Source organism: Drosophila persimilis, unplaced genomic scaffold, assembly GCF_003286085.1.
Source record: "Drosophila persimilis strain 14011-0111.01,24,50 unplaced genomic scaffold, DperRS2 tig00000124-arrow-pilon, whole genome shotgun sequence".
Lineage (NCBI taxonomy): Eukaryota > Metazoa > Arthropoda > Insecta > Diptera > Drosophilidae > Drosophila > Drosophila persimilis.
In genome coordinates, this window is record NW_020825294.1 from 11251205 (window position 1) to 11395383 (window position 144179).

At 41.5% G+C, this 144179-nt stretch overlaps 9 protein-coding genes, 2 long non-coding RNA genes and 1 pseudogene across 12 annotated transcripts; 6 read left to right on the forward strand and 6 right to left on the reverse strand.

The window, feature by feature from the left end:
• Positions 1 to 17999: 17999 nt before the first annotated feature.
• Positions 18000 to 21757, forward strand: LOC6602423 (collagen alpha-1(I) chain). The gene is made up of 5 exons (XM_026987451.1): positions 18000 to 18117; positions 18188 to 18570; positions 18628 to 19309; positions 21337 to 21693; positions 21752 to 21757. Exons 1-5 carry the CDS (start codon positions 18004 to 18006, stop codon positions 21755 to 21757), a joined length of 1542 nt encoding a protein of 513 aa, XP_026843252.1. The 5' UTR covers positions 18000 to 18003.
• A 1-nt stretch (position 21758) lies between these two features.
• On the reverse strand, positions 21759 to 22654 carry LOC113565446 (venom allergen 5-like; the record flags this gene model as incomplete). The annotated part of the gene is made up of 3 exons (XM_026987452.1): positions 22514 to 22654; positions 22061 to 22443; positions 21759 to 21999 (listed from the first exon to the last, which is right to left on the reverse strand). Coding segments are annotated over exons 1-3 (738 nt in total), but the record flags the coding sequence as incomplete, so codon positions are not given.
• Positions 22655 to 23991: 1337 nt separating this feature from the next.
• On the reverse strand, positions 23992 to 25950 carry LOC113565489. Its single transcript, XM_026987647.1, has 3 exons — positions 25822 to 25950; positions 25369 to 25751; positions 23992 to 25307 (listed from the first exon to the last, which is right to left on the reverse strand). The coding sequence occupies exons 1-3, from the start codon at positions 25933 to 25935 to the stop codon at positions 24275 to 24277; spliced, it is 1530 nt and encodes a 509-aa protein (XP_026843448.1). The 5' UTR covers positions 25936 to 25950; the 3' UTR covers positions 23992 to 24274.
• Positions 25951 to 33198: 7248 nt separating this feature from the next.
• On the forward strand, positions 33199 to 47457 carry LOC6598132. The gene is made up of 7 exons (XM_026987454.1): positions 33199 to 33235; positions 37088 to 37296; positions 40736 to 40871; positions 42058 to 42191; positions 45865 to 45987; positions 46056 to 46254; positions 46476 to 47457. Exons 1-7 carry the CDS (start codon positions 33199 to 33201, stop codon positions 46868 to 46870), a joined length of 1233 nt encoding a protein of 410 aa, XP_026843255.1. The 3' UTR covers positions 46871 to 47457.
• Positions 47458 to 65072: 17615 nt separating this feature from the next.
• LOC6598131 lies at positions 65073 to 66240 on the forward strand. The gene has a single exon (XM_002023251.2). The coding sequence runs from the start codon at positions 65265 to 65267 to the stop codon at positions 66174 to 66176; it is 912 nt and encodes a 303-aa protein (XP_002023287.1). The 5' UTR covers positions 65073 to 65264; the 3' UTR covers positions 66177 to 66240.
• Positions 66241 to 73325: 7085 nt separating this feature from the next.
• Positions 73326 to 74036, reverse strand: LOC113565447. Its single transcript, XM_026987455.1, has 4 exons — positions 74020 to 74036; positions 73853 to 73961; positions 73604 to 73784; positions 73326 to 73533 (listed from the first exon to the last, which is right to left on the reverse strand). Exons 1-4 carry the CDS (start codon positions 74034 to 74036, stop codon positions 73367 to 73369), a joined length of 474 nt encoding a protein of 157 aa, XP_026843256.1. The 3' UTR covers positions 73326 to 73366.
• A 14999-nt stretch (positions 74037 to 89035) lies between these two features.
• On the reverse strand, positions 89036 to 91355 carry LOC6598130 (annotated as a pseudogene).
• Positions 91356 to 92387: 1032 nt separating this feature from the next.
• On the forward strand, positions 92388 to 93019 carry LOC113565448. Its single transcript, XM_026987457.1, has 2 exons — positions 92388 to 92442; positions 92565 to 93019. Exons 1-2 carry the CDS (start codon positions 92388 to 92390, stop codon positions 93017 to 93019), a joined length of 510 nt encoding a protein of 169 aa, XP_026843258.1.
• A 9711-nt stretch (positions 93020 to 102730) lies between these two features.
• On the forward strand, positions 102731 to 103620 carry LOC6598129. 2 transcript variants are annotated; one of them, XR_003408652.1, is made up of 4 exons: positions 102731 to 102841; positions 102913 to 103117; positions 103186 to 103290; positions 103353 to 103620. It is a non-coding gene; the product is annotated as an uncharacterized LOC6598129 (long non-coding RNA). The 2 variants fall into 2 exon arrangements; XR_003408651.1 differs by having other exon boundaries at positions 103186 to 103618.
• Positions 103621 to 119727: 16107 nt separating this feature from the next.
• LOC6598128 (protein CDV3 homolog) lies at positions 119728 to 120548 on the forward strand. Its single transcript, XM_002023248.2, has one exon. The coding sequence runs from the start codon at positions 119759 to 119761 to the stop codon at positions 120455 to 120457; it is 699 nt and encodes a 232-aa protein (XP_002023284.1). The 5' UTR covers positions 119728 to 119758; the 3' UTR covers positions 120458 to 120548.
• Positions 120549 to 120997: 449 nt separating this feature from the next.
• LOC6598127 (borealin) lies at positions 120998 to 122086 on the reverse strand. The gene is made up of 3 exons (XM_002023247.2): positions 121813 to 122086; positions 121268 to 121758; positions 120998 to 121205 (listed from the first exon to the last, which is right to left on the reverse strand). Exons 1-2 carry the CDS (start codon positions 122063 to 122065, stop codon positions 121331 to 121333), a joined length of 681 nt encoding a protein of 226 aa, XP_002023283.2. The 5' UTR covers positions 122066 to 122086; the 3' UTR covers positions 120998 to 121205; positions 121268 to 121330.
• A 421-nt stretch (positions 122087 to 122507) lies between these two features.
• On the reverse strand, positions 122508 to 123057 carry LOC6598126. The gene is made up of 2 exons (XR_003408641.1): positions 122984 to 123057; positions 122508 to 122913 (listed from the first exon to the last, which is right to left on the reverse strand). It is a non-coding gene; the product is annotated as an uncharacterized LOC6598126 (long non-coding RNA).
• Positions 123058 to 144179: the final 21122 nt, after the last annotated feature.

Genomic DNA, 144179 nt, shown 5'->3' on the forward strand with positions numbered 1-144179 from the left:
AACAGTACGGTTCGAGTATCACCTCCACCTCACATATGGAATCATCGCTGACATTTCCAAGTCTGGCCAATCAACAAAAGGCAAAAAAGGTGACCGACTCACCTGTCGCCCATCGTCTTTCACCTCCGCCTCGCCGCAGCAATAAAAACTTAATGAAAGCATTTAACATGCATATTTTCCCGTTACGAATTTACGAGACACTGCAACAGGAAGCAGCTGAACAGCAGAACAGAGCCGTGACAACAAGAACAATAAAACAACGCGAGCGAAGAGGGTGCAGCAAATGGAGATTGCTGGCTGGGGCTTTGTTGCACAGGAGAGGGAAATTAATAAACTTGACTGGTTTCCTCATTCTCTGCCTCGGAGCCGTAAACCCTCCATCTGGTAATGGCTGAAACAGCAATAACAGCAATAACATTCAAAGCTATTGATTAAAAATTGCATGCACTCAATGCGAGCTACCATCGTCGAATCGTTGAATCGTCAAGCTCTGTCGGTGTTCATTCCTTACAAAGTTTGCAGCTAAAATTATTGCACATTTCGTCCTGGTTTCTGTTCGTGGATGGTGACCTCAAATAATGAACGTGTAACCAAGTTGCCAATAAACACGTACGTATCGAATGCCACTAATGGTTCGCAAGGAGAACTTTTCCGAGAACTGGCATTTGGCATTTGGAGATTGCGATTGACACTTACCGGGAGTCGGGAAGGGAGGCAGGACCAAAGCAGGGGCAGTGTAAAATGGGAGAAAGTAATGTGCTAAAGAAGAAAGATTATTCTTATGTTCTTATTATTATTATGTTATTAATTAAATAAATATTGCATGATACTGAGAGTCAAACTGATCCTCCTATACTCTTCAGTGTTATCAGACTGAAAAGTAATTATTTTGATTTCAAAATAAATGTTGACCCTTCAACGAAATTGAATTGAATATCCTATAAAAGCCCACTTTGATAATTGATAAACGTTAATCGATCAAAATAAAATCTAAATACTTAAGCCTTAAAGTCTTTGGATAGTTGAAGATGTATCGCCATCTACCGTACCATTCTGATGTAACTGTTTAACAGCACGCCACTGACTTTGCTCTGAAAAAACCACAACAACCAAGACCCCCTATATTTCTTCGCCCAAAGACCCACACACATACTCGTAAACGTGAGAGCATAAGAACACCAACAAATCAATGAATAAAACTTCACACAAAACTCAATTTTCAACAACTTTTCCGCATTCTAAACACATTTTTCTTGCCCCCATCCAATCGGATGCCTGCCACGTGGCACGGAAGCAACAAACAGTTCCAAGCTGCGTGGATAAGGCGACACAATGTGGCCGACACCAGAAACCCAGAAAGAGACCGAGACTGAGACGGAGACTGAGAGTTCCACTGTGACTGGGACTGGGACTGGGACTAGGACTGGGACTGAGACTGGAAATTAAGGCCAAAACGTCATGATAAAACTTTTGTCCCTTCCTTCCTCGCCTTCAATTCTTTCGGTATTTTTTGGGTGTTGTTCCTTCTGGTTTCTTGGCTTCCTCGTACTGGTAACACGCCAACTTGAACTTGACGCATGTTTGTTGGCAAACAATCCGACGTAACGCCCCCAGTCAAACCAGTCAACCCGGCTGTTTGGCTCATTAAAATGCGCGGCGTTGGTTCGGTGCCATCAACAAAAGTTAAAACCAGAAGGACCGAGGAGGAAGTCTGCAGAAAGTGCGCAAGAAACATCCTGGGCGGGTAGCCCGACCTGACCTGACCCGACCCGGCCCCAGGCCGACCTAGAGCGACGCCCACGCCTGGCATCTTTGAACGTCAGCCAAACAAATCTTATTTAATTTGGCTTTGGCGCATTTCACACCAACCAGCCCGCGATGTTCCATTCGATTGGTTGGAGACGGCAGCGTGAGAGAAAATTGAAACCTGGGAGCAGCACAGCACATTCGATTGAATAGTGTCTTACTATCGACTTCGAAATTGATTGGCCCATTGTCCGGTAGTATTTTTCAATGTAGGTCAAACCGAATACGATTCAATTCTGGGTACAATCAGACAATTGCCATTTAAATAGCTACCCTACGTCTGATGTTTTCTCGACAGCATTCATCATACACAGCATCATTAATCATCCTGTTTTCTAATCTCGATGAGCAAATAGTTCCCAACCAATCTCCAACTTTCCCACCAACTGCCAGACATTGACAATGCCCATCACGTCACGCTCCCATCACTAGCCGGCATTGACAGGAGCGGAGCGCTCTCTGCTAGGCGCTCGCCCCACCTCATTAGAAGGTCGCAGCTGTTGCTTCGGGAATTTCAAGTGCATTTGAATGGCTGCGGGAAAGCCGACACTCGGAGACTTGGAGCCTTGCTGGCTCACTGGAGCACTAGCCTATCCCTAACCCGCCCGACTGCTGTTTGCCAAAGTGTTAAATGTCATGAAGGGGAGCGCAGCTGGGCCTTTGAATTTATGGAAATTTCACGGCGCATTTACATTTACTACATGCCATATTTATTATTTATGCCCTTAGTCGTTGTCGGGAAGTGGATGGGCTGGGGCCTCGATTCCGACTGCCAATAGTCCTCGAGCTGCCAAGACGCATTTCCGACTGATGTCTGACTCCCTCTCTTCCGTTGTGCACTCCCTTCCCGGTTTCGTTTTCGCTTTTTATTAGTTGGAAAAGTTTTTCATTTGCCTGCTCAATATTTTATGACTGTTGCACATATTTTTCGCTTGCATTTTTCATGCGAGTACATGCAAATATTTCATGATAAAACACAGTCAGAGGCCAGTAGAAATTAACATGCGCACCTCCGGTTCGTTTTCGCTGTTGAAAAGTCTAAATTGAATTTACGCCAAAAAATTATGCAGCACTGGTTCGCACTAGCGTTTTCCGCTCTGCTCCGCCTCACTCCACTCCCCTCGCTATGAAGCGAGTGCTGGCATATTAATTTAAGTTAAATTGATTTCCTGCAGCTGAAATGGGAAAGGGTATTGCGGAGCAGGACTTAAAGATTGACAGACTCAATTAAACGTCAGATCGGACATTAAGTGGTGGACTCTGATCGAAAGCATCGGTGAGGTTAAAGTTGAAGCTTGCTTTAAGCACTTTTCAAATATAGAAACACATTTAAAAATGCTAAAATAATGCACAGACCAGACCCTCTTGCTTGTATTCCTCCCAACTCTTCTTTACAAGAATGTCAGCTATTTCTTGAATATAATGAAAAGGAAGAAAATTTCAACGATTTCATGGAAAATGCCTTACCCTCATCGGCTTCACTCACCCCTAGTTGGAGAAATGCCTGGCAAAGTATGCCACGGCACAGACGGGGACGGAGACAGATACAAGTCCCCAAATAACATTTCAACAACATTAATAAATTAGTTCAAGTAATTGAAACTTTGTGGTCCTTGGAGCACCCTTCTTGGGGCTTTGACTTGGGCAATTGGAAAATGGCAAAGTTTTTTTTTTTTGTTTTCTTAACAAACGAACAAATAGAATTGTTGTGAAAATAAGCAGAAATCGCCTTGTGACAAATCGTTGAAAAGCCTCCAGCTCCGGCGATACTTTGGGGAATCGGAATCGACAAAAGATTATTTCATTTTCCAGTCTATCTTGGCCGACAGTCGGCTGCCCTATGGGACAGTCTGTCTGCAGACAGTAATTGATTGTGTGCAATGGAAATCTCTCAAGAAGCCAAAGAGATAGAGATGAGAACAATGCGATAATCTTGGGGATTCGTTCAGGTGTCAGCGGGGCAAGCGTCAAGTGACCAATTAGCTTAATTCCCCCAGTCAATAAACGGAAGTTAATTAAGCGACAGCTTGGTTTAGCTGCTCGCCGTCACCATTGTCATTTCCAGTAAGCTTACCTTTATCAATTTCCCAAAAACCAAATTAATCATTTATACGCTCATTATACTTTAAACGTAGCTAATTTCAACTTAATTTGACCCGACTAGCAGTCACCTTCTGCTCCGCTGACTATCTGTCTGCCTGTCTTCCTGTCCACTCTCGTCCTGGAATACTAGGGCGAGTTTTCGGGCGTGAAAAATGTCAAGGAATGTCATGGCGGTGTCAGGTCTCCTCTCTTTCGCTCGTGCTTGCGGCTTGGCCAGCCCATGGATGTACGTTTCTGGTCCTGGAGGTGGAGGCCGGGTGGGTTATTTGAACCGGCTTCAATTGTGCTTGAAATTTGCACGATTAGCGGAACGCGCTGACTGGCTAACAGCCTGGGGCCTGGACTGAGGCTGGGTCTAATCGGCCATGGCCGGGGCTGGGTGTTGAGTTGAGTCCTAGCTATTGAAATCCTTTGGAATGTTGAGAGAATGTCGGCCTAGCCAGACACTTGGGTACAAACTTTCTCGATGACTCAATGGAATGAGTGATTACTTTTGATCGAATAAGTTTCAATTGGTTTAGGGCGGTGATTTGTGCGAAACTAAAAGATTTTGTTGATGCGGAATTCAACAGTCTATAGCCTCACAGTGGAATCAGATGGAAGCCAATGGTTGGCGAAATATGTAACTGCAGATGAATTTATATTTGAATACACAAACATTAATTGTGTGCGCATTGAAATCCTGTACTGCTGCCTATCCAGATATCCATAGCAATGCAAAATGAGTGCTGGAGATATGTAGATGTAGATCGGAAGGATTAGAGAACTCAAACATCTTCTTCGATATAGTCCACTTTACAGACTACTCTCCTTTCCAGACGCTCTCCTTTATCTGCTGCAAGCAGATAAGCCGTTGATTCCACACCTCCACAGACACAGACAATGCCGAAAAATTCCGCTTTTGTTCCCACTCACAATTACCGCCATTAACATTTATGGGGTTGACCTCAAACAATAAAAAAAACTTCCCACAAGCCGACACACCCACCAAAACCCGTTAGGAAATTAAGTAGAAAATTGCGAAAATTAACAGAAGGAAAAGGCTAACTGAAGGAAGGAAGCTTTCCTTCCTGTTTTGGTTCTGCCAGATTTTTGGCTATGCCATAGCCCCAAGCGTCTTAGACTGCTTAAGGAAAATTAATTAAAAATAAACATGGCACACGCTTGTTCTTTAGGAATGCCAACCAAAATAGACCGCAGGCAAGAAGAAAAACACAAAAAAAAGAAGGAAAACAACGGGGAAGGAGAGCGGCAGTGAGAGATTGGGATGTGAGGAAATATCCCAAGACCCATAGCCAGACAAAATAAGAGAGAGAAAAAAGAAACCCATGCTAGCCAAATTCCAAACAAAAGCTCACGAAACATTTTGCGGCCAAATCCGAGACGATAAGAAAATAAGTAACATAGAACAACAGAAAGAATGAGAGAGAGAGAGAGAGAGAGAGAGAGAGAGTGACAGAGAGGGATAATCGTAAGGGGGGAAAGACTTGGTGGCCGAAGCTTGGCATACCCTTAGATTCATGATTTTTATTACAGCAACTTCCTTCTTTGAATTTCCAAAAAGTATAATATTTGACAAAAACTAGAAATATGTTTTAACGAAAGGGAGATTATGTTAGTCGGCTTAAGATGTCATTTTAGTATATTACAAATAGTCGGAGTACCCACTTTGCTAGGAATATAACCTAAATTCTCTGAGAAATAAACTCTTACCAATAGAAATCAACTGTTGGTCTGATATCCAGCTGGCTGACATTTTTGGCGACTATCTCCGATTCCCTTCTCTGCGTTGAAACCGAGTGGGCATGACACCTTCTGCAAGGGTATAAGTAACATAGAAATGAAAGAGAGAACAGAAAAAGTGAGGGGAAAAGGACGTTGGCAGGATGGCGTAAGCGACGAAACTATTTAGTAATTACGTCAAGGGAGAAACAGGGAGTGTGGGGAGGAGGTCTCGTTGGCCAGGCGAAAATTGCATTAGAAACGCTCCAGTGGGAGACGAGGCTTGTCCCCCATGAACTTCTCCTAATAACTTGAGCATGCGAGCGTCCATAATGAGTGTACGCCTCTATTTGCCGCATCAGCTATGCATGTTAGGGATGGTAGGATCAGCAGGTGGTAAAGGCGATCCGGCAGGGTGCCAGGTGCCAATGCTTTTGGCCAGCCATCGCCATCGCCATCCAGCCATTTAGACACATGAAAACTTTAGCACTCAGGAAACAGGAAACTATTGTTCTGCGGCGACTTCCATGGCCTCCACGGTGATTGTCCAAAGGGTGGCAGCTGCCCACTTTTATTGTTTTTGCGGTAGGCCGAGCCACGTCGAATTGTCTGATGTTTGATGCACGTGTGTACGTATTCTATATATACATATACATACATATGTATGTACTATATTTGCTTGGGGAGGGATATGTTTTATGTTCCCTGCAGGTAATTTGACTTTAATTTGTCGGCAACTTTGACCCCTTTTGAGGTGTCATGCTGGGGCAACTGCATTTGGTGCGGGGGATTGGTGCATGTGACATCAATTGTCCGGGTCAAGGCGCACACAGAAGTTAACTGTTATCTAACTAGCCTAGGCCATATTTTTCATGGAAATAGAGAATGAAAGTATAACGCCGTTGAGGTTACTTTAACTTCGTAAACGTGGAACAGATTATCATAACAAAATACAGACCTGCCTCAGATGTTGTTCCGAGGACCACAGCGATGTTAACACCCCAGTTTAACACAATACTATTTTTTAAAATTAATACCTTTATTAAACTTTTTATTGCCGAATCATCAACACAAGTATGCAAAGAAGAGATAGAGCTTTGCTTTAAATTTTTCAATTTTAATAAATTCTTCTGTAAATCCGAAATGAGCACAAATTACTTTTAAAAGATGAACAGAATATTGAATATTTGTGGCATATATTTAACAATCCATATCAAAATGCAAATAACCCTAAACAAATAGCCAATTACACATAATCTCAGTAAAAACAACCAATTACGAAAACACTGGCAGAAGTGGGAAATAATTAGACTCAACCGAAAAAAAAATCATGAAAAACTGATTTCAATCAAAATAAAATTTATCTATGAGGCAATAAAATGGAAAAGAAAGATATCATACCATACTGAAGGCAACATTTTGTTGTTAGACACATCAAAGATTATGCGAAACCAAAGAGAAAAAGAAAGGAATCCCAATGCATTTTGCATCAAACGAGATGTATTATAAAATATTAAAATAATTCAAGAGGAAAGAGAAAACGTACAATATAAGCGAAAAAAATAAATACTCGAGGGATAAGCATATTTCTAAAAGAATATTACACACATGCACGAGGACCTTTTATATGGGTGCTGGGTACTAAAAGCAACCATATGAGCGGCTTATCAGTTTGTGTGCTTTTTTATGATTTTGATAAGATTACTTTTTCGATGTAGAACCGGATAAAAAGTCTAGGAGTGGAAGCATTTTTCCCAAAAGAAGGGGTAATAATGTGGCATAATTTCCAGATTTATTTGACTAGAAAATAACAATAAATATTCCTCAATGTATTTGCTGTAATTGTTTCCTTTTCAAAAAGGAAACGCCAAATAGGCAACGATAAAAAATGAAATCTTAGAAAGTTTTATTAAATAAACTCAATATATTATGTAAATACTATGAAATTAATTATACATTTATTGAGAACGGATAAATGATTAGTTCCAACTGAAGGCGCATCCGATTTGTATGATAAGTTCCCTTCCATTTCCCCATTTTCCCTCTGAAGTTTCGCCATTAAGCAGTCGGTACAAATCAAAGCGAATTAAGTCCTGTCAGCTGAGAGCCAGAAGTTCGTCTTTCAATAAATTGTCTGAAACCCCTCCTGGAAGCCAGACAAACCCAATTTTAGCAGATATTCCCATATTGGTTATTTCTGCCATTTGGCATTTCTGCAGCAACAGCAGCAGCAGTAGTGTGGAGTGGAGTATAGTGGAAATTAACGCAAGCCGCTTTAATTTGCAATTTCGATTCCTTCGGCTGTCGACAGGGCTTTGCTCTCGCCCTCCCGGGCTGATGGCTGCTTTCTGGCTGATTTCTAGATAGTAAGGCACATTGGGGGTGCATGTCGAGCATTAATATATTAAATGGGGAAGCATTCATTCCCATTCGGATTTCCGCCCTCCTCCGCAAAGCAGCAGAATCAATCCACCCTGGGCCACAAATCTTCTCCGACCTCAGACCTCTCCCTCGCTCCATCGTTCCATCGCCCCGTCGCGTGTCTGTGCCAAATTTTGGCTGGCAATCAAAACGCATTGCCAATCAATTGATTTACACAACGAAATGCTTCATACACCATCCCAAAGCCCCTCCCTTACAACCAACCCCGCTGCTCTTGTCTGATTTGGCAAATAGCTGTCACTGGGTTATCATAATGTCAGTCACAGTCTGGTCGCCAGAACATCGCGAACATCTCCATTGCTTTTACGAATACCCTTAGAGGGTATTGCATTTGTAAGCGAAGAGGAGGCTGCACTGTATTCAATGTATATTCTTGGTTTCTTGGTACTTTCCTAAGTAACTACTGTGTAACTCTGCTAAAATGTGGCAGTATCAGCAGAATCCTTTCTTTGGGTGCTGATCAATAATTTAATTGTTGCCGAACCAATAATGATTTGTAGACGAGTCTTGATGAAAAGTCTATAAAATGACTCTGCAAAATAGCATTCTTTTTATAATTAAATAAATAATAATATAATTTATTTTTATAATTAAAGAACTGGTAAACTTAAACTTAAAACTTAAACTCGTGCGTTTTATTCTCACAAAAAGAGATAGTTATATAGAAGGGAAATTATTTGAAGTATCATTTCAACTTCAGTCTTTGTGAAACATTTTGTGTGATTATATGTGTAGTCAAATAAAATAGGAACAAACTACCAAAACTAATTGAACCTTTTTTATTATTTAAAATATAATTAAATATCCGCATTTATTTTATTTTGTACATTCGGAAATTTAATAATCGAATTTTTCTTTGTTTATTAAGAACTGGATTATATGCAATTTATTTACTTGTTTAATTTTCTATAATTGTTTTTGCATTTGATTGGACAGCTTAACTTTAAAGATCAGCTTATCAACTTGTAGTTCCATTGCCTACCTTAAGTTTCGCAGTTTCGAATTTATTCTAGACAATTATTTTGCGATGGAGTCGGAAAATACATTAAAAATTTAAATGTATTGGCCAACTTTGCGGGCTCAAAACCTGACCGGTCAAAGTGACCACATCTATCTTAGTTCCTGTCACTTCTGTTCACCTAATTAAACTAATGCAATCCACTGCCGAAAATCAACAGCCGAAGTGTTAAGTCAAGCCAGAAGAGGAGTATATGTATGTAATGGGCTTCTGGTCAAGACAAAGCCTGCTCGACCAGGACAAATGGGATAACACAACAACACAACACAACAGGCGACACAACGGGCGCCGAAGATGGAGAATAAGTTTCACAAAAGACTAAGTTAAATTTATAGGCATTGAGACCAGGAATTGCAACTTCCGGCACTGACAAGACCCACACATCCAGAGGGAGGATACATTCAATGGAATTCTCATTCCCCCCATCCAGACGGGGAAACTTCAATGTGGCCTGGCGACTTCATTTTGCAGGAGAAGGAACTTTAGAGAAGTTCGCTTCAGCAGAACCGTCGACGACAACGACAAGATAAAATATAAATGGCTTCGGTTTACTTCGAGTGGGTTGTGGGTGGTGGGTGGTGGGTAGTGGGTATTGGGTGGGCGGATGTTTTGGGCAATGGGGAAGCGGAAGTGCCACTGATAGCCGTCACATGTTGAAGATTTACTTATTAATGCTAGTCTGAGCCTGAGCCGGCATCCTGCCAAGGATGCGGATGTTTGGGTAACTCTGGCAACGTTCTGTACTGTGTTTTGTTTCGAAGCATTTCGTGTTGCTCCTTGGTGCTCTTGTGTTTTTTCCCTACTTTTTTTCGGTTGCTCCTCTGTTGACTTTCCACACCCTTCTGTGTATTTGAGACATAATTTGTGCCCAGAAGGAGGTCGCAGGACAAAGGACACCGCCGACAAAGGGCAGCAGGGAGCAGGGAGTCGGGACAGGCTGTTGCTTCTTGCTTTTAGTGACTTTGACAGTTTTATACGATTTATGTCATGGTAAATTAAAAATTACGCGTGCTCCGTGTCATCCCCCATCTATTTATCTCTCTCTCTCTCTCTCTGTGTGGGGGAGGGTTAATCTTCAGGGTGAATTGCGGGGGGGGGAGTCGGTACAATGCATCGAGTGGGGAAGATTATATAAATAAAAGATTAAATAAAGATATGTATATAAAATAGCATAGGGGTTGTTTGGGAATGCTTCCAATTTTCTTGATCTGATCTCTGAAATAGTTTTTATGGTGCAATATTTATGATATAGAAATTTCCCCCTCATATGGCCATAAATGAAGCCCATCTATGTTTAAAATATTTCAATATAAATAGCTTGATATCAAATAAAACGTATTAAAAGCCTTGCAAAACTAAGAAAATATATTGGATATATTATATAAAAAGATCACGTAGATAATAATAATAATAACAAATCTCTAGCGCCATTTTTTCCGTATATCAGCCATTCTACAAACTGCCCGTATCTTTTTTTAATTCACCCATATTCCCATCGTATCTCCGTCAAAAAATGTATATATAAAAGTTCACCAACGAAACTAGAACGTTAATCTCTTCGTTAAACTCAAGTTATTTACAGGTCAACAAGTCAGCAGCTCTTTTCGCCATGGAAAAAAGCCAACCAAAAAAGGGCACCTTGGAGCGAGCCAGCAGCAGCGTCGCCAAGGCAAACCGAGTCCCCTCGGCCTAAACGACCATTTAACAGACACTTGTGTGTTCCATTTTGTCCGCTTTGCCAGGACAAATTGTATAAAAAATAAAATAGAATGGCATTCCAAAAAGAAGAAAAAAAGCAAATTTAACAAATACTCAAATAATTTGAACGTCTGGCCGCCGCGGCGGCTAGTACACACATACATAAGTGTGTGGTTGTGTGCTGTTTGGGCGGAGGCGGAGGTGGAGGTGGAGGCGTGGCAACACGGTCACAATGCGAATGCGAGGAGTATAAATTTTCACCTGGGCACCTCCATACGAGAAAACACGCTGGCACTGCAATTTTCGCCTCTTGGATCGGAAAGGAATGCAAAAGCGTGCAAAAATCCTCCAAAAAATAGAGAAGGCCAAGCATTACACACAGAAGCACACATGACTGTGTGTGTGTGAGGGGTTGAGAGTGCGACAGTGTGAGTGTGTGAAAGGTGAGAGCTTAGATGCAGACAGACAGAGAGAGGGGCGAGAATGGATAATAAAAAGCTCATTGCAACAAATTCCCGCACAATTTTCAGTGTTGGATTAGAAACGCTGCACAAAAGAGTGAGTCGTAGGTGCAAGGTGGGGATCGCCGAGAGGATTGCAAAGGGTTGTAAGGGGTGGTGCAGAGGGTGCCACAGATACGAAGAGGCGACACATGATACGTTGTTCACTTCTTTTTTCACTGATTCTAGATTCTACAGTTTTTCGGGTTCTCTTTTTTATTATTTGGCTCTACATCAGACCCCGTCTGTGTGTGAGTGTCTCTCTTTCATTTGTTTGATTCTTTACACTTCTTCATAGCATTTCACCTCGTAACCTACCCCCAACTATGCTCCTTACTGTTCGCTCCTTCCTGCCTTTCCCTTTCTCTATACTTGAACATTTCCCACGTCTCTTTACACTAGTATACTTGTTCGTAGGATCTTATGAGCTTAGCCGGCGATTTAGCGATGCTTGTCTTATTTAGTTTTTAAATAAATGGCCAAGGATGTTGGCTTGGCTTGGCTTAGGGCTTGCCACTAAAGACGAGTGGCTTGCAATTATTGCATCTCGCCCACTCTCGCTCTCTTATGCCCTTTCGGAAGATTCATTGAGAAAATATTAAGAAATGTAGGTATTGCTATACAAATCTTGGCAAACGGTTCGTAATGACGGATCGTAATGCAATCATGACATCTAAAACATTTGATTTGCTGAACTTGCTGAAGTCTGAGTTGTGAAGAAGTATTAAGTTAACTGATTAAAATACATGTGTGTGCTCGATTTGATATAAAACTATATTGGTCTATTGAAAAGGTAATAAAATAAAAATCTTGAATAAAATAATAAGATTATATGTTAAAAAAACTTTTAAATCATGAAACTTAAAGTGCATAAGTTACGAATTTCCATTTTCTGAGTTATGCACTATAAGATTTGTATTTAAGTGTCGTTTCAATTAAACCTGGATCCAAATCCGCTGGAATATCACGATTTTCTGAAAAGAAATCATTCTTACCTGAAAAAAATTTATTTCTAAGCTGACAAAACATTTTTGGTACATCATTCACATCTCCGGAAAATATGCCGGTGAAAATGTTCAATGTTGAATTGGGTCTGAGTCTTTGTGCTATTGTAACCAAAGCCATTCTCACAATTGTGTTACTTTACCATTGACATTTCTATTCAAAAAATCTGTTCACAATTACAGAACTGAATGCATTAAATTTAATGAAAAATCCCCAACCCAAACGACTACAATTTGTCTGTGAGGAAAGCGGAAAATGTGCCATTAAATGGCAAACACCAAAACCGAGACAAATGCAGTACTTTTAAAGCGGGCGATGGGCGATGGCTGATGGGTGAAGGGTGAAGGAGCGTCCTCGACTATGAGAATCAACAGAAAAGGGACGACATGGCAGGCAGCCAGTCTGGCAGGAGGTTTTTGTACTTAAATTTCATAATCAACACAAAAGGGGGATAGACACAGAGACACAAAGGGCGCTGGGAGACATGAATATTGTCGTTGAATGGCTCCAACGAGGCGGCAAAGACAACAGGGATAACCGACTTGGTCAGAATTCCGAGTTGGTAGTACTGGAAATGCACGAAACGAGTGCCGCACATGTGGGAGGAACGGACTGACTGACTGAATGAGTGAGTGAGTGAGTGCCAGTGTTTGAGAAGGACAAACAAACGAAGACAGGGCTCATGGATGTGCAGCAGCAACAGCAGCATTCATTTTCGCCAACCAAAAGAAGTGACGTAAAAATGCATTAAGCAGAAATTGTCAACAATTTTTCAAGCCACCCCCATGGAAACCTCCTCCTCCTCCTCCTCCTCCCCCCCCACGACAACGAACCGTCGAGGGGAGCATCCCCGACGCGATGGCGTCAAGTCCGCCTGAATAAACAGAACTTCCCCCTCTATGGGGCTTTTGGAAGTGTGGATATTCGGATGTGGGGATGTGGGGAGGGAAGGCTGATAACCCCAGATGGCAGTCAAATCTGTCTGAATAATGACTGCACTGTACCGAGGACACAAATAGTGCTCGATACCTTCTGCCGGACAACCCGGACCCCATTCGGTTATCGGATCAGTTTTCTTGGGGTTGGATTTGCTGTCAGTTCGAATTACATTTTCGTATGATTTTCAATTTCTAATGTCCTTACAATGGCAGTACAAATGATGATGAATTTGGCGACAGATTTCGCAGATTTCCCGACACTCTGGAGTGTCAAAGATCCAGATACTGCAGGGTTGAAGGGTAATTGTTCCACAATTCCGAAAAACCTCACAGCCGGTTGCAGCCCAAGTTTTGTGTGCTTCCCTGCGCTGCTAAATTAATTAAATGCCATGTCCTGGCCAAGAGTATGGGGCTCTTTGCCCATCTGTTGCATAAGTGTATCTCGACGTTATGCACATTTCAAAAGCCAAGCTCCATAAACTTGGACATTGCAAAGTTTCCACTTGATCCAGACTCCCTTTCCTCTCGAAGAGCAAACTTATAGCTATTCGCCAGCTACTTCGTGAAAACTGTGTGGTCACTCAGGCAAACGCTGCTGCTCTCAGCCAGGGAGTTCATGCGGAAGGGAAATAATGTGGAAGTTTAGGTCACTCTTTTACGGGGTCTTCTACTCTGCACCAAGTTTAATTTTCATATTTTTTTTTGGTTTTTTTTTTTTGTTTTTTACGCAAAGTTTTAATAAGCTGGTATTGGGGCTCGCAAACCTGCTTGACAGAATGTGCCATCATTTTTGCAACTAGAATGAAAAGCACTTGGACTGAAGTTTGGTAGGGTTTTCAGAAGAGTGTCAACGATAACTACATATCCCATATGGATCAGTGATTAATTAAAGACAGAAGATCATATTTTGCTTAAAAAAGCTTGAGATGAGGTTCGGAAGCCATCCATTCCTTAACTGGATTAAACTGAATCTTTTTACTTAGCTAAAGCCCGAAAGCTTCACAGAAGTAACAAACCTCAGAGAAATCTATTAACTAAAGCCACTTGTGATGAGTGTAATCCCAATCTCGACTCCAATCTGAATCCGACGGTGGTTTGATGGTGTAAATCACGCACGGCTGTGGCAGCAAGACTCTGCCGGACATCTGTTTGACACTTGAGCTGGAGCCGAGTCTGGACCCACACTCGGACCCGCCACAGCTTGCCAGTTCTTAAAATATGCCATGCATGTTGCATAAACAAGACTTAAACAAAAACGAACGACAGAAGCCCAGGGCCCTTCGCCCCTCTTTTGGTCATAGCAAATATTTGCTGCCGCGTGTCGCCAACAATGAGGTGGGATGCTCCCCAAAGGGACACCCCCGGTGGCCTCCAGCTCCAGTCCGCTGCCTTTTCACTGCCAGCGTCGAGTGCGGTCTCGTTTCTACTTTGTGTGCCACTCACGTTGTGCTCGTTATTCATATTTATTGCACACGTTGTGAGGTGCCTTTCGGAGTAGACTCCACCTTCACTTGGGCTTGTACTCTGCTGCTCCACAGACAAATGGCCGGGTTGCATGTGCATTGTTCTTGGGGCAGACGCTTTTGCCACGACCCAATGTGGCTGTTGCTGTTGTTGTTGCTGTTGGTAGGCGTGGGCGTGGGTCTGGGCCTGGGCGTGCGGCCCGTGTCTAGCAGTAAAAACTTTGCAATTACAGTTATTTGATGGGATTTACAGTGCACCAGCCTCACAGTCCCTCCTAGACAGATTGTCTGGACATTCATTGTTACAACCTTGTCTATTTAGTGCGGCATGAAACGATCCCCAGATAAGCCAGATCCTGAAAAAGGCGCTAAATGACAGAGGAGTCAGTCCAGGCCCCGCAATGAACGGCAATTATAGAGGAGGGCAAGGCCAATGTTGCAAGGGTAATGTGGAACCGTTCCTGATGTTGGATTGAGTTGATAATGTATATTGTAAATTCTAAGACACATAAAATGTGTCTTGATGGATGAGGACAATTTAGGTGGAAGAAGTTCGGTGAAAATGGGATCCATCTAAATGATTGTTAGGGATGCCGCACAGTCGGACATTCCGCCGTTTTGGCTTACTAAATTAATAACTTCTAAACAAATAAAGATATCTCCATGAAACAAACTGCATTTGAAAGAACAATTTTTCAAAACTTACGAGGGGGAACGTTGTGAGTTGAGGCGGACACCGCAACTCTACAGTTATACCCGATACTTAGTCAGTATTATCAGTAATATTAAACGACACGACAAAGAATGCGTGCGAGAGAGACAGAAAATCAGTCTGAGCGTGACGTCGGGCGCTGCGTAGCCACTGCAAATTGATTTGTTCCTTTTGGCTATAAAAATCTATTATCTGACCTGATCCAGATTCAGCAATCTGATAGATATGGTCATTTTCTATGATTCTGCGTTTTTAGTTTTCTCAAATCTGCAATATTGTGGATGCAACAGATTTTCGTCTTTTGTGTGGGCGGATGGGGGTAGCGCGAAATTCTGACATATACGTTTTATAGTGACATCTTAAAGGAGTGAGATTTGTGGTTGCCCCAGATTTTCGTCCTTTGCGGGGGCGGAAGGGGGTGTGTCGAAATTTTGACACAAAACGATCAAGGTCCGATATCACAGGAGTGTGGATACCAAATTTGGTTGCTCTAGCTTTTATGGGTTCTGAGATCCTTGAACTCATATTTTGCAATTGGCAAAACCGACCATGAAACCTGTGTGTTAGAGTGAGACAGAGCGAGAACGAGTGAAATTGATTTCGTGATTCTGGCTATAATAATTATACGATCTGGTTCAGATTTTGCACTCTGTAAGATATAGTCATCTTCTACGATTCTGGGTTTTTTTTTTCTCGTATCGTCGAAATTGTGGATGCCACAGATTTTCGCCCTTTGCGGGGGCGGAAATGGGCGGGGCAAAGTTTTGAAATATTTTTGTAGCAGTGACATATTACAGAAGTCTGGATCCAAAACATCGTTGCTCTAGCTCTTATAGTCTTTGAGCACTAGGTGCTGAAGGGGACGGACAGACGGACAGACGGACGGACGGACAGACAGACAGACAGACATGGCTCAATCGACTCGGCTATTGATGCTGATCAAGAATATATATACTTTATGGAGTCGGAAACGATTCCTTCTGGACGTTACACACATCCACTTTTACCACAAATCTAATATACCCCAATACTCATTTTGTGTATCGGGTATAAAAAACCTCTAATCGAAAGCACATCAAATTTCAAGAAAATCGTTCGAGCCATTTCGGAGAAGTTCAATAACAAACATTGTAACCCAGGAATTGAAAGTATTTAAGCAATGTCACTAAGACGCAGAGGGTCAAATTTGAGTCGTCAAACGATCAAGTCTAGAACCATGCGAGATATAAGAGTACGAATTTTAGGTGAACAACTCCAAGAAAACAATGCAGATGAGTGTGTGAGCGCGTTAAAATGCTTCAAGATCCATCCGCCGAAACTTTCTCTAAAAAACTTCTGTTCAATCATCGATTCGTAAAATTCTCTCATCGATAACATATTTCCCGATGTACATACACACACAACTTGAAAATCATAATTGGCTGGCAGAAAGAGCGATTTTAGCAGCATAAAATGTGGACGTCAATGGGTTAAATTTAAAGATACAACATTGTTTGCCTAGGGACTTGGTGTCATACAAATCTATCGATGCAGTTTGCGATACCAGCGAAACTATGACTTATCCAATTGAGTTTTTAAATTCATTGGATTTGCCAGGCATGCTACTACACCATTTACAATTGAAAGTTGGATCTCGGATCATTCTGCTTCGTAGCTTGAACCTACCACGGCTGTGTAATGGCATTAAACCAGTAATGATAAACGTTATTGAAGCTATAATTTTGAATGGAAAGTTTCAATGCGAAAATGTGTTGCTGCCACGAACCCCTATGATTAATTCAGATGTGTCAATTGAATTCAAACGCAATCAATTCCCAATTAGATTGGATTTCGCTATGACGATCAATAAGTCACAAAACCAGACATTGTCTGTATGTGGCTTAGATTTGAAAATACCATGCTTTTCCCACGGACAACTACATGTTGCATGTTCTCGCGTGGGAGAACCATTCAGTTTGTTTGTGTTGACTAAAGACGGACTAACCAAGAATATTGTACGCTATATTGCGCTGAGAGACTAATCTTTATTGTTAGGTAATCTTATAATTGATAAATAAATCCCCGCATTCGCATAGTAAATAGTTATTTGTATTGAACTGATAAAATGATTCCCAGAAATAATATACATGGCAAAACAACGTTTGCCGGCTCACCTAGTCTATATATTACAATATATGCTTATGTATATGTATACACATATGTATACATACATAAGTTTTTAAATAAAAAAGTGCATATGTACTAGTATTATGTTGTATTTGACAATACTTATAATATCCAAATAGAGAATACGCCAAATGTATATACTACATACACATCACCGCAGGTGCTCACGAACACCCTGTGTTATGAAGCACAATAAAACGAATTATCATTCTGCTATGTTACAACCTTCTTATAATCCACACGTGTGTTATTTCTTCCCCACATATCATCGTCTCAATACATTTAAATTTGATATGCTGGTAATAACTCAGTTTACAATTGGCCATGGTCAATTATATGACCATGATAACATGAATATAAGATACTCGTATACGGCCATGAGATTCTTATTAAGAGTGCGGTGTGCCACATCGACAACTAGCCTGCCATAATGTGGTGGTGGCTGCTGCTCACTTTTCCTTTGACTATTCATTCTCAAAATGAGGAATGGTGCGATCCAAGCTTGTGCGAACGAGAATTGCACATACTGTGCAGGGATACTGGGGTACGTACAAATCACTTAAATACAAATACCGATCATTAATTAGGGAAAGACCCTTACGACGGGATAACAGAAGTTTTACAGCTCGTGCCCACGAGATCAGGCAAAACTCATACCAATGACAGAAAATGTCATAACGATGTTAACGCATGTGCATAACGATTTGAGAAACAAAGTAGCAGCTGGCTACAAGGATATGCCAATGGCAGCGAGAATGTTAGAGATGAGATGGGATCGGGATCTGGCGAAAGTGGCCGAGGCGGCTGTGAGGCTGTGTAGATTGGAAAAGCTCTGGTGTGCCACAACTCCAATCTATATGTGGACCGGTCAGAACGAAGCCTTGGATAAGTCTGACTGCCTCAGGAGTAGTGATTTGGTAATAAGAAAACACCTGGACGAGTGGATCAGGCAGGGAGACTATGCACGTATGAATCATTTGACTGATCCTTTCTCTGGGTAAGCAAGCATGTAAATAGACGAGCTCATTTATGTAGTTACTCAAATATTATATAGGGAAACCGCATGGCACTTTCTTCAAATGATACGCGATAGAAGTGACCGCTTTGGATGCGCCGTCAGTCGCTATACCGATAGAAATATAACTCATCAGCTAATGAAATGCATATATAAATGCACCATTGCGGTGTCCAACACCGCAAATACCGTGTACGAAGTTGCACAAAAAAACGGAGGTGAAAAATGTGTTTCAGGCCTCAGCACTGGTTACAAACAATTATGCCATAGAAGGGAAAAGGCTAAACCATGTTGGGAAAAAGGTCCACCTACCCCTTCTCCCGATCCTTGTGATCCTCCTGGTCCAAAATGTAAGCCTGGTGCTCCTGGTCCTCCTGGTCCACCAGGTCCTCCTGGTCCGCCTGGTCCACCTAGTCCACCTAGTCTACTTCCTCCCTACCCTCCGACAGATAAATACGTACCACCTCCAATACCCAAGAACCCCCCTATTCCCCCACCAGGACCTTCTTATCCCTACCCATCACCGCCTCCAATGTATGAGAGCCCCCCGCCCTGGTTCAATATATTAGGTCTCAGGACAGGTGGAGCTCCGCCAAGAAAAGCCCGACCGAGGCCTCGAATAAACTCAAAAGTGTTAGGCAGCGCGGAGTATGACTTCTCTGATTACGTACAAGATGTTGATCCCTGTGACAGCTGCACCTCGTCATCATGCAATTTAAAATATCATTGCTTTTAATTTATTCGCAAGTTTTGTAGATCAGATTCAGCCAAATTAGCACCTCATACTATTTTTAGCCAAGACAAGTCTTTAAACAAGTCTAGAAATTTTTAGATAAACTGGAAACTGTAAATACAAAATATTTAAGATAATGTTCTACATTGTTTCTTTTTGGTAAAAACACATAATAAACATGCAAAAAAAAATATTTTTATTTTACTGTGCGCTAACATTAGCGAAAGCAATTTATTTCAATAGTCCCAGCTTATTTGTGAAAATTACACACCTTTTTGCACCGGGTTAAAATTGGCACCAAAATTCGTGTGCATGTGTACATTGCTCGAAGTTAAAAATTACAAAAAAAAATTGATTAGATTTATGATGTATTGTCAATCGAATAGATTAAGAAAAAAATGTTTTTCGGATTTTGAAAATTTAGTTTATATAATTTAGATTGGTCGTTTGACCCACTGTGAGTCGGAGTAAACATAACTTGTAACATAACTGTTTACAAGAATCCAAGTGTATAATATCATTATTATCACTATCTTAAGAATCTTTTGAACTATATTCTAACGACTTAAAATGAATTACACAGCCCTGTCTGTCTGTCCGTCCCTCTCAGTGCCTAGTGCTCAAAGACTACAAGAGCTAGAGCAACGACATTTTATATCCGGACATCTGTGATATGTCACTGTTACAAAGAATATTTCAAAACTTTGCTACGCCCCCGCAGAATCATAGATAATGACCATATCTATCCGGTTGCTGAATCTGAATCAGAGCGGATCATTTATATAGCCAAACGGTACAAATAAATTTACAGTGGCTACGCAGCGCCCGACGTCCCGCTCAGACTGATTTTCTGTCCCTCTCGCACGCACTCCTTGTCGTGTCGTTTAATATTAGCGGCGTCTGCCGCAGGAGAGCCATACTGACTAAGTATCAGGTATAAATGTAGAGCTGCGGTCTCCGCAGCAACTCACAACGTTCCCAACAACGTTATTGTTAGATGGCTCTTTGATGGGTTTTAGAACACAGATGTGCAGCCAAGTATAGGAGGTAGGATGGGTATAGACGGAGAAGCCTGACAACTCCAATTCTGAAATAGGGCATAAAACATATAATTGAGTTTCTGTATCGTCTAGTCATTCCTTTTTCTCTGTCTACGATTCTATTATAGTTTTATTACTAGCATAGAATCTACGCCAATTTCCCTGAGCGGACCTTTCCAACAAGTACGCAGAGCGTGCATCCGAAACGACCCCGACCGTGTTTGCTACAGTGGGAAGTGCGCATAGTGAACCATTGTGATTTAGCTTTTATATTCATGGGGCTGCCAAACACTGATGTGCAATTGGATTTCCTTGGAAATGCAATCGAAAATTCAAGCAAGCGGATATCAATCTTTTCTGTTTTCTACGGAATAAACTTGTTAGTAATATATTCATTTATTTTTACTTTCCTGTAAAAAAAATAACAAGATGATGAAATAAATTACATTCATAGACTAATTAAGACTACCATTTTGCTTTATTATTTATGTATCTTGTTATAGTCTCTATCGTCTTCAAACTGAAGAAACTGATCTATAAAACTGTCGAATAAATTAAAAACAATGATACTTTAATTTACATGGTGTCGTGGTGCAGCTGTCACAGGGATCCACATCATGTACGTAATCGTAGAAGTCATATTCCGCGCTGCCTAACTCTTCTGCGTTGATTCTAGGCCTTGGTCGGGCTTTTCTAGATGGAGCTCCACCCGTCCTCATACCTAAGCTTCTCCACCAGGGCGGGGGGTGCTCATACATTGGAGGCGGTGATGGGGCGGGACGAATAGGTCCAGGTGGTGGAACTGGAGGGTTATTTGGTATTGGCGGTGCTATGTATATCGGGGGTGGTGGAGGTGGTGGAGGAGGTGGAGGAGGAGGTGGTGGAGGTGGAGGAGGTGGTGGTGGTGGTGGTGGTGGTGGTGGTGGTGGTGGTGGTGGTGGTGGTGGTGGCGGTGGTGGTGGTGGTGGTGGTGGTGGTGGTGGTGGTGGTGGCGGTGGTGGTGGCGGAGGTGGTGGCGGGGGTGGTGGCGGTGGTGATGGTGGTGGAGGCGGGGGAGGAGGAGGACGTGGTGGTGGCGGACCAGGAGGACCAGGTGGACCAGGAGGACCACCAGGACCAGGAGGACCACCAGGCCCAGCAGGACCACCAGGACCAGGAGGACCACCAGGCCCAGCAGGACCAGGTGGACCACCAGGCCCAGCAGGACCACCAGGACCAGGAGGACCACCAGGCCCATCAGGACCAGGTGGACCCGGGGGACCAGGCCTACATGGAGGACCTTTTGGACCAGGTGGACCTGGTGGACCAGGAGCACAAATTGGAAGAGGAGTGGTAGTCAAAGGGGCCGTTGTAGTAGTGGTAGGTTCATCTTCTTCATCTTCAAAACAAGGTATAGCGGATTCCCTTTTATGACATAGTTGTTCATAAACAGTGCTGCGGCCTGAAGCACATTTTTCACCTCCATTTGTGAGTGCAACCTCGTACACGGGATTTGTGGGGCTAGACACCGCAAAGGTGCACCTATATATGCATTTAATTAGCTGATGCGTTATATTTCTCTCGGTATAGCGACTGACGGCGCATCCAAAGCGGTCACATCTATCGCGTACCATTTGAAGAAAGTACGTCACGGTTATCCTATATAATATTTGATTATATACATAGACATATAAGCTCGTATATGTACATGCTTGCTTACCCAGAGAAAGGATCAGTCAAATGATTCTTACGTGCATAGTCTCCCTGCCTGATCCAGTCGTCTAGGTGTTTTCTTATTACCAAATCACTACTCTTGAGGCAGTCAGACATTTCCAAAGCTTCATTCTGGCCGGTCCACATATAGATTGGCGTTGTGGCACACGAGAGCTTCTCCAATCTACACAGCCTCACAGCCGCCTCGGCCACTTTCGCCAGATCCAGATCCCACTGCATCTCCAACATTCTCGCTGCCTTTGGCATATCCTTGTAGCCAGCTGCTACTTTGTTTCTCAAATCGTTATGCACATGCGTGAGCATCGATCTGACCCTTTCTGTCATTGGGATGAGTTCTGCCTGATCTCGTGGGCACGAGTTGTAAAACTTCTGTTATCCCGTTGGAAGTGTCATTCCCTAATTAATGATCGGTATTTGTATGTAAGTGATTTGTACGTACCCCATCATCCTTGCACAGTATGTGGGCACCGTTGTCGCACAAATTTGGATCGCACCATTCCTCATTTTGGGAATGAATAATCAAAGGAAAAGTGAGCAGCAGCCACCACCACATTATGGCAGGATGGTAGTCAATGAGGCCACACCACACTCTTAATAAGAGTCTCATGACTGTATCCACGTATCTTATATTCATGATTTTATGGTCATATAATTGGCCATGGCCAATTGTAAACCGATTTATTACCAGCATATCAAATTTAAATACAAGTAAATATGTTCAAGGGCGTACCCAGGATTTCTCGTTTCTCTTAAGTAGAGAGCGTAACTAGAGCATTATTTACCTCTTCTTATCATTGCATGATTTTTTCCAAAAGGTTTTTGCTGGTCTCACTCTCTTCGTGCCGAATTACGTATTACGGTTATAAATAAAAAAAAATATTTAAAAAATTACCATTCAGACATGATACAGTCGTAGTTCTTAGCCAAGTCTTCACTCTTCTCAACGTACTGAATGACCGTCCCACAGTATCCATGGTACATGGCAGAGTTAGCAGAATTTTAATGTCAAACGAATTTTGGATACAAATTGTCCTCTTTGTAAGCGGAAATCAAATCCGTACAAGTTATTTCTGCATACTGGGTATCTCATGTTCAATTCCGTGCAGAAATTTTAGCATTTGCATCGATCAAACATGTATTTTTATACCCGAGACTCAAAATGAGTATTGGGGTATATTCGATTTGTGGCAAAAGTGGATGTGTTTAACGTCCAAAACGAATCGTTTCCGACCCCATAAATTATATATATTCTTGATCAACATCAATAGCCGAGTCGATTGAGCCATGTCTGTCTGTCCGTCCGTCCGTCCGTCCGTCTGTACGTCCCTATTAGCGCCTAGTGCTGAAAGACTATAAGAGCTAGAGCAACAATGTTTTGGATCCAGATTCTGTGATATGTCACTGCTACAAGAATATTTCAAAACTTCGCCGCGCCTACTTCCGCCCCCACAAAGGACGAAAATCAGTGGCATCCACAATTTTAAAGATACTAAAAACGCAGAATCGTAGAGGATGTCTATATCTTCTAGAGTGCCAGCTGAACTAGATCGTATAATTATTATAGCCAGAGTCAAGAAAAAATTTCATTCTTTCTCGCTCTGTCTCTCTCTATTACACAGGTTCCATGGTCGGTTTTGCCAATTGCAAAATATGAGTTCAAGGATCTCAGAACCTATAAGAGCCAGAGCAACCAAATTTGGTATCCACACTTCTGAGGTATCGGACTTTGACTGTTTTGTGTCAAAATTTCGCCACACCCCCTTCCGCCCCCGCTAAGGACGAAAATCTGGGGCATCCACAAATCTCAGAGACTATTAACGCTAGAGTAACCAAATTTGGTATCCGCACTTCTGTTAGATCTCACTATAAAACGTATATAATGTATAATACGTATAATTAATGGCGTTGATGGTGATGCTGAGTTGTAAATTTGAACAGTTTTATTTTTAAAATGTATGTTGTATGGTATAGATACATATTACTGGATTTTATGATCGATTTTTACTCCATGTATTGTTTATGGGATGGCCTTTTCGATTCCTGTTAATTTTCATGAACATCTTGACGCGGTCCGGTTGAGATGTGATTTGCATGTATATTTTATTTGTGACGTGACTTGCTGTCGGGTTCCGTTCACGCTCATGAACAGTCTGCATAGTCATCAAACTGAAGAAACTGATGTATAAAACTCTCGAATAAATTAAAAACAATGATGTTTTAATTTGCAAGGTGTTGTGGTGCAGCTGTCACATGGATCCACATCATGCACGAAATCGGAGAAGTCATATTCCGCGCTACTTAACTCTTTTGAGTTGATTCGGGGCCTCGGTCGGGCTTTTCTTCGTGGTGCTCCATCTATACTCTGAGCTAATCTTGTTATCCATGGCGGGGGGTGCTCATACAGTGGAGGCGGTGATGGATAGGGAAAAGCTGGTCCAGGTGGTGCAATAGGGGGGTTCTTTGGTATTGGTGGAGGGTAGTACGTGCCTGGAGGAGGGTGGGGAGGAAGTGGATCACCAGGATCAGGAGGACGATCAGGACTAGGAGGACGATCAGGACTAGGAGGATGGTCAGGATCTGGAGGAATATTAGGACTAGGAGGACTAGGAGGACCAGGAGGACCAGGTGGACCTTTTGGACCTTCTGGACCCTCTGGACCAGGAGGACCCTTTTCACCCTGTTCACCTTTATCACCTTTTTCACCGGGCGCACCAGGTTCACCAGTCGCACCAGGTTCACCAGGTGCACCAGGTGCACCAGGCTCACCAGTTGCACCAGGTGCACCAGGTGCACCAGGCTCACCAGTTGCACCAGGTTCACCAGGTGCACCAGGCTCACCAGTTGCACCAGGTTCACCAGGCTTACAAGGTTCACATTCACCAGGAGGACCAGGTGGCCCAGGGGGACCCGGTGCACCAGTAATAGTTATTATGCTAGGAGTAGTAGATTCAGTGGTAGTGGTAGGTTCATCTTCATCCAAACATGGTATAGCCTTTTCCTTTCGATGACATAATTGGGTGTAAATAGTGCTGCGGCCTGAAGCACATTTTTCACCTCCTTTTGTGAGTGCAACCTCGTACACGGGATTTGTGGGGCTAGACACCGCAAAGGTGCACCTATATATGCATTTAATTAGCTGATGCGTTATATTTCTATCGACAAAGCGACTGACGGCGCATCCAAAGCGGTCACATCTATCGCGTACCATTTGAAGAAAGTATGTCACGGTTATCCTATATAATATTTGATTATAAACATAGACATATAAGCTCGTATATGTACATGCTTGCTTACCCAGAGAAAGGATCAGTCAAATGATTCTTACGTGCATAGTCTCCCTGCCTGATCCAGTCGTCTAGGTGTTTTCTTATTACCAAATCACTACTCTTGAGGCAGTCAGACATATCCATAGCTTCATTCTGACCGGTCCACATATACATTGGCGTTGTGGCACACCAGAGCTTCTCCAATCTACACAGCCTCACAGCCGCCTCGGCCACTTTCGCCAGATCCAGATCCCATCTCATCTCTAACATTCTCGCTGCCTTTGGCATATCCTTGTAGCCAGCTGCTACTTTGTTTCTCAAATCGTTATGCACATGCGTGAACATCGATATGACCCTATCTGTCATTGGGATGAGTTCTGCCTGATCTCGTGGGCACGAGTTGTAAAACTTCTGTTATCCCGTTGGAAGTGTCATTCCCTAATTAATGATCGGTATTTGTATGTAAGTGATTTGTACGTACCCCAGTATCCTTGCACAGTATGTGGGCACCGTTGTCGCACAAATTTGGATCGCACCATTCCTTATTTTGGGAATGAATAATCAAAGGAAAAGTGAGCAGCAGCCACCACCACATTATGGCAGGATGGTAGTCAATGGGGCACTCTTAATAAGAGTCTCATGACTGTATCCACGTATCTTATATTCATGATTTTATGGTCATATAATTGGCCATGGCCAATTGTAAACCGATTTATTACCAGCATATCAAATTTAAATACAAGTAAATATGTTCAAGGGCGTACCCAGGATTTCTCGTTTCTCTTAAGTAGAGAGCGTAACTAGAGCATTATTTACCTCTTCTTATCATTGCATGATTTTTTCCAAAAGGTTTTTGCTGGTCTCACTCTCTTCGTGCCGAATTACGTATTACGGTTATAAATAAAAAAAATATTTAAAAAATTACCATTCAGACATGATACAGTCGTAGTTCTTAGCCAAGTCTTCACTCTTCTCAACGTACTGAATGACCGTCCCACAGTATCCATGGTACATGGCAGAGTTAGCAGAATTTTAATGTCAAACGAATTTTGGATACAAATTGTCCTCTTTGTAAGCGGAAATCAAATCCGTACAAGTTATTTCTGCATACTGGGTATCTCATGTTCAATTCCGTGCAGAAATTTTAGCATTTGCATCGATCAAACATGTATTTTTATACCCGAGACTCAAAATGAGTATTGGGGTATATTCGATTTGTGGCAAAAGTGGATGTGTTTAACGTCCAAAAGGAATCGTTTCCGACCCCATAAATTATATATATTCTTGATCAACATCAATAGCCGAGTCGATTGAGCCATGTCTGTCTGTCCGTCCGTCCGTCCGTCCGTCCGTCCGTCTGTACGTCCCTATTAGCGCCTAGTGCTGAAAGACTATAAGAGCTAGAGCAACAATGTTTTGGATCCAGACTTCTGTGATATGTCACTGCTACAAGAATATTTCAAAACTTCGCCGCGCCTACTTCCGCCCCCACAAAGGACGAAAATCAGTGGCATCCACAATTTTAAAGATACGAGAAAACTAAAAACGCAGAATCGTAGAGGATGTCTATATCTTCTAGAGTGCCAGCTGAACTAGATCGTATAATTATTATAGCCAGAGTCAAGAAAAAATTTCATTCTTTCTCGCTCTGTCTCTCTCTATTACACAGGTTCCATGGTCGGTTTTGCCAATTGCAAAATATGAGTTCAAGGATCTCAGAACCTATAAGAGCCAGAGCAACCAAATTTGGTATCCACACTTCTGAGGTATCGGACTTTGACTGTTTTGTGTCAAAATTTCGCCACACCCCCTTCCGCCCCCGCTAAGGACGAAAATCTGGGGCATCCACAAATCTCAGAGACTATTAACGCTAGAGTAACCAAATTTGGTATCCGCACTTCTGTTAGATCTCACTATAAAACGTATATAATTTATAATACGTATAATTAATGGCGTTGATGGTGATGCTGAGTTGTAAATTTGAACAGTTTTATTTTTAAAATGTATGTTGTATGGTATAGATACATATTACTGGATTTTATGATCGATTTTTACTCCATGTATTGTTTATGGGATGGCCTTTTCGATTCCTGTTAATTTTCATGAACATCTTGACGCGGTCCGGTTGAGATGTGATTTGCATGTATATTTTATTTGTGACGTGACTTGCTGTCGGGTTCCGTTCACGCTCATGAACAGTCTGCATAGTCATCAAACTGAAGAAACTGATGTATAAAACTCTCGAATAAATTAAAAACAATGATGTTTTAATTTGCAAGGTGTTGTGGTGCAGCTGTCACATGGATCCACATCATGCACGAAATCGGAGAAGTCATATTCCGCGCTACTTAACTCTTTTGAGTTGATTCGGGGCCTCGGTCGGGCTTTTCTTCGTGGTGCTCCATCTATACTCTGAGCTAATCTTGTTATCCATGGCGGGGGGTGCTCATACAGTGGAGGCGGTGATGGATAGGGAAAAGCTGGTCCAGGTGGTGCAATAGGGGGGTTCTTTGGTATTGGTGGAGGGTAGTACGTGCCTGGAGGAGGGTGGGGAGGAAGTGGATCACCAGGATCAGGAGGACGATCAGGACTAGGAGGACGATCAGGACTAGGAGGATAGTCAGGAACTGGAGGAATATTAGGACTAGGAGGACTAGGAGGACCAGGAGTACCAGGTGGACCTTTTGGACCTTCTGGACCCTCTGGACCAGGAGGACCCTTTTCACCCTGTTCACCTTTATCACCTTTTTCACCTTTTTCACCGGGCGCACCAGGTTCACCAGTTGCACCAGGTTCACCAGGTGCACCAGGTGCACCAGGCTCACCAGTTGCACCAGGTGCACCAGGCTCACCAGTTGCACCAGGTTCACCAGGTGCACCAGGCTCACCAGTTGCACCAGGTGCACCAGGTTTACATTCACCAGGAGGACCAGGTGGCCCAGGGGGACCTGGTGGACCATTAATACATATTATGTTAGGAGTGGTAGATTCAGTGGTAGTGGTAGGTTCATCTTCATCCAAACATGGTATAGCCTTTTCCTTTCGATGACATAATTGGGTGTAAATAGTGCTGCGGCCTGAAGCACATTTTTCACCTCCTTTTGTGAGTGCAACCTCGTACACGGGATTTGTGGGGCTAGACACCGCAAAGGTGCACCTATGTATTGGACGTTGACATGCAATGACTGCATCTAACAAGAGGCGATGCAATTACTGCACCGTCAAGTGGCCCGTGTGACACCAGCAGAAGGCTGTTACGCGCGGATCCCAGGCAAAACGCAGCCCTCCTCCCGCCCAACCGACCGAGGGGCGCTGCCGCATGACGCGCGGTGCGTAGCCGAACCAAACGCGAGCATGCAAGAAAGATAGATATTAGACTAACCTTCGAGGAAAATTAGCACTAAACTTATTAAGAAATTAAGCATGCAAGAAAATACAAAATACAAATACCACTACAATTACTAATTACTAGAAAGGTGTGTAAGGATTAGTAATTTAATAAGAGGAAGAGAATTAGTGGAGGATATAATATGGTAGAGGGAATTATAGTCCGAGCATAAGACCCTAAACGGTTCATGCAAGGAATAATTCGATCTACAAAGTGGAAGGAACAACGGTATAAAGTTTCTAGTCAGTCTAATAGGAATCGTGAAGTTTATGCGGCTCAACAGATCAGGGCTGTCTATGTCACCCCTGATCAAGTTGTGCATAAATATCACACCAAGCATTTTTCTACGGTTAACTAAGGATGGGAGGTTTACTAATAATAGTCTACTAGAGTAAGATGGGAGTCTTACACCCGCATCCCAGTTAAGGCCCCGCAGAGCAAAGAGTAAAAAGTTTTTCTGTACTGATTCTATACGGTCCTGGTGTACTTTGTACTGAGGGCACCATACACAGGAGCCGTATTCTAAGATCGGACGAACAAGCGAGGTATAGAGAGTCTTTGTTATATAGGGGTCGTCAAATTCCTTTGACCACCTCTTTATAAACCCAAGCACGCCCATGGCCTTATTTACCATGGTAGAAATGTGTTCGGAAAACTTTAACTTGGGATCTAACATAACACCCAGATCATCCACCAGGGTAATTCTCTCAAGAGAACCCCCAAATAGGGTGTAGGGAGCCAACAAAGGGTTAGAACGATGAAATGTCATAACTTTGCATTTCGAGGCATTAAGGTGTAACAAGTTTGCACAACACCATGACTGAAAGCTATTGAGATCGGATTGCAAGCGAGAATGAAATGAAATGTCCTTGTACTGGACACAGAGTTTAACATCATCCGCATACATAAGTACTCGAGAGTATGTTATTACTGAAGGCAAGTCATTAATAAAGAGTGTGAAGAGTAAGGGGCCTAGATGGCTGCCCTGTGGTACTCCCGAAGAAACCTTTACTGGTAAAGAGAGGGAGTTTTTGAAGAGGACTCTTTGAGACCTAGAACAAAGATAGCTAGAAATCCATCTCAGGAGGTTGGGCGGAAACCCTAAAAGGTCAAGTTTATGTGCTAAAAGGGAATGGTTTACAGAGTCGAATGCTTTACTAAAGTCGGTGTAAATAACATCCGTCTGTAAGTTACCTTGAAAGCCTTTAATAATGAAAGAGGTAAACTCTAACAAGTTCGTGGTGGTTGATCGCCGCCTTATAAATCCATGCTGAGTTGGAGATATAAGTGACTTGCAGAGATGTTGCAAGTGCGGAGTTAAAACCTTCTCAAACAATTTGGGAATAGCGGATAACTTTGCTATACCTCTATAATTTTTTACATCAGACTTACTACCTTTTTTATGGAGAGGAATTATAAACGATTCCTTCCAGATTGGGGGGAAGCAAGATGAATCAATGGACATGGTGAATAGTTTAAGCAATGGTCCACACAGAGCCTCGGCGCAGTACCTGAGTACACAACCTGGAACCCCGTCTGGACCCGGTGAAAACACCGGCTTAACTAGTCGAAGATCTTGAAGTAGGGAATACTCATTTAACAAGGGACTGAAAATGCCGTTCGACCTCGGTAATCCGTATGGGTACGGTTGACCAGAGTAGCGTTCCTCAGAATAGGTAGTTTGGAAAAACTGGGCAAAAAGATCGGCAATTGCCTGATCATTATTTGCCGACGTATTACAAAATGATAGCGAGGATGGGTGTGCGGACGTTCTACGCTTACTGTTTACGAAGCAGTAAAACTGTTTAGGGTCCTGAGAAAAACGTATCCTGCAACGAGATAGGTAGTTCTTATAGCATTGAGCATTAAGAACTGAAAAGTTTGACCGAGCTATTACATAACGAGAGTGAGAAGTAGGAGAACCCACTTCTTGAAATTTTTTATAAAGTCTTGATTTTAAGTTTTTTAGACTGGATAACTCTTTGGTAAACCAAGGGGGTTTTCCAGATCTAATCGGACAAGAAAGCGGGACACAAGAATCAAAAAATGTGCCAAGAGCATTGTAAAAAATGTTTGTGGCTTTTGTGACATCAGTGCACAAGTACAAAGCGGACCAATCAAAATCCCTAATTAGGTTATTAAGCTTCGCAAACTCGGCTTTACGAAAGCAGCGGACACGTTCAGGTAGTCTACTCGACCGATCCAATACAGTTGGTCCTATGTCTAGCGACACCTCGAAAGTAGGGTGGTAGGCGTCTTCAGGTATAGTGAGCGGAAGGGCTCGGGTTAACAACACTATGGTCGGATCCGATACAAAGCATAGATCAAGCAATCGACCCAAGGAATTTTTCACATGATTGACTTGAGACAAGGACAGGTCAAGCAAGCCGTCAACAAAGTCATGTCGTGACATGGGCACTAGGATACTAGACTCGTTTACCGAAGACCAAACAGTTCCTGGCAAGTTGAAGTCACCAAGAACTATCATACGATCTTTATCAGATAGCGAGGAAGCAACAGCGGTTAAAGCGGACAAGTGCTGCTCATAAATTGAAATATCCGAAGAAGGTGGGATATACGAGCAAGTAATGAATATAGCGAAAGCGGGAAGAATCAGTTTTACACACAGGAATTCCAGTTCCTGTTGAACTTGGACTGTGAAGTGTTCTGACGTGAAGTAAGAGTCCACTGCAATTAGAACCCCTCCTGCACGTCGAGACGAACGGTCCTTTCTAAAAGTTGTGTACCGACCTGCCAAAACCTCGGAACTAAGAATGTCCGGCTTTAACCAGGTTTCAGTAAACACAATAACGTGGGAAGCAAATGCAACACTATCCCGGAAAAGAATGCTGAGCTTACTACGCAAGCCTCTTACATTCTGATAGGTTACTAAAAGAGAAGTTAGTTTTTTGCAAAGGTTGGAGCAAGACGGGAAGTTGAGGAAGAGGAAGTTGAGGTTGAGGGTGGCACGCTGGAAAGATTTGGAAGCGATATGGGGGGCCTATTCTTCTTCTTAGCCTTAAACTCCTTCACCACCAAATGCTCCGGCCAAAATTTGGTGGAGCAAATGGTGTCAAATTGAGTTGGGGAGATGCTTATCTTAAACGACGCTATCTCCCTGGCATAAGAGAAGTTATGCATATATATATATGCATTTAATTAGCTGATGCGTTATATTTCTATCGACAAAGCGACTGACGGCGCATCCAAAGCGGTCACATCTATCACGTACCATTTGAAGAAAGTACGTCACGGTTATCCTATATAATATTTGATTATAAACATAGACATATAAGCTCGTATATGTACATGCTTGCTTACCCAGAGAAAGGATCAGTCAAATGATTCTTACGTGCATAGTCTCCCTGCCTGATCCAGTCGTCTAGGTGTTTTCTTATTACCAAATCACTACTCTTGAGGCAGTCAGACATATCCATAGCTTCATTCTGACCGGTCCACATATACATTGGCGTTGTGGCACACCAGAGCTTCTCCAATCTACACAGCCTCACAGCCGCCTCGGCCACTTTCGCCAGATCCAGATCCCATCTCATCTCTAACATTCTCGCTGCCTTTGGCATATCCTTGTAGCCAGCTGCTACTTTGTTTCTCAAATCGTTATGCACATGCGTGAACATCGATATGACCCTATCTGTCATTGGGATGAGTTCTGCCTGATCTCGTGGGCACGAGTTGTAAAACTTCTGTTATCCCGTTGGAAGTGTCATTCCCTAATCAATGATCGGTATTTGTATGTAAGTGATTTGTACGTACCCCAGTATCCTTGCACAGTATGTGGGCACCGTTGTCGCACAAATTTGGATCGCACCATTCCTTATTTTGGGAATGAATAATCAAAGGAAAAGTGAGCAGCAGCCACCACCACATTATGGCAGGATGGTAGTCAATGGGGCACACCGCACTCTTAATAAGAGTCTCATGACTGTATCCACGTATCTTATATTCATGATTTTATGGTCATATAATTGGCCATGGCCAATTGTAAACCGATTTATTACCAGCATATCAAATTTAAATACAAGTAAATATGTTCAAGGGCGTACCCAGGATTTCTCGTTTCTCTTAAGTAGAGAGCGTAACTAGAGCATTATTTACCTCTTCTTATCATTGCATGATTTTTTCCAAAAGGTTTTTGCTGGTCTCACTCTCTTCGTGCCGAATTACGTATTACGGTTATAAATAAAAAAAATATTTAAAAAATTACCATTCAGACATGATACAGTCGTAGTTCTTAGCCAAGTCTTCACTCTTCTCAACGTACTGAATGACCGTCCCACAGTATCCATGGTATCCATGGCAGAGCTAGCAGAATTTTTCGGTCAAACGAAATTTTTTTTTTGTAAATTTTTAATGTTATTTAAATAAAAAGCAGATAAAAAAGTGGTGATTATATTATTCGTGAAATCGTTGTTTAACAGATTAGAGGGAAAAATATTGATCTCTGGTAATATGGATCTCTGGCACTATGTTAAAGTGGTTGTGATCAGTGTGATTGCTTTAAAATATTTCGTGGTGTAGTAATTTGAATCGAAACGCTGTGTACTACCCGAGTGGATTCTAAGAAAGTCATTATATATTACATCAGCCGTATTTTTAGATATTTATTTGTTTTATTAACTATTATCTGCTAATAATGGAACATAGTTACAAAAGGAGGAAAGGGGAAGTTAAAAGGTGATTATATTTATTACATGCTCTTAGCTTAAGGGATAGTGTAGGGTTGTGCCATATAACCTTAAAGGATTCAAGTTGGGCATAATTATACCTACATATGGGTAAGCGGATTGGGCTAAAAGTACGGATAGGTCTAAATGGAACGACAAAGTAAATCTGACCCAAGAAAGTTTGGGCGTCAACAATCCTGAGAATGAGCTTGTGAGCGAACAAGCTGCAACCTGCAATGATGGCAGGTCAATAGGGTGGATCGGTAGGGTGGAAAGATTCTACCCGAGTCCCTACAACACGTTAGAAAACAAAGCACGTTGAGTACGGTTAGAGAGATAGGACAAAATCCAATCAAGAAGATTCGTTAGGAACCCTAATAAAGAGAGCTTGTGAATAAGCAGAGCATGGTTCACAGAATCGAATGCCTTGCTGAAGTCCATAAAAACTACATCCGTCTGCAATCCAATTTGAAAACCACGGTGGATTAGGTTAGAAAACTCAAGAAGGTTAGTCGATGTTGAACGATGTCTGAAAAAACCGTGTTGCGACGGATATCAAGCTGCAACAGAGATGTTGCAGTTGCTGGGTGACCAGGAACTCAAGAAGCTTCGGGATGGCGGAAAGCTTTGCGATACCACGATAGTTCACAATATTTGATCTTGAACATTTTTTGTGAAGCGGAATGATGTAGGACTCATTCCAAATTACTGGGAGACAAGACTGTTCCAAAGAGAAGTTGAAGAGAAAGGTCAAGGGATTGCAAAAGGACTGGGCACAGTGCTTAAATACAACTTGGTACATTATCTGGACCCGCAGAAAACGATATGTCCATAGATGACATATGTACCTTACAGAACAACGCTTTCCTCGAAAATAGGCAGAACGAGGGGGAACGTTGTGATTTGCTGCGGCGACCGCAATTCTACATTTATACCCGATACATGCATAGTCAGTATGGCTACATTGAGCGACAATATGTGCGTGCGCCCTTTGATTACAGATTATCGCCCTTTGTGGGGGTGGAAGTAGGCGGGGCAAAGTTTTCAAATATACTTGTAACAGTGATATAGTGTAGCGTTCAGGTGTGGGATAGCTGTCGTTTACCCAGACTAATATGAAGAGATTTCGTGTGCACCTCTATCTATACTCTGACTAAGCTCGCCGGATTGTCGGGGTTCCTTATACTCTCTCCTATTGCATACTGACCCATACTCGCATATTTTGTTAGGTTAAAAAAAAAGAAACAATCATAAAATCAATACCAGAATCCAGGTTTGTGTAAAGTGGGGATCTTATCAATTACTCTATTCAACGGGTGAGAAACTCCGCTGTTAGTGAGTGTCTCTATCTTCTCTACACTACCAACGTATGGTATACAGGTAACCTGACCGTATAGACCCTTGAATAACGTTATACAGCTTTCATCATCCCAGTTCGATCATGGTTTTCTGAGGACGGACTCCTGACTTTAGAACATATTATAGTTATACTTCAAAATCCATTAAATTACTATATATATAATTCAATATTTGGTGGTATTCATTTTTCTTATTGAGTCTCGATAGATTTATATAATCGTACATAAATGTGTATTAATAAAGATATGAATGAATGAGAAGAAATACAAGGATGAATAAAGATATAAGGACGACAACCATAAATGGTTAATAGATTCTAAGGGGGTTAGAGGTACCAATACATTATAAAGGGGATATTAATAGAAAAATATGGGTCCATCCGTGATCGTTGAGCTCAATGATGACGTGGGTGCATACTTCTGAGGAAAAGAAAAGATATTTAATACGAGAATATAATTAATGCTAATGTTAAATGTAAAGCTGTGTACATCGTATGGCGACAGATAATAGTTTTGGCCTGGCATAAGAAATTTAGAGGAAAAGGAGAGCGATGTGTGACACCGACGAGTAATTACGATCCTCTATTGACGTGATGGGTAACAGCTAATTGCGAGACATGTCAGCCAGGCTAAGTGCACTTTCACTGATGGCTTGATAAACGGGTGGCGCTTCTTGTTTTTCGCCATGAATCGACAAGGTTGTTGAGGCTTTCGACGGCCAACGCCAAGCTGCGGGCTTCGCTTAGCGGTGTTCGTATGCAACTGATGATCGCATTATCGGTACCGTGGTTACGGGCCGCCGTCCTATAACACAAATTCTTATATTTATATATATTACCCGATATGTTTTTCTCTTCGCTGCTTTGCTGGGCAATTACTAATGACTCTCGGTCTTAATTGAAATTCCGATCAAAAGGTATTTATTTATTCCCGACTATGTTCAACTATTCGGCGAAGTTCTTTTTGATGTTTTTGGGGAAAATGTTATGGAAATTCATGAACATTTCAACATGACGGTGCACAGATACATGTCTCGATGTACTCCAAAAAAATATATTCGTGTGTTCGGTCTTCCAATTTCTTTCTATCGTTTTCTGACACCTCGACTTTTTATTAACTTAAACTCAACAGCTAGTGCAGTTTTATTTGAATACTCTTATCACTTTTAATTCATTAATATACAATTTTGAAACCTTTGAATACCCATCAACAGCTCTTATAAACATTTTGAGGTCTATTCAAAAAAATGGCTAAGGAAAGTACGACAAATGTGCTCGGCTTTCGACTTTATTCAGCTTTTATGACATTCTCCATGAAAGGGATAAAAAAGAGTTTTAATTTCATCACACTTAATCAGGCAACGATTTATTCATATTTTATTGGGGAAAGCAATAAATTCAAACAGGTGAAGGGTGAAGGTGTGAAATCGGGAAGACTTTTTTTGGTTGGTTATAGGTTGATTTATAATGTCAGGCTGGGCCTAAAAAACGGGAGCTCACTGACAATAAAACACGGCTTCGAACATTTGCACGAAAGTCAGTAGCATGAAACATACTCGTACATCTATGCACAAAAAAAAATGTATATGTATATGCTGACAAAATATCTACACCAGAGGTCTTAGGGGCTTCAGTCAGTTAGAGATTTGTGGCATAAACCATGCCGACAGTCATGTCAATACGTGATACGAATAGATATTAAAATGGTTCATGTGCCATCAGAATAAGGTGGATATGTGGATACACTTTCATATATTCCAATATGTGGGAATGATAACTTTCGGCATAAAACAACTGAGAACGAATAAATACACAAAACTGCCATACATATCTATCAACATATACATATGTGTATCATAAATAAAGACCGAACCTGAATTGTAGAATCTGTAGATACTCGAAATACCAAAAGAGTATTCACCGAAACGCACAGCTGTCAAAAAGGTCATGGGACTTGTCGAGTCAATAAAATCCGTTTGGGATTTATTTAATAAAAATTCCAAATAATAAAACAAAAAATTCACATCATAAATTATGCGCAAAGCCGTAAACCAAAATGAAGATACAAAAACAGAGCAACAGCGAAAAAATCGAAATTGATAATAAAATAAATGCAAATTGTAAATTGTAAATTAAAAATGAGAAATGCGATGATTTTTTTCGTCGCTGCGAGTTGATTTTTGTTTGATATTACCCGAGGGTGCTGTTTACTTAGTACGATTTCCGCCACATCGCGCTGAGAGCATTATAGATTTAAATAATTAAACGCAATTGTCGAAGGCTTATATTCATGACTGCCTTTATTGTTTAATTTCAGAGCTAGCAAGTGCCCTAAGAGATGTTCGGGTGCGAGTGCCACACGCAGTGCGGCGTGGAGAAAAGGGTATTCTAAAATGCTTCTACGACATCGAGGACGACAGTCTGTACTCAGTGAAGTGGTATAAAGGTAGACGCGAGTTCTACCGATACACTCCCAAGGAGACGCCGCCCATGAAGGTTTTTCATTTTCCGGGTGTTAAAGTGCGTGTAAGTCGAAAATTCTTAAACCCTTTGATCCCTAAACATTGGTTGACACAAACAGTGCTGCAAACGATAATACATTAGTACATCACAACACGTATTGTCAGTGGAAATATTTCAGCAATATTACAAATTGAAGTAATTAACTAATTATACCCGATACTCAAAATGAGTATTGGGGTATATTAGATTTGTGGTGAAAGTGAATGTGTGTAACGTCCAGAAGGAATCGTTTCCGACCCCATAAAGTATATATATTCTTGACCAGCATCAATAGCCGAGTCGATTGAGACATGTCTGTCTGTCCGTCTGTCCGTCTGTCCGTCCGTCCGTCTGTCCGTCCCCTTCAGCGCCTAATGCTCAAAGACTATAAGAGCTAGAGCAACGATGTTTTGGATCCAGACTTCTGTGATATGTCACTGCTCCAAAAATATTTCAAAACTTTGCCCCGCCCACTTCCGCCCCCACAAAGGGCGAAAATCTGTGGCATCCACAATTTCGACGATACGAGAAAATTAAAAACGCAGAATCGTAGAAGATGACTATATCTTCTAGAGTGCAAAATCTGAACCAGATCGTATAATTATTACAGCCAGAATCACGAAAACAATTTCACTCTTTCTCGCTCTGTCTCACTCTAACACACAGGTTTCATGGTCGGTTTTGCCAATTGCAAAATATGAGTTCAAGGATCTCAGAACCTATAAAAGCCAGAGCAACCAAATTTGGTATCCACACTCCTGTGATATCGGACCTTGACCGTTTCATGTCCAAATTTCGCCACACCCCCTTCCGCCCCCGCTAAGGACGAAAATCTGAGGCAACCACAAATCTCAGAGACTATTAAGGCTAGAGTAACCAAATGTGGTACACACACTCCTTTAAGATGTCACTATAAAACGTATATCTCAGAATTTCGCCCCACCCCCATCCGCCCCCACAAAGGACGAAAATCTGTTGCATCCACAATATTGCAGATTTGAGAAAACTAAAAACGCAGAATCATAGATAATGACCATATCTATTAGATTGCTGAATCTGGATCAGATCAGATCATTTTTATAGCCAAAAGGAACAAATCAATTTGCAGTGGCTACGCAGCGCCCGACGTCACGCTCAGACTGATTTTCTGTCTCTCTCGCACGCACTCTTTGTCGTGTCGTTAAATATTAGCGGCGTCTGCCGGAGGAGAGCCATACTGACTTAGTATCGGGTATAACCGTAGAGTTGCGGTGTCCGCAGCAACTCACAACGTTCCCCCTCGTTTTTCTTTCCCTTCAGCTATGCAGTTAGCTTGTGATATATTTAAGAGTTCCATTGAATTTGTACGAGTTGATCCGATTTCACGACACAATTCAGCAACTTTGATTACACATCAAGGCTGCCACCTGACCCCAGAATGACAACCAGATTGTATTCCGCAGCTGAGGGCTGTCCTTGGAAAAGAGTAACTAGTATAGTGTCATTTCGGTTCGTTCTTTATTTGGTTGTAGACACAATGCCAATCTGAGTGAAAGTAACAAACAGGAAATGTGGCAAGTGTTCATTCCACATACAGACATCCCGAACAAAAGACAGCCCGAGCAGGAAATGTATTACGTCACGAATAGGGAGAGGGGTAACCAAATAACAACATATTTTTAAGGTGCTAGAGATTTTTGTTTGTTTTTACTGCTTGTATTTTTTGGTAGGATTCTGAAATTGTTATTAGAATCCTGATCAAAGCGGTAGGTAAATGAACATACATATGTACATACATAGTACGAAAATCGATGCAAAATCAACACTATTTGTTTATTGGCTTCAGATACGATCTTATCAGTATTTTTTTTTATTTTTTGATGTTGGAAAAGGTAAAATTAAAGCTATCAAATGTCAAAAGAATTTGCAAAGGAAATAGTTATGAAATTCAGAGCTTCAAAACACTTTACTTATTGAAGAGCCACACGTGTTTTACTCTTTTCAACACATTCTATCATAGCTAGAGTTGTAGAGTCCTTTTATTCAAACAAAACCCCCTAGTGATATTCTGGCTTTACTTTTCTTTATGCCATTTGTGCAGCCAATAAAAAAAACAAAAGAACAAAACTAAATAAATTAAACTAAACTAAACGCTCTGCGGCCTCAACAATGTAAAACATTTGCATTTGGGGGGCATTCGAATTGAACCAAATGCCTCAGTTAACAGCGGGGTATGCGGGGTATGCGGAGGATGCGGGAACAGGGAGCATGGGCAGACACATGTGAAATTTCGATGCGCAATCAAATCAAAACACGGTTTTTAACTTCCGCTTGACGGCAGTTACGTAGTCGGAATACCACACATACACTCCCGAATGTTCGACTATTGAACATTTTAGAATCCCGTTTGGGTCTGGAGCTTTTTTTGGAGTCACGATTCGGGATCGGGCTGCGACTGGCACTGGTTCTGGTTCTGGTACTGGGTCTGTGGGAGTGTTGCAGCTACAAATATTTTTCAATAAATATTGGCATTTTTAACTTGTTTCACAATTTTCGAAAATTATTCAGGCATATAAAGAATACGTTGACATTTTATTTATTTGCACTCCGCTTTTGCGTGTATTCCCATTTTCCATTTTCCATACCCATTTCTCTTTCCATTTCATGTGACAGAAAAATAAGGGGAAAAGTAGAATTGGATTCTTTTGCATTCAAAGAATATTTCAGCACTGCAGCCGGGCAAAAATAGCCAGAGAATAGAATAGAAATGTTTGCTCCAAATTGGAATAGGAAAAACCAACGCAGCGAAAAATACAATATATTGGGGAAAAAAAATGTTAAAACAACATTCGAAATGTTTTTTATGGGCGCAACAATATCCGTTTTTGAAGTATGGGGAAAACAAAAATAAAATATTTCCCAATCTAAAGGTTGTATGGAATTAACGAGTTCTGTAAGCTCAATATTTGATGTGGTTATAGACTTTGGACAAACCCAAAGAGCTCAAAAATGTCACTTTATTATTTACAGGGTGTTGTTGCTGGTGCTGTTTTACTACATTGTAACAAAAATATTGAAATAAAGACATTAAAGGTGCGGTATTTTATATTACTTAATACTGTTATTATTTCATTAATATACGAGTAGGTACATATGTATGTGCTATATATCTACAAAAAAAGCGTGCATCCAAATAATAACGAAAATATAAATGTATAAATGAAGACCACCGATGAAAGTTTTCTCAAAAAAAAAAAAAAATACATCCACATGCATGCTCGTATATTTTGAAACCGGAAGGAATATAACGAGATACGTTTGTGGGACCATTTTTCAGACAGGCAGCATACACGATTCGAACACATCCTCGTACCCGTACATAAAAAAATATATGTACTTATACGTTTGTTCAGTAAAATTTTTTAAGCAAATTTATTTCGGTCACTTCCTCATCGTGCTGCTTTTTTCCTTGCCTTTTTTTCAGCGCGTATCCTCGAACGAGAGCCAAGTGGTGCTGGATGCGGTAACAATGGCAACATCCGGTAAATACAGTTGTGAAGTTTCGGCGGATGCGCCCTCATTTCATACATTAATAGCGGCTGCCGAATTGGAGGTTATTGGTAAGTCATAAAGGCAATCGTATAAAGAAAAGGAATCGTCAGATACCAATTTTTGGGCCATTATTGTATGCCTGTGATATCTTTGAAAGAGTTTTTTGTGGAGCAGGAAGTCACCAACTGAGCAATAAACAAGGCGGGGAAATACTAAAAATAAACATTTGAAACCTTTAAGGCGAAAAAACTCAAGTAATTTTCATCCTTTTAGCCATTCAATGAAAAACAAAATCAGTTTTCAGTTCAAGTTTTTGATACAGACTTAGAAATCAAACTAGCCCGATCCGGAGGCCATGACAGGGCCAAACTTGCCTGTTGACCAGCTGCCATATGTGGTGGGCCGAGGGGACGAGTTCAATTGGCCAGGACAAAACTGACGTGGCCAGAAGTAACTGGAAAGCTTGTGTGTGAACATGACAACTTAAACTTAAAAATAAACTCTTGAAGTTCGAATGTTTTGGCAGTTAAGCAGACAAAATACCAGGAGATTTGCGGGCAAACGAGACGAAGATGAAGATATTTAGGCGAGCAAACAAAATGAAAGCCCGGAGTGCAAATGTTTTGCCAAAGCCAGAGACGGTCAATAAACTGTCGAAGTGGCTGTGACTATGGCTATGACTGTGACTGTGTGTTTTTCAGTGGAGGGTTTTCAAGGGGCATTCGATATGTTGACGGAGGTAGTCTCAAATTGGCTTGACAAACTTTTGGAAGTGTCTATTTCATGTTTACATATATGTCTCATGTGCTGCCTGGGGGAGAGTTTGTTTGTAGATTCCCATTTTGACTCTTATGGATAATAGACAGACAGTAAGTGAAGTGACTTTGACAGCTCTATGTGGATAAGCATTTGTTTTTTACTGCTGAGAATATTCAAGGTTTTATTCCGACTGAACGGACGTTCCGACTGGATTTGCCAGTGCTCACAAATATTTAAATTATGAAATGGGTTGAGGCACATTCAGAAACCAGGTACACACACAGCGATTCCAATTGACAGTCGGACAGCTGGACAGCCGGACAGCCGGACATCGTTTCAGGTCAGATTCGGGGGTTTCTCAATGCCGCAGTGTATCAGAAATATAGCGACCATCGATGGTTAAGCCGGGTCGCCCATCCCTTCCAGTATACATGTACATTCATACATACCTACCTCTGATATCTGATGGCATCTCTTTTGCTCTACCGTTTACAGAGACACCGCACAATGCGCCATTCATAACGGGAATACGTTCCCGATACCGGGTCGGCGACATATTGCGAGGTAATTGCACATCGCGACACTCCCGGCCCGCGGCCAATCTCACATGGACAGTGAATAATGAAGAGGTGAGTACCATTGAAAAGCCCCACACCCGCAGCCCAGCCCCGTCATGCGCCCCGTCATCGTTCCCCCTAGATGCGCCCGAAATTATGCAAACACAATTTTCTTGTTTTTAAGCGTTGGCATCTGGCTGGAATTTATGCGTCTGTTTTTGGTCGAATAGCTGTGGGGAAGCGTGGAACGGGGCCACAGGGAGGGCAGGTTAAGCCCACTCTGTAATTACCAGAAAAACACACGCATTCGTGGAGATCAACGCACTGGTGACACTCCCATCCATATCCATACACCATACACCCATTCATTATGCCGCCCCGGAATGGATCGAACGTCAAACTTAGTCTGTCGATTTTTTTTCTCCTACACTTTCGGGAAACCTTTTATATATACTGTTCCGCTAGCATATGGGGAATATTCCGATTGGGGTTTGGCATTATGAAATGGGCCAAATTGAGAGCCAAAAGAGCACTCGAGTCGGCAGACAATTTTCCCAGTTCGGCGTTTTGCATTTTACATAACTCTGTTTTTTTCCTCCCGAGGGATACGCCTACTAATTGTTGGTGTCAATGCAAACAAGGTTCGAAGAATTCGAAGAAAGATAAAGATAGCTCGAATCAAACAATTAAGCACAACTTTAAAAGAAAATTTTGAACTTGATGTTTTCTGACAGATTGCATTTTTGAAGAGGAAATAATGGAATAATTGGAATAATAATTGGAAAAAATTTATATACATATGCATATGAAATGTGAAATTTGTAATTTTTAATATGGATGTCATGACATGCATCTGAGAGCAATACAAAAACAATTAATAGAAAGTGTTCTACAATTAGTAATTAGCATAGTTGGAAGATATTTTTATACCCGATACTCAAAATGAGTATTGGGGTATATTAGATTTGTGGTAAAAGTGGATGTGTGTAACGTCCAGAAGGAATCGTTTCCGACCCCATAAAGTATATATATTCTTGATCAGCATCAATAGCCGAGTCGATTGAGCCATGTCTGTCTGTCCGTCTGTCCGTCCGTCCGTCTGTCCGTCTGTCCGTCTGTCCGTCTGTCCGTCTGTCCGTCTGTCCGTCCCCTTCAGCGCCTAATGCTCAAAGACTATAAGAGCTAGAGCAACGATGTTTTGGATCCAGACTTCTGTGATATGTCACTGCTCCAAAAATATTTCAAAACTTTGCCCCGCCCACTTCCGCCCCCACAAAGGGCGAAAATCTGTGGCATCCACAATTTCGACGATACGAGAAAACTAAAAACGCAGAATCGTAGAAGATGACTATATCTTCTAGAGTGCAAAATCTGAACCAGATCGTATAATTATTACAGCCAGAATCACGAAAACAATTTCACTCTTTCTCGCTCTGTCTCACTCTAACACACAGGTTTCATGGTCGGTTTTGCCAATTGCAAAATATGAGTTCAAGGATCTCAGAACCTATAAAAGCCAGAGCAACCAAATTTGGTATCCACACTCCTGTGATATCGGACCTTGACCGTTTCCTGTCCAAATTTCGCCACACCCCCTTCCGCCCCCGCAAAGGACGAAAGTCTGAGGCAACCACAAATCTCAGAGACTATTAAGGCTAGAGTAACCAAATTTGGTACACACACTCCTTTAAGATGTCACTATAAAACTTATATCTCAGAATTTCGCCCCACCCCCATCCGCCCCCACAAAGGACGAAAATCTGTTGCATCCACAATATTGCAGATTTGAGAAAACTAAAAACGCAGAATCATAGATAATAACCATATCTATCAGGTTGCTGAATCTGGATCAGATCAGATCATTTTCATAGCCAAAAGGAGCAAATCAATTTGCACTGGCTACGCAGCGCCCGACATCACGCTCAGACTGATTTTCTGTCTCTCTCGCACGCACTCTTTGTCGTGTCGTTAAATATTAGCGGCGTCTGCCGGAGGAGAGCCATACTGACTTAGTATCGGGTATAACCGTAGAGTTGCGGTGTCCGCAGCAACTCACAACGTTCCCCCTCGTTTTGTCTCATTTTGTTTATGCATTGATATTTTCCTATGCTAAATATGCTAGCGATCCATAAAGTCGCAACCTCAAGGCGAAATGTGACTTTCCGGGAAAACAAAACACAGAATAAACAATAAAAGACTTTTGCCTAAATGATTAGTTTACATATTTACGTATGTATATATGTGAAAGAGAAAGAGATATGGAGGAAGAGAGAGAGAGAAACCTAGCAAGAGAACAGCAGGCAGCGCCAATTTCAACGTCACTCAACGGCTAACAATGCTTATTGATGCTGCATAATAGGAGCACAGAGGAAGGTGGCAGTGAGCCGGTGGTGGCAGGAAAACAAAGCACACACATACCGACACCCCCTCTCATACACATACACACGCATACCTACAGAGACCGCAATTCCGCGTTGGGTGCACGAATTGGTTGTCGAGCTATAGAGTCGGACTTGGCCATGGTCGATGGTCGATGGTAGGTTGATTGGATATGCGGAGCTGTCGCTATTTCTACCCAGCAACAGCCCCGTCCGCCCTGTTGCCCACAAAATCCGCTTAAACAATAAGCCAGAGAAACATACCACCAAAACCAGTCAACAATCAACTATTCCAGCGAGAGAACAGAACAACTGCCAAAATAGAGGAACAAAAGGAAAACAAGCTGGCATTCCCTTCCGAAAGAAAAACCTCAAGTGGTACCGTAAAACCACCGTGGGGAGGGGTGGAGGGGAGGAAGATCGCGGAGGTTGCGGGGCAACAGACAAATTAATTTGCAGCCATGAAGTCAATCGAAGTCAATGCCCCGGCAGGCCATCCCCAATCGCCAAAAGGGATAATGGCCCAGGAATTTGTTTTAAAATACCTTCCCTTACGAGCGCAAACACCTGCCTGGTTAGCTGTTGCCTAACGCCACTTTGAACCATATTTTGCAATTCAGAGCGAATTTCATCTATTGTATTGGTCTTTGCTGCTTGGCGCAGTGGGTGAAGTGACCAATCTAGCAGGACAAAACCTCCAGCTCCCAAGATACTGAATATAACATAAATCTGGTTTTACAGAAAGATGTAGAAAAAATGAAATTAGTTTTTGCCTAAAACCTTTTTTTATTCAAATATTTAAAAAAAAATATTTTTAAATTTAAAAATGAAAAAAAAAATTGTTTTGATTGGTTTTTAAATGAATTCGCATGAAAGTTCAACAACAACAAAATAAATTAATATTAATTATTGTCACTGTGTAGATCATTGAAGTTGGTAAAGTAACTTTTTATATTTTTATTTTTTACCAGCATCAATTTTTGCCCGATATTTAGGGTATTCTTGGTTTCTGAATTTACTTTAAATAACTGTCGTAACTATTGTAACAAAAAACACATTTACTTGAAAATATGGCTTCCACTTTGAAACCTGTGTAGCTGAAAGAGTACGTGGAATATTGAAATAAACCTTACAGCTGCAGCTTGCAGCTGCCGATCTACCGATGTCAGATTCGAATTTTTGAGCATTAAGTCAAAAAAAAGTTTTTGAAATCTCGCATTGCACAAATGAGGTTTTTATCCTGTTAGCTTGGTCGTTTCACCCGCTAAGAATAAAATGTATTGTAGCTATTCTCAATATCTCAAACTTAATTTAATTTGATTGTAAAATTGTTTGATGTTTTGAAAAATCCTCCACAATTGTTCCAGGTGAATCCCTCGCACGTGCGGCATCACAAAATCGTTGTGGAGACTCGCAACGATATGCAGACCTCCATTGTGGGCATCCACTTCGTGGTCACCGATCAGCACTTCGACAACGGCAAGCTAAAGGTGAGTCGAGGATGTCCAATATGTCTGCTAGAAATGACTTTTAACCCGCTAATTGGTTGACCCTGCAGCTCCGGTGCAGTGCCCAGCTGCACGACGTGTACTGGAAGACCACCGAGAAGACCATCCTCGAGGCGGATCCATTTACCAAGTACGGCAGCGGAGGGGCCAGCGGGAACCGCGTCAGCCCCGACGAGTTCTACGACCAGTACACGCACGAAGACGAGCAGTTCCACAGCAAGAAGAACAGCTATCTGACACAGCTGCAGGGTAAGTAGAGCTCCAATTAGAGGAGCCCGAGTGGACGAAACACACATAATACACCACACAGCCGATACACACACAATAGCACTGACAGAATACCTGCCCTCGTACTCGTAAGAGACGATAAGTAGAACAAAGAACAACCAGAATACATACATCGAATACATGGCCTGCATTTGTCTGTGTCTTTCTCTATTTTTCGCTAGACTTTCTCTTTCATTCCTCAGGCGAAGAAGACGACGGAGCCGAAGGAGCGGAGGATGGCGGCGCCGCCTGGCGGGGCGTGGGCTCGGGCTCGTCCAGCTGCTGTCCGAGTCAATCTTTGGCAGTCAGTGGATCGCTGCTGGCGGTGCTCGGCTGGACGCTAGGCAGGCAATTAGTGTCGCAGTTGCAGGCGCTAACAAGCGGCGCCGGCATTGCAGCAAGTGGCACAACCAGCAGCAACAGAAGGTGCACCAGCCACCGGACACATTCCGGACACATGCGGGTCAGCGCCACAAAGCAACGGCAGCGGCGGGTTCATGGCCTCCGGGCGTCCGACTGCAGCTGGAGAGGATGCACAATCGGCAGGACCAACGACAGCAACAACAGCAGCAGCAGTTGCATCAGGCAATTAACATGATTCAATTGTCATGCAACTCTTGTGCCACATTATGGGGAGGGGGAGATGAACGGGATGCGAGAGTAGGGAGCGCGTTGGAGGGAAGAGCTGTAGCAATACATATACCCGTAGAGATGCCAGAATGCGCAGAGCAGAGCAAATGCGATGCTGAGGAGGTTAGAGATGTGAGAGTTCAGCCCTAGGCCAAGACCCAGAAGCAAAAGCAACCACTGCAAAATGTATCTAAAATATTTACACATTCATACACTAAGACACAAGACACTCGTTTCAGCTAGCTCAAAGTAACTTCGAATGCATTTATGGCATACAACAAAAAAAATATATATATAAAGACACACAAAAGTGACCCATTATAAAGTATGGGAGCTATTTCATAAAAAATGCAGCGAAATATTTGTTCATTTCTTCATGAGACAAAAGGGGAATCGAAGAGGTGTTTCCAAAAGGGGTTCCCAAAAACGGTATAGAGTCCTTTTTGGAACCACATCAAAACCGCTCCATTTCATCAAATGAAGAAGAAAAAACGGAAAATGTTGTGCTAAGCTTTTCACTTTCAGTTCTCTATAAAAATATATTTATATATCAAAGTCAAGATTATTTATAATTGATATAAATGATATTTATATATATGTATGTATATGTGCTATATAAAATTATATATACATAAATGTAATACCAAAATAGTGGAGGATCCACAAAGACAAAAACGAATTAAGAGGATTGGCAAAGGGCAGAAGAGCAATTAGATTGTAAGTCTTAATATTGCCTATAAGTCTATAAAAAAATTACATATAGTATGTATTGTACTTGTATATAATATATAAATGAAACGAAAACCAAAAATCGAGATATGTATGAGATAAGTATTTACGGTAGATAATCAAAATAAAAACCAAAAGCGAAGAAAAATAAGAAGTTTTTAATTAGGTTTGTTGAAAAATTTGGGATACAAATTGAAGGAAAGTAAGTAGATGGTTACTTCATAATACATATTAAAATAATAATATAATGGCTGAGAAGCATATCCGTAACTCAATGGAAAATGTATAGATTAATAATTTGATCTCTTATAATAATAATCTGTGTACACTTTCTTTTCAACAAATTAGTTCTTACACAAATCTTCTGTTTTCATAACAAGAGTGGTCCGGTATTCCATTTCCAATTTGCTCATTCTTCCATACAATAAAATAATTAATTAGTATGCATTCGTCAACGCCTCACGCCCACCCGGCCAGCACCCTTAATGATCCCAGGCATTTCACTTATAACAAATGACACACAATAAATGCGAGCTGGAGCCATCAAGCGGCCACCCAGAAAAAGGACATCCCTCAGTTGGCCATTTTCCTGGCTTACTTGCAGTTGTTGCCCCCCAAACAATTAGCATAACTAAAACGCTCAATTAAGCGCCTAAAATGCTGCTGTGGAAGGCAACCAAGCACCCTCAATTTTCTTGGGAAACTCCACTTTTCTCTGCTCTTCAGACTAATGCAATTTTCACCTGGCTGCTACTCTCATTTTATTACACATTTCTTTGCCTTTGCTGGCTGCTTTTTTCCTTTTCCTTTGTCTTTTCATTTTTTTCCTTTCTTTTTTTCCTTCGTTTCTTGGATTTGTGTAACATTTTTCCTTCCATTCTCTGTCGCCGCGTAATGTTTATTTTTAATTATATTTTTTTCGCCCATTGTTTCTTTATACTGTTGTCTTTTTTTTGGTTTTCCCTGTTCCTGTGCTCTTTGGTTTTTGCTGGCACTTGGTGGGTGTAATAAACGTTAATGGCGGTTGGCCACAAAGAGAAATGGTCGCACTTCGTTCTCGTCCTCCTCCTGATTAGCCCTTGCACACACAGAGACACACAAAGATACATTAGGTTTAATTGTGCAACGTTTAATTGGATATTTGTTATCAGATGCTTAGTGGCTTAATTATTTGGCATAGCTCATTCTAGGCTAAGAAATATAAAATCATATTTCTACAAGCAAGAGAATTGTATGCCATTTCAAGCGTATCGTTGGTCGCAAAAGTTCGCAACAAAAAGCGGCTAAAAGCATTTAACAGAAAACGTCGAGCCAAAAAAAGTGCACGAAAGCCAAAGAACTTTCTATTCATTTTCGGGTAGTTTTTTTGTTGGCTGAAGCTGGTAGAAAGTTTTCTTTAGAAAAAAAATATTTAAAAAAAAATCAAGAAAGTTGGCTTCTTAGAGGAGACGTAAAGCGGCTTTTAAAAATGTTCCAGGCGCAACTTGGCTTTGGCTTTTCACTTAGCAAACAGCAACACCAACAGCACCAACAACAGGCAGATACATTCAGGAGGATGTAGCTACATATTCATAATGCTGATTGTCCCTGTTGTTGCTCCCTCCTGCTGTCGCCCTTCTACTCGTTGTCCCGGAGATGGAGATTGAAAATTTATTCAAAAGTCTGCCGAGTTTTGTCAAGTCTGGCGAGGGACAGGCGCCAGCAGGCGGACGAGTCTTGCAAGTGGCGCTGCCTCGGGATAATAACTTTAACTTGAAAAGTAGCTAGGCAAGCCGCTTTCGCTTGTTAGTTTCTCGCATTACCAACCCTCCCCCACCGCGGAACTGAAATTTAAATTTGGGGATACGTTTAAGTAGAAGAAAGTAAAAGCTGTCGCTTGTCATAATTGTGCGGCAATTCTCACAGAGTCAAGATGTTTGCCATGAATACTATACGTCACTAGGACCTCTTAAGGGCTTATGCATTCAAACTCAACGCACTAGAATTAGGAATTAGCAAATGATCCGTCATCATTTAGTGTCATTTTTACTTTGAGCGTTAAACTTAAATAATTAATTTCGTGGAAAAAAGCTTTCGAAATGCCTTATAAAACTGTTCTCTAAAGATTGGTAAATATATTGAAAAACCTGTCGAATCTTTAGTAACGGGGGGAGGAGGATTCTTACTAAGTTTGTTGGATGTATACCTATTCAGCTAACAATTAGTTTCAGAGATTATTATTAATCCTAATCAAAGATCAAAGCACCATGTTTTACAGAGACTCTATAGCATGGTTAGCGAGATCGCGACATAGTCTCATATTTTGAAATTACTAAATACTACTACTAAATTACTAAATAAATAAATTACTAAATAGTCCGATAAGTGATGCTATTGGCAATATTTTTTCTTTTAAATGATGAACTTTTACCATCGATTTATATACATTATACATAATATCATATGTATTATTAGGTATAATACATTAGGTATAACAATTAGGTAACAGAAGGTTACATTTTTATTAGTCCAGGAAAAATTACAAAAATCTAAAAATATTAGGTATAAACGTGTATGTTCCCATTTCGGATGGGAACAGTTTCCCAACAGGATGCTTACATAACACTTTCTATGCGTCTGTCCCCACCTGCTTATCACACGAATATAAAATGAAGCTTTCAACAGATGCAAGTGCAAATAAAGTCACGCATGTAGTATTCGCCGCACCGCCAGCACCGTCCCCTACTCCAACTACCCAGCTCTGTGGCATGACTTTGGGGTACACCGCACACCAGCAACCACATGACACACAGCCAAACAAACGAACAAACTCACGCACAAACACATTTAAAGTCATAAATTTTTATTTATATGATGATGACTTAAGTTCTACGTGCGTAACCTGTATCACCTTAACCACCCACCCGAAGCCACAGAGAGCACCGAAAGCACCACCTGCAGCTACAGCTCTCCTTCTCCTCCACCAGACAGTTACAACTTCCTTTGGCTGGGCTTTAGTTAAGTGCATGATTATGCTTTTAGTGGCATGTTGAGGTTTTGTCAGTCAGTTTGGCATGCTGGCTTTTCACTTCGGCCATCACACATCACCAATCCCCCACACTGACAGACCCCAAGCCAGACCCCAACTCTGATTCAGATTCCAAAACTGAACTTCAAATTCTTTTTGTTGCACTGCAAGAACCGGGACAGGTGTTGGTCGGTCTTCGGCTCTGGCATACGTGGGCTAATAGGAAATTCCCTTTAGAAATTTTCATCCCGCTTTACTTCTTTATGGCTATGGTTTTTCATTTATTTTTCGGTTTTAATTTCGAGTTCTGTCCTTCAATCTCTGTTGCACACCTCGCCAAAGGTAACTCCTTAGCCGCTTCGGTGCGAAGCTCCTGTTAGTTATTTTTTTAAACTATATAGTTACTGAAGTTAATACTGGAAGCTGTTGTTCGGCTGGGGTTAGGCTACAGCATTGGATTGGTGGTTTTGAAACCGAAAAACTCACATAATTTAGATAAAAAGCTTGTAACAATTAGGAAAATATATGTATACCTGACAAAAACCAAACTTTGTGAAATTGATAAAGTTAAAGATATCTTAAAAAATATTGAATAAAAAGTTTTAATAATTCATGAATAATTGCATGAAGGGAATGATAGGATTATTGCTAATTACCAAGTCGCAAACCTCATAAAAATCACTAAAATATAGAAGAGAGCAAAGTTATGGCCAGTGTTTCATATCTATTTTTGCGACCTCGTTGATAGAATAATAGAAATAATAATAAAAAACGTATCTACTGAATAGAACATAAATTTAGTGCATACTTTGCGGTGTTTTCGTCCAGAAAGTATGCAATCAACTTTGATGGTCATATGTTAAAGAAGGAAAAGCACATATGTACATACCAACATAAATACCAAAAAACTACAAGTCAATGAGGAAAAAGAGACATTCACCCAAACTGGCAGTAAAAAAGATCTATGAATCATACAGACAGAGCAACAAACTAACAAAATGTCATATAAATTTTAATAAGCGACTCCATAAAATATACGAGCATAATTATCGGCGAGAAGGCAAGTCAAATAAAAATTGTATGGACGAGCAAACAGCTGGAAGTGTGTAAATTATTGTGTCGAGCCAGAGGAATTAAAACATTTGCCGGAGAGAGTGGCACTGCCACAAAGACCAGACAGACAATCCAGACAGTGTCTGCCAGGCCCAAGCCCAGACCCAGGCCCAGGCCCAAGCACTTCCTCATGAGTCATGCCAGCGCAGAGCTTGCCAAATATGCAGCTGACGTAAAAATAAGCATCAACATAAATTTAAGTCAAACAAAGCGTAACGCGTTTCTTTTTTTTACATACTCGTACATACTCGTATAAAAGTAGATTTTTCTTCGAGTTTCGAGTTGGGGTAAAAGCAAGTTTGTCGCGTTGCCAAGAGCCAAACTAGATTCTAATGTGGCCGACGCAGTTCGTCTCTCACTCTGAAAATGTTGCCTTTTATAAGGCGTAAACACTCACAATGCGAATGCGAATGCGAATGCCAAACTCACACTCCACTCGTGTGTACTTTCTCTATATTCACGAATGCTTTTTCCCTCTGTTGGGCTTTCACCCACCGCAGCCCTACACCACAATTATGTGAGAAGATTCGAGAAGGCCAGCATTTTCTCTTGTCGCCTGAACAAGCACAAAAAGAGACCAAAAAAAACTAGAAGGAACGTTAGGTTTCATCGACCCGAATGTCGAAATACACTTGCTGCTCGACTAAAAGGATAACCCATTGAGCGACTCGATTAGATAGAAACTTTGGGAAGGACACTACTATATCTGTAAATGCTTTTAAATTTCTGCTGTGCAAATATCTGGGAGTGGTTGTAATACCCTTCGAAAGGGTATCCAGAAATCAGAACCTTAATGCGTTGGCATGCGTTATCTGGCTGGGGTTTGGCGGCAGTGCGACGGTGCGACGGTGTGGCGGTGGTTTTGCGTCGTCTGTGGTGAAATGATGCGACAAAGTAAGTAGAAAAGAGGGTTGCCGGTGCTGCTCCACGGCGGCTGCTGTTTCTTCTACTTCAGCTGCCTGCTGCCTGCTGACTGTGTTTACTGCAACATAAATCAAAATCAAAGCCAAAACAGAACAACAACACGCCAGAGGCGAGCACTGAATTCGAATATTTCCCCATTTTCGGGTTGGCCTTCCTTTTGAGAGCAGCAAATGCGACCATGTACCCTAGCATAGTTAGATCTGTGGAGATAAACAAATTTTCCGCTTTGGGGCGGGGCGGACAGATGCAGCGCGACAAGTAGACAAGTTGATGTTGCGTGTAAAGTGGAAGATAAGTGAAGTGCGCTCTCGCTGGAGAGTGCAGCGAATTGCAGCTTGATGTGATCCCAGGATGGGAGATGAGAGCAATTCAGCAATGAAGTGATCAAGGGATCATAGATTTAATAGCTGTTGAAGTTATTTAATCAAAGTTCGAGATGTTTCGAATTAATACACTGAGCTCAAACGATTAAGCGCGAAAGAACGTCTTACATTTAAGGATATGACGACTAAATATCGGGCTGGGAAATCTGGCAAGTAATATAAACATAAAATTAGCTTTAGTTGCACTTGGGTGGAGTTATGTACTAGAAAACGATTATTTACTTTTTATATACTTTTGATTGAAAATATCGCTGGATATCAATAGTCTATCAGCCAAAAACTGAGTAGTAACATGAGGAAACTCTATTTAGCAGGTGTCAAATATTCAATTTGTAGTTAATTACATTTCGATAAAGTTCTCCAACTTATTTAGAGCTGTCAAAACAGTGAGACCACGACCCAATTAGTTTGAAACTTATTACTGAACTGCAAAACGGAAAACTGAAAAATAAACAGCCAACAAATATGTACAATACGCTGGAATATTTTCAATTCATTTTCGATGCACGTGCAGTCAGGCCTCGGGCAAGACAAGCATCAATTTCGACACACAAAAGTATAATAAATGGAAAAATATCCAATGGAAGGGAGTTTCCAATCCGCGTATTAGCGGTAGGCAGGCACATGTCAGGCCCCTCCGTACACCCTCCCAGCCGTTTATTAATGATTGGAGCACCTGAAATCATTGCCCATCTATTGCTATATACAATATGTACACATATGCTTGCATATGCATACTCGTATCAACGTAAATTGAACGAAATGAACGCAAAGTGAAATGAACTCAGTTACAGGAAAATTGTAGTTCTTTCCACACCCGAGCTGAACAAAAAATAAATAAAATTACATTACATTACGGAAACAGAAACAGAAAACGGAAAAGTGTAAAAAGCAAATGCTTGCATTTAAAATTTCGCACCTGTTTTGGGCGTTGAATAAATATTTTATTAGGCCTACCGTTCCGCAGAAATGAGTTTCGGGAACCAACACACGTTCCACCAAGCACTCTGACGCACATGGAGAGTAGGAGTAAATGAAACCGAATATGGCGACGATTTTGAATCTAACTGTAGCCTTCTGTTTGCTCGCCAAAATATGCAATGACGTTGACGCCGCTACACGATATGCGATGCCTCACTGAATGCCGTCTAATGAATGGACACGGAGGCGCACAAAATCACAATCCCACCGGAAACAAGGGAAATACTCTCTCTTTTTTCTCTCTCTGTGTGCACGTGTGTTGGCTTACACGGTACTCGTAGATATCAATGGTATGCTCGATTCAGGAAAACCATGAAATTGCAATGCAAGACACTATCAAGATATAGTATCGTATATATCGATATAGTATAGTATAGTAGAATAAATTTTATTTCAGTTTTCGGTAGAGGCTTTTTGGTGGCTACACGGCTTCGTCTGTTCCTCAGTATGCCTTGGGTAGCTAAGTCGTCACACAATCCTACAAAATATACAGTCTTTGCCGAGGCGCAGTCTCGAAGAAACTATGCCTCGTCATGCCCATGACATACAATCTGTTATTTTTTTATTGGGCTTTCCGATTTGAACTATTGGCCAAAGACTGAATTTGTTGCTGCATATTTTCAGACCGAAAGATCCCACGTTGTAGGATTTGGGGACCGACTCTGCTGCCCCGACAAGCTGAACCACGAAACCGAGTAGCCGCGAGTCGCGGTCAGTAACGAAGCTTTGGTGAAAAGAGAATTGAGAAGCCGAGCGCACCCTCCACAAGGAACACCATAGAAGACCTTTTTGGCCCTCATGCCGTATATCGTTATTGTATTGTCTTTGGAAATAGGCAGAAATAGAAATAGGCCTTTTACAAAAATGTTCTGTCTGAATGTCTGTTTTAGGGCTATTCATAATAATTTATAAAACAAACCACGATTGCAGCTTGAATAAATAGCGTGATATCATTGGTAAAATTATGGCGATAGTTTTTCTTAGAATTACTGCACCTTTAACCCTTTGTCCAGCGATTTTGTATTCCACTAAGTAAGTGTCGGTATCGTCTAGTCGAAGCACTCTCGTCTTCCGCCTTAGTTTTTGTGCATTCAGCTTGTTTTCAATTCCATTTCACATGCTGCTGCCATAGGCAGACGGCAACACTCTTTTCTGCGCTGCCTTTGGCTGCATTCCTCAGTTTGTCGCTCTGCCATTTTGCCTATTATTAGGGCGTGTGGAAGACGCAGATTGCGTTTTTTCCCCATTCTACTCCTATTTGCTTTTTTCGTTTCGGTTTTGTATATGTTAAGCCAGAGCGATTCAATTTCAATGGTTGTTTGCTCGGACTCTTTGTGGTCTCGGAATTGGATCAGATTATGTCTGATTGTTGTTGGAAACTGAGCTAGAAGCTGGACGAATAATGATAACCAAATCATTGTTCAAGTAAACTCATAATTCTACTATTCTTGATTATGTAATGATTGTAATTCTGTGTCTATGTATTTTCAGCAACCGAGCACTTTACTTTTTAAATTTACTTTTAAAAGCTTTTAAAAATATATTCAGCACTGTGTATAAGCCTTGTTTATATTTTCGCGTCAAATGGTTGACTGATGAATTGCAACACAGTAAAAAGCATGTTTCGTATAATTACATTTTAGTAATTTAAATTCACTTTCAAGTAATATTGTTTGTACACTGTACAATGGCCCCTAGTTGTCTCATACAAAGAAAGCTAAAATTCAATAATTTTTTATTGAACGCAAACTCCCTTTGGTCGAATTCCGGCAAAATGTTTATTATGCAAATCGAATGACAAAGGCCAAAGGGGCAATATCAGAAAGAAAGAAACGCTAGGGGGCGTTGTCAGTCACAGCTACGACCGCGACTCTACATTTATACACGATACTCAGTCAGTATGGGCGCATACATTGCACGACGAAGGGTGTGTGAAAAAGAGACAGAAAATCAGGCAGAACGAGTAGGCCACTGAAAATTTATTTGTTTCTTCTGGCTATATTAATAATGCGATCTGATCCAGATACGTCAATCTAGTAGATATAGTCATTCTATATTGCTCAGCGATTTAAGTTTTCTCGTATCTTCAAAATTGTGCATGCCACAAATAGTCGTCACTTGTGGAGCGAATCGGGGCCGAATAATATTTTGAAATACACTTGTAACAGGGCGGTATCACAGTAGTCTAAACCAAAATTTTGTTTTTCTATCTCTTATTGTCTCTGAGATCTAGGCGCTTATAAGGACTGACAGACGCACATGACTGAATCGGCTCGGCTATTGATGCTGATCAAGAATATAGATACTTTACGAGGTCGGAAACACTTCCATTTCTCCCCACAAATCGAATATACCCCTATACTCATTTTGAATAGCGGGTATAAAAAGCAAACAGGAGCTGCAACGCACCCGAGATGGGCCAGAGCTAGGGACACAGAGGGAAATAACCAAAAGCATTAATTAATATTCAAGTGGCCTCCTCGCAGTCCTGTGCCCCCTTTGTTCTTATTTAATTTCATGCAGCCAGGAGGGGAATGCGAATACAGGGAGCAACTTCTTGTGGATTGCCCGGGGGGAACTTATCAGTGTCAACGTTGTGCCAATAAAAACTATACTAGTATGCAAATATTTCCACAATCAAACAAATAGCTGCTAACAGGAACAGGAGCTGGAGCAGGAGCTGGAGCTCCAGCAAACACAATACCAACAAGGATGTGCAAACAAAAGCTGAAAGAATCCCACAGGACGAGGCGCCATGTGAAGCATGCAGAAATAATGGCAGAAGCCGTCGAAAGGAAAGGGAAGGAGCAGAAACGGCAGAGCGTGGCAAGTGCTCGGCGCTAGAGAGCAGATGCCTCACGTTTCCTTCTCCCCAAAGCAACAGGACATCACGGGACTGGCTGTGGCCCGCTTCTTTAGCCGCTTTCCGCTTACGCTCAGACATTCGGCTTTGATTTGCCAAAGAAAAAAGTACGTACACCAGAACCAGCAACAACTACGAATTTGCATAGCGCACTGCAATATTTCCATTCTCCTGTTTTGTCTCAGTTCCAGAAACCTCCAGCTCCAGAAACAACATCAATTCCCCTGGTTCCTGTCTTTGCATTTCCTTTTATTTCACTTCTTACTTTAGTGGTGGAAAAAACGCGCGAACAAGTTGCCAACTTTCATACGCCATGTGGGACGCACTTTTTTCTGTGTTTTACTTCTATTTTATGAAAACCAAAAAACAAAAACGAAAAGTAAGGAAAAAAAAATTTTCGCGAGCTGATAGAATTTGGGTATCCCTGCGCTGACCTTTCCATTGATACTCTCCACCAAAAAAAAGATATATGTTCTGAAGCTCGGTGAAGCTTTAAATATTATATTTAGCAGCTTTTAAGATAATTATATATTGATATTTAAGAGATTTTTCTTTTCTTTCACCTCAACATTGAATTAGTAAAGGAGTTCAATTAATAAACTATAATTATTATTTTTAGAAGATTTTGTTAGCTTTACTTGAGAGAAAATTTGTAGAAAACTAAGCCTCAATGATCGACGCCGAATGTTCGCTGCTAAGCTTTCCCTCCAGCATTCTCTTTAAGTTACCTTAAAGTTTAAAGTAACTACGGAATAGCCGGGGCCACATTTGTTATTATCTAATCATATATTTATATTTTTTTCGAGGAAGGTTCAAAAAAAGATGAGTTGCATTTAAAAAATGGTTCATTGCATAATTGAGTGATTTCATGACAAACTTGTAGGCATTCCCAAAACTAATGCCGGTACTCTGAACCCTTGTTATGCAGACCACCATTATTATCCCACTCTTAGTCAACTAGAAATAAGATGTTGTATCTTTATATTTTCTATTAATATGTATTTCCATAATAATTAGCTACAAGGCATATCTAAACGCTCTTATGTTTTGAATTCATTTCAATGGGTGCCGGTGAAATTGTTCAAGTTTTTGTTTATATAAGTCTATAAGTCTCAATTCTCTATTCGCCACAGATTCGACCAGTTCCTGTTCCACTCCATGGTCTGTGCTCAACAATTTATCATCCTAATCGAAAAACAGACTACGTACGAGGGTAACTTTTTAATTGGCCTCTCTCTTGCACTCTGCCTGTCTTTTTTCGCAATGGGCGCTTAACGCATTTGTGCCAACTTAAAAACCATAAAAGCCGCAACAGTAGAAGCTGCCTCTATAAAATATATTCCTTCTCTGCTCGACTCGACTCTGCAACACTCTATTCCATTCCGCCATTCTGCCATTCCCATAGGAACATAAACCAAGCATTTACGCATTTTATGCAAACTTACGCATTTGGAAATGCCTGACGGATTGTGGTATGGGTGGAGGAGTCCTCCCTGCATTACTCCTACCGTAGGTGCCACTGCAGTAATACGAGGCGTGCCAGAGATGGAGAACCTTGGCTTGATAAACTATAAGCCACAAATTTGCATGGAGCTACTGCTGCTGCTGCTGCTGCTGCTGCTACTTTTCCTTCGACTACAAATTGCCATTAAATGCAGCAACAAGAGGCGGCTGCTCTTACCGGAATGGGCGTGGTCGTTAACGAATCTATGTAGTCCCATGACTGCCCTCCGCCCTACCTCCAAACTATGTACTCCAGTTGAGGTTGAGTGGCGCTACCTGGGTGCCCGGAGACTGGAGTTGCCAGCCAGCCCAACAATAACTGACACCAGTTGCTGCTGCTGCTTTTGCTTTCCACTTTCCACTTTGTTGCAACAATTTGCGCGCCCCGAGGCGCCGCAAGGATACGCTGTGAGAAAGGACGAAAGATGATGCTCGGATGCTGCTTCATTGCATTTAATTCATTTTTATTGCAGAAGCTTACAGACAGATAGAAGTAAGGGATACACATAGGTGGGGTCGGACGGACGGGCAGAGCAGTGTGTCGGGCCAAAGGCCACTTGGGTGTGCTCTTTAAAATTATATTGGGCAAAATTTTATGCAGTTGGAGATGCTAAGCTAGTCGAAGGAGCTGGAGCCAAGGATGCAGCTAACCAGCTGCCATTCCCCCGGTTTCATCCCCAATCGCCTTCCTGTGCGCTCCTCTGGCGCTGCATGCTATACAAAAGTTTTTACAAAGTAGCTGCGGCAGCTGCTGCAAGTTTGAGCGGCATCGCAACCATGGGCATGGTCGCCAAGGATGGGGCATGCCACGGACAGGACGGGACGGGAGCGACAGACAGACAGGCATTTTGATGAAGCTGCTTTATATATTGGGTGCGGGTTTTGGTTGGGTGCCTGGGTGCCTGCCGGGTCCTTGCAGTGTCCGGGCTGCCAGCAGCAGCAGCAGCAGCAGCAGCAACATAATTTAAATAGCATGTAAATTAGACGGAAGTCTAAAACGAGTGCATAATGTCTGCTAAAAGTGTTCTAAGTGATTGTAATTTAGGTAAAAGTTTCAGTGAAGGCGCGAGGAAGCAGAATTGTGGCTTAGAAATTGCCTTGGATGATCAAGTGTTCGACTAGGGCAATTGCCTAGCAAATTGATGTCGAGATTAACGCATTTGACAGAAACATAAATGATCTGCTGATGAGATGAATGCAATTACATTATATATTAATTAATAATTAAATATTAATGCCTAATTGTACAAATTAAAACGGGTTTGACAACCGATGATAAATTTTGTAATTAAATTAATATTTAATCCCAAAAAATAAATTAAATTCCTTGTTTGAAAAGTTTTTAATATTTTTGATACATTTTAAGGTTGAAATAAAATTAAATTTTCAATAAAACATTCCATGCTAATATTTATTTCTTGATTTGATTAGTTTTTTTTATACCCGATACTCAAAATGTGTATTGGGGTATATTAGATTTGTGGTAAAAGTGGATGTGTGTAACGTCCAGAAGGAATCGTTTCCGACCCCATAAAGTATATATATTCTTGATCAGCATCAATAGCCGAGACGATTGAGCCATGTCTGTCTTTCCGTCTGTCCGTCCGTCTGTCCGTCCCCTTCAGCGCCTAATGCTCAAAGACTATAAGAGCTAGAGCAACGATGTTTTGGATCCAGACTTCTGTGATATGTCACTGCTACAAAAATATTTCAAAACTTTGCCCCGTCCACTTCCGCCCCCACAAAGGGCGAAAATCTGTGGCATCCACAATTTTAAAGATACGAGAAAACCAAAAACGCAGAATCGTAGAGAATGACCATATCTTTTAGAATGCTGAATTTGGATCAGATCGGATAATTTTTATAGCCAAAAAGAAAAAAAAAACAATTTTCAGTGGCTACGCAGCGCCCGACGTCACGCTCAGACTGATTTTCTGTCTCGCTCGCACGCACTATTTGTCGTGTCGTTTAATATTAGCGCCGTCTGCCGGAGGAGAGCCATACTGACTTAGTATCGGGTATAACTGTAGAGTTGCGGTGTCCGCAGCAACTCACAACGTTCCCCCTCGTTTTTAATATTTTTTAAGTATCGTAACGAGTGACGCATTCCATAGCGGCATCGATACCCACATAGCTACGCGAAAAATATCCCAAAAAGTAAATAATTTGGGTGCAATTCTTTCAACCTTCAGATCGTTTGTTAAAATATCAGAAAAATATATCTTGTCTGGCCTTTTATTTCCTTAAAGGATCAGAAAAATATATTTTAGTCTGGCCTTTTTTTTATAACATCCATAAGTGACACTGTATGCTACTACTCGCCAGTTACATTTTTAAAGTACACACTTGATTTTAGATCTCCAGTCTGTCCCCCTAATTTTCCTAGAGAAAAAAGAACAAAAATCGTTTACACTTCCAAGTGGGAGTACTCTTCATTGTGCAGTTCATTGTGTTTCGCGCCCCTTTTTGAACTGTCCTTGAACTTTTTTCTTCGTTTTCATTACCCGGTCGAAGAAAGGAGAAACAAACCCTTGGATTTGAGTGTGGAACAGGCGAAACAGAGCCGAAATGAGTTCGGGATAGTGGAAGCAAAACCCAAAACTGCGTGGCCGTGCTAAGACCTGGCTCAAAGTATTTTAGGATTTGCTTGGTCTTAACACCATTCACTTCTGTGTTGGCCCTGTGCACTGATCCATGTGGCCTAGCTGTGTGGCCTCAACAGACAAGAACGGAATCCGTATTCGATTCTAAGTGGAATTTCCTTTGGTGCTGCGATTTTTTGTGCGTGTGAGCTTTAGGTTGGGCCTAGGAAACTTTTACGGGAAATGTTCTATGTTTTAAATGGTTAAAATTGCTTCCAATTTGTAGCTTTCAATACTGCTTTCATTTCCAAAAAGGGACTTAAAAATTCGAAAAGTAAGTAAAAGAATTTGCTGCAATTCAACGGCGACATTTTTTACGCATTTATTAAAAAAAAAAAACACTCTCTGGTGTCTGATGAATGTTGCTTCATAATGAGGACGAAACATGTTTTACGATATTGTTTATTTTCAATTGCATACTGTACTCCAACAAGAAGTTACTCCATAGAGTCTTCTCTTTGTTCGTAGGTTAATTAGCTTCCAACGTCTGGCACTAACCACTTCAGGCACCTCTTCAGCAAACCTCCGCGCAGTGCTCCAACAGAAACGAGTATCTAAAATACTTTTACCTTTTAACGGCCACTCTGCCAACTGCAGTGCAAACATACTTCCAGATCAACTTTGTTAACTTCGGCACTAAAATGCTTAACCCCGTTTCGGGGCCCAACATCAAAAACAAACCCACTCGAGGCGCACTCTAATCTATCAATAATATTATTACTTGTTCCCGGCTAGTGGGGTTCTCTCTTGTTCATCTTGCAACACGGCTTGTTGCACTTGCCCTGTCTCCTAGAAGTTTTAACTGTATAACCCGAAGCCTGTCCCAGTCCCAGTCCCAGTCCCGATCGAGTCCCTCCAGGTAGGCAGCTAGCTACTCAACGAGCTTGGGTAATTCCTTAGGTAAATTTATAATTACTGGCGGCAACTTGCACTAGTTACGCCTGCACTTGAAGTCCGTTTCCCCCTGGACAGGTGTGTGTCCATTGGGGCCAAAGGAGTTGGGTCTGTGCTGCAAAAGTTGTATCAAGTTGTTGTCTGGGCCGGCGGCCAAGGCGACCGAGGCGACCGAGGCGACCAAAGCGCCAAGGCAATCTAATTTCCATTTTCCCGTGCAGACGGACCACCTACTCTTCATCCTCCACTCATACTACTGCCGCTATTTCTCCTTTTTCATTAGTTTTTCATGCTGAGGCAGCCGCACCTGGGAGTGGCTAAAAAGTTCATTCTAAGCGAAATTAAGTGCCATTTTTATTCGATTTTGTTTTCACTCGTTTTTGGCTATAGAACAGTCGGTAGCCCTCGGTAGTTACACAGAGTTTGCGGAGAGGAGAATTTTCCCTGGAGTTGTTCGGGCTAAAGTTATTTCTGCTTTGCCACTCGACTTTTTTATTTTTCGTTGGTTTTAATGAAAATGCAATTAAAAATTTAGCATACTCTAGGGTATAAGTGCATTAACATTAACTGAAAAATGATTTATAGCGTGTTTGACATTTTAATTATGCTCGTCGACGAAAACAAACAATCATATAGATATTCTTATGTGCGTGCGGGCGAGAGAGACTTTCTCTGAGCTCTTTTTTTGTTGGGTTGTGTTCAATTTTCCAGCCATTTGGTTTAATTTTTGTTGTTTGGTGTTCAATTTTTAATGTTCAATTAATTGCATTAAATTATGTGCAAAATTATGCACTTAAAATGCAATAAGTTTCAACCTACAGACAGACCTGACCCAACGGATCATCGGAAATCTGAATCAAAAGCGAGACTTTTTTTAATGTGGAGGGGAGGAGAATCGGGCGGAATACCCATTCTATCCCATTATAATTTAATTGATTCATTTCAATTAATCAATTACAGTGCATTATGCACGCTTCATTGGAAACAATTCTTACATAACTATTATAGCAAATGCTACTTTTGTTGGCAATGTAAGCCCATCTTTAATGGTTGGCGATCTGTTAGTATCGATACCATCGGTAGAAAAGCATTAGCATTGAGTTGGAAGCATTGGTGGCATTGTTTTTCTTATTTTAGGCTTGTCAATATGGAAGTATTCGAGGGGCGATTATATTGCATATCCACGTTCACTACACTTATGTTTTAGATTTAGTGATGTATCATAAAATTTAACAGATATGCATATATGTTTACTATGTTTTTGGGAAAAAAAACTTTTTACACATTTTTCTTGCAAATTCCAGAAGATTTTCAGTCATAAATCTAAGGGGATTTCCTCCGGCCAACCTTCAACTATGGACCTTTTTTTCATAACATGCCGTTGGTCTGAGCTCAACAGAAATTCAGTTTCATAAAGTCCAATCTCCTAGCGTTTTCCCATCGCCAGCTCTCCCTGTCCTGGGCAGCCCATCAAAAACCAATTAATTTTTATGTTCCAGCTTTGTGCTCTTTGTTGTTGTATATTTTTTTGCAACAGAGCAGCAAACAGCTACAACACTGTGGCGAGAGCATCCTGGCCAGGACATACGCATACAGAAGCAATTAGTCAGAAAATTTAACACAGTTCATTGGGCAAATTCGAACATGGCCGAACCTAATGACATAATTTCGCCATTGACTGGATTAGATAATGCCCACAACACACACACAAGCATCCAAGCACACGGACACGCAGACTCTGAGAAGAGGCCTCCGCCCTAATCTACCAGCAACGACTAATTGTTATAGGTCCTGGCTGGGACACAAGACAATCTGTTATAAGCCTTCAGCTAAAGATTAATGATCAGAAATCCCCTAATGAAGTTATTCGGGAACAACGTGGACTGCGATTGGATTGCGTCTGCCCGATGAAGTGATGATGAGCGTAATGACAGCAGAAAGAGAGGACCACAACTAAATGAAGGATACGAGAGCACACGAAACGGCTCTGGGCTGAATCTTCTTTTTATTTATGATGCATTTAAATTGTTGCTCTTTTGCATATTTACCTTGTTATTTTATTACGTGCCGGAAATGAACAGAAATATAAAATAAAATAAAAATAAAAAAGTACCCCGACAGAGACAGAGACCCCAGCGAAACCGACCCCAGCATAAACAGCGCGAAAACATTGTCACAGCATGAAGTCGAATGTTTTTTATATGCAAAAATATTTCATTTCCTACAGCAGCGAAATGTTTAATAATAAAAAGAAAACAACAACGGGAAGAGCCGGGAAAATCAGCAGGAAAATGAGCGACAAAGTAAAATTCATAGTGGCGAGATGGCGCAGAGACAGAGAGGCAATGAGGCAGTGTGGCTGGGAGGCAGGGTGGAGACAGAGCAAATAAAAAAGTGCAATAAAAATCTGTTTAACATGAAGTGCGGCAAACGCACAAAAGTATGCTCCAGCGACAACTGCAGAGAGAAAGGGTCTGAAGAAAAAGGAGCTGCGAAATCATCCTGTTATGTTCCTACCATACACTTTACAACTTATGAGTGCTAATAAAATTCACTCGGCATATCCCTGACAATTCACAGAAAAGTAAAAGAAGAAGAGAACTGTGCGCGTCCTTCAAGGTGTGCGCTTTGATAAAGAAATCGCCCCTCAACCAGGTCCGTTTGATGGGGACAAAGAATCGGGTACATATACATATATATGTACATAGCTGTGGACAGCATAAAATGCAAGGATTTCATTTTAAATTTCACAATTTATTGTGCCAGTCATGGTCACAACAGTTGCTTTGTGCCATTTCTATGATAATTCAGCACAGAATGGAAAAAATCAAATAAAAAACGACACTGCCTTTGATGATAAAAACTCACTCTCTGATATCCCCGATGCATAGACTAATGATAAGCTTATTGAGAATTTTAACTACAGGACAAACCTCGTTTCGACAATTCGCCAACCCCCGGCTCACTTTCTTCGCTCGTTAAGGATAAGTAAAATGGGGGGGGGGGGAACCACGAAAACTGCTAACCCATGTTATATTTTATGAGTCTCAGGAACGTATGACCCAAATGTCACTGCTGTAGTACTTCTACTACTATTACTATTAATGTTAACCGGTAATGTTACCGGGTCGACCACGGGAAAGCCCCAACATTTTGTATGAGTAAAATATCGGGCCCAAGAGTGCATGCTGGAAATTTTCGTACAATATTTTGACTCACTAGAAATGTGGGATCAAGAACCCCAGGCCAGTTCACTTGGAGAATTGTCGTTTCAGTCAAACGTCAGGCGAGCCTCATTGACAGACTAGAGCATTTTGATAGCCATGACATCGAAAGGTACACTTCTGGCAACTGTGCTACTGATGGTGCTTATCCCACTGCCCATCTGCCAGGCCATTTGGTTTCCCTGGTACTTCCATCGCTATGGACTAGAGCCGCACTCGGCTCGGCACAAGGGACCCGGCGGTGGGACAGCTCCGGCAGTTCCCAGTGGAAAACAGCCAAAGCCCGCGGACGGAGCGAAGCCCGGCACGAACAAGAACATTAGCAAGGGTGGCTCGACCTGTCCGCCTGGCTACGAGCCAAAGGACCCTAAGGCTGTCCGGGAAGCGGGATCGACAACTCGTATCTGCGATGATAACCCCGTGCTGATGCAGCTTGCCCGTCTCTATGTGGTCAGTCCGGAGAGGATTGTGCTGCTGTTGGCCCAGGCCTCCATGGTTGATTCGTGCGCTGAGATCTGCGATGTTCTCGGGAACATTCACGCTGCAACCAGCAACTGTGTACTGGCCCCAGACAATATCTATGCAAAGCTAAGCGATGGACTGGACTACTTCAAGGAGGTTGTATGCGCCACCGACTGTGAGGCCAGCCCACGCAAGCGGTTTGCTGGGCTCTTGGAGTCCCAGAACTGCATCCGAGAGATGCGCACCGACATGATCGAGTGCGAGGCACCACCCGATTGGTATGAGACGCAGAATAAATCCAAACTCTGTCAGATCTACAACGATGTCCTGGACTGCTACTACACCAGGGCGGCAATGCTGTGCGGCATTGAGTCGGCCAAGCAGCTGAGATCCTTTGCTGCTGATAGCATGGGCCGGGCAATGAACCATAAGTGTGAGGTCAGCAAGAAACTTCCGAGGGTGGACAATGCCATGCCCTCGATGGCGTCGGCCTCTTCGAACATGGGCATGGCTCTCTTTATCATTTTTCTGAATCTCATCATTTGTTAAGGTTTTTTTCGAACATTTTTATATTTTCTTACCATCGAAACCGTGTGAAAATTGTTTAATAAATTAGAGCATTTATTAAATGTTTTGGTTAGATATTATGTTCATTACTAGATGAATTTGCCCTCTAAAGCGTTCCTTTTCTAAGACCAAGCATAAACATACTCAAATAATTGTTTACATATGTATAAAAACTATATTTACTAGTATATAACTAATTTATCTTCGCATTGGCCCCATTGGCAAAACACTTAAGTGTTTGGCTATTTTCAACTAAATTTCAATAAATACCCAACGGACTTAAGCTGTCGACAAAATAAGCCAATTTACTAAGGTGTGTCGGAGCTTGTGTGAGCGTGGGAGAGCCACAAACACACAGCAACACACACACTCGGAAGCAGCGGACAGGACACCAGGAAAGCCAAATGTCGGCGCTGCCTCTTGCTTCGAGCAAAACTCATCAATTATGTTGATGCGACTTGCAAATGTATGGGCGGTCAGATGGTTTCCCTATGTGACCTTTATTAATGACACCTTAACCAATAGGTTGTGCAGGAAAGAGGGACATCCTACCGTTAGGGGTGGCCTTTTGTCGCTGTCCATTGGTCGGAAACACCTCGAGCACTCGCATCGCCAGAGATGAGGAAATGAGTGGCCCGAAGGCCTTCGTAATGAGGGCATCTTATATTAGTTACTTTTTTATTTTGTTTTTTTCATCAACAATACCTTCAAACTAGTTTTGATTCACGATAGAATAGATTTTGATGTTTTTGCTTCGATCTGGTCGATAAAGATATAAACCAAAGATATCGCGGGACGAACTTATGAAATAAAACATCTTAATGTCTATGATATTTTCCATAGGCTTTGGACCTCATTAATTTACTAGACAAAACAAGTTATGAACGCCTTTGAAACGCAAAATGAATTTCCAACACGGAATTCCAACTAAACCATAATAAACTATAGTTTATTTTCCAGTGGGAGCTGCAAACCAAAATATATGTTGTATGTAATGTGATTATCTGTTAGTATTTTAAATGGAACAGGACTCAATGATCAGTGGCTTGGTTGCAGGTCCGAAAGGGGATTGACCACGTCAATGCGTATTTAAAGCCCACATTTTTTCTGTTGAATGAATCCCCCTTTAGTATCGGACAAAACAAAAACAAAACAAACAGCTACGCCACTGATCCGAAAATAATTACGAAAATATTAAACCGCTTGCCATAGCTAATAATCGAATAATCTTGCTCCAATATACGTATTAATTTCAATTATTTCCACAAATTGCCATCAATAAAACGAAGGTGGCAAAAAGTTATGAGAGCCACTACTAAAAATTTAATGCCATAATTAAACAAAGCGAAATGGGTGCCAAATGGAAAGTGGCGATGGAAAGTGGCGATGGAAAGCCACCAACTCGAACCCGATAAAAGCATAGTGGTTATAGAGGCAAATCCTAGCTGACAAAAATGGGCGTGGTTTTGGGCGAGGGCACAGGAGCAGGATGAATCGAGTGGAATACATGCCAGGAGCATGAGCAGGAGCAGGACCACGAGCAGAAGCAGACGGAATCGACTGTATGTGGCGCCCATTTTGTGTCGCCATGGCTGACGTTGTCTACTCCATTAAAATGAAGTTGTGCTTTTTCTCTGTGACTGCCTCTGCTGTTGTTGCTTGGCGCCAACGAGACGTTGAAAACAAAAAGCAGATTGTTCACAAACAAAACACGGGCCACATTTCAATGGGGTTTTACCTGTAAATACTCATAGTGGCACCAGGCAAGAGGGACGACTGGCAGAACTGTGAGCCGGACCATCAGCACGCAGCTGTCCCCCTGCAGATAAAGTATCTTTTTTCCTCCTGTTTTGTTTTCCTTTCTTTTTGCTCTGTTTTTCCTTGGCTAAATAAAAATAAGTGCTTCGGAATACAGACCATCCCCTCCTGTTGCTCTCAATTGACAATAAACATGGAAGCTGAACGGTGCGGCCAGACGGACAGGACTCGGAGAGTAAAACGCTGGTCATTCCCTCAGATGAATGTCTCTTTGCCATGTGTGTGACTCAGCCGATGGTTCCATTCAACGCCATCATTGTGCATTTTATAGCTAACACAGGTCTGGGGTCTGGTCACTGGAACCAGAAAAATGCTTCCTTAATTCATCCGTTTCGATATTCTTAGAATAAATATATTTTTTGGACGTTGATATGCAATATCTGCATCCTTCAAGTGGCGATGCAATTACTTCACTATCAAGTGACCTGTGTGACACCCAGCCATCCTCCCGCCCCACCGAACGAGGGGCGCTGCCCCTCTGATCGCGAACATGCTGGAAATATAGCTGCTAAACTAATATGCTTGAAAAATTATAGCTAAGCCTTAGAACCTAAGCCGGTTCATTTCAGGAATAATACGTTATACCAAGTGGAAGAAACAGCGGTATATAGTTTCTGGTGAATCTTATAGGAATCATGAAGTTTATGTAGCTCAACAAATCGGGGATATATACATCACCCTTGGTCAAGTTGTGCACAAAAATCACACCTAGCTTTTTTCTACGATTAACTAAGGATGGTAGGCTTATTGGTATCAATCTATTAGAGTGAGATGGTATTCTCACATAAAATGTTTTTATGGACAGATTATATACGGTCCTGGTGTACTTTGTACTGAGGGCACCATAAACAGGAGCCGTATTCTGAGATTCTGAGTCTAATATAACACCAAGATCATCCACCAGGGTTATTATCTCAGGAGAACCACCGCATAGAGTAAAACTGTTTTGGGTCCTGTGAAAAACTTATCATCAACTTCATCGAGATAGGTGTTCTTATAGCGATGAGCATGAAGAACTGAAAAGTTTGACCGAGCTATTACATAGCGAGATAGTAGAAGTAGGAGAACCAACTTCTGGAAATTTTGTATAAAATCTTGATTTTAAGTGTTTTAGACGGTATAACTCTTTGGTAAGCCAAGGAGGTTTTCCAGATCTAGTCGGACACGAAAGCGGGACACATGAATCAAAAAATGTGCCAAGGGCATTGTAAAAAATGTTTGTGCTTTTTTTAACATCAGTGCATAAGTACAAGGCGGACCAATCAAAATCCCTAATGAGGCAGCCGACACGTTCAGATGGCCTACTCGACCGATCCAATACAGTTGGACCTATGTCGAGTGACACTTCGAAAGTAGGACGGTAGGACGGGTTCAGGTTTAAAAAGCTTAGATCAAGAAATCGACCGAAGGAATTTTTCAAATGGTTTACTTAGACCGGGACAGGTCAAGCAAACCATCAGCAAAGTCATTTCATGACATCGAAACTAGAACTAGAATCGCTTTCCGAAGTCCAAACAGTACTTGTCAAGTTAAAGTCACCAATAACTATCATAAGACCTTTGTCTAATAGCTAGGGAGAAGTATTTGAAAGGCACACAGGAACTGCTCATAAATTCAGATATCCACAGAAGGTGGAATATCCGATTTCGTAATGAAGATAGCAAAGACGAAAAGAATCAGTTTTACACATAGGAACTCCAGTTTATTTTGAACCGCCTGCGCGTCGATACGAACCAGCATTTCTAAAAATTATCTACCAACCTGAGAACACAAAGAATGTCAGGTTTTAGCCAGGTCTCGTTAAGCACAATAATGTAGGATGCAAATCCAACACTATCTCGAAAATAGGGTGTAGAGCTTACTGCGTAAGCCTCTAACATTTTGGTAAGTTAATAAGATGGAAGAAAGTTTTTTGAATGCGTGGAAGGTGGATGGAAAGTTGTGCGTGGCACGGTGGGCTGATCTGTGAGTGTTATGGGGGGCCATTATTTTTCGTAGCCTTGAACTCCTTCACAACCAAATGCTCCAGCCAAAATTAGGCAACGCATATGGTTGGGGAGACCCTTATCTTAAAGGAGGCTATCTCCTTAATAATATGCAATGGTTGTCCATCCGGAATAAGAACAGTTGACACTCCGGAAAGTGAAGGCAGGAGCTCCCAATGAATTCGCATATGAGGAATACATTTGGGTACATAAAGTATTGCAAGACGCCGAAATCAGCCATACAGAGGGAGACTTTATTTTCAAAAGAATTTGTGTATTGTTCCAATAGTGAGCCTACTTAGTCTGATCATCCGATGCAATAAAATTAAGAACCATTACCTTATTTTTCATCTTCCGATGTAAGTTCCTGTAAAAACCTTTTTATGAATTCCTTCTCCAGAAATATTCAACCTGCCATAATTCTTGTTCTTGCAGTAAACCCGTTGGGATCCTCCACCAGCCAAAATCAACGCCCTCCGCCATTCTAAGCTAACTCAATCACTCCCTCAACCTCACTCACCTCTAATTCGATCAACATCAATTCAACCACACAAAACGCTACACCACAAACGCCCACCCGGCCGAAAGACATTTGTTTATGCTATTCTTTCCATTCAAATGCCACAGCACGTATTCCATTCCGAAAAAAGGGCAGAACAGAGCTGGGAGAGCATTCCCGAAAAGGGCGCAAAAGCAAGAGAATTGAGCATATTTAATAAGTTGACAAAACATATTTCACACGCACAAATGCGTCAGCTTTCCGCTGGCTGCCATTTGTTTGGCCCTCGACTTACTGCCAGCTGCCTACATATGTCAGGCATCATTATTAACAGATTTTTGGGTGCGACACGCACGAAACCCCAAATATCTGAACTCTCAATTTGGCCCCGGGCTGGGGATGGTCTCGCTGGTGGCAAGGTGGGGAAGAAGGACACACAGCATGTGAAAATGTTATTGACATCTATTTCAATATTTATAAACGCGCCCTGAAAGTATTACCATACCCTAGGGGTATAAGGGGTGAGATTTTGGTTTCATTAAGTATTCCACTGAGCTCCGAGTGGCTGGTCCTTAAATAAAGAATTGTATTGTCCAGGCATTAAAGCCCAGAAATAGAGACCCACGGAATGAACTCCGAACTGACAAACTCATGCACAGTCCATCAAAATCAATTTAACATTTCAACATCAATCTCTTAAAGGACATTTTCAATTGTTGTTGTGTGTGTTTTCCTTGAGTGATTTTGTCCGTTGCAATTTTTACCACCAGCAGAGCACACTCCCCCACGCAACGCAATCCAACCAAAGCATGTAAGTCTCATGAAATATGCATCATTTAACATTTACGAGAGGTAGGGTCCGAGCAAGCCGGAACCTTCAGTACATCCTGCGACTGACAGGGGAATTGGCGGAGCTGGTGGCGGAGCTGGTGCCTGGTGGCTGATGGCAGGGCAAAGCGGATTCCACCTTCAGTTATGGTCCCTGGCTGGCCGCAACATAAATGCCACAGCATTGGAGCTGACACTAATACGCAAAGCCTGGTTGGGCAACTAATAAGCGTGTGCCGAGGTGTGCCAACCGGCCAATGCGCAGCGTCACCCCACAGGACAGAAGACAGTGGACACGACAGGGGATGGCCATCAGTATGGCCGAACCTGACTGGGTGTCATGGCCACGCTGTAGTTCTATGGGGAATGGGAATGGGACGGGGGCTCAATCTTAAGGGTAACCAATCTCTGGAAATGCAGCAGGCAAATTAAACCCATATCAAACTAAAAGCATTGAACTGCTATAAGCCAGGCTAGACATGGTTGCTCCAAATATCCCAGGGATAGTAAAACGTGCCCAGCACCAAGCACTTTCAATGGAACCAGAAAAATGTGGAGCACAATCGAAGGACAGTGGATAACATGGGTAAGATGTGGAGAGTGGGAAGTGTAGCAAATAAATGGGGAATCTCGATTTAGTACGAGTAATCGCAATAATTCGTAATAGGACAAGAAGAAGAATCGATAGTTACTAGGGTTTCAATGTACCTTAAATATATGAAAAAGCTATGCCAGAATTTGAATTGTTAAACGTGATGGGAAATTAGTTATGCAACGCTCAGAGACAATCAGTGCTTTGTAAGACACACTAAATATATAGATAAAATAGAATAACTACAAGTTTTGATCGGAATAAAACTATGCTAATTTTATATGTTAGACTAAGTGGATTCAAGATTCATTACATTAACCAAAATTTGTATAATTTTCAAGGTCAAAGGATTATTAAATCATCTCGGGATATGTGAATTTATTTTGTGCCCATTTAAATAATAATGAAAATCAGATCATCTTTAAAATGTTCACCTTCTACTTCAAATCGATAGTACGAGTACTTTTTTGCTTCGTCACTGAGTTTCCCATAGTGCAGTTTCGTCAGACCTTCTTAGAAATTTAAATCAAGGCAAGAGTGAACCCAATACCGAAGACACGTCTCAGACATGCAAAAATAAAATGAAAAGGAGAAAAGTACGTTGCAAAGAGCACAACAGAGAGAAGTGAGAGAAAATGCCCGGGAGAATACTCGAGCAGAAGCCATAACATTGGCATATCTATGCACAGTTTTTTCTGTTCGAGAGTTCAATGCATTGATTATATCTCGATTACGCATACGCCACGACGGCCAGCGCAGAGTGAGTCGTTTACAGATTCAAGATTAAATTAATACCTGCTCGAGTGGGCCCGGTGGGCCAAGTTCAATAATTTATTGATTTCTCCAGTCAACCCGCAACTCAAACAGAACGTCGAACTGGAATCGAAAACAGAAAAGTCGCCGCTGGTTAGAGGGGAACACAGATCCCGGCAGACAACCTTCAAAACAGGCTGGACAAATTATTCCCACCCCACCCCCTTGTGGGCTCATTGCTTGCCGCTGTCATGGCACTTATTTAATTTATAATCAAAATCAGCAAACCCGACCCCAGACCCCCAGACCCCCAGACCACGGACCAAGCCCAGCCGGGTACGAGCCAAGTCAGTCAATAAAAGTCAGAGGAGGTTGGAGTGGGGCTGGAGAAAACTTGTGGCATTTGTGCTTATTTGGACATTCAAATTGCCTCAAGCATGAATTATGTGCGGAGAGCGAATCAAATTTGACTCGAATTCATTCCCTGTTTTGTCCGCCATTGGAATGAATGTAAATAAGCGTAAAGATTCGCTTAGTGACTTTGATACCAAATGTTGGCCTTTGTTCACTGATAAGTAAATTGAACTTTCCTTTAGTTTCGAGAGCTGCGAGAGTTCAAAGTTGATCAACAATGCTTCAAGAAATGAAGGTATAACTAGTTTTACTTAAGGTTTATTTTTGCACAGCCCTCCAAGGTTCAAACTCTGTATTGTGCGTCTATATACTCGAATTCTGTACAAAAAGAATTATCGGTGTAGTTGAGTAGTCTCAGCGGGAACTTAAAATTCCTCTTCAGTGCATTCGAAATCGATGCTATGGTTTCCGCCGTGGGCTCACGTTCCTTGACAAAAATGCTGATTGATCCTGGAATATTTTTCAATGTTGAATATTTTTCGAAACCCAAACCCAAAACGTTGGATGGGATAGTACTTACTCATATGCTGAAGTTTGTTGGACCGATTTTTATCCTGATAGCAATAATATTGCACTATGAAATTATCGTTATCTGTTATGCCAAACTGCGACCAAATGCTATAGCCCTGAAAAGTACGTTTTACGCACTTTTCTTGGAGATAGTTTGGGTGAACTGCGTACAGAAACCAACTTCCAGTGAACTTTGTGCGAATGAATACTGATAAAGGTAACGATTTTTTTTGTATTAAATATATTTTATTTAATTTACCGCCGTCTCTTTGGAAAGCTCATTGGGTAGGGGCATAAATTTCGGACACTGACCGTCAAAGGATAGCCTATGCTCCTTGCTTAAAGTTCGGCCAACCACCAAGAGTGCACTTGAGCGAGAATTGTCATCGAATAAATGGCAGGTTGAGGTTACATCTTGTGACTTACCAAAGAAACTTCAGCATGGTAAAAGCGCTTTGAATACTCCTCTCTACAGCGAAAACGAATATCAGCAAGTACCACAAATCGAGTTAGTCACACTTTGTTGAAGCATTTGCGGAAATAAATTGTATAATTTGCCTAGATTCGTAACGCTACTCAAGTTTGTGGCATGAAACAGGCAATGTTAATATGCAACGTTTGTATACTATATATTATACATACATAGGTCAGCTTCTATAAGTCCCTTCGGTAAACAATAAGCTATACCCGTAGACCTTGACCGCAATCCTTCCAGCCGATATCAAGCCATTTTCTTTCAAAGAATAATAAATTATTAAAATGCGTTGAATATCACTTCGCGGTCCTCATTAAAACTCAGATGCCCGACAAAACCTCAAAGACCCCACAGACAGCCAGAAGAACAACCTTTCACCGAAGATGATGCGGCTCAAGAAGGACTGTCACTCTCGACGGGTTGCCTCCAAGTAGTTACTCACTTTCCACTAATGACATGCAATTTAAAGGACTTTAAATAGTGTCGCCTAAAAGTGTGCCAGCCGCTTGCGGCATGTCAATGTCATTATACAAGAAATGGCAGAGGGACGACGCGACGGAGACGGAGACGGCGAGGGCGACGGCGACTGCAAATGCAGCCGCAATCCTCATTTATTTTTCAGTTGCTACAAATAAATGTTCATGGATACATCCCAAAACAAACAAGCAAATACACAAGTACATATATGTATATGTACATATGTATGTACATTGATGTACATATATATTTCTTATATATAAAACAATATAAATGCATTTTTAACACACAATATATATGTATGTATGATGTATGAGCATATGCGTGGCTGCATTTGTATGGCAACTGAGCAGAGGAAGGCCGAGACGAGACGAGACGAGCGCAGCGGAGGTCGAGCGAGTTTGTAAAACAATTTTTATGCTCCAATTTACAATCAAGACACGCACCAAAAATTCATTGCCACCTGAAGCATGTGGGAGAATAAAGCTGAAAGCGAACAACAACGGCTGACGAGTTGAATTGTGCCGGCCATCTCTCGATTCTCGATTCTCGTTTCTTGTTTCTCGTTTTTATACTTTAGAGAAATTTTGTGGCTCTCGAAAAGGGTCTTTGGCGTTGGTAAGACGTGGTAAAGTGAGCTTAGATTGGCCCAGATTGCTGAGGAATTACAGCAAGAAATCAACCGCAATTACAATTTCTGAAATAAAATCAATGAAGCCGATTATTAAATGATAACAAAAGCTAAAGCGTTCATTTTAACTTTACAATATTTACATATTGGAAACCTAAGTCCGAAAAAACAGAAAATAATAACTTCATATACTTAAAAAAAAGTTACCGCGATATATCTTATCGATTCTGTGTTCAAATTCGTCAAGATTTATAATTTTCGTGCACCCACAATAAAAAGGCAATGCAGAACTTAAAAGGATTATGCTATTCCAATATCATTTGCGTCTTTTCTTCCTTACAACAAAGCTCTGAGATGCTCGAAAGTGAATTATTCTCGGAATCCGAAACACACTGAAGTTCATTTCATGTTTACTTTATTTCCGACTCTAGGCAAATTAATTAAGAATAAACCCAATGCGATAGGCAACACTCGCACACAAATCGAAGAAGCGAGCAGCCCAAAATGTTTCTTCTGCAATTTTGTGTAGTGGCAGTGGCAGTCGAGTGGGAGGGAAAATAATTACACAGCACGCAGCAGACAATGCGAGGTGAAAATTGCATTTGCCAGAGCCAGAGTGGGGTGCTCGAGAGAATGATGGAGATGGCTAGGGCTAGGGCCATAGTAAGAATGTGCGCGAATGAGGGCTTTGGGTAGTACAGTAGTCGCATTACATGCTTCTTAAGTATCTTTCGCCTCATACGTGCCTCGCGTCGGGGGCTAAAGATATTTATACGAACTTGTTGGTTCTGTTTCGTTTGCAGGCAGGAAGGAAGGCGGATGGAGGATGTAAAAGGGTAGCGAGAAAATGCATTTAACGAAACTTGAACAAAATTGTAATGTAAAGAAGGGGAAATTATACAACTTGTTGTTGCTGCTCCTGCTCCTGCTCCTGAAACGGAGCAAGTCAAGAAGTTGCCTGCCTGCTCCTTCCGTGTCCCTGTTTATACCCTCCAGTTGTACGACTATGTGGAGCTTTCTTCCAGTTTTTCGTTGTTTTTTGTTGGGAGAAAGTGAAGTCTTGGCACCTTTATTTAAGAGACAGCCCCAAGGAGCTTTTGTTGCTGTATGCAGCAGATTGAATAGCAAACGTGAGAGGAGACCTTGAGAAGTGCTCGGGAGGGGGAGGCGACATATGTTATGTCTTCTCCGTTGCCTGAGTCAGGATGGAAAATGGTGCCTCCGCCAGCATAAAGTCATTAAGTGGGGGAAATGAAAATAAATTTACGCTTGGTAAATAAATCTCTTTGATTCTGCACTTCTTCGCTTCGTTTTCGTTTGCCGAACTACTGAGAAATACTTTAATTAAGTTTTAATAAAAATCACACCCGAACTAAGTTCAAGGGGAACGTGAAATAAGTAGAAACTTTCTGTATTATATTTCAGATAATCTTTATCAAGTAAAATATTATGAATATTATTAACTTATTTACTTTATTTTCTTTTCGATGGGACAATCTTTCATATCGAAATTCCCTTCATTGACTACTTTGGAATTGTTGAAATAATTTTCCACTTTTCGTATCTAATCGAGAAATGTTGGGATGCATGAACTTCATACTCCTAGAAGGGAACGTACACAAGCTTCTTAGCCAGTTTCGCCGGCACCTCGCTTAGCCCATTTCAGCAAATGCGTAAACATTTCACGTAATCGCTCAACACCTAATCAGCATTCAGCTTCAACTTCAACCCTTCTGCCGCTCTTGGCATTGTGATGCAACAAAGTTTGCACTGGGTAGCATGGCTCAGCCCCAGCCCCAGCCCCAGCCCCAGCACCAGGCCCTGCCCCTATGAGATGTTACGAGTGCCAGCCAGCATCCCATCAGCATCCCCATCCCAGGAACAGAAGCCACAAAAGTTGATGCAATGAAGGGAAAAGGGAAACGAGCAGAGCCACGTTTATCGCAGTTCCTTGTTGCTTCAGAAACGATTGTTGTTGTTGTTGCTGCTGGTAAGCATATGAGCATAAAGGATATACGCTGTAAATTTTCATTTTTATGAAGTTACACAAAGTACAGAAATGTAGTTACATTTTGGATTAAACTAAGGTAAGTATGCAAAATGTTTGAGTATACCAACATTACATGCTTGCACTTATTTCTTGGCACAGCCACCGACCAAACAAAAAACAAGTAAGCAAGAAAATCATCCCAACTAAATAACGAAATTAAACTAAAGCAACCAAAACTTGTAACCACACCCACAGCCTTATGCTTGCAGAAGCTCCAACAAATCTATTCAAATATCATTGTTTTATTTTTTGCAGAGGATACCCTAAGTATTATCTGAACTTAGGAACTTAGAAATCCTTTAAAATGAAAAAAATATATCGCTATGATTACCTGTTGTGGTCTAATAATATCTGGCCAAATTCTAAAAAGGACCTCCAATGAAAGTTCAATCGCTGTTATATTTAAGCGTCACCAAGGACTCATCTATTACCAAACACGAGTATGCGGACTCCAGCTGCTTTTCTCTCCAGGCGACAAAACCGCAAGAACTTTTCAGCGATTCTTTCGATTTTCAGCTGTGTCTGAAATGCGGGGTACGCTATGGTTGATTTATTTTACATGTCACGACATAAGCGCACTTCCAAGTGCCAATCGGAGGGGTCCCTGCTGCCTGCTGGGGCAAATGTGACACGTTTGGGTGTTTTCGTGCGTGTAATAAATTTTTTATATGTACTGCGCAAGACAAAAAAAAAAATGCTAAATTCTTAATCGACACCTGTCAATAAAGCATTCTTCTTCCATTGTCGTCTGGTCGTGATGGGACTGATGTGTTCTCTCTGTGCGCGAGTGTGTGTGGATTCTGCTAGGACTGGGACACTTCTTTCCCTTTTTAATATGCCTCCCATGAGTTTAATACACATCCATGCCCGTAATGCTATGCATACTCTTATTCCTAGCTGCCTGTGGGGCTTCTCTGATTAATATCCGCAAGTATTGACAGCTGAGATTTCGTGCCATGTTTCGAGTGGCCCACAGACAGAGACGGAGCCAGCGTTGAGTTAATAAAACATCGAGTGACATGTTTTAGGAAGGGATCGTGCGTGAAATTCTAAAAAGCGCAAATCCTTTGCGGTTTTGTTCCCGTCCTCTTAAGCCGCTTGCCATTGTACTACGCTTAGCTCTTAAATTATTGTCGGTACTTTTTTTTATTAAACATTGTGCATTGTGTGCAACTTTTGTACAGGGCGTAAGTAAACATAACTCATACGCTGCGTATGCCGCAGTTACCACATCGCTCGGGTGGAGGACTTACTAGAGTCGCTGTTGACCTCAACTCTACACCTGGACGGGGTGTTAGGTAAGCTCCGAAGGCTGCGGCCCAACAAACAAAGTCTAATGACAGAGATTTATGCTGTAATTGCATTTAGTGGGTCGACGGAGAGAATGAAACAATGTTGGGTAGGGCCAACGATGAATACTGAATACACTTGCTATGATTTGATATTATTTGAGGGGTGCTTTTATTTCAAGGAGTACCCTGGAGCCCTACCTCTGCAAACTCACAACCAACCTAGAATTGGCTGAGCTGCTTATATTGCATGTTTGCGAATCGCTGCACATAACCGATTGGTCCATTCTTTGAAGGTAAAGGGTATTCGTTTTGAAAGAAATGCGGCATAAATAAGCACTGAAACCAATTATAAGTTTTGTTTTGCTGCTTGCAATTGCAACGGTGCCCACTGCACATTGGCCGGTGCCTGCTCGGTGACGGTGACATCGGGCAAATGGCAAATGGCCAGGCACAAAGTTTAATGAAATTGAAAATAAATGAGAAAACATTTTACACGACGTTCCGTTCGAGATTGGTTGCAGAAGCGGGAATGGCGAGAAACTCGTTTGGATTCAGTATTTTAATTGCAAAATGGCAAAGTTAAGCGTACGCTTAAAATGAGGTGCACAAACTACAAAGCAAGTAGCTGGGCTCCCAAGCTCATCGCTAGTCACAGAGGCCCTACATCCTACTACTCCGACAACTCCCATCATCGTCGTCTGCAGAAGCAGACCAAAACAAATGGCCATATTAGCATAGTCCAAGCTCCTTCGCCAACATCCAACCCCCATTACCATTCCTCTTGTCCAAATACTCCCACACACACGTGCGCACTTCACTTGGACTTCATTGCACTCGGGGAAGCACGTGAGGAGAGCTCAGAAGAGGGGAAATGGGGTTTACACACTTGTGAGTTTTATGGGTCAAGTGTTTATTACGCCCACGGGCGTGGCACGAGGATGCGAGCCTGAGAGGACGTAGCTCAAAGGCGATGCTAAATTGTAACACATTGTTCCGAGAGCTAGAAGCCTGAAAGTGCCTGTTTACTTATGTAATTGTGACGCTTCCGTGGCCTACTCCCTCTGCTCCAGCCACGCCCAGCTCCCACTCCGAAAAGCCACCACGTGCGGCTTTTGTCCAAAAACAGATTCACTTTAATCGAAATTTAATTGCGCGAATAGGCGACACTTTTAATTGGAGATCTGTCCTTGAGCGCAGTACAATCAGTCCATCATTTATTGAGTATTGCAGCATCATTTGCCAATGACTAATTAAGTGCAGTCAAGTGAAACAGGCAGACTCTCTGAGTACCCATCTCCGCTCTCCCTCAGTCTATTGCTTTGCCTAATAATTGCAGTTAATTGAGGAAAATTGCCGTTTGACCAATATACTGAGGGGAGCCTTTGTTGTCTGTCTCCTCCTCGTACGTATGAGGCATGTAAGAAAAATATTTGTTAAGCATTGATTGCCAACCATCCAGGCGGGTCCCTTCGCAAACGATAGTGGAAATCTTTCTGTTGCCAATCTTTCTGGATAGCACAAAAACATGCCTGAAAACGAAGGTAATTGATAGCTGGGCTCCTTGAGTGCGTGACAAATGGGTAGACAGGCTGATTGAAGACATAATTCCCCTTGTCACAGAAACTGTTCCTGTCCTTGGGATCCTTTAGAGAACATACATATTGTAGAGAACAACATATATTTAATATCTGAGTTGAATAATCGAGTAGTAGCTAAATAAAGAAAAGCAATACACTCTATAACGGTTCTATGTCGCGTCAATTGGCTTGATTGTATAAGTACCTACTACTGTAGTGGATTAATTGAGTCAAAGTAAATGGTTTTCGCAAAATGAGTAGCAAATAAAAATGAATCTTGATAATCCCCCATTTGAACCCACAAAACACCTTGTAAAATCAGTCACATCAAATCCCATTTAATCTTTTATTTCATTACGTATTAACACACTCATATAAAAGCCTGCTTTTTTTGTTATTTTCTTTTTGTTGCGTCTGGTTGTTGCTGCCGCACGACGGTGACATAATTTACGCTACAAACACAATTTACCAATTAATTAACGAAGTGATTAACGGCCCTGAGCCTGCAGCTCGGGGCCACGGAGGCGTGCAAATCAATTTGAACGCACTCTTGCTCTTTTCATAACTCCAAATTAAAATTAAACTGTGCGTAGAATTCCACAAATAAAGGGATAGAGACGGAGAGAGAGAGAGAGCGAATCGGAACCACTTTCAAGTTCAGACAGCCATGAAATGACAGGACACTGTGCATCCTTTCGCATGTCATTCTGGCGGATAAGCGGGAAATTGTGTTGACAGTAAAAACCTGACGAGTGAGGCTTACGTTTTTGTTTAGTGATTTTTTCCAACGGAAAGAAGTTAATGAGAAAAGCTTTCGGATGTACGAGTCAGTGAAGTCAGAATTGATCTAAGATTTTGCTTTCTTAAGTTTTGCCTCTTTAAATTTCGCAATTTCCGAACCTCACAAAGCCTACCAACAGCCAGAAGTGGGGTTCCAAAGATGTTCATTAAAGCCCCATAAAAGTAGAAACAGAAATCACCTCCATCGCCAGTTGTTGATGTTTGACATTAGACGGGAAAACTTTACCCCCACTAGAGAAGCAGGCGTAGCAGGCCGTCCCAAGCCATTGGGAAATTGTCTAATTAACTGGCTAAGGCCACAAGAAACAGGAAACAGACTTCTCTTTGGGCCATTCTGACCCAACAAGCTCATCCTCGCTCATTCAGAAAACTAATGACAATAATTTGGCAACTCTCATCACCAGTTTGCCGAGTTTCTGTTTCTGGAGTACAATAAAATAAATATACTCGAGTCTATTTCGCCACTTACATACATGTCATGGAAGCAACTTTCGAGACAGTCATTGTCTCTATGGGGATTATGGGGCAAAGTTTATCGTGGTGCAAGTGGGAAGCCAACTTCCGCATTGAGATACGTGAGGTATTATGCGTGGAAATCAACTCCTTCCGTTGCCACACTCCAAATGAATGTGGCAATGAAAATGAAACTGAATGAAAATTCGGTGCATTATTTGTCACGTTCGCAGTAGGCAAATAAATACGAGTAGTTTGCATTGACTGCACAGCGTCGCGCATACGTATACGTGATGTTATTTCGTTTGACATCCTCGCTGTCCTCATCATCATCATCATCGTGATCAAAACCAGCATCATAATTGGCCATCAGCGGCCGCAGTGGCAGCCATGTCATTGAGCTTTATTGTTTCACAAATCGAATTCATTTGTATTATACGCGCTCCGATTGTTTTTGTGTCTTTGGTGCTTAATTTATGCAATTTGTGCATTAAAATTTTCACATTGACACAAAAAGAGGACTAGAAATAATGGCTTTGATTTTGCAGTTCGAGGCTGGAACTACACTTTGGGATCCAACTATTCTATTGTGTTTAATATTTTGCCGATATTCTTGGCATCTTCCATGTGTCGAATATCGTTTAACTCGAAAATGGAATTCGCAGTCGGGGCTTGAGTAAGAGAATTTAGTAACAAACTCCTAGCCTTATTTGCAATACTCTTTGGAAGAGTATCGAGACTGTGCGTTTTTGTGCATTTGTGGGGCTTACGAGTGTTTGTCATTTCAGTTTGCTTGTATTTCGGTATGATTTGGGAGCAGCTGCAGGTGGAATCTGATGGAAAAGCCACAAATGTGTCCTAAATTCGTGTTATTTCTTTTCAGAACTTGATGAAAGGATTGATGATCCAGTGGCATTCTGTTATTGAATGCGCAAGCAAATTTTACTCTAGACCACCATGAAGAAGTCATTAAATTTCCTTGTATTGATTGATTATCCAAAAAACCAGCCTATTAGTGGCCCGATTTGACAGCAAAAAAAAGAAATGTCCACAAAATATGCTTGTCAAAAGTTAATATCCCATAACGTGGCCATTATGTCGGCACAGGGGCGAATAAAGGACCAAAATGAGTTCAAGTTACGCTCAAAAACGAAAGCGAAATAAGGGGCCTGGAATTCGCATCCCTTTGGCAAATGTTGGAGCAGCCCTAATTGTCTGGCCGACGTCCATCGGCAGCCTCGTGTTGGCCTTTGTCCGCCTTCCAAACTTGCCCCAGCCATTGTGCGCTGGCTCCTTCGTTCTTGAATGGAATATTGAATTACGTCTAATGGCCAACATCCCATATAATGCTGGATTACAAAGACCCCAGTTAATAACAGCGCAAGAGAAGAGCAAACACACACTTTTTTTGTTTTTTAATAACAATAAAGACATATTTTAAATATTTGTCAACCTTTAATCTTTTGCCCAAAGCACAGGCATAGCCCCACTGAAGATATTAAAGCAGCTGCAGTCTATTTGAAATACGAACTAGACCAAGAAGAGTCCACTCGAAATGTATTTATTCTCTTGTCTCAAGTTGAGGCTGGGTCGGTGCAGATCGAAGGCGATGTTTATTTGATGGGAAGTGAAGCTCCAATACCCTACTGAAACGTTCAGTTCGTGTGGTACAACAGTAGACATTGAACAGTTTTAATTTTATTATTTTCTTTACACAGGACTACTTTTATTTGCAGAATTGATCAATTTAATTCTATTCGAACATCTTTTCCACTCAGCAAAGTTAACGGACTCATGGCAAGAATCAGACTATGATTAAAGGATGCAGCCAGGACCTTTGTGTGAAGGTCCTTCCCGAGAATAGAGAAGCTCATTGAGTGGATGCCATGGCTTTTGTTTGATGGCATAATAAATATTTCGCCTGCCCTCAGTAAATAGTGCAAACAATGGCGACCGCTCCACTCCACTCCGCTCCACTACTACGAGTATCCACCGTTCGAAAGTCTGTGCAAAACGCAATGTCCAAGCCGTCCACACAAGCGGAAGTTCAATATGTTTGCATAGGCCCAAGGAGCAGATTCTGTGGAAAGGCATCTGCGAAAACGGGGTACGGATGGGTACGAATGGATGAGGTCAAGGGATGGAGGCCTTTTGTCAAAGCCAGCTCAAAGACAGCAGCCCTAAAATCGCTTTTTTATATGCCATTGAGTCGTAGCTCTCGTGGTTTGTTTGCTTCTCTGACCTCTGCTCCCCGCCATTTTGATGGGAACTGTTTGCCTTTGGTATGTGTTCGATTCGAGTGGGGGTCCTTAAAGCGAGGATAGAATCAACCATCTAATGGCAATCAATTAGCAAAGATTGAGCTGCCGAGCAGCATCGGACTGCTCATAAAGGGACAACGAGTTTTTCTCTCCGCCTTTCTGTTTTGAAGTGTTTGCCTTCAAAAGGCGTTTATGCTACTTCCTATCGGCTTTTTTCCACCGTAAATACCCCAAAGTGAAGGGGCGATAGGTGCTAAAGCTAAATAACAAACTTGTTTCGGATGATTCTCCATTCTGAGGTTCTGCTCTCCTTTTCTTTTCAGACTTTTTCCCCAACCAAATATAAAGTTCGAGTGACAATGGCAAAGCAGGGAGGAAGGAAAAGGCTACGCACACGGAAGTTGCCTTTCATCGAGGTTTTCGGCTTCTCTCCTCTTTTCTTTTCTTTTCTTTTCTTTGCTTCTCTTTATTTATTTTATTATTTTGTTGTTGTTGAAAAGTAAATGAAGCCGTGTTTGTTGAGGGTCTTAGGTCATAATAAAGATAAATGATAAGAAAGTGATAAGACCTTTTTTTAAAAACCAAGGAACATGGAATGAAGGTAGCCAGGAGGGCTTGAGATATTCAAAAAGTGTTTAAGGGAACAGTGTGTCAACGGTTTGAAAAAAGGATCCATTCATTAAGACACGAAGAATTATAAATAAGCGGAGATTTCTGGTTGAGTTCCTTCCATCAATAATTCTTATAAACATCTCAATATCTGGATAATATCCCTTCAGGTAGTTTTCCGATCTATCAAATCTAGTTGTCAACGTAATTACCAAAAATTTCACACCACTGTGCGATTTCTTTTCCTTTTCATCACTTAGCTTGTGTAACACGAAATTCAGGCCGCAAATATTTGGCAAACAAGCGTTAATCCTTTTGGAATTCGGAGCCGCCGCTTTTTAGATGACTTTCCAGCCAGCCGTAAACTTTGCTCACATTTCGCCTGAGCCACACAAAGCGGCTTAAAGCAAACAAAATTCGATTACGAAAGAGCAATCATAAAGCCACTGAAAAAATATGAAAGAAGGCCGGAAAAGCGGTTGGTGTAAACAACAAATTGATATAAACGATACGACAGATGAAGACTTTGGCAACGGCAGAAGCATGGCACATAAAAAATGTCTTAATAAAGTAAATGTTTTAAACGCTGCCGCGGGCAATTAAGTCATGATTGGGAGCGGGGAAGAGAGATTCGAGCGTTGAGGAAACCCGAGCGGACAGAGGCAATATCCGATTCTTGAAACAATGCCACATGGAGGGGAACCTGGCCGCAGCAAATATTTGCCAAATAAATATCAAAGGCCATCCATCAGCCACCCCCGCCTGCAAGGGCCGGATAAATCAATTGGTTGTCGTCGTTAGGATTTAACTTTCTTAGCCCACCCTTGCCGAAACTCCACAAGGGGTGGAGCACCCCAGTTTTAGAGGCACGCGTCTGTAATACTGTCGCAGGAATTATGTGCAACATTCGACTTCGTCATGCTCGCAGTTTCCGCTGGGGGGCTCCAATATCAAATGTATTAATTCCGTTCATCCAGAGGGCTGGGGGTGGAAGTTGGGCTCTAATAAAACTGCAAATGTCTGTCCGCTCTTGCGTTAAGCAACGCAAAGAAGTGCTGCAAAGTCGTTGGACAAATGTCAAAATTTGCGGCTATTGATTTGTCTTCCTTGCAGGGACATTCAGAGGGTGCCATCTATTGATCAACGGGAAGAGGGAAATGACGTCTATTCTTATAAAGACATACGAGCACATAGACAAATTGTAATGTCCTGGAAGGGCGTATAGTGCGAGTGTGTTTGTGCACAGAATGCATTTTAATTTGAGGAAAAGGGGATGGCATTTAAAAGAGGGTGCTGTAAGCAAAATGTGATGGTGTGGGTGCTAATGGTTTGTGACCATTATAAATGCTAAAATTAAATTGCTCGAACGTAAAGTTAAGGTTATGGCAAGTAGTTTAGAAGTGGAGATGAGATAAATAGTGACGGATGAAGCTATGAGATGGTTTTAGGGGTGGCAATGAAATCCTAATGGGGGTGGAATTCGGTGGGAAGTTGTACTTAAATATGGAAATTTCTATAAACGAAGACTGTGTATCTGTCAAATTTATTTTAGTTTTAAGCATTAAGTCCGGTCTATTATTTAAATGCGATCAATTACGAAAACGTATCCCATCTTTGTGTAGAATATTAGAGACTTCCCGCACTATGACCGATACTATGAAGGTGCCCTGGTCTCTGGAACTCTCAATAGACTTCTCCCCTGGTATAGCGGCAAATTCCTCAAATTGGACAAGGTTTCTCCGATCATGTTCACTTCGGGCGACACCAATTCCTGATGGAGATGGTGTCCCTGCCAAATCCTATTGGCACCAATCAATTTAACATCAACTGTTCCAGCCTTGCAAACCCTTCCTGGGGAAAAAATCCTGTCAACCATCTCACGGCTCTAATCCATTTGCGAGCTGGGGCAACAAGCTCGGTATAAATCCCAGAAGCTAAAAAAAAACATCAAAACTTTGCACCAACCTATCCTCAAACGGAAAAGTGAAAAGCAAACCGTCAACGCAGTTTTGGTGGACACTTTAAAAATTCTAGAGGGAGATAGACGTGGAGGACTGCCATGGATAGTTCCAGGTCGATAGAGAGGGAAAGCCAAACACTTTAAATGCGATTGCTGTCACGCTGGATGACGACTGGCTCCGCTCCGTTCGAGATGGTAAACAACGAAAAACTTGAACCCAATGGCTCTACACCGTCGCTATCACTGGGGTGGGTCCAGGTCCAGGCCTCACTAGCACTGAGCCCCACCCATGAGGCACCATCCCCTAGCCGCCTCCACCTCCGCCGTACGTAGAGTAATGTCAGCAATGCGATTTACGACCATTATTCAATCAGTATGACTGTTTGTCATTTTGTGCGAGCATTTTTTTCGTCTTTCGCCTCTCGGTCTTCCAGGGGCGATAGAGATGGAGATGGACCTACAGATGGAGGTGTCTCCTCTGGGGGAGGCTAGCTTGTGATGTGGAAGTCGACTTGACGCCGTCTCGTCTGTTGCATTGTTGGAAAAGCTTTTTCTAGGGGTTTCTGGCCATGCTGTCCTTGTCGGGTTGTCTGTATTCTGGTCCCTGCCCTTGGTCCTGTCCCCAGTCCCAGTCTCAGACCCTTTCCCGATCCTGTCCCTGCCGCATAGTCAGTCAACGTTGACGCGCGCTTTTAATGCATTCTTATGTCATTTTTTGCACTGCACTGCACTCGAATGTCATTTCTTTTGTATGTTTGGAGCACGGAACAACTCGCTGCTTTCCCAGCCCCGGAAAACCCCAATCCCAGCTCCAACCACTGAGTGCCCCGCACCACCCTCTTAACCACTCTTCATTGCTGCCGTTGTTGTTATTGTACTTTTCGCTTTTCATTCATTTTATACTTTTAGAATTGAGCAAGAGAGAGAATGAAGAGCGAGCGAGAGCGAGAACGCGCCGTCGCCAAACTTGAAATTGTGGGCGCATTTCATTTATGTTGACAAAAGGGCTTTCCCCACCCATCCGTTTGCCACCCTCCTCCCTTTGTCTCGCCCAATTTGGGGACTCTTCCCGGACCCCTGGCGCCCCTTGTTTGGGGAGACCCTTTTTTGTTTCGTGGCGCATTCTGGCTTCATTTGGAAGAGTTGATGCTTTGCGCTTTTGTTGCCTGGGGCAACATATGACATGCTATCCAGGGAGGTAGGAACAGGAGTGGGGAAATGCTTTCCAGGGTAGCTCAGGAGTGGGGGAAGGCCATCTGGTGAATTGGAGACCTCGTGTATCTCTGAGAGGAAATGAAATGGCAACAATCGGTAGCTTAACGTTGGGTGCGTTAATTGATTTTGATTGAGATACCGAACCACCATGGATGAATTCCAGATTTAAGAACACGCGTCCTGGGAAACGGACAAGGGAACCCTTCAAAAAGCAGGAATATCAATGAAAATTCATTGAAATCGATAAAGAGAAATGTATTTGAATTGGTTGGAGGTATGGATACTGACGGACTATTTGTAAACGCCAATTTCTATTTGCAATATTCTTCGGTTGTCGTGCAGTTGTTATTTGTATACCCGGTAGCTTGAAGATACCAAAAAAACGCAGAACCATAGAGAGTGACCATATCTAACAGATTCCAGAATCACGATCAGTTCGTACTCCTTCCACATGATTAGTTTAGTTTTTTTTTAAATACATTGATACATATATACATGCATACATATTACAGATTCCTAACGCTACAGTGTTTCTACTTTATGGTAATGCGCTAGCCACAAGGAGTTCACATACTTTTTTGCCTTCAAGCAATATGATTAACTTATCCATCGCAGCACAAAGTGCAGTACAGTGAACCGATCTTTGTTATTGTGTTTTTTGTATTTTATATTTTCTGACTGAATGTATTTTATTTTTAAATGCTTATGTTTAGCTTATGTTATATTTTTTTGTAGAGTTTGTTAACTATATAATTTATTTCTTCCTAAATTGCGTTGCTCTGCTGATATTTTTAGTGTTACTAGCTAACTTGATCAAAATTCGAATATAATTTATTACAAATTCTTTGGACTTAATGGTCAAGTTTGTACAGTATGGTTCAAAGTTCTAGTTGACGAAGCAAAGTTTAATCTATTCATTCTCTCTATCATACACTCTTCATCGTGCAGTGTGCGCTCTGTAACGGAAGGCAACGTGATATAGCGGCTGGCAACGGTGTGAGAAGAGAACGAAAGATGTAGCGGAATAAAAAACATGTGCGGAAAAAACAAATAAAATATTCTAAAACGCTAATCAAATAAATGTACATATGTCAGTGGAAAGGGGACAAACGAATACTCTACATTAATATTTTATATTATATTAATTTTTTTAATATTAATATTAGAAAAGAAGTAGCGTAGTTGATATTTGACAGATATGTGCATGAACTGATTTTACGATAGAATTGTTTAAAATTGCTGTTTATTCTAATTTTTGCATAAATATTAATTAATATATAAATATATATATCTTCTTCCTAGTGGTATAATACCAAAAGAAAATGAAAAAGAGGAAACTTTAAATTTTTGCTTTAAGCGTTATTCCATTGAAAACAGGGACCGTAACTGTTTTAATTTTTAAAATAAAAATTGTACGATTCAATACCTTTCATATGATACATCACATGTCATTCAAGGACATACACCTACAATCCTACTCTTTCTTTTTATATTCCATTTTTTCTTCTACATTCTATGGCAGTATATGTAGTATTTATTGGCAAACAAAATACCAAGATATACTAAAACTAACAAAAAATACCACAAAATTCCAAATTACAAAATATTATAAGTAAACCAAGTTAAAACAATTGCATCAAATTTGTGCTAGGTCAAAAACTAATAATTTACTTTTACATCGATTTTTCTGTGGTATGTTTGTTTGTCTGTTGCATTAGATACTGCCATACATTCACTGTGTACTCTGTACTTGTCTGCTCTGTCGTATCAGACAGAATAAGTCGATTCGGGTAAAATATAGAAACAATCTAAAAAACAAATATACATCCAATCAAGAGCTGAACCGACCTACTCGCCGGGACACGCCAACTGGTATAGAAACTGCACCAAAGTTCTAGTGGGGCGTCCTGTCATTTGGCCCGCTCGGAGATACGGTATCAGGCCGTACGTCGACATTAGCCCTGTGCCAAACGTGTCCAGATGAGCCCAATCGGAGCAGGGGACCAGCTCGTGGAGCACTGCAGCCGCCAGACAAGACGAGGCAAGCCCATCACCATCGTTGGAGAGATCAAAACTTCTGTGATTTGCCACCCGGCGCTTGTAGAAGTCCCACAGCGGGAATCTCCACAGCCGATCTCCGGTGAGTGACCCAGCCTTCTGGAACTGCTTCCAGACGAAGTGCGAATTAGACCAGATACCCGTTGCACCGCCGCCCACGGCCTTCTTGATGCCCTTGCACATGGATCCGATGTCTACAACCAGTCGCGGCTTGTATGTCTGCTGGCCATAGATCATGGGATCCGCAATGACCACTACGCCAGCGCGGTCCATATTTCGAATTGCCATGGTCTTGGCATTTAGGAGGGTGACCACGTCTCCTGGCTTGACGGCCATGCCAGAGGGCATGTTCTCGCAGAGGGGGAGGATGGCCGTTATGTTGATGGGAAGTGACAAGCCAGCAGCCGCTCGCATGGCCGCCAGAATGGAAGCAGCTCCATTTACATCGCCACGAAACTCAGCCATGCCCTTGCATGGACGCAGATTGATTCCGCCCGAATTAAAGGTTAAGCCCTGGCCCACCAGCAAGATTGGCTTGTCCTCGGGCGATGTGCCGCAGTAGGCGAGCTCTAGTACGACAGGAGGCTCGCAGCTCCCCTTGGCAACCATCAGGAAGGAGTGCAGCCGCTGCTGCTCGATCCACTCCATGGTGCGCACCTCCACGGTGATGCCGCACGGGCATAGCATATCCACACCAACCTGTGCCACAGCGGTGGGTGTCATGCAGTTGGCCGGAGCCTCGCTGATTCTGCGTGAGAGGTTCTGCGCCTCCGCCTTGAAGAGGCCTCTCGTCCAAGAGTCAGTATCGGGCGAATCAAATAACTCCAGCTTGGGCTGGATCGAGCGTAACTTTTTGGACAGATTCTCCTCGAAGCGCCAAATGGCCAGGGTTGCGCCCTCGGCCGCCTGCTCCGGGTAGTCCATGTTATCCACATGGACCTCAATACATTCGATTTCTTGCAACGACCTGGCACCCACGCCTGCGGCTACGCGGACATTCTCCATGCCCTCGTCGAGCATCTCCAGTTCATTGAAGCCTATGCCTTCTATACCAACGCCCACCACGCACACCGACTGGAACTCTTCGTCGATGTTGTTGAAAACCTTGCCGCGCCCCAGGCGACCACTGATCTTGGTCTCGCATATCAGCTCATTCAGTTTGCCGTTCAGACGGTCGTCGATCTTCTCGCCAGCTGGCGTCAGACGTGGCCCCCTGTCCGCCTCCTTCTCGTACAGCCCCAGGACGAGTCCTTTTCCTCCCTTATGGGCGTCGGCACAGGCGATCGATGCAAGATGCCGCTGGTTCAAAACCAGACGGCCGATCAGGTCGTGGCTCACGCTCTTCACCACTGACCGGGCCATCAGCAGTCGCGAACTCATGATTGTATATGTATATGTGTCGATGTGAGCTGTATAAAAGTAAATAAGGATTATTTATAGCATAGTCGAAAAATACAAAATATGAATACTAACGCGAACTGAGTTGATCGTCAGCTTTTTGATTTATGGCTTAGACCACTTTTCCTGCAACTTCAAAGAGCATAATTATTAGATAGATCAGAAATGTGGCAGCAAAATGGGTTTACTATGATAGCTTAAGGGACGGTTACAAATATATCTTAATAATTGCGTAAAAATCCATACCAGTCTATGGTACCTTCACTAATTATGTACATATGGATTTAATTTATAGTTTAGTTTTTTGAGAGCACCCCCAAGAACCTGCTTACAGAAGTCTCTATAGCGCTTTATATAAGTGGGGATACGTAGTAGCTGGGCTTAAACTCACCATCAAGTAAAAACGATGAACAGATTGGGGAGGATCGGAAAACCCTCTGATCCTTTTGAGCTGCTGCAGGTCCTGTAGTTGTGAATGTTTTCTATATTTCGATCAACCGAATCGCTATGCAGTACTGAAGAAATCGAGGCAGAATGTCAGGAAGTTTTCGTGTTACAAAAAAGGGTGAAAAATACTTGGTGTTAAAATATTTAGATAGAAAGTGATTTGATATGCTAGGATTGCTAGCAATGCTTGCTAGGATTGTTATACCCAGTACTCGAAGAGTTTAAAGATATATTAGTTTTGTGGTATATGTGGATGAATGATGCGATTTCAGCTATATATTCTTGTCTATGTGTCTGTCTCTCCGTCTGTTCTTCCGTCCCGATACGCGGGTAGTCTCTCACCAGCCCCGTTCCGCCTCAACAAACGACGAACATCTCTGACATTCCAAATTTGAAAGATAAAGATAAACGGATGAGTACCGAATAATGCCGCGACACGCAACGTTACAACTAGTTCATTTTATATTTATTTAATTAAGAACATCCCCTAGTTGTAAGCATTGAATGTGACTTGGATAAATCGTCTTTCAGAATTCAGATAAATTCTTATCATCAAAAAATATACATTGTTAAGATCTTAGGCCATTAAATGAATGTGAGCGTAATCGGATAGTCATAGTCGTGCAAAGAACCCAAATGAATGCATTTTCATAATTTTCGATTGAAGGAGCTCAAATAATAAGAAAACTAATATGATTAAGTCGAAAGCATAGAACGTTCAGCATTAAAAAAACCACCAACCACCTTTCAGATCTTCAGCGCAACTCCTGTTGGGTTATGCAGCCCAATATTAGCCAATATTCCAAAGATAATAGATTATTATTGGTTGTTGTTTGCCTGCAAACTGTACCACATTGTAGTATATACTATGAGAGTGAAATATAAATACTTTTTGGATGTTTTACTTCTCCAAACACGAATTTATTTTCCTGATGGGCCATTTAGAATGATCGAGCGTCGAGCGGCTTATCACCTGCGGCGGATGGCGCAATAATAAGATTTCTCAAAAACTAGTTTGGCTTTACGCCTGACGAGGACTCTGGGAGCACATCCAAGCCCCGAGGAGGCCGAAGCCGACAGGGCCCGATTCATGAGAGTGCTTCTAGGCGATCCGACGTACTCCAGTCGAGGCAACGAATTCCTGGGTAATTTCTCGGCTAACATAAATTTCCAAATCAATGGACTCAGCGCTTGAAGTCCCTTCCAGTGTATGCCCGATGACAACAAGCGCCTCCGCCACTAAGCCGGAGCCTATATCCGCCCGCAGCGAGCTCTGCCGACTGGAATGCCACCAGTGCCGAAGCGGGAGAGAGCTTCAAATGCTTCACCTTTGGGCGAGGGGGGCTCGGCTACCATTGCTTCGACTACGACTTCGACTTATCTTATCAGAGAGGGGAAATAGATGGCATTTATATTTGGGGCTACATCTCTGAGCCGCAAGAAGATCTTGGCGGTGTTAGCAACTCCCAAGCGCCTCGCGAACTGATCGGGAAGTGCACTTGGCCCGGAATCCAGTCAAACCTGATACCACATGGATACTGTAACGAGAACTTTATTGATTACAAGTGCTGTAAAGAAGCTTACGAGCTGGTTACGTTAAATAACGCTCCTATGCATTACACGAACACAGGACAGTCCCCGACGAAGTGTAACGAGGAATATCTCCACTATTCTCAATGCGTACCGGAGAACATATTGTGGGCTCTGACAGCAGATAAATAGACCGTATTTAACAACCAGAATATGGTTCTTAATGATATTTTATATTTTTATTTGTATTCTAATTCTATCCTAAGGGTAGAAGCAAAAATAAATACCAATTGAGAGAAGGTGTCATCACAATTTTGAAAATATTTTATTTTTCAGCTTGGCGACAAAACCAAGTTTTAATTGACACAATGGGCTCCCACCTCCTCTTCCTACAGGGTTTTGTTGTCAAACCACAAGCAATATTCACCAGCAAATCCTGGACAAATTCTTAGTTTCCTAGTCGAGACCAGAAGCCAACGTGGTCTGCATAAATTGAGGTCAATAAGAGGCAACAACTCGGGACACAAAAAGAAAAACTCGTCTCAAATTAATACGAAAAGTTTCTTGATTATTTGCGAATCACCTGAACAGCCTGGAAACAGAAACACAAACACCAAAAGCAACAGCAAGAAGCCACAAATGTTTTCCATGTTTGAAAGCTAACGTCACATGAGACACAGTCTACGTCGCAGTCTCTCTGGGGAAAACTTTTAGCCAAAGAAGACGGAGACACACCAGGGAACTCACTAGGGGCCAGAGATGTCAAGAATCTAACTAATCCGCCACTCCCTCTGCCGACTCACAGGGTACACGGCTGGTTAGTCAAACAGAAAAGATAAAGAAAAATTCTTAACTCGGTTTGATTTTACTCGGAGGCAGAAATTTGTTGGCGGCTTGTTGCGCGTGCCATTTAAAATTGTGCAACCGTGCGTATGCTTAATGTTTTTCATATGTATGAACCACCGACACGGCCACGGCCACGGGCACGGCCCCGGCGTGACAGGCCACCGAAATTGAAATTCAACATACATCACACCCAGGGACTTCAACCGATTTCAGTCGAGTCGAGTCGGGATGAGTTGAGTTGACTTGACTTGACTCCGCGTCAAGTTCGAGTAGAGTTGACTTTTTGGCTGAGTGCACCAAATGATGATGTTTTAATTTTTTCGGTTAACCAAAAAAACTTTGCAGCGAAATTTTCCTTACCCAACACCGCTTTCAATCTCTCTCGCCAGCATTCGTTCCGGAAAAAAACTAATTTGTATGCCAGGCGGCAGAAGTCGTTAAGTCGTTTCAACCAGCCAAGAAACCAACCATCTTGACTTGTCTTTGAAGTTCTCAGTTTTCAAAAAAAAAAAAAAAAACTGGAAAATGCAGCCAATTTCTGTGTTAGGACTTCTCTTCCTCTGGTAGTTGTCCTCTCTCTTGCTCTACCGCTAGTGCAAATTGAATTAGTTTTGCTTGGGGAAGAGCTAATTAAAATGCCGCACATCATTTACTTGAAAATGCATTTTAAATTACACTTGAAAAATTATGTGACAATTTGCCAAAAAAAATAGCGACTGTTTGCTTCCAAAACATAAAGACCTTGCGGAAGAAAACATTCTGCAAATTGAAGTCGCGAATTTTAATTAAAATTCCTGCTCCTTAAAAATAAAACAGACAAGTGGAAAAGAGATAAATTCGCTGTATGCTGGGAGAATGTTTTCCTTGATGAAATTACTGAAAATTGAAGAAGTTGGTGAAGAACAAGTTCTTTTAGTTGTGGATTCTGTTAATGTGTTTGTTGATCTTAGAAGCTTGAAGACGTGTGTGTTTTTTTATAATGCAGAATATAGAATTTTCTACCAATTGTTATGACATTTTTCAGCATTTGGTGATGCACATTAAACAAAAACTACTTAGGCATAAATAAATAAGGAATAAATAAATAGGAATAAATAATCAAGATAAATAACTTTGAGCACACCTGAAATTATTCGGAAAGCTGATTTAGAATGTTTTCCTTTAAGCCAATATGCAAATCAGGCAATAATATGTCGAAATTGAACATATGTAATTTGATGAGGAAATTCTTGTGCTTCAGCTCCTGCCACTTAGGCTCCTGCCACTGCCAGCAACAATTAGTTATGCAAAGTAGCTGAAAAAGCGCCAGCTCTGAATGCTAAAAGTAGCTGCCAGGCAAGAAGACCATCAGGTTGCAAAAAGCCGTCGAAATTTTATTACTGCTCAATTGTACTGCTCTGCCTTGTGCAGAAATCAAAGCCCATTTTGTTAGGGTTCCCCAGGCCACTCACCAGCCATTCACCCAGCCTTCAATCAGAATCAGAATCCCAATTCGAATTTCTCAATTTGCTACCCATCCTCAATCATTCAATCTGGAAGAACAAAATGCTTTGCGTGTCCTTTGCAATTTTCTCATACATCAATTTCCATATTCATATACTCGTATGTACATACATATATACTCGTCGTATCTATATGTTACGTATTGACTCTCATGTATTTTGCAATATTTTTTGCTCTGCGACGAGAGATGGAACGACAAACGATTTTCCTTTGTTCGCATTTTACGCACGATTTCATTTGCATTTGTGTTCCTTTGGCTTATGGTTCTCTCCCTTTATTTTTGGTTGGTTCTTTGTCTTTGGCTTTGGCTTCCCCCAAAGTCCCAAAGGAGGAGCGAATCGGTTTTAATAAAATGAATTAAGTCTCAGCTGCTGTGAAGGAAACGCTCAGTTCCACAAGGGTTCGATTGGCCTAAGATTGACCCACTGCCGAGGTGATATTTTTCTCGAACATAGATGCATAATGAACATAGAAGTTTTTCAATAAATTGTGAATTGCTCTTATTTTTGGGCATTCGGATAACATAAGAAATTACATTTACATATGTAATAAGACATTCTTTATGTCTTTTCCACGGTTTCACGGCTTTTTTTTCATATGTTTTGCCGTTTAAGAAATTACTTAGATTGTTTTATGTGTTTAAAACCAGCATATACACTTTTCACATGACCAGTACTATTATAAGCTTAGTTTCTATAATAATTGATAAATAGTTTGAATAAAATGTACATGTAGCAAGCTAACTAACTTGTTTCAGTCAATAATTTTAGTGTCCTACCGTTAATAGAAATCGTATATTTTTTCGCTAAAATGCTACATTGTGCGCATTCCAAGGACAGAGCATCTTCACTTTGATGGCTAGTTAACAGTGAAGACAGTGGACGAATCTTTGACTTGGCCAATAAAACTCGTATGAGCTTAAAATCGTCATTGTAATACCGAAATAAATCAAATGAAAATTTGAAAAATTAATGAACATTTTTTTAAAACGAGCGAAAACGTTGTGAGTTGCTTTCACATATATACCCGATACTTAGCCAGTATGGCTCCCTTCGCAAGAGGGAACAAACATTAAACGACAGAGTATGTGTGAGAGAGAGACAGAAAAACAAGTCAGAACAGTGGAATATCGCAGGAGTGTGGACACCAAATTTGGTTTCCATTGCTCTTACAGTCTCTGAAATCTACATAGATGCTAATCGGGATGGACAGACAGACATTGCTCTATCGCCTCGGCTTTTGAAAATCTAATATACCCCTATACTCCTTTTGAGTATCGGGTATAAAAACTCAATCAACTGAAATTATTCCACATATATAAATTTCACAAAAAAAAGAAATACTATAAAAACTAATTTTGTAGTTAAAATATACACATTATGGTATAATTTCATTTGCATTCATTTGGTTATTCCAGCTATCGCGGAATAGCACGCCCATTTTCGGGCGATTCGATTAATTTGTTTGGCTTGGGGCCGCATTTTAAAATGATAGAAAATATTATTCCATCATTGACAGCTGCGGTATTGCATATCAAATTTGCATTTATCATACCGACGTTGGACATAAACATATATTTGCCGAATAACAAACAATTGACCGCATTCGGTTACAGCAGATGAAGGGGCAGCGGGAATCAAGTGCCCGTCAATGGCTGATTGAGGCAGGGATCTCCAATTTAGATGTGCGGTAAATGCCCGATGCAGTGAACATTTGTTTATTGTACTTAAATGGATACTAAATATGGATACCAACAGTTAGTTGCGTATGTGGGCGAACTAGTTTTTAGGGTTAAGAATTCTGTTAATAATATAATAATGAAGTTTTGACAATAAGTTATGGAATTTCCGAGTGAATGAGGATATATTGGTAGCTCTTATGAATGCACCAGAATAGAAAGAATATCGGCATGCTTCCACTCGCAGTTAAACAACCTAAACAAACTCTCATATAATGTGCTTAATCTATTCGAAAAGAAACTTTAACTAATTTCACAATGAGACTTTGGGTTTTCTTCTTTATACTCCCTTGTGGTGGTGAAGGAAACGAAAATTGCGATAAGCGACTCTGACAAACATTTATCTGCGTCGCATGCAAATTTCCCTCCATCTTCCGCCGCTCTTAAACACACCCACACACACACACACACACACACACGCATTCAAATTGGGGTCGCTGGAAACTTTCGGCTGGAGTGTCGAAAGGCAGAAGCGGCAAAAAGTATGCCACATAGATAAGAGTTCCGAAACCGGCTAACTGAAATGGGTAAGCGCAACAGAAGGATGGCATCGTCAGAAGGGAGGAAGGGCAGAGGTCGAAGCGAAGGGAGTGGCAAATGTCATGCTCATTGTTTGCGATACAATTGAAAAGTATAATTAATTAGACAGACGCAGAGTGAGGGAGGGGCAACAGCGGGAGATAGAGGCACACACTCTTGAACTCGTATAAATGGCACTTCACTAAAGCGGCTTAGACCCAGACAGAGGAGCCAGAGCAAGAGAGGGGCCAAGAGGGCAGCAGACCGATCCTATACAAGTACGACTACGAGTACGAGTACGTCTCTCAATCTGCACAAATCCCCTGCAAAAATGAACGACCCAAACGCATTGCAGTCCCACACATAAGAGTACACTTCTGGTATGGGGTATGGGGCATAGAGGAGGGAAACCATGGAGCCATGGAGTCGATGCGGACCCAAAGCCCCCTCAGCATTGTTGCCTGCAGTGTAATTAGCATATTAGACAGTTCAGTCAAGGGTCCTACACCACCGATGGCAGTGGGGTTGTGGGAATGGAGCAAATCCGAAACGAAGGCGTTCAACCTGCCCCGATTCAATGCAATTAACGTGAGGCGCTATGAGCAGGCAGCAGCTGGAGCAATCTCGACTGTACTCTGTGCTCCGTACCTGCTGGGTTCCATCTGTTGATATGACAATTCTGATTTCCAAATTAGTCCCCATCTCCATGTGTGTGTCAGCCAAGGGGAGAGTGCAACTGTTTCACACATACCAAGACTCAAATATTTGGCCACTCACTCACTATATAGAAATATAAACAGAGCTGAAGTCAGTGGAGCGAAATACACACATTCAAAAGGGGGTCTTGCGTTGGATAGTTAATTTTACAGAGAAATTTCATCTATCTTGATTCCATGATTACAAATGTACCAAATCCTTTTTTTATAAAATAATAAAGTATTGGGAAAGGGAAGCGAGTGAGTCGGGGTTGGCGCATGAGTGAAGCGAGTGTGCTGTGAGCTTGCCTCTAGTTTTAAATACAATTTTCATTTCTTCCGCTTAATTCGGTGAATCGCTGACCCATTCTATAAATAAAATAAATTCCTTTCTGAAACGAACAAGCTGAAAAGCAAACCCTTTTGGCTACGCCACTGAGTGTCGTATAATTTAGAGCCAAGTCAATTTGTTTGGCTTGCATTACAAGGCAGACGAGGACTCGGTCCGCACACTTGGGAGTACCAGAGAAATGCAATTGTCTCACTGTCTTACTGTCTCAGTGTGCGTTATCCCCCGCAATTGAATTGTAGCCCTCTCCCGCTGGGAAGAAGAGTCGGCGTCGGTATCGGGCAGATAAGAAGTAGAGAATAACACAGGCAAGCATAATGCTCGTGTTTAAATTATAGACATTTATGCATAACACTTGGGATGCAAGACCCAAAGTTAGCCAAAGCCCGGACCGCAAACAATCAGCCCAGACAACAATGCCAGATGTCCATTCGAGGGGGGGAAAAACGAAGCGAGCTTAGTCAAAGGATATTCAAAATAAAACAATAAATGCGTCAACTATGTGCATGGCGGCAGGCAGGAGCAGGGTGTCGGGAACATTGTCCAGGCCAGGATAAAGCGCACCGGTTTGCAGCGCGCAACACTTGCAGCGAATGTCCTTTTGAAGCGCCACGATTGTTTCAGTGGTCCACACTGGGGTCCGGTCCGGACTACGTGGGGTAGGGGGATGGTACGAGCATCACCAGTCCAGTCAAATGTTGCAAAAAGTATGCGTTTTATTTCCATTGGGGTCATCTAGCTGAATGCGTCTGGGTATTGTTTGGTTGTCTGGTCAAAGGTCGGGGTCGCTCTTCCCACAAACGATTCACTAGATAGCGTTTTTCTTTTGACTCTTGTTTTATTGGACTCTCGCAGCCGATTTAGTGGTCTTTTCTGTGACTGTTGTTAAAAGAAATATATAACTGACAGACCAAGTTTTCGTTGATACGAAAACGCACTTTTAGTTGATACAACTTATACGAAAGATAAATTGATTCTGAAGCAATACTGCAGGGTTGGGAAATTTACTGCCCATCTTTCTGTTTTATATTCATTAACTCATTATATTAATTCATATCCTCACTTTCCCTATTCATATGTCAAGCATTGTACATAAACGCTGAAGCATGCTCATAATTGTGTTGTTATTGCCAGTGTATGAAACTAACTGTAACGCTCTCACATGCACAGCGATGGATTCCGTGTTGGCATTGAGACCGTCGCGACGTTGCATCGCGTGATCTTTGGCTCAACTTCTTTGCGTGGAGTGGAGCTAGTCGAAATTGCCTCGAACCGCCGAGTCATAGCCGCTTCGCTACTCAGTTAAAACAAGTTGTCGCTTGGCTTATTAACCACTAATATTAATTAGAAATAAAATCCATATATTAAAGGGATAAAAGAGCCCACTCACTCGCAAACAAAAATAATGAGAAATCTTGTTGTCCTGTGGTTTCCATGTTTGCATCATACTTTATGAAAGCATACTGAATAGGCAACGTCCTATCGAATTCGTGGAGCTCCGTACCATTTCTCAGAAATTTTATCAACCCTCTATCATGCCTAATGGTATCTGATAATATTCCAGTTAAAGATGCAAACAAAACGCACATATCTCTGCCACAAACAAAGACTGTAACTCAAATTAACTTTTCCCGAGGCACAGACACACAACAATTTGCCCTTGGCCACAAAATAATCCCAGACCAAATCGAGGACAACATGGATCAACGATAAAACGCCTGCTCTAATTACACACAATGGGCAATAAATAAAATATTGACAAATCAAGATGTTTTTGTGTCTGCTGAAGGACACTCCTCCAAGCCTCCTACTTCCGCAAAACATAAGATACAAGGGAAAAACCCACTCACAAAGAAATCGAAGAGCTGAAGACGAAGTAGAAGCAGAGGAAAAAATACGAAAGCAAACCCAAAGAGCAGACCTAAATCACTTGATTATGGGGATACTTTCCCAATCATTAATCTTCGAGAGGAATACGAGTGTGTGTGTGTGATAAATGGCCAAGGAAAGCTATATTAATAACTAATAGATGACAGCATAATTGTGATTTACAAGAGCGAAATAAATAGATTTTTATTAGCCAGCGAGCAATGGCGTGACGAAAAAGGTGAGCAATATGCAGACAATTTACGCAATTGTTTTGAGTGGAGCTTTCTTCTTTCATTCTCCATAAAGTCCACTTTCTCTCATCCTGCAAATGTTCAAGTAGCCGCGAGCAGCTCTTCAGACCAACTCCATTCCATTTAGCCATCATCAAGTGAACCTGTTGGCAGTTTAGAATGCGAAAAGTGCATTTCAGCAGGTTTGCTCGAAAAGCTTAATGGACATTTTATAGCACCCTTCATCCCTCCATTCCTCCGCACACATACTCATACACGTGCACACACACATACTCATACCCGTACGTCTGTACGTTCCAGAAAAAATAACAGAAAAGAGTTTTAGTATGGCCAGGGTGCCATACATCACTTTAGCATTTCAAATATGTAGGCACATAAAAATCTCTTAACACCAAGTCGACGGCAAAAATGAAGCAAAACAAAATGCCAAACAGAGAGGCAGAAAAAACTGCAATTGTAATTCAACTTTAGTGTTTCCAAACTGTTGGAATGGCGGCGCCCCGAGTGGGCAGGACCGAGAGCTGGCAATCTGACTGCTCTCAAAATGAAAAATTGAATTTGTTGCCTGTTCTCACACACATCGCAGCGAAAACAGAGGAGAAAAACCAAAAATAAAACCGAAAGTCTTTCTCTTAAATTGAAGCGCTCGTTACGCACACTTTGCACTGTTTGTATGCGTGAAATTCGCCTTGATTTATGCAACAATAGGGGTTGAGAGGGAGAGATATGCAGCTCTCTCAGAGCTGAAGTCAAAGTGCACAAAGCATAATAGGAATGAATGTGAAGTTATGAAGTACACATAATTGAATTTTATGGATGCAAACTGCAGGTTAATGCGAAGGGGAGGGAGACTTGGAGCCACGATCTTGGAAAAAAGACTCGGTTGAAAGAGTTCTATCACACGATATTTCTCGATGGTATGGACTGTGCCTTGTATGTAATTAAAAAAAAGGAATTTATTTTAGTAATGAAAAATATATATTCATGCATTTTTTTTTTTTTTTTTTTCCTTTAACAGTTATTGGTTTTAGATATTAGAGGACGACCATCCTTGAAAATCATCGCAACCGTGAAGTAAATTTCTGTATCTTGTATCTGAGTCTTCTGAGAGCAAGCTGGGCTGCATGGACACATATTTGTAGACAGGCGGTGCCAATTTCTTATTGGTCTGTAGCTTCTGCTCGGAGTCATCTGCCTTTTCTTGATCGCGCATCGAACTCTTACGATCTTCAGAGTGTCGCCTCCCCAAAGCAACAAGGCCGCGGCTACCGTATTCTCAGCGAGTAGTATGTCGGCCCTGCACCGCAGAGGAAGAACAGAAACATTCGCTCGCTGCAGACACCGCCACAGGTAATGACCCAGCTCGTTGATGTGCTTGCACTCCGGCTGTACTGCTGCATCTGGCACATCCGGGATCGGTAGACCATAGCGTTGCTTTGCTTTCAAACTGCGGTGTATTCTCGGAAAGGAGTATCGAAAATATGGCTGTTCAATTTCTTACGCCGTATGGCCATGCTGGCGTTGCTGATTTAAGTGATCGTATCTTTGTAGGCCTACGATGGAACACAGTCGTCCATATCCTCAAGGCGCTAATTTCGTTGCACGCAGAACCTGGGCCTGGGCACTTGGGTCGCTCACATCGTACATGCGCTTGCTCTATGCTTCCCTCATTGAGGAAATACGCCCTGCTTAGCTCCAGAGTTTGCTGATACTCGTAGTAGTTTTTCATTTCAGAAAAGCAATGCTCTAGAGCCGTATGCCATGACCAACTACATTCATTAATGTTGTACCAGTACCATCCCGTTGTACATCTTGACATATACTTTTAGTTCTTAAAACCACTGTAATTGCTTGAAACAAATTAGTTCTTAAGCCCACTGTGCTGTACCGTCAGTACCAACGCATATGTAAATATACTCCAGTAGCAGAGAGCGCATAGAATAAGAAACACAAAAAGCGAAGAATAAAATTGAGGGCGAGAAAAATAAATAAATAAATAGTTTTTCCAAGCTATCTAATCAAGTAGCTCTTGTTTAATCTGTAAAAAAATACTTGTGTCAGAATTTCAGGAATTCAGTATTCGAAACAAAGACAAATATACCCACAAAATTGACAATGAAGAATCCACTGTATTTCCTTTTCTGGCTAATTGTCTTGCTCTGGCTGTCGTTCTTTGTGGCCTTTTTCGGGGCCTTCTTCTATATCTGGACTTATATGTTCTCTCAATGCAGTGACTGCTGCGAAGTGAGTTCATTCAGGAATAGCCACAGCCGCAGTCTTGCTATAAATTGAAAATTCATAACAATCCATTCCAGGGTATTGCTGAATTTTTCCTGAAGTGCGTTCAGTTTCCCGGATACTGTGCTGCAGGTATGATGCAGTGCAAGAAACCGTGCTAGAATCGACGAAGATGGCAAGAGGCGGCCACCCGCCACACAGTATAGCACAGTGTCGACACTATCCGTTTACCACTGTACCATATACATTTTGTTGCTATGCAGTTTCCATGTTTTACTATCGGTTTGTATTTGGTTGTTGTTTTCCTCTTCAATCCTCCCTCGAATCTTTCGTTCTCGTCTACTACTTAGATACCGCCAGAAGATCTTCCTCTGCGTCTGAACTTCCTTCAACTGCAAAACCACCACGGACATCATGAACAGATTACATCAGGCCAACAGTTCACTTACTTTACTGTCGGTTTTTATTTGGTTTTTGTTCTTCTCTTCAATCCTCCTCCGTATCGTCTATTACTTAGATACAGCCAGAAGATCTTCCTCTTCGTCTAACCTTCCTTCATTTAAGGAACCTTCTCCGACATCGTAAACAGATTACTTCAGAATAATAGTGACTAGAAGATCAGTGGATGATGACATTGAGTAATAATATTTTAATCCGCAGTTTTATGGTAGAATTGCTTAAATTTTTCAACACTTATCGGCAATTAGCATGAATGACTTATCAACACAATCCTCAAGATTTTAAGAGTGCTTTGTATCCGGCGATCAAAATAAATTTAAACATGCGAATCCAGCAGTGTAGAAGGCATAATTGGTATTTTAATTGTTTTTAAATTTGAGCAAAGTTTCATACTTAAAATATTGGAAACGAAATCTGATGGTTTTGCCCCAAGTCTAATAGATTGAGGATTGGCCTGAGCTAGCATCAAAACCATAACTCGAAGTCAAATCTGCAGCCAAAAACTGCGCGCCTTGCTCTAGCATTACATTTAAAATAACTTCATCTTGTATCTAGAAGACTTTGAATTTTTCCGCTTTGATTAATCCTTTATTTCGCAATACTGATCATTGCTTTGAAACGCAGGACTAAGGCCTCGCCGTATAGCATTGCGAATTAATGTAGCCTATTCTGGGCAGAAGGATACAAGCCTTAAAACAAATGAGAAGTCATATTTGCCTGCAAATACCGCCATGTGGCCAAGCTTTCCCTTGAATCAATAAATTAATGTTTCTCCTTCGGATACTGCAAGATCTGCAGCCTGCCTTCTTCGTCCTTAATGACTTTTCTTTGAATATGATAGTACATTGAGTTCTACTCACCTGCATATAATCCATTTTGTTGCAGTACGGTAACAAACTACTCTGCATTGTTGAATTTGAGTTTATGATCTATTTATGCATATTCCAAGAAATGTGGTCAAAAGTGGAATTTCTTACCCTACGAAATACGACAGGCTTCAGGGTCGGACTAGGTAGGACATGTTTAACATATCTTTTTGAAAATTTGTTCTTATTAAATTCATTACATTCAGGCAGGCTCCGTTTTTCAATTACTTTAGCGGATTACGTGTTCAGCTAAAACGTTTCGTTTTAAGGCTCTCCAGTTTTCACAAGTTTTTGCTGTTTACACCAAAACGAAAATTTTTATTGCCCTGGCCAATTTTTTCCGAGCCAAATTTGAGGTCAACCCAACCTCAACCAACCAACTAATAAAGTTATTTATAAAGAAAGCAAAAGTTACCCCTGATATAGGGTATTCCTTTTGCAATTAAGGTTCGTTTCGTTGTATAAAATGCCGTTTACTTTTAATTTCGTCAACGAAAATGTTTTCGTTTTGAAAACGAATAAATCTTGCAGAATGTGAAAATGTTAGCCACAATTTATGTGTATTCAAAAGTATATTGGAAAATTTTTTTGAATGTGAAAAACGGAGCCTGTCTGATTATCTCATGTTGAACAACTATTAGAAAGACATGGAGAATGATCAAAACCACCATTTTATACCCGATACTCAAAATGAAGGTTTTACGCTTAAAGGCTAATGATCAAATTGTACTTTATAATGAAAACACTTCTTTGCTAGGTATGTTCACAATTTTTAGTATCGTATAGTGTAATTTAAATTTTATAATTTAATTGTCCTCCTAGCTGTTCCAAAATAATTTCAAAGTAATATAAAATTCGCAAAGAAAATATTTTATTGAGCAATTTCAGTGCAGTTTTGATTTGTTTACCATCTGCAAAGCGAATAAGTATAATTCTTTTTCAATAAATTAGTCAAAAGATTATTTCTTATTATCCTCTGAGAAAGTTTTTCCTGCAAATTAATCCACCTCCACGACGGGAATGTTTCCTGCCCCCCTTTTTCTGCGAGATGCAGCTTGCAGCAATAGCAAAACTATTAAAAATTATTCATTAAATACAGAACACAATAAGGCGTACAACAACAATGGCAGAAAGTGCAGTCGGAAAACATGGAAATGAAAAAGTTGCCTGCCTCCCAGCACTACAGCTCTATAGCTCCTTCCCAGCCAGGCCAAACAATTGCGAGGTGCCGCCTTTTCAGAGTTTTTATGCTCGGAAAAGTATGGAACGAAATTACATCTGTACGGTGCAGTGTGGCCGAGGTGTGAGGAGGCGAGGTGAGGGTACTCTGATGGGACGGAGTCGAGTCGGAGCTGAATCCATGAGCACAAGCAGTAGTCGGAAAGCCACCGTCGAGTAGTGAGCTGAAAAACGCCAAACTAACTAGACTTTCACTTTATTATTCATGAAAAGTGAAAAGCGTGCATTGCAACAGCCAGCAGAAGATGATGGAGAAGAAGGAGCTGCAGGAGGCGGAATGGGATCAGTGGGGGATTCCCGAAATGACTAGCCAGAAATGATGTGATGTGGGGCGTGGCTGGAAATTAAATGAAATTAAATGCAGCAACAGAATGAAAAGCCAGAGCAGAGTGACAGAGGGTCGCTCTCTCAGGGTGCACTCAGAGAAATGGTATAGATAGCGAGTGTACAAGAAGCCAATTTTATAATCAAAAATCGGTGTAATTTGCATGGTATTCATTTCATGATATAGAGCTTTAAAATATTTGAATGTTTTAGTAGCAAAATTCAGTGGTCCTTTACTATTTTTTCTGTTTTAAGTGTGGGGAAAACGACCTTCTCTAGGTATTCAAGCAAAATGAAATTATATTTAAATGAAATTGCGTTTGCCTCTCTCATTTGACTAGAACGCCATTGCAGAGCGCACAAAGCGCACGGCTCACACACCTTTAATCAATTATAATTAATTTGCCAGAAAATGTACGAATATAATTTTTATAAATAAGAAACACTAATCGTCGCACCTCCTCCTCACCATCGCACTACTGCCACACAACATCGCAATAAAGCTAAAGGCCGGCAATTTGTTTCTATTAACAAAGCTGCGCCTACAAATTGCCCATCATTTATCAAGACCGGCTAAAAGCCGCAGTATGGAGAGGGTGTGTATATCGTTGAGGTGTGTGAATAGTGTCAAATGGTCAGGGATAAAGCACACCTGAGCAATTGGTAATGGTGTGGAAGCCACTATCATGAAAAGCAGGGAAGACAAGCTGACTAAAGAGGAGGCAACGGTCTGGAGTATGCCCTGCAATCAATTAGCATGTGAGCAGAAATATCGAGAAACCTACAGTGTGCTTCACTCTCTAACTAAGAAAGAACCGAAAACTTTAGTAATTAAAATAAAAGACCCTGATATTAATAATACATTTATATTGTTAATTGAATCTATTAAAGAACCTCCGCGATCTCGAGTTCCAGTTGAGAGAATTAAAACAACTATTAAAATCAAATTGTAATATTTTTATCAGGGACCGTAAGCAATGATTATTTTTTTTATTTTTGTAGATAAAAAAATTACACACTTAGATAGTTAAATAGTTTTTAAAGTTTAAATTAGTTAGTTAACATTATTAGTATTATTATTTATTATAAATAATTGTAAGTAATAATTAAAAAGGTTTAAAACCAGAAAAAAACTGAAAAATGAGTTTTACTTTTCGCTCAAAAAAATCTTTTTATGGAGAAATCTTTTTATCACTTATTGCACAAGTTTCCTTTAGTCTCTTCAAGTCAGAATTTGAATTCTCCCACATTTTTGTTGTATTTTAAAAATTGGAAAACCGCAAAAAATTCCACATCCGAGGTACATTCATATGTGCCACATGTACCGCACATGCGAGTCTCAGCTACAATCAAGACAAAGGAAAGACAGCGAAAGTGGAACTCACATCATATTCAACTATATTCGAGACATCCACACATGTGTTCTGCCCATGTTATGGGGCATCAGATACAAAGGCTACACGTAGATGCCGTCATCATCAGAGATGGCCAATTTGAAGTCATCACTCAGCGCTGACAAACAAGCGTCCGTCGTTCGTGGTAGGTGGTCGGGGCGGAATCGGAGATGCCTGTGGCACCCCCCGGCCCCGTCGGAGCTGGTCCGGTCCGATAGCACGCGCCACGCACACACTTCAGAGCGACCAGACCGGGACAGGGTGGGACAGGTTCTACTCGTAGGACAGGACTAGCGCCCTGTGAATCGGTCCCCGGGAAAGTCGGCAAGTCAGCAGAGTGCTCAGTCGACGGGCTCCAACATAACTCACAAAAACACATCAATTATGCGGGGCCTCCACATATGGCTGGTGAGGGTATGGGCACTGTGCCCAGTGCTCTTTATTAATGACAGCTAAACTGTCAGGGGCGAGTGCGGAGGGTGTCTGTGCGTGGCCTGGCAGGTGGGAAAAGCCAAGTCCTGACCCTGGCCACGCTTCAAGTTGTGCCCTCACTTTGAGTAATGTTCGCTTGTCAAATTGCAACCGAACTGGACAGCCATAAGTCAAGCATTGCCTGACGGCTCTGAGGTCGGGTTATTTTTTCCAGCCAGTGCACTGGCCAGCAATTGCAAATGTCGATGGGAAATGGATTTGACTCGCTGAAAGATACGTCTCTGCCAGTTCTATAGTAATTTGGCATTGGTCATATATTCAAACATATAAACATTCCATTAAATAGGTTGAAACGCTCCTTCAGAACCTTTAATCTCAAGTTTACATCGATTCAGCGAAAATCCTTAATATCCATTCTGTTCCCCATCGGCTTTCCTTAATTCATCAACTTTGTTAAGAACACATCTCAATCCTAGCAGGACGGGCTATTAAAACTTAAATCGACTTCTTTTACAAAACAACCAAATCCCATTCATTTTAATTGCTATCCGAAGAACAACAGCAGACTGAGCCCCAGCAGCCACGCTACTGCGTACTCTATATTCCACCCTGCACAGTATTCACGTACACCCATCCCATTCCGAACACTATCTGCTGTGCAACGCCTAAGAGTATGCAATAAATTTTATGCCTACCACGCGACCTGCCGGAACTTCTATGGAAAACACACACTGAAACCAAAAACAAAAATACGAAAACAAAAGAAGACAAAAAAAGAAGAGGGAAAATGGAAAACCCAAACATATGAATGACTTTCATTACTATTTTGATGCGAAATGCTTTAGCATCCGCACCAGATGGGGTTTCCGTTGTCGAGCCCTCCCATTGTATATCGTGTCCTGGCATGGGCATAGAATGCTTATCCATTGTTATGTAATCAATGGCGGTCCCAGATTGAGGCTGGATGTTCCCTCTCTGCCCCTGCCCCTGCCCCTGCCACTGCCGCCTGTCCGCCTCCCTCTCCGCATATCCTGCATGTCGGCATGCAATTCGCCGTGGAGCAGACGCAGGAGCTGAAATCGTTAAAGTTCATTGAAAACAAATGATGGCATTACTTTGATTTGATGTGTGCTTTGATTGCTCTCCCACACAAAACCCATCCCCGGGACGGATACACACAAATGATGTTGAGGCAGTACGCAAAATAGTTGCAAATGGCCCACACACATGAATACAAACAAACTGACGCAGACATGCCCTCTGCCTCCATGTGTGACGTTTTATTTTGTTGGTTGACTGATTTAGCTTGTCATTCAATTTCATGGTCAGTGGCTTTCGCCTCCAGAAGAGTAAGAAGTCATTTGCATTGTCCAGGGAAACACAGCAATTGATTTGGAGGTGAGCGAGACGCAGCTGCGACAGGAATGCAAGGACTACAAATAAATCTAAAATTGCCAACCGTAAAACTTTGTGGTTTTTGCAATGCACTGTTCACCCTTCAGGGATTTCCCAAAGCTCTGAACCAGCTACTTGTATTTTCTGGCCTCCACAAATGTAAACTAAGAAACCAGAAACCGAGGAAATATTTGGTTATGGCTACTCGTAACAGCACGAAAAGCCTATCGAACATTCCACTCCCCGATCGGAGCACGGCACTGATGCCAGACCACTAACTGCATTAACGACAAGAACCTCAGATAATCCCCCCCTTAGGGTAGACCTAAGAAATAGCTACGGATTAGTTCTGTTACAGTTTTAAGTGTTTTCATCAGATTGAAGGACGAACAGGAATGAATATCTTTAAGTAAATATAAATCGAATGCTGGAAAAGACAGATTACAAATGGCAATGGTAGTAGAAGGTTATAATAGTGCTAATGTTTCGTTGTATTTTAATCGGAAACTGAAGAGTGTTTCGAACAAATTTTGTCTCGATACAAGTAATGCATTAAAATTTAAACGGATTATGCAACTAAAATGTGAAGACATACAACATAACTTCAATTATATCACATTATTTTATTGCAGGGCACGATCCCGAATCATAAAAAATAAAAATATAGTTAATGTATTAACTTAGCAAATCGAATGGTCCAGTCACGCCCTTTGCTTTCGTGCAGATGGGGGTTAGTTTTGTACAATTCGGAAAATGTTGAGTGGGATTGGGACTAGGGTATTGGGCCGCAACGATCTGATAAACATGTCCAGGATATCCAGGAAGATTAATCCAGTTTCGTTGACGTTGCGAATGTTCAGTTGCAAGTGGCTCCTTGGTACTTGTGGCTACAAAGTGCTTTATGTCATCACCAACTCCACTTAGCACCCCTTTTGAGGTGAATTATTCACTAAGTGCTATCATTAACTATTGGAATGACTAGATTCAGCAACAGCTTCAGTCCCTTCTTTGTCTGCCGGGCTCTAGCCTACCCACTATTTGGTTGTATCCAACATCATCGCTAACCAATATCCCCCACAGATCCGCCACGAACCAGCGAACTTGAAGTCCGTGACCGTGAGTGCATCAACAATGGCCAATCACTGAACAACAACGAACCACAAAAGTGCGAACAATTAAATCATGCTGAGTGACTTACGCCAAAGGACATCACATAAGCTGCGGGAACCAACCCAACCTGCAAAAACAGCCCGAACAACAACAGCAAGCACTCTGCACAGAGGCATGAAAAGTTGTGTGGCGTTTCACTTTTAATAAACACATTAAGTACTTAATTGCACACTTGAGTGTGGGCGTCGAGTGCGAAGCGAGTGTCCTAGAGCCTGCCGACCGGAGTGTTGATGTGGAAACATACGAGTATTCCCCGCTGACAGTTTCCATAGAAATCATAGAAAAAAAAATGACAAATATAGCCTTGTAGCCGAAGGCTGAAATACCCTCTCGATTCCGCATTCCCGCTAAAATAATTTTAAATTGTCGAGCGATTTTGTTAAAATTTAGCGTTTTTGCAAGATGCAACCATTCCAGGGCAACGTCCTTATAACTACAAGAGGCAAACAAAATAGTGTCAGTCAATGGAGTGATCTACACTGCTTTAAGTCAATGAAATACTCGTCGCTGGAAGCTTATTGTGAAAACTAAAGTATAGTCCGTAAGCGTATAGCAAAGAAGCACTGAGGAAGAAGTAAGTAAAGCTGTCGCCAATTGATGTATGTATATCCCCGCTATACAGTGCTTTGGGTATGCTATGTCCCTATAGACAATCAGGTCCTGTCATCGCTGGCTTGTAATTATTTTATCTATATGGCTGCGTATCTGCGTGCGTATGTTTGTGTGCCTGCATGCGTGCGTGCTTGTATCTGTGAATGCAAACAATGGAGAGCACACTTGAGTTGGTCTCGGCTCCTACTTCTACTTCTGCCGCGCGTTGCGTGCCTCGAAATGTTTCAATATTTACCGTTTATTAGCTGCCACATGGAGGAGGGGCTGTGCGGAAGGGCGTACCGGGGAAGCAGACAATTGCGGACAAAGAGGTGTTAAGGTGTGGCAAGTGTCTAAATGTTGCATGTGCCTGGTGTGAAGTACTTGTATTGTAAATTGGTTTAAATTTCTAAGGCAAAATATTGGTAGCTGTATACGAGTACAAATATTGAAAGATATTGAAGATGATATCCCATTTTGAAGGATTCTAAGCTGTCTGTCACTCAGAAGGAAGTATCGATAAAACAATGCTGCATCAGCTTCTTTCGACGTCGAAAATCGTTAGCCACTCAATTTTGTTTATATTTTAAAACTAGAAATGAGGGCATATCTGATATGCTATGCAGACTCTTTTTTGGGGAGTCAAAATAGTCAAAAGCAGGCGATCATTTGGTTTGAAATGGTTTCTCATAACAATTCTCTTCTCATTTCATTCGCTGTTTTACTGTTTGTTTTACACTCATATCTTCAAGTTCTACCTTTTTTCGTCGTGTACATATGTATATAAATGGGGAATATATGGCTTCTTAATTTAACTATAAATAAAATCCATTAGTCAGAGTAAAGATAAATCGGGATATACAAGTGTAGAGTGTAGTTCTTTAATAGACCATTACATTTTCCTTAAGAAACCATTTACATAGTTCGAGTTATACGTTTTTTCTCTGTTCTTATAATCTTCCCCGATGCCCCGTAAACTATTTGAAATTATTACTCGTATCTTTATGATTATGACCCATGTTCTTCTTCAAGCCAAAGATCATTTAAATGTTTACGGCGAGCATAACTTTTTCCATGTGGTAAAATAGTTTTTATCATTTTTACCGCATACTTTTGTATGACATTAGCACATACGGAAGCATATTCTTTCTGGAAGTAAAAAACATTTTGTCCTTTTTTTTGGGTCATTTGTTTGCAAAACTGTTTCACTTATGTTTCATAAATAAATGTTGAGCAGAGCGGGAGGCGACAAAAAGTTGCTGCCCCTCACACACAGGAGGATAAACATATTTTTGAGTTGCATTTAATGCTATTACATAGACATAGATAGACATACATATACACATACACACATATACACACTCATACACATGAACACGCTGGCAGAACATCTCAAAGGAAATGCCTTCGTCTGGGGTTTGTTGCTCGAGTTAAATTCCACATAGGAGAGCAAGAAAACATATTTAACTTTTGTAACAGGATATACGGCACAATAGTTGCAGTTTTGCTCGGATACTAGCTCTCGTTGTCGGTTTGCTCTATTTTATGGCATGAGCACTTCTACTTGAACTCTCCCCAACCCAACTGAAACTGTGAACCATATACACTTGATGCATTTTTGAAGTTTGGGCCAGCAAAACTTTTGACTTAATAATATATGACATTTTAATGCCATTTCTATACATTATAATTGAGTGCAAAATGTAACCAGAAACCCAAAGAACCCTCGGCGAGAGTGGCTATGGGAAGTGTGTGAGACTTTAAACTTCAGTGGCTGGCAGTTCTCAAGGAGTATTCAAGATTTCCTGACTGTTGTAGCGATGGGGCTAAAATGAGCCCCAAACAAAAGTTTACGAATATTATTATGGAACACGCACAAAAATCAATAAAATTAATAGTATGTTAATCTATATTTTAATACGGGAAACGCCAAGTATTTTGCTGATATTACAGAGGTGAAGCCTGAACATCGCTTAGATATTCTAAATCGAGTCAGCAAATTCATCAATAAATTACAAATATATGTGCACTGCTATAAATAAAGCAATTACAACTATTCTTTTATACCCGTGAAGTGGTATACGGAAGCTGTTTACCCACAGAAGATATTACCCCATAAAGTATGTACATATATACATACCTATATAATATGTAGAGTCTTCTTTCAAGAATAGTCAGATGATTTATCGGAATCGGCCAGTTCGTCCGAGTATTTCAATAGCTGCCATAGAAACGATCGGTCGAAACGATGAAGATCGATTTTTTGTATAGTTTCTAGGGTATATCATCTTCGGCGCCTCGTGACGTAGCTGGACTTTATTTATTAAAAGAATTTGCTTCTAAATTCCGTTGAAGTTTCTGTTAATTGAACAATCACTTGTCAGAGGAATGCAATTTTCCGAACACTATTGAAACTTTGAGGAATTTTAAATATACATACACATTGTTTGTTCCATGTTCTTCCTCCTTTATGACTTAATTTAAAGCACACGAGCAACAAAGAGGACAGTCGTATTAAATAAATGCCGAAAAATTCCATCTATTTCTAGTTCAGACAAAGCCAAAACCCCAATCAAAATCCCAAAGCCACCCCACGATAAACGTCTGAAAACTTTTAGGAAAGTCAAAGCCACAGACAGCAGCAGTGGCAGCAGCAAATCGGGGCAGTCAAAAAATATTAATAAACCGCAAGCGCTGTCTCGCTTCTGGCTTCTGGCTTCTGACTGGGCTCCGCTCTCCCCCTATCGCTTTAGGAATGATATAAACCACAGGATAAAAACTCAAATATGCAGCATCGACAATTTTCCACAGCCATGTGAACAAAAAAAAAAGGAAAACTATGAAAACATCATAAATTTCCCACAGTCGGAAAGGTTCTAGAGAGCTGACTCACCCACAAACTGTAGAAGCGCTAGGCTGTGGCTGGGGGAGGGGGATATGGCTGATTATCCAAATGATGCATTTGCAGCCCGAACCACGAGCCACGAGCCCCGAACCAGTGAAAATTGCGAAAGGCTTTTCTTTCGCAATTAATCCTTCGATTGGAGAACGCTGCTAGTGCTGCTCGCAATGCAACAAGTCCGGGCCGGGGCGCACTTCATTGAATCGGCAGCAGTACCAAACGAATACCGACTCACAAAGGTCACCAAATTACGGCACTCATTTGGGTTAGCAAGCAATTTGGTTGATGAAGAGCTGCGATAGAGAGAGCGCAGCACTCCTATGTCGGTGGGGGTCTATGGGGTTAAGGGCTAAGACTAGAAGTCAGCATGAGGGCGAACTGGGCGAGCGGAGTGGACTCCTTAATTGTGGTTTAATTGAGTGAATTTTAAGATCCTAGCGCATTGATAATACCGACTGTCTGTGGCTGCATGAGTATGCGATTTACATCCATATAGGAACAGGGCTGAAAGAGGGACAGCTACTGGAATACTGTCTATTGCTTCATTTCTTTAGCTCGGCCAAACCACGAAATGACTTCATCAACCCCAATTTCATTATATGTAATATATATTTATTTTGTTAATTAAATGTTCTATACATTAGTACCGTCTTAATTAGTATGCAACCTCAGTGTCAATTTTTGCCAAAACTTTTGGTTAGTAATCGCAATAGCAATCGGAAGAACTACTAATTTTTAGTGTCTGAGCACTTACGTACATTGCTCACTCATACTCGTAATGATCTCACCACCATTAAATTTGATTATTTTCAATGTCTAAGGTCTGCTCTAGGGGAGACCCAACAAAAATATTTGCCTCCTCTGATATTTTCCTTCACCGCCGCAACCTCAACCCTTCCATGCAGGAAAGCATTGCACACTCGTTGAACAAACAGCTACAGCAACTATTATGCCTTTATTATTTATATTTTTGTGCTCCAGCGTAGTACACACTTAATTATCAGTCGGAAAGGCAGAGCACAAACAGCAGAAAGCCACAAACGGAATTATTGTGCAAGAGTCCTACAAAAACATTATTAGCGTGTGAGGGTCACACTCGCAGGGGCCTGCCCCACAAAGGCTGAACAAGCACACACCACACGTACGATGGCTGGGGTAGGGGCAGGGGCAGGGGCAGGGGCAGAGGCAGGGGCAGAGGGTTGTGCATTTTACAGAAAACTTTCGAGAAATTCTAGCGAACATTGTTAGTCTCGCGAATTTGGCGCCACACACAACTTTTTGCCATAAATCCAAATTTTCTCCTCATAGAGGTTTCCTTCCCTCTGGCGCATACGTACGAGTACTCGTATTTATTTGTTTTACTATAATAATCTGTGCCAGTACCCAGTACACCCAAAGGCAGGCACTTGAAAGCGGAAGTGCAAGTGCTGCGAAACTTCTTGTTTGTGTAAAAATAATTTTGGCTGCTCTTACAGAAATACTTTTGCTCTTACGAGTACGAGATGGTATTATCAGGAACATGTTTATGCTAAATGTTAGAGAAATGTTCTTGAAATAGCCCGATTATTTAGTTCGAGAGAGCATTACGGAATTATATAATTAGTTGTCTTGAATAATATATTTTCACTGGCATCACTCTAAATATAAGCCTGCAATAATATTTTGATGAACGAAAACTCCACCAAACTCGTACCAGCAGACTTTCAAGGAAAATAAAAACCAAATATAAATAAGCAGCAGATTAGAAATCACTGTCCAAGCAATCAAGGTTCCTGTCTATGCCACAACTTCACACATTGTACACATCATTCATGATTGGACTTCCATTGAAGCCAGCTCCATCATCAGCCAGTCCGTGAGTCAGTCCGTCAAGAACTTTATCATCTTTGCTCAGAACCATTGAAGCTTACACTCATCAACGAAATGCAGTGGGGGAGAGCGATGGGGAGGCGGAGGGAACACCAGAATAAAGGAAAAGGAAAAATACATAGCTGCACAAATATTATGGCACTGGCAATATTTACACTTTCCACGCTTTTAACATTTTGCTTTCGACTTTCCATTTTCTCACATTTTGGCACTTGCTCTATCCACCTCTCCCTCTCTCCTGCATGTCTATCCATCCATACATCTGTACTTCCAACCATCCATTCCGTCGACCTTTTCTTTGCACTTTGCTCTTCTTCGACGCTTCGTTTGCCAAAATAATATTCGTAAATAATTTTTGCACCTTGATGTGATTTGTGCGCAAAAATATTTTTCCAAATGATTTGTTTACTTATGTATTTACTTTTATCTGTGCTTTTGGCCAATTTCTGGCGTGAGTGCGAAAGCGACAGTGCGAGAGTGCTGGAAAGAGATGGCAAAAGCAGCAAAGTCGTATAAGGAGCTGCACCAGGAACAGAAACAGGAGAAGGAGCACTCACTGTAATTGTATTTGCTTTCGGAGCTTCCTCCGCGCCATTTTCCCGCCACGCAGCGAAAGTCAAACACAAATAAATAAACCGTTAAAGAGAAAGAGGCATGGCCATGGGCGGTGGGCGGTGGGCGGTGGTTGTCGGGGGAGCCGAAGCAAATGTGCGCTGGAAAATGCCGATGCACATTGATTAAATCAAACAAAAAGGAGGCAAATAAGAAAATTGGATAAAGGCAACACAACAGTTTTAGTTCATCAATATGAAAACGCTTTTGAATAGTCAGAATTCTTATCGTCCTCAGTTGCCGATAGATGATACATACAGATATAGAAATACATACAAGCTGTAGTCTTAATAGACATTCGGCTTCCTACTAATAAGCCTCCAATCTCAGAGGCTCTTAAAAAGACACATACACGTACATATGTACATATGTACATATGTACATATATCTCTATAGACGCGTATAATTTTACGCTATTCCATGAAATAGTTCAAAAAAATGCGCTCCAGAGAAAAAGGTATATTTAAAAGGCATTTAGCAGAAAGAAGTTGGGTGTGATATGCACTCTCTTCATTGGGATCCTATTTGGTATATCTTCTCTGTTGGTTTCGGCAAACGTGCTACCAACTATCCATAATTCGACAAACAATTTTCATGCCACACGAGCAGTCAATGGATGCGATCCACATAGAGAGGAGTGGGAAAAGCGCGTGCATGTGTTAAAGTCGGGAAAACGTGCGTGACGCGGATAAGTCTATAATTTAAATGTGTTGTAACACTTTACTGTAATGGTCTTACGTATGTACGGTACAAATTGTCGGGTTCAGGCCACGGGGAAAATGACTGAATAAAATTTTCAACGGACTGCGTCAGAGGGCTATAAACAGCTTTAAAGTAATCGAGTCGCACAATAAGCATAAAATATAATGTTCATATGAGCAAACAGTATCGAAGAAGAGTGCACTGGCAGAGGGTAAGCCGAGCTAAGGCGAAAATAAAATAAAACTCCATGCGAAAGTTCTTTGCTGAAAATTGTTTACCACTGCCGATGATACTGAAACTGATGGTCATGATGATGTCATCAGCACTACGCGAGGGTGTTCCCGAATTATGCATCATGGTGAATGTGAATGTGTCCCCATTGAAGGATTCCCTGTTTTCGTATACGCACACCACCCCCCAGACACACCCTCACAAAATCAATAGCAATAACAGGAGTTGGAGTTGGAGGAGGAGAAGGAGCTGAAGCTGGTGCTGGAGCTGGAGCTGGAGTAGTCATCGTTGAGATGAGCCGCAGACGTCGCCGACTCTCCGGCCAGACGGGCCGCCAATGTGGCGCCAATATTTTTAGCAGTCTCCCTTCCGGTGGGGGTTGATTTTCCTCTGTTCCATCGGTACTGTTCTCCTTCCGCCTCCTGTTTCCCACCCCGTATGTGTGCGGTTCCGTCTGAACTTTTGATGCTTTCGGTTTCGGGGCTTTCCTCTGATAGTTTTCACAGTTGCTCTCTGAACTTTTCATGCAGACTTGGCTACTGCTCCTTTTTTCAGCCACTGACTCATGTGCAATGAAATGTTCTACTCTTATTTCCAAACATTTCCCTTTGATGCTCGAGCTCTCCTAATGAGATATTTGTGGCCTCGAGGAGTGGAATTTTTAAATGAGAGGGGCTCGAAAATATTGAAAACTTTGATTAAAAATCCAGATACATTCTTATGGTCTTTGTCTAATTTTTTACTCCCTGCGGCTAGCGGCAAAATTTTAATTTTCGATTTCACTTTCATCTTTTAATTGGCCTTTGGTGTTAATTGAATAATATTAATTACTAACTGACAATCACAGGTGCTTTTCTACATCCAAAATGTAAGTGGTGTAGACATCGAATCGACTCTGGGCAACCGGAGATGTTGAGGTAAGCGGCAACATTTTTATAAGACAAAGAAATTTAAGAAATTTAAATGGTTTTTAGGAAAAAAAAAACAGTGGCAATATTAGTAAAGTACAAAATTGACACAATATATTTAGGAACCATTTACTACGAAATTCCATACTCAAGGAGAACTGGCGTGATATTTGTTTGTGGATTTTCTGCCCGTTTTCTTACAATATTTCACCATTTGTGGACTTGTAAATTTACAGATTTTTACATACATCTGTCCATGTTCCAAAGCTATTATTTATATAATTTAATTAAATTTCTTTCTGGGCTTTTGAAACATCTATTAGGTTTCTCCTTTGTATCCAAACAAATTTGATTACTACACACCCAAATGGTCCCCACTAATTAAATAATAAATTTAAGTAGTGACATGAACAAATCTTGTTGTTGGCGTTTCCTCCCGGTCCATCCCGGTCCGTCCCTCTGGCCCTGTCTCTTTTGGCCAGCACATTTGTTTTATGTCATCGTCGTTTCATAAAAAGCTTTTGCAGTGGTGACGATGCCAGTGTCGCCCCGGCGACAAGGACGACAAGGACAACCTGCACTTGCATTCTGCCATTGCATTCACGATGCGCTTCTCCTTCTGCCACTGTTTCTGCTTCTGTTTCTGTTTCTGGTCTGTGGTTCCTGGTAATTACTCAAGCAGACGTCGAGCACTCGTGGAGGACTTGTCGGCTGGCAAACATAATGAACATATGCGGCACAGTGGCATAAAAAGGTTTGCTCCTCCACTCCAAATGTCGCCGCATAGCGGGAAGTGGGCGAATGCAGCGATTGCACAGAAGAGGCGTGGCCAGGGCATTACGCGCACATAATTCTAATTAGTGGCATATGTCAGCGGAGAGGATATCTCATAGACCATGTCCCTCCTTCCTCTCTCCACACGCTCAAACACAAAAATTATGTTATTACAGCTTTCGAGTACAAGGGGGATACGTTACGCGTGGCCGGAACCATGGATTAGGAAACCGAAGCTTTAGTTACCCTTGCATGTTTTTATAATTTCCAATACGTGCATGACATAGTTTTTCAAAGAGAATTCTATGGTACAGACACACCTACAGGCCTATGTCGTCTTGGGCGTTGGGACACTCGAAGCGGTGCCGCTCTTTGCTCACTGTCCGATACCCCCAATCGATACCACTAATGCTTCTCACACAGCACAATGTAGAACGTTTGAGTCCACCCATTATATTAAAATATATATAAATATTTTTTTAGTTTAGTTTAGATCTTTGAGCAGAAGCTCTTGGTCTTAATGAAAATACAACTTGGAGATGTATAATTACATTATTTTCTTATGGTCATTCACTATGATTGTACGTTTAATTTTCGCGTATCTTCTAAATTATAGATGCCACAGATTTTTAGTCCATTGTGTGGCTGGAAGGGGGTGGGGCAATTGTAACAGCGAAATCTAACAGGAGTGTGGATAACCAGATGGATGCTGATCATGAATATATATACTTTATATATACTTATATACAAATGCAATAATCCAATAATTGGTAGAAGAAGCTCAGATCGATGTCCGTGGTGCTGTAGTAAATTTCAGTGACAACTGTGGCTGCGATTCATCGGAAGACGAGGTGCATAGACGCCCCATGAGCTGCGGCGTTAGTCTATTTATTTCTCAATATCAAGTAGGCTCTTATTAACCAATAGTTTTGCTGTCAATTTCAGACGAGTTTCTCCAAAAATAGATATTTCGCAGAAAAATTGTACTAGTAGGAAAACCAATCCGAAAGTTTTGTTCCTGGCAGAGACTAAAATATACATACAAATATACAAAAATGTCCAATCTCGAAGATTTCTTTTCCAAAAAGGATAACAAAAAGTCAAAAAGAAGTGCCGAATATTTGGCCGCTGAGGAGCTGTACAAAACGCTCGAAGAATCAACGAAGTATTCGTCGGAGGACAACTCCAACCTGGAGGATGCCTTTCAATCGGAGGCATCGGGAACTGATTCTAAAGGAGCCTCAGCTTCGCTGAAATTCGGGATCCGTTTCTCAGATGAGGCCTTCAGCGAAGAGGATGAATGGTCTGACTTCACCGAGGAGAATCGTCGTCAATTTACTTACGTGCCACGCACCTTATCGATGGCGCTTACATCCCCTGTCCCTGCACCTGCCCCATTCGCTGGTGACGATCTGAAGGAGGAGCCGGAGCAGCTGGACACTGGAGGTGATGGCGTTGATGTGGGATCAAAGGATGGGGAACGCACGCTTGCCACAACATGTCCCTGGCAGAAGTCGGAGCAGGATAGCAAGGGACAATCAGACAGGAAAGCGAATACCCCGGTGGTCAAGAAACAAATCTACATTCCCCCGGCTCTCCGTCAGAGCCAGGGCGACTTTAACAAACGCAAGGCGCAGCCACTTCAGCGCAAGGCTCCGTCTACGATGCCGTTCAAGCCCCAAGCCCCCGATCTCAATAGCCTGGAGTACTTTCCGTCCTTGAGTGACTCAAAGATATTGAAGCGCCCCAAGTAACAGCCGGGACGCCTCTACTTGTTCTGTTCAAATTTAAAATCAACCATAGCTCCCTTAATAATAAATACAACAAGAAGACTCACTCTCCCTATTTTCACCCTGTATATTCTGACAGACAAATTGGCACTCCATAGACCCATTAGCATTACACGACTCGCTGGTGGTCCCCGATGTGTCATTAGCTCTAAACGAGCCAAATATTTACAATAAAATCGGCTATAGCCTTAAATGCACCCCGTGGACTTCGAGCAAAACCCAACCCAACAGCAGGCCTGAAAAATTGAACTCCCCAATACTAGCCTGGTCTGCAGCAATCGGCAAGCTAATGTTGGCTGTAATTTTGTTCTCTACTTCTTTTGGCTAATAAATTGAGGTTGATGGAAGTGAAAGTGGTTTGAAAATGAATGAACAAAACGGCTTCGTTATTCAGTAAGCTAGATGTACGTAAAAGGTACTTTTTATTCCCATTGTAATGTGAGTTTAATGTTCTCATGCTACAGCTGGCTTGACATGGGATTACCAACTGATACGAGCACATCATTGGTTTTAATATAATTTATTCATCATTCTGTAGAGGATACAAAATGAAACGGAAAAAGTTAGTTGGGATGGAGCAGCAGAAGGCATTGTTGATTGGAGGATTGGTTGATTGGGTTGGATAAGGCGTGGTTCGTGGGAAGATCAAAGTCGAGTTTAGCAAGAAAACTTAAGTTTGCCATTTGTTCCATATGAGTAATCCATTTTGGACCTATGTAATATAATATTATTTTATACTTAGAAAAATGTATTATCCACTTATTTCTTACATACATCTTTGTCGGGTATTACTGATTGTAAGCTCGTCCAAAGTAGCGGTCCAGGGCAGGGCGTACACTACATCTTGCCCATTTTGGTGGCCATGTCCACAATTACTTCTAGATTACTCTGCAAAGTCTTCACTTGGTTCAGTACATTCGCGTCCAGTTGCATGAGCACCTCACGGTTCACCTGCTTCATTTTAAGAGGTTTTACCATGAACACGCCCTTTTTGGTGGGTATGTGTACGTCGGCACAGTCCTCCCGCCGATCAATCTGAACAGCCAGCGGGCTGCCTCCACTGGACAGCACCAACTCTCCGGGGCGTGGAAAACGTAAAAAAGGCATGGGTGGCACTTTCTGTGGGGTTCTTCCACGGTTAAAACTACCCCTGTCCATCGATTGTATGAGTGAGCGCGGCAGAAGGGAGGTCTGGGGAGTACGCGAACGTCCGCGAGCGGTGCTGATCGAGCTGCTGCGTGCTCGGCTGGTTGGTGGCTCGGGAACTGAAGAGGATAGCTGTGAGGCTGTCATAGTAGCAAGTATTTGCATTCACTTACCCTTCCACTTGTAGTCGGTGAAATATTTCAGCTTCAGATTCAAAAACTCCGACATTTTCATCTCAAGCAAATGATTGTCAGTCCGGGCGTGGATGAGCTTGATTTGAGTGTCCACCTGATTCTTGGCGCGCTTCTCAAGCTCATCGACCTGCTCCAGAACGGCATCGATCTTGATTTGAGTTAGGCGTACCTTCTCCTCTTGGTCGGCTTTCTCGCGCTTCGCCTGACGCGACACAATTCGGGTGCGAGGCATCTTTCTGAACTTCCGATCGACTTATGAATTATGATACTTGCTACAATAATTCTAACGAATACAATAATTCACAGGCTACTTGGTTATGAAAAAACATTAACTAGTGCATTATTTCTGAACTGAACTTTATGGAAACATACTAAAATAAATTACATCTAGATACGATTTATCACGTTGAATGAGAAACAAAACTCAAGGATAGATCGATTTTATCAGTAAAATTGTTGTTTTTTTTATCTTATTTCCATACATTTGTATGGAGGGTTTATTTTCACAAAATATTCATTTAATTTTTGCATTCATCTATTAGATCCACTGACCATCATTGGTCTGTGTCCACGACAGCACGGATAACTCCATGATGTCCTTAGTAGTTTTTTTTTCTAAGTGTCGAAGCTAGTTTTAGCTCTAAAGCCCTCCAAAAAAGAGTATTCAGAAAATGTGTGAGGAAAAAAATTACATCAAATAATTTATTTACACCAGTCTTATTTCTTGTAGTTTTTAATCAAGAGATGTTCGCTAGAGAACGGCCCTTTTTTGGGCACATTCCAATTTGGTTCCACTTCTGTCCAGAATGTAGTTTCTTCTGATCCAAGGTCTCGCGATTGATTTTGGTAATCGGTGGTGGATCCTACTTTCCTTCTAAGCAGGCTAACAGTGTCCCCCATAGGGCCCATAGCAGGAGCAGCAGCCATATGGTCCGCACGGGCCGCAGCAGTGATTGATCGACCGGAACCACTGGCCGTTGTAGGGTCCACACAGGAGGCACGGTCCCAGACCACCAGTAGGTCCACAGCAGGTGCCGGGCATTGAACGGAAGCAAGGATTGCACATCTTAGGAGTTCCTTCTGCCAAATAAAAAAAAAATCAATTCTTTATTACACATTTTATTCACTTTTTTTTTAAATAAATATTTACGTTTGCCTGTTTACGGAAGTAGGATTAAAAAAAAAACAAAAAATTTTATTTTTTTTCCCAAAATATGTTTATCGCTTGAGATCTCAGACTAGAATGAAAATCGGTGGAGCTCACACAGGCTCGAGCATTCTACAAATCAAGGTAAATTTCAAGGCCTACCTATTTGGGGGAAATTTGGGGATATTTATTACAATTATTACTATTCTCTGATATGGAGGGTTCCCCTCCATCGCCTCAATGTCATAATTTAGCTGGAGGCGCAACAAGTCGGGAAAAGCTGGATATGGTACGCGACTCATTCTTTGTTTCGTCCCTCGCTTTTTATTGTTTCAGTAAGAGCAGAGTTTTCTTAAGCATTTCATGAGAAGGGAGAAGTGGGAGACAAGTACACGCAAACATATATTTCATCCTGGCCGGGATTCCATATTCTGGCTGCCGGCCCTCCACTTGAGCTGAACGCTGGTTGCGTTTACTCTGGACCAGGACTGGGATTCCCCCGTCAAAGTGAAGTAAAGTCATTTGACAAGTTTTGTCACGTGCGTCACATGCTGGAATGCTTCCTCGGTCCCTGTTTCCCATTGCTGGTGAGCCTTACCCGGGCTTCTGCACATTTCAAGCAATTTTCCAGGCATGCCTTGTTGCTCTGGTTGTTGTCGCCATTGTTTCAAAATTGTTGCGCTCACGTTAATGTTGTTCTTGTTGTTGACCCGGTTTTCCTCTTATTTTCTTTTTATTTTCCCGCTTTCACAGCAACATAGCGACGTTCGGTGGTCGCCTAGGAATGGCGTTGAGGAGTCGTTGTTTGCTCAAATGTGTTTGTGATTATTTAGTTATGGCATCTAATTGAGTTTTGTGTTTGTTTGGGACTTGGAGAGGGCGAAGTTGTGGTGCTGTGCGGTGCTGGGCTGCTGCTTATGCGACGGCTAATTGAGTTGATTACTTCAACAGTTCTCACGTTGTCGTAGGATGGAAGGGCACACGAATGGAATGAAATGGGAGGTACACTGAGAGCGGGGCACTCCCCGTGCTGTGTGGAATTTATACTCATTGATATAGCATAATTAACAGCTTGAAAGTTTTCTTTTTTGCCTCACACATTCCGCATATTTGTACAGAATTATCTCATCTTTCTATCACTTTACACTCCTTCAGTCTCTTTCAATATAAGCTCTGCCGCTCCTTAAGTTTAGCTCCATGGTTTAGTAGCCTTGCCTGCTTTTTAAGCCGTACTCGTACATATATGTATGTTGTAGATTCCGTTCCGTTCCGTTCCATCAACCCACAAGCTCGTCCTAATGCCCCATCGCGTGCCGTTCTCGTATTACAGCATTGCATACTTGCAGGCGTGCAGCTGTTCCCATTCGATGTGGACTCTGGGGCGACTTTAAAGAAACGTCAGACCAGACCCGAATACGTTGTGACTGTGAAGTTTAATGTTACGTGTTGATGTTGCCTTTTTTTGATTATTTTCAGTTCCGTTTGGCTGTTCTTTTTATTTTACATTTTTAGTAACGCCCTCGGCAGCCTGCTGAGAAGTTCAATGTCCGCCATTTTTCAAGCGTCCGTGCAGCGGAAGTTTAGCGATAACTTTTTTGTTGCTTATATTTTTGATTTATTTATTTGTATTTAAACGAAGGCATCTAGAGTTGAACGGAACTCCATTAAAATTGCAGGGCCCTTCTTAAACCTAACCAGGAGAGGTTCGCCCGCCACTTGACTGCTGAAATAATCCAGGGATAAAGTACACAGATGATGAGGTATACATAGGTATAGGAGCAGTGCTTTCAGCCAGACAAAAGCCAGCCCACTCAGTCATACATTCAGTCAGTCGATGGCATCCTTATCTGTTGTTGTCCATACATCCACATCCACTTCCACATCCACAACAACATCATTATCCTTGGGAAGGAATTAGTGCGAGTCAAGTGAACTCTATCACTCACCCCCTCTCTCTCACTTTTTCCTCTCTCTCTCTCTGTCTCTCTGCCTCTCTCTCTCTCTTCTTCTCTGGCTTTCTCTGTGGCTCAACAGCGAAGCATAACTTATGCCCATTGTAGTTATGCATTGAATGTTTTATTGAAATGTACAACCCAACAAGTCACTCAGTCCTCAGTCAGGCAGTCATTCACTCTGCCATCCAGCAGCCAGCTAGGCAGCCAGGCAGCCGCCAATCGAATGCACAAAAACCTCTGCCATGTGAAGACGTTTGTTGATTTATAAAGCGCTGCATGCAATTATCCGCTCAAATGGAGTTTGTCTATTGCCAATAACGCATCCCGGGAGAAAAGAGCATTGTGTACGTGGGGTATTGTTCCGTTTACGGGGGCAAAAAGCAGTATTATGGTTTCCACAAAATTTTCCCTCAAAACTCTGGAGTCTCAATCGGACTGTTTGGATGGACAAAAGAATTTTTGGCGCTCGTCAACAAGTGGTCTATTAAACGAAACTGCATACGAGCCAAATGATGAATGAACTATAGTGAATGAAATAACAGAGATTGTTGATCCAGTGACTAAAGTGGAAAGCGATAATTCAATTTCCATAAAACACGCGGGAAGGCACTGCCATCTCTGTCTCTTAGCACAAGCCGATCTCGCAGGATTTCGCTATACTGCCCGTGAGAGATCACTTCAAAACGACCAGTGAAATAGTAGAGAAGTAAAAGCAATAAGTCGTTTGCTTGATTCCACAAAGTATTCAATTTAGTCTCCCACATTTTAAAAAATATCGAAAAATTGCCCCAACATTTGCCAAGAGTCTCTATTAACAACCAATCATTCAACGACCCTTTGCATTCAGTAGTTGATATGATTTGAAAGCACCGCCACTGCATCGATATTTGTATATATAAACACACAACATTCGAATCTATTTTTTTTCCCATCAGCAAATTAAATTGATTTTCCACTTTGGACGGCAATAGTTTGCAATTATACAAAGAGGTTTTTTTAAGGCAACAAGTTCGAGCAAACAAATTGGAATTCAAGTGCTTGAATTTTCTGAAGACATGAAAATGAAATTCTTGAAAAATGGGCAGAGGGTCAGGAACAAATTCGCAACATTTTCCTCTGGTCGTAAATCACTTAATTAATTAATCTTAATTTGAGGCACCAGAACAGATGTCTCCACCTACACATAAATCTTATAAATTGACCCTTTAAAGTGTCGTAAAATGCATGTTGAGCGAGAGAAGTTTTCAAGACATTTAACCCAGAATGGACCTCGGCCCAAACTGGCTGAAAGAGTGCAAGAAAAAGTTTATAATTAAAACTTTACGCACGTTTGGCTAAGTAAATAGCACAATAGACGCAGACGCACAGGCGCTGCCAACACTAACGCCAACACAAACACAAACACAAACGAAAAACACAAACAAGATGGCTTTGGTTTCGGTATTTTTGGTACGCATGCAGCGTACGAGAATTTTGTGCTGCATACTTAAGTGGACGCCCTCTTGCGCATACACCACACCCCAGACTCAAGGAAGAACATATGCCAGAACCGATGGAGTCCTGTGGGGCAGGGAAAGGAAAATACAGCCAGTGACACTAATTATGTGACCAGTCCCTTTCGAGGGAATTCACTAAAAACTTCACATTTAGTTTTACAGAAAGTGCGATTTAAATCCCCAAAAACTACTTAAACTTTCGTCTGTTAGCCCTTTACACCCAACATTTTTTTTCCTTGCCACTTTAGTGATTATGTTGAATCTTTTTGTCTTATAAATAATGTATTATTTATGAAGAATACGAGTATAACCCGATGCCATTTTATTCGAATGAAGAGATTCCTTTATTGAATTTACAACCAGAGTTTAAGAACAAAATTGAATTGAATACCCAAGCTGCACTCAATTTCAATCGTCCCGTACTTAATGGATACATACCATATCTTGCAGCTATGTAACCAACTTGTAACAAGCAAACATATTATTCATGGGGAGTGCCGCCCGTAAAAACAACAGGAACAATGACAACAAAATTGTAAGCCAAATGAAAGTTCATATGTAAATGTTTTCGCCATGTTTTGTTTGTGTTAGAGTGTGGCCAGCCAGTTTGAGTTTGGTCAGCTGATTGTTTGCTGCTGTTGTTGCTGCATAAATAAATGCAAATGCGGCTGGAAGGGCCAGGGCCAGACTGCTCGAGGTTTTTTCAGTTTGGCTTTAAATGAATTTGGGAGAATTTTAATTGCTCTGATTAAATGATTTTCGTGCCTGGCGTTGGAAAAAACTTTTAATTAAGTATTATGAACGCTGTAAGCTAAGATATTGTTTAACAAATGTTTGCGAAAAGGCTGAGGCCGCAAGCATTGCGGCCTCTCAACGGTCAAAGGCAGAGATAGGGCCATTTTCGAGTTAATTGTCAGGGAAAGGCTCGTTGGCGTTCGGTTGTTGCCACTTTATTTTTGTGAATTGTATGTAAATTATTGTAAATTGTTGCGGTTTTGTCTTTTGTGCTGCACAAACTGGTCATACATGCAAAGTACCCTGTGCGACGGGCAGGCATGCTCAAGTTCAGTGACAGTGTTGAAAGTTGCTAAAGGATTCATATTCAAAATAGCTTAATACAAATACTATTAACTCACAGCAATTACGAGTACTTATCAACGCGTGACCGCTGGGAGAAATCGATATAGTAAGCGATAAATCATTCGAATAGCTCACACCTGGGTATCGTATAGTCTACCCGCTGCGCAAACGGTTCTTCTGTTTCGCGGCATTAATATTTTTCTCTTTTTCTGTAGGCCAGCCTGTCGCTTTCAGTGGCTGTGGCCCATTATGGCCAGGCCTGTGTTTAAAGTTTGTTGTTCTGTCGCTGTCTCCGTTCTGTTTCTGGCAAAAACATTTATTACACAATTCGTAGTCTCCCGCCTCTTTCCCTAGACCCACAAAAATTGTTAATTTCATATACATATATGTATGTATGTATGCGTATGCGTACTGTGTACTTGATCGGTGTCCTCCATTTCATCCAAGAGGCAACTTCATTAATTCAAAAAATGGGTGAGAAAATGCATTTTTGGTAGGAGTATTTTTTGTCGGAAAAGCATTTGGGTATTTTCCAGACTTTTGATTAATGTTATTCAGGACTTGGACTATATATCAGAGTGGGATTACGAGAAATTTTGGCAAATTAGGGTATAGCTGAAAAAAGAGAGTCCAGGTGAGATCTTTAGATTCTGAATAATGAAATATAAATTACTTATACCCCAATGTCATGTATCCATGGTTACTTATTGTCTGTCTGACAGTCTGATAGTCAAGGTGAAAGCAGAGCAATGAATAATGCTAATATTAATTTTAAGAACAAGTTAATTTATTTATTTTAGCCAATCCCCCACGAGATGGTTCCCGACAGCGACAACTGCACCAAACAACATCACCATCGACAAAATACAGAAAAACAAAAAGACTAAGGAGTATACAAAGACAATGTCCGGCTGAAAGACCAAGGCCACCAACCCAACTAAAATATTTCTAAAAGCGGGGGGTCAGAGTTGATGGGAAGTATTCCAAATTTATAGACATCTTTAAATAAATAATAATTGATCATTGCATTATTATGATGCATTGATTATGCACCAAAGTAATCGGATCGTTTCGATTTAGCGAGCGTATTAGACTCGAATACTAATAATGTACTTATTTAACTGGCTATTCAACGTATCCTATTCACCAAACAATACTTACCAAACCTTTCCCGGACCTTATTACTCTTATGTACTTTTACTTATTCCCAAATTTCTCCTCCTTAACTCTCTCTATCATCGTTACCGAATGGCAGATAAGCCTACTGAACATAACCCCTCAAAGTCATAACCCCTCTGACACAAATCTAACCACTCCTCTCTATCCACCACAATCTAATGCAATAGCCCCATCAAATGTCACACAATTTGCATCAGTTTACAGGAAGAAGTAGGTATACAACAGCCAGCCATCCACTTAACCCCGAATCGCATTTCGCCAGCTTCCTCTCGCATCTTAATCAACCTTTAAGTCATCCTCTCGAATCACCACAGGACACTCTGGCCAACCAGCAACCGCAACCTTTAAGCACAAACTTTCAGACCCCTATTTTCGTGCTGGGCCGGAGCTCGGCCATAGGAGCAGGGCGTGGCAAATATTATCAGTGTAATGTTGCATGGAGCCACAGCCGTCCACAGCCGTCCACAGCAATCTATCAACAGGAAAGCAGATAGCCCTTTGTGCAGGTGGCCAAAGTGTCGTCGGGCCTCCAGCTCTGGCTAGGATGGGTACGGCAGGGATAAGGACGGCGCCGCAATGAAGAACGCATGACAGAGTTGCCAAATGCAGCAGTGGTGGCTACCAATCTGCAATCATCTCCTGTTGCCTGCTGCTGATGATGCCAATAAAGTGCCTTTTGTTGTTAATGTCGATAATGATGTATCCTCCTCGGCTGTAAAATGAGCTTTAACCCAAGGCATGCCCCTAAAATAGGGACTACCCGTAGACAATGTCAGAAACGACTTCTTTATTTGACATCTTAGTGGAAATTGTGCGCTAACCTTCAACCCTTTTTGTTCGCAGTTAGTCAAAGTTTATGACTTTTCCATGCAAATCGACTTGATCCTAAGCCATTTGCTGACCATTTACTAATGTCTTGAGCACACTTCTGGTTAATTTATGAGATTCTCAAACCAAAACTTAATTCAATGAAATGTTCAAACTACCCATTTCGTGGATATTCATTCGGCATTTAATTTCACGACAATTATGCATTTTCGCTGTTGTGAAAGTTCACAATGTTCATTTAATTTGTATTTATTTATTCATATGGCAAGCGTTTTATTACATTGCTATGACAACGCGTTCATGAACGAACTTTCCGGAAAATGAGGCATACGATACGGGAGATGTAGTTGAAAACTTCACAGTCAATATGCACTTAATTTAAATTTCCAAAGAAAACTGGTAGGATTTCAGTAGATATTTTATAGGGATTTCAGATGAGCTTCGAAGCAGTGAAATCTGAGGAAATGAAATTATTCTATTGTGCGAATAATTGTCTAGAATTGCATTCATTTAAGCCCAGTTTCCAGGCTTTATGAGAGTATTCCCTGCTAGCATTTATCCAATTTTTTTTTTAACTCTCTGTTAATGTAAGAAATTTTTGCATGCATGTATTACAAGCAGCGAACAACGGCAACTGCAGCATCGGTCGTCGTCATTCTGCAGTTGCAACAATAATAAAATTCTTTAATGTAAAAACAGACAAGAGGAGAGACATAATAAAAATATATACACGCAGATACATCGCCACATGAGTATAAATATATAATATTTTATATGGCGGCTTTCCAAATGTTCAGAGTTGCATTTTTTTTACGCTCCCACGTCCACGCACAAAAGTTTGCACTCCCCACTCGATCACGCCCCATTCGTCTGTCCGGGCATCATGTGTTCAGACCATGCCATGCTATCCTGTCCCATCCCGTCCCATACCAGTCCATCCATGGTCTGGGCAGGGCGCATGCAAATGAAGTTATCCTGCGGTTATTTGTGGCTGTCGTTATGATGTCAGTGAGGAGCAGAGTGCGGGCGCAGCAGATAGGGATGGGGATGGTGCAACAGGATATGTACGTGGTTCGCAGTTGGCTTGCCATTGATTAAAGCTTAATTGAATTTAAACTCAAGTCGAGAACTTTAAGGATTAATTACAATATCCCGGGACAGGGCCATATCAATGAAATTGATGAGTCTCGCCATTCTTTGGCCAACATTTCAGCCGCAATCGTCTTACCTCTTACCCAGCACGCAAGCCGATAAGGACACGACATCAGGTTATACATATGCACTGCCAAAAAAAGCTTCGTAGGTACATATCTCTTGCACAAACGGGACTTACTAAAACATATAGTAAGAAAATTAATGAATGGAGTGGTCAGAAAATACACTTATTTGAAGAACTCCAAACTCTTTAGTATAAGTATTCAGTAATTTGGCTCATGCTAGGGGTTTTTTCCAAAGTGTAGTTTCTGCTTTCAGATATATCGTGTATATCTGCAAGTATGTTGGAGCAATGTTTCGTTTAAACCTAATTAATTATGGCAATTAATTGCAAAATGCATTTGCCTTGGCCAAAGCCAACATTCCACACCCCGATTCCAGCCAGCCCCATAACCCATGAAGGAACCCATACCAACGGCCATGCCCACAGACAACTGACAATTGACCGACTTTTGCCGCAAGGCTGTCGACTGTTTATTCTGGGCGGCTCGTTTCCTCCTTCGGACTCCTGGGCTTTGGGTGTCATACGAGAAGGTCGACGTGATTAGATAATGAAATGTGAAACTGATAATTGTCCAAGCGGCTAAAGAGAATGGGAATAAATACTTGGCTTTCGACATTGTTTGTCTTGACATTAGTCTGGCCAGGCATTGTGTCAGCCGAACGGATTTAAATCTTCAGGACATGATGGAGAACGGACGTAAATTTGAACTTGCTCTCAAAGACCATTTTGGAAACGAAAGCTTAGATTGGGAATGAAAACTAATCATTCCTAGTCGAGGACCTGTTTTCTAAGTAACACTAACACGATGCCAGGTTAGAGGACCGGTGACTCCCATTTGTTGTGTCAATCTGATGGTGTGGTATGCATTTTTTATCACAAAGGACAATTAATAAAAATGTATATATGAATATAAAAAGTGTGTATATAATTAATTGAAAGTTATTTCATATATTGAGATATGAAAACATTTTCAAAAATGTTTAAACTATTTTTTAATAAATAAATACTCATGGTAAAGTTTGAAAACATCATTTGATTTGTTAATTTATTTGCTCAGTGGGATTGAAGAGAGACGCTAGGTAGTCGTAGCTATAATATCTTATGGATGAATTTAAAGAATGTTCTTGCTACCCCACAATACCATACGAAAACATAAGCTCCGCACTTCCAAAGCAAAAAGAACACTTTTCCAGGAGAGATCAACCTTCACCTTGATACCCGACGTTCCTTTTTCCGGAGCTGCTGTCTCTGGTCGGAAATTAATACACTTCCGGCTTGGGGTCGGCCGTCGCATTACTCAAAATGTGTTTGCACCCCTATGCCCCCGCACATAGACATAAAAATTAATTTGTTTTTGCAGCCAACACTACGTCGGGCTGCCGGAAGCACGTTGTAATCAACCGACAAATAAATTAACACTTACAAGACTAGGGTCAGGGGCAGCGTCGGCGGCAGGGAGTAGGCAAAATAGGGCGCAAAAGATCGGCGGCTCGCTGTTCGAATTTTTACGAGCGAAGCGCCTGGCAAATTGAGTTTTTTTTTTGGAATTTCTGACCTTTTCATTTGATTTCCGTTTATGACTAACCTTGTGTACATTTTTTCAATATTTTTTCGGTCCTGGTCCTGGTATTTAATTTTTATGAGCCAGACAGGGTTCAGCGTTGTCTGCGGAAAATAAATGTTTTTTAATATGCGGAGCGCGTCACGTTTGGCGGCATTTTTCAATAAGCAATTTATGCGACAAGTGGGTTGCTGGGTTGGAACAAGTAAATATTGAATTCGCGGGGTGGCACAGAAATACAAGGAAAATATCACCCAATAAATGATTAATTTTTGGGGTGCCAAAGGGTTGGGTGACAGGAATTTAAAAAGTAATGGGGTACAAGTTCGAAAAATTATCCTTTTCTCTTTATTTATCGAACAAAAGTAATTCATTTGGAATACAAAGCAAAAAGATTTCTGGATCTATAAGTATACAAATATAGATGTATGTATAACGGTATATATATAATATATATAAGCAGAATGAAGCCATAAAATATGCCCAAATTAAATTTTTAATAGATCCTTTATTATTTTTACCGAGGAAAATTCAATTAAAAAGGGTTATCAATATGGATTTTGTACCAAAAAAAAACCACAAACCACAAAAAATGCGAATTTCGCCAATTGTATTACTACTAATATGATAATTTAGAACATCTAGAAATGGATTTCTTTGGTTTTATATTGGGGTAAAGGCCATGATTATACTGCATGGCTGACTCATTTCAGACCATTTATATTGTATCTACCAGTAAAATAGCAATCGGTTGATCCTATTTTGAGGGTCCAACTTATATGTATGCTTCCTGCAAAAAAATCAGTTGGCGGTCTAAAGTTTAATCTTAATGGCTTAAAATCTGATGCAATAGTTGGCCTAAACGCAGACAGGAGTGACGGACAATGCAAGATTCTCTTTTATCTTTATATTTTTTTATATCTGGTTTATTTACTGCGTGGAGCTTATCCCACGAAAAATTAACAAAAATGTTACCTATTAACTCCCACAGCGAATTGCTGCTGAACGAATTTAATGTTGATCCAACAAACGCTTTCTGCTATGCGGAAATAATAGTTTGAGGGCAACCAACGCCCAACCAACCCACCGACAGAGATGGTGGATGGCACATTCTCCCACAGCCCACCACCAATTACAAGCCAAAAACTAGCCGCAACAACAACAGACACGGCCGGCAAGCAACAACCAACAAGCAACAGTGCTACGAAAAGATGCTTACAATGTCGACGTAGCGTACATTAGGCTTAATTATAGGCAAACAGAGACAAACGAAGCGAATGGCCGAGAGAGGACGGGAGAGGACCGGCCCACCAGTGTTCATAGCTTCTGCTGCACTGCCGATGTTGCGGGTTTCAACCCGTTTTCGAAACGTCACTTGCATAACTCACGGACGAGCTGATGTGACCGAAGGACAGGGCAAAGTTTTGGCCTTTAATTTTGAAACCCTGCAACGGTCACACTGGCCAACGGGACAGGGAGTGAGATGGGTGTTTAGGTTTCCCCCCACGTACATGAGTGTTTGTCACTTGCTGTTGCTGTTCCTGGTTCTGGAATCGTCGTTGTTGGTGGTGTTGTGCAATGCAAAACTTTTCCTGCATCTGCATCCTCTGCGGCTTACTTGCCGTTGCCGTTGCCGTTGTCGTTGTCGAAACTACTTTCGACCCCATTCCTCCCTCTCTGGCACTCGTCCTCGCTCTGGTGTGACTTTACCACTGTTGTTGCTTGTGTGCCTCATTAGGGCATTAATCATAAGCCGAAGAAATACTTTCCTGGAGGGTGTGCCCGGTCACGATTGTACCACTTTAATGGCATCACGTCGACCATCTCAATTTCTTTCACTCGGTTTGCACAAAAATATGAGAGCAAATTGCCCACACACAATCACATACCCTTCGAGGAGGGCATGTGGAACATTTTCTTACGAGATTTTGTTAAATGGAAAGGTACAGCAGTGAAAGCATGTGAAGAGGGTGAAATATGCCAAGATTTAAAGAAAACTACCTTTTATAGTAATATTTGGATTATTTAGCAATACTGAAAAATTCCTAATATCTGGTATTATTTTATGAAGAATTGATTCAGCGCACTGTGGGAGAAATTACCAATCTAGTACGAACTCGAAATTGCAAATTGTTTTTGGCGGAATCAATATAGAATTCTTCCAAGAGATTTCAGCTCTTTTTTTATATTCTTATAAGCTTGTTTTCTACATCTTTCAGTAATGTTATAGTCAATACTTCAGTAGCTAGGCTTTCTCCTGCTATATTGGTCACTTCACCCACTGTTGAAGGATATTAAAAAAAAAAATTCAATCATATTGTCCCAACAATTCTTATGTAATACTTGTACAGAGTAGAGTACTTCGTTTTCGGTCTATCAAGGCCTCGAAATTTCTTTATTATTTGTAGCATACTTTCGTGGGTCGCCGGCTAATTGTTTTCCAGCTTGTTGCTCGACTGCCTCCTTCTCCCTCATCATTCTTAAATGCTTTATTACTCACACACATCACCCACCTACTCGCACACATACATAAAGTAACCCATACTCGTACACTCTCCGACACACACACACTCAAATTGGCCGTCGACGGCAATAAAAATTAAATAAAACGCATTCGCTTCCTACAAATTTCTTAATGTTGTTTGGTTGTTTGTGGGTGCCTCTGGTGTATATGTGACAAGTCCTTTTGTTGCTGTTGTCTTAATACCCTTGCGAAGGGTACTATGAATGTAGAAATGAATCATCTCGGGCCCCCAAATTGTATACACATTCTTGATCTGCATTAAAACGGGTTGTGTTTTCCATCCATTTCCAACTTTTTTATATGATAGTCACTCAATTAATGTCATGTCGGAGTCGGAAAAGACAAGATCAGATCACTATATCATAGCTTTGATGATCAAAAGATAATATGCATTAGCTTCTTTGGGAATGATCGGTCTTTAAAAGTATGTAATCTTCGGCTTTCGAAACTATCCTTCTGTTTTCTTGTTCTGTTGTTGTTTCATTTTTTATTTTTCTTCTTTTTTGGCACTTGTGTGCGCTGCTGTGGTTTTTTCCTCCGGTCTTTGTCATTTCCTTCTGGGAGGGCGTGTCGCCCTCGCGGGACTTGACATTTATAGCAGGGACATTAAAAGTCAAGAGTGGCAGACGGGGCTGGGGCTGATGGGGGTTTGGGGTCACACGTGAGGACATGTATGTATCTGTACCAATTGTGTGTGAGTGTGTGTGGTATAAAGTCACATAAGGTTTGTCTGGGGCATCATAAATATCAGAGCGTAGGTAGGCAGAGAGAGGTAGGCAATTATTTAATTAATTAGCTGGGAATAATGAACCTGGATTTGACAGTGTGACCTTCGCCAATGATGGACACAAAATACTATACACCGCTGAAGATCTTTCCCTGAGCTTCCCTGAAAGAATTCCATGAAAAACAGGATGTGAATTAAACAGATTTTGAATTAAGCCTTCCACTCAGTCAGATCAGCAAAATTTTGCATCGGGATATTGCCATATATTTAGCTCGGTATCCAGTGTGACCAGTTACTCATGCTCCACGGTTACAATAAAAAGTCAAATTTGATATGAAAGCAAGCCGAAATGTATTATTTGTGAGCGCTGTACCGTAGGAAGCGAAATTTTGAAATGCAAATAAAAGCGCACGTTAAAAGCGTTGAGAACATCGCAAGGCAGAAAAGACGCTTTGCCACAATTCTACGGAAATAATTGTTGCATTATTAAGAAATGAAACTGGCCATAAATTGGAGCCAAAATACTTAGGACCTTATACAGTACTATCAGTAGAAGATAACAACAATATTTGTATTAAAGACAATAGAAATAAAATTTGTTTACATTTTTCCATTTAAAAAAAAAAAAAAAATTAGAATAATAAATAAAAAAAAACGAGGGGGAACGTTGTGAGTTGCTGCGGACACCGCAACTCTACAGTTATACCCGATACTTAGTCAGTATGGCTCTCCTCCGGCAGACGCCGCGAATATTAAACGACACACCAAAGAGTGCGTGCGAGAGAGACAGAAAATCAGTCTGAGCGTGACGTCGGGCGCTGCGTAGCCACTGAAAATTGTTTTTTTTTCTTTTCGGCTATAAAAATTATCCGATCTGATCCAAATTCAGCAACTGGATAGATATGGTCATTAGTTCTCTAGAATCTGCAATATTGTGGATGCAACAGATTCTCGTCCTTTGTGGGGGCGGAAGTGGGCGGTGTGCGATGTAATATGATCACACTTGAGTGTAGCGGGCACAATCAAAGCAGTGCCAGCATATCCGTGGGAACCGATGGGAACTGACCAAGATATATAACGCTTGTGCATACCACACTCCGTCGAATGGCAACGTTCCCGTTGCCTTACATACATATGTATTCACTTATATGTATGTATGTTGTATACATTTACATATGTACAGCGCTGACTCTGGCATCTCTGCCGAAGCAGCGACCAGCCTTTCATTTACGTTAGCCCCTAAGAACTTCGATCAAAATAAAAACTCAGCCAAAAGGTCTAATAATTTCATTACATTCCCATTACAAATGGATATATTGACAACACTGACACGCACCGCTTTACTAAATGTTTTTTTCTGGAGTCATTTGCACATATTAATATTGGTTTTCCACTTATTTTAGGGGGTTCATTATTTATTGGTAAAACTTCGATGACCGCTGTGCAAACATTGATGTCGCCGATGCTTCTGCTTCAAAATGAATTTACCAACAGGACTAGACAGGGACAAGTAAAAGGTAAGAAGTATATTTGTATTTGTATTTAAACATCTCTTAAACTCTCTGTCGACAAATGAGCTCTGATTGAGTTGCCTTCGTAATCGCCCTGCGTTGGTGTGCGTGGCCGAGTTCATATATCAGATCTTGTGCATCCATACATATGTATGTATATACATGTGCACTTGTACTGTGTTAATTAAAATCCAAATGCGACTTTTAATTGAAATTAACCTGAGTGGAAATCAGCATTGGCCATTCTCGTTTGCACTGACATCTGGGTGAGGTTCAAATTGCAATGCATAAATCACAAAATAATCAGACATTTACCGTCACTGTTCGGGTCGGGTTGGGTGTGTTGCAAGGGGAGAGAGATATCAATCTCGCAAGCCAATTGTCAATTGGGTGCATTACAATATCGAAATCTGGCAAATATTTCCGTTTCGATTCGTATGGCCGATACGGGCGACGGACCAACTGCCAACCCTCTATTCTGGGCGGCATAAATACTTAAAATTGTATGTACATTTTGCTGCAGGCTCTACCAGTCGCCCCTCCTCAAATTGCACACAATTACAAAATGCTATGCGTGTGTATGCAATGAAAATTGATTTATCACGCACACAGCATTTACGGTCACGCATCCAACATAAATTTTCATTCACTGTCTTTTTCGGAAGCAGTGGGCCGCATTGTTTTCCCTGTTGCTGCTCTTGCTGCTAGGGTATCTGAGGCGTTGGAAAATTGTTTTGTGCGCAGCATAAATTGCAATTCCATATATAACCAACAAGGCTTTAGCCGATCCGCACACACAAATAACCGTCAGTGTAGGCGGTTCTCATCCGGAGTGTAAAATAAAATGATGGCATTGTTTTTGGCTGGGCACTAAATAACAATAAAATTGGAGGAGTATTGCAGAGAGTATTTACAAGTACTTTGCGGTTAAGCAAGACAGCTCATAAAATATTGTAGGTACATACATATGTATTGCGTTGGCTTATATTAATGGCTTACGGAGCATCCCATATTGACATTTTCCGTGAGTTATAAATATATGTACAGATGTACATATATGTGTATTGAATAATACCGCATGTTTTTTGAGTAACGATTTCACTAGCTTGTATTGTGACTCTTTTGATTAACATTAAATTGCTTTGACCCCTATTGTCTACCAAACACCGTTTCTTATATTCTCAAACTCAAGCAAGAACGTGGCGTGGTGCCTAAAGCCTTCTTAGATCCCAAAAAGCGACGTACGGAATGCCGCACAGCCATAGCTGACCCCCAGTGACAGCAGAGCACGAGCAGTGACGATTGGAGTTATAATAGCCCATATTACATGGGAGATTTGCATGCCAAAAATTCATTAGCACTTTAACAATGACAATTTATGTTGTACACATTAGGTGCACCCGCCCACCATCATGCCACCCGTCCCAATACGCACCGACCGATTACCCACCGCAAAATTCAGTTCAGTAGCCTCACAGACGGATATTAGATTACATGCCAGTCGTAATTATTGCTTCCTGAGGTAACAATGCGCATTGCATAATACATTTTGGATGAATGCTTTCGTATGTTGGACTCTGAGTGCATAGATTGCCAATTACAATTCATTTAACTGATTCATAAGGCCATAGTAAATTTCAATTTTAACAACCAGAGACCACGACAGAGAAAAGGTACATAAATCACAGAGGAGTGGAATATTAAGTATACGCCACCGATAGTCTTCAGTGGACACTTCACTTTGCTTTCGGCCGTCTTCAGTGAATGTCTCCCCAGAGGCCACTAAACAAATTAGCGTTAATTTAATGACAGACATTTTCGCCCTTTTCTTACAGTCTTACACAATTTATAGGTTTCCACAGTAGATGGGAGGCTAGCCTGGCCGTCTTTTTTCCAGCCTTAGCAGGACTCTACTCTTAAGCGATGCCGAGACCATAAATTTCATTTGATTTTCTTCCAAAATGTTAGCCTGCAATGTCAGCACCAACTGTTGCGTGGGCGTGGCACGGTCCTGAATGGCAATGATGGCGACGAAAATGAACTTGTCGCACGGAATGTTCGATAGAAGGCGATGCTGCTGAAATTTATAATTTAAAGCTGAAAATTACGCAAGTTGTGGACAAGCGTCGGACTAAGGGGTTTTTAAGCAAACTTTTTTTACACCCTCTATGGAACTATGTTTAAATGTTTCTTTAAAGTGTTTCATGGACCTCTTGAATTTTAGAAAGGATTATTTGAAATCAACGAAACTTTTTGTAAAATCATAAAACTCCATCAGGCAGTGATCATAAACCGACTAATCATTTTCGGTTCTTCGAGACAATCGCTTCAATTGAAAAAACAACGGAAAATGCTCATGAAATATGAAAAAATGATTTTGATTTTGAATCGACTCATGACCAATACCTGCAGGCAGGCTGCAGATTCAAATTCCAAAGCGAATTGCCTTCACTCACATTGAAGAATATTGTATGAGTAAGAGTATATATAGCACTAGCACCATCGCTTGCATAGTGGCTGCCGCCAAAAGTGGCATCCAAGTTTCTGCACCACACCATTCCCGCCACCCATAAGCTCTCTGCCCCCACTGGCATGTAAATAATAAATCTGTTGCAATTCTTTGGACAGACAAGCCAGTGGGGCAACATTCCCAGACAGAGAAGACAGGCTGACTGCATTTTAGATGCTGCTGCTGCTTCTGCTTGTGCTACTGCTGATGCTCCTGACTGCCCTGGCTGATGTTCTACTTAAAAATCGTGACTGGGCTGCAATATTCAAACAATTTGACATGCATATTTTAAACTTTGCTTAGCAGCCAGAAAATTAAATAGCAGAAAACGTACGAAAATTGAAATGCAACGCCGCCACTTTTCCAACAACAGGAACAACTTTCAATGTCCAAAATTTTTGAAAAAAAAGAAAAAAATGGAAAAATATTTATAAGGGAAAAATATAGAAGTTTTTGAAAGCATTTTTTGCACAGGTGTGCACGAAAATGCTTCGCACCTTCTCAGTTGGGCGGGCTCCTTTGGCAGTTGCTTAGTTCCTTAGTTCGGCAGAGAGTTTTCTGCTCAGCTGACAGGGTGAACCATCCACAAATTTCTATTTGCGGGTTGCTGCTGCTGCTGTTCTTTTTTCTACAGGGGCTCCTGCTGTACATAAGTTCTGCTTCCCTTTACAGAAAACTTTTTGCATACAACTAATGTGCACTTCCGCTTTCTGCGCGCCATTTTCTTTTCAGCTTCCCCATCCCCTCCGAATACTCCTCTGCGCCACAACACTCACCGTGCAAAGAAGTTGAGGAAGGACCGAAAAATATGCGTTGTGTACGTTATTATTTTGTGCTTCGAACTTTTGCTTGCCAAGAAAGGTATCGAGGGGAGGGTTCGGCTCTTGCAAGTGCTGGATGAGTGCAGAGATGCGTGTATTTATTGCCAAAGTTTGTGCAGCCCTCCAGGGGATATACTCGAATAGGGCCAGCGAAAAAGTTCAATTGGAAACGTTGACGGAACAAATTTATCTGAAAGCATTCTCATTGAAATTCTTTTTTAATTATTGCCAATGTGTGAAGTGTATGTCTGAATGGTGTTGCAATTTTGAAGCAATTCATAACAAATTAAACTGACAATTGATAAATTTGTGGAGGGGGAAAGGAAACTAGCAGAATAACAGAACATCACCGAAGTCGTATAATAATAAGCAACATAAGAGAACTTTAAGAATGGCCTGTTTTCTGAGTGAAGTTTTATTAAAGCTTTGTCTTAGCTATTCAAAATTGTGAGACGCTATGAAGGAAGCATACAATCAAAAATATTCCATTTCTTTCTAATAGGAATTTTAAATTTTTAGAAAACAAACACTCTAAAAGAAACAGAAATCTCACTGAGTGAGAAGACACTGACAGAGGAGGAGGATGAGCATCCTGCAGGCAAACATATTTAGGCCAATGGAACGATATTTCTAGCACCTGGCGAGGAATGCAGTAGTTGGTGTGAGATGCAGATAAACGAACTCAATGAAGATTCAAGCCCATCTCCGGCTCTGCCTCTTATGCATGTTAAACAAAACAATCAAGGCACGCATATTCCAACTCCTACTCCCGTCCCCCGTTCCCCGTCGCCCTCCTGGCAAGTCCCCAATGTGGAATGGAGTCGGAATGGAGACGTGGCCAATACGAGTGTCTGTGTGGTTAGTCAATAAAAATGCTGCCCAAATGGAATTAACACGCACTCGACCAGATCACCAGCTGCAGCAAACGAATCTCAGGTCGGTCTGCCTTTTTCCTACCCGCCCGCTTCTGCAGCACATCTACTCCACATTGTCACAAAACACTTTGTCTCACTTAATTTTTTCCCATCCAGGTTTTTTCGTTTGCTTTGCTTCGACTCCGCTCTGCTCTGCTTTACTTTTTGTAGTTTTCGTTTTGTCGTTTCTCGTTTTTACTGCCTGCTGTTGCGATGCGGCAAACAATTTCAATTTAAATTGCCAGCTTTGCTTACCTTTTTGCCGTGCTCTGGGCACACTTATCAGTGTCAATAAAAGTCCAAGGGGAACGCTTCTGCCAAAGGAAGTAGCCCCCCCAATGGAGGGACAGAAGGCGCAAGAAGCAGAGCCAGCTGTGACGCATGCAGCTGAAAAAAGTGCAAGTCGGAGCGGATGTGGGAGCACGAGTATATGATGGCCTGGAATAGGCGCGGGAACGGGAACAGGAATGAACACCTACACGGACACGGACTGTTGCCCACATGAATGCTGCTCCAACTACAACTTGGGCTTAAAGTGACCGAGCGGAATGTGGTTGGTTGAAAAAAATGATTGCTAGAGAGACACTACAGGCGAAAGAGTGTGACTGCTGACTGAAGCTTAGAAACTTTTTACTAGACCCATTTCTATATCCTGTAAATTAGTGAACCCTGACATTAAATTGTTACTAGACTAGACTGTTAATGACTATTCAAAATTGATAGTGGTTATGGTATCTAAGGAAATAGTTACTAATACAAACTAGTAACGAGGGGGAACGTTGTGAGTTGCTGCGGACACCGCAACTCTACAGTTATACCCGATACTAAGTCAGTATGGCTCTCCTCCGGCAGAAGCCGCAAATATTAAACGACACGACAAAGAGTGCGTGCGAGAGAGACAGAAAATCAGTCTGAGCGTGACGTCGGGCGCTGCGTAGCCAGTGCAAATTAATTTGTTCCTTTTGGCTATAAAAATTATCTGATCTGATCCAGATCCAGCAATCTGATAGATATGGTCGTTATCTATGATTCTGATTTTTAGTTTTCTCGAATCTGCAATATTGTGGATGCAACAGATTTTCGTCCTTTGTGGTGGCGGAAGGGGGTGGGGCGAAATTTTGACATATACGTTTTATAGTGACATCTTAAAGGAGTTTGTATACCAAATTTGGTTACTCTAGCCTTAATAGTCTCTGAGATTTGGGGTTCCCCCAGATTTTCGTCCTTTGCGGGGGCGGAAGGGGGTGTGTCGAAATTTTGACACAAAACGATCAAGGTCCGATATCACAGGAGTATGGATACCAAATTTGGTTGCTCTAGCTCTTATGGGTTCTGAGATCCTTGAACTCATATTTTGCAATTGGCAAAACCGACCATGAAACCTGTATGTTAGAGAGAGACAGAGCGAGAAAGAATGAAATTGTTTTCTTGATTCTGGCTATAATAATTATTTTTGTAGCAGTGACATATCACAGAAGTCTGGATCCAAAACATCGTTGCTCTAGCTCTTATAGTCTTTGAGCACTAGGCGCTGAAGGGGACGGACGGACGGACAGACAGACAGGGCTCAATCGACTCGGCTATTGATGCTGATCAAGAATATATATACTTTATGGGGTCGGAAACGCTTCCTTCTGGACGTTACACACATCCACTTTCACCACAAATCTAATATACCCCAATACTCATTTTGAGTATCGGGTATAAAAAGGCACTGAAATCGAATAGTACGAATATGTGCTCCTTGGCATGTCTGTCAGAAACTGTGTGGTTCATTCTTGGTTCATTTGGTTTATCATGCAGTGAACATATAATATAATATTATATCAATTTAAGTGCATTTTTTCGCACTAAAATTCGAAAAACAGTAATATGATTATCGGAGGAATATTTTCAGATCTGTTGCTAATCGCAGCTTGTGTACACAGCACGCCCTTTCTAACGCAGAGCATCCTTATGGATATGTTGTGGCTGGATTTTGCTTGGTGGAAGGCATAGCGGGCCTGCTGCGTGCGTTGCCAGTTGCGGATGATTTGTCGGATTCGCATTTGTCATTTCGTCAACCATTTTGGAAGTCATGCCCATGGCTAACATCGAGATTTATCTAAAATCGGATCTCTCAGGAGTGGCTATGTTCCATTTGTTGACCCTTGTACCTCTGATCTATGATGTGGTCGACAGATTTATCAACGATTCGGACGCTGGCTTAACGGAATGGCTTAAAGATCATGCACTATTGGGGAACATCGGTTCGAAGTGGTATTTGGCTGTCAACGAGGGAAACAACCTCGAGGTACCTCGGAGTGATCGGCATATCATTCATCGGAAGATTTGTGGCAAACCATATTTGTTTTCTAGATGGCTTATCTGATAATCTGGCTATTGTGGCCAACTCTGTGACCTTGTCCTCAAATTTACAATTAAACCTGCTTCGTGCAGATCGGTTCAATTCTCATCGTGACTCATATTTAAATCGATCGGTCTTAAGGAGTTAAAAAACTTTAGCTTGCGATTTTCTGTCTCGCTTTGTCTCAAGTCCATCTGTTCTCGGCTATTGCCATTTTGGATCAATTCTTAATAGATCAATTTTTATACTGCGAATTACTTTTTAATTCCATATTTACAACATGTAAATTTCGAAATCTCAAATCTGCTCTGCAGGTGCCGAGTAAAAATTATGAACGTGCGAAGTCACCAAATGATTTTTCGGGTATATTGCACAATCCAAGTATGAAGAAGTCATCTGCTCATCCAGGTCTCATCATACTTGTCTCGTGCTAAATACAAAATGACAGGCACACAGTGTGATTGCTCTCAAACCCAATTGATTTTTAGTCTCGCATTTAATAATTAAAGTCACTCAGAATAATGATTT

What these genes read in the sequence shown, in the direction of transcription:
- LOC6598131 (XM_002023251.2), top strand. Translation starts at nt 65,265, where the DNA reads ATGACATCGAAAGGTACACTTCTGGCAACTGTGCTACTGATGGTGCTT.
- LOC6602423 (XM_026987451.1), top strand. Translation starts at nt 18,004, where the DNA reads ATGTGGTGGTGGCTGCTGCTCACTTTTCCTTTGACTATTCATTCTCAA. An exon ending in TTGACTGATCCTTTCTCTGG is followed by an intron (nt 18,571 to 18,627) that starts GTAAGCAAGCAT and finishes AATATTATATAG; the next exon opens with GGAAACCGCATGGCACTTTC. An exon ending in CGTCATCATGCAATTTAAAA is followed by an intron (nt 19,310 to 21,336) that starts TATCATTGCTTT and finishes GGTGGTGGTGGT; the next exon opens with GGTGGTGGTGGTGGTGGCGG.
- LOC6598132 (XM_026987454.1), top strand. Translation starts at nt 33,199, where the DNA reads ATGGATCTCTGGCACTATGTTAAAGTGGTTGTGATCA. An exon ending in TGTTAAAGTGGTTGTGATCA is followed by an intron (nt 33,236 to 37,087) that starts GTGTGATTGCTT and finishes GTTTAATTTCAG; the next exon opens with AGCTAGCAAGTGCCCTAAGA. An exon ending in CTATCTGACACAGCTGCAGG is followed by an intron (nt 46,255 to 46,475) that starts GTAAGTAGAGCT and finishes TTCATTCCTCAG; the next exon opens with GCGAAGAAGACGACGGAGCC.
- LOC6598127 (XM_002023247.2), bottom strand. Translation starts at nt 122,065, where the DNA reads ATGCCTCGCACCCGAATTGTGTCGCGTCAGGCGAAGCGCGAGAAAGCC. An exon ending in CACCGACTACAAGTGGAAGG is followed by an intron (nt 121,759 to 121,812) that starts GTAAGTGAATGC and finishes TATCCTCTTCAG; the next exon opens with TTCCCGAGCCACCAACCAGC.
- LOC113565447 (XM_026987455.1), bottom strand. An exon ending in AGCTTTCCAAAGAGACGGCG is followed by an intron (nt 73,785 to 73,852) that starts GTAAATTAAATA and finishes ATTCGCACAAAG; the next exon opens with TTCACTGGAAGTTGGTTTCT. An exon ending in CAACAAACTTCAGCATATGA is followed by an intron (nt 73,534 to 73,603) that starts GTAAGTACTATC and finishes AAAATATTCCAG; the next exon opens with GATCAATCAGCATTTTTGTC.
- LOC113565489 (XM_026987647.1), bottom strand. Translation starts at nt 25,935, where the DNA reads ATGTGGTGGTGGCTGCTGCTCACTTTTCCTTTGATTATTCATTCCCAA. An exon ending in TACTGTGCAAGGATACTGGG is followed by an intron (nt 25,752 to 25,821) that starts GTACGTACAAAT and finishes ACGGGATAACAG; the next exon opens with AAGTTTTACAACTCGTGCCC. An exon ending in TTGACTGATCCTTTCTCTGG is followed by an intron (nt 25,308 to 25,368) that starts GTAAGCAAGCAT and finishes AATATTATATAG; the next exon opens with GATAACCGTGACATACTTTC.
- LOC6598128 (XM_002023248.2), top strand. Translation starts at nt 119,759, where the DNA reads ATGTCCAATCTCGAAGATTTCTTTTCCAAAAAGGATAACAAAAAGTCA.
- LOC113565448 (XM_026987457.1), top strand. Translation starts at nt 92,388, where the DNA reads ATGAGAGTGCTTCTAGGCGATCCGACGTACTCCAGTCGAGGCAACGAA. An exon ending in TCGAGGCAACGAATTCCTGG is followed by an intron (nt 92,443 to 92,564) that starts GTAATTTCTCGG and finishes ATCCGCCCGCAG; the next exon opens with CGAGCTCTGCCGACTGGAAT.